General features: G+C 41.2%; 2 protein-coding genes across 2 annotated transcripts in view; both read right to left on the reverse strand.

Annotated features, from left to right (window-relative positions):
* Positions 1 to 1,006: 1,006 nt before the first annotated feature.
* On the reverse strand, positions 1,007 to 79,666 carry LOC120514507 (solute carrier family 2, facilitated glucose transporter member 5-like). Its single transcript, XM_039734922.1, has 12 exons — positions 79,421 to 79,666; positions 63,955 to 64,053; positions 61,680 to 61,840; positions 48,996 to 49,120; positions 42,183 to 42,328; positions 38,687 to 38,819; positions 35,817 to 36,004; positions 30,866 to 30,976; positions 16,354 to 16,455; positions 10,855 to 10,930; positions 4,960 to 5,087; positions 1,007 to 1,481 (listed from the first exon to the last, which is right to left on the reverse strand). The coding sequence occupies exons 1-12, from the start codon at positions 79,463 to 79,465 to the stop codon at positions 1,224 to 1,226; spliced, it is 1,572 nt and encodes a 523-aa protein (XP_039590856.1). The 5' UTR covers positions 79,466 to 79,666; the 3' UTR covers positions 1,007 to 1,223.
* A 52,375-nt stretch (positions 79,667 to 132,041) lies between these two features.
* Positions 132,042 to 144,179, reverse strand: part of LOC120514517 (F-box/WD repeat-containing protein 1A) — a 140,444-nt gene continuing 128,306 nt past the window's right edge. The window contains exon 12 of the mRNA XM_039734932.1: positions 132,042 to 132,676. The gene's annotated coding sequence lies outside the window, so the exon portion shown is untranslated. The remainder of the gene's footprint in view (positions 132,677 to 144,179) is intronic.

Here is a 144,179-nt window from a genome sequence, read left to right on the forward strand (position 1 = left end):
AACAATCATTTATTAGGAAAGGCCGCATCAACAATTGAACAGGACAGAGCAAGTTGGGGAAGGTACCCAAGACCCAACAGATATCCTGGTGCCAATGCATGCAGCATAAGAACCTTTGCAAGAAGTAATCTGGTAGGACACAGGAGTTCACCCACATTCACAAATACACAGGCTAGCTGTTAACAGGGCGACACAGTGGCGCAGTGGTAGCGCTGCTGCCTCGCAGTTAGGAGGCCCGGGTTCGCTTCCCGGGTCCTCCTTGCGTGGAGTTTGCATGTTCTCCCTGTGTCTGCGTGGGTTTCCTCCGGGCGCTCCGGTTTCCTCCCAAAGACATGCAGGTTAGGTGGACTGGCGATTCTAAATTGGCCCGAGTGGGTGCTGGTTGTGTTTGTGTGTGTCCTGCGGTGGGTTGGCACCCTGCCCGGGATTGGTTCCTGCCAATGAGTTGGCTGAGATTGGCTCCAGCAGACCCCCGTGACCCTGTGTTTGGATTCAGCGGGTTGGAAAATGGATGGATAGCTGTTAACAACCCACTCGTGCACTTATTGGAGAATGTGGTGCACTTAAAGTTCACCCAATGGCCAACCCATCACTTGGACAGAGGCGTACCTATTTAGTGAAAGCTGGCCTTGTGATATCAAGAGAATTTGGAGAAAACTGTGGAGGTGTACTGCTAAATCTGAAACATTCAAGACTTTTTAAAACTTATCTGAGACAAAGCAGCTATTAGCTAACCAAAGGAGCTTGATGGAACAGTGGTCATGAAACTGAAGTCAGGCCATCATTGCTGTACGTACATCCAAAGAGCTTAAACCAACGAATCCTCATTCTTTCTCACGAGACCCCCAACCTCATACATGAATACTTTTGGAAAAATTAATTATTTGGTCACAGGGAGACTTTGACAATTCTCCCATTCCGGCACCATATTTCAGCTTCTTTACCAGCCCCTCAAAGTGACAACAGTATGGACACTTGTGGATTTGGTGGAAGGAAATGAATGTTAAACATTTAAACTTAGGATAGGTTTATTCAGATAATAAATTGTATACAAAAACTTAATGCTTATTATGGAACTTTCGTTCTGTACACATTATGATATTTGAGATGGTGCTGAGCACTTCCCATTGCTTCTTCCTACAAGTGAATCTCCACTTGGTCCCACTGAAAGTGGAGAATGCAGCAGGCCTATTTTCCCCTTCCAGAGATTTATCTTTTCGCATTTAGGGATAGGACAGAGAGCTGTCAAACTCCAAAGAGCCACTCTCTACGGTCCCATAACCATTAAATTTCTTCAACTTGACTGCTTCACAATTGTTGTGGACAGCGGGGATGAGGTGTGAAGTTTCCTCAGTGGCAAACATATTGCTGATTTCCACAAAGGTCTTGTTTTTGGTCTCGGGGATGACAAAGAACACGTAGACTGCAACTGCTACGCAGATGCCACAAAATACAAGATAGCAGAAAGCCCCTGCAGACATCTAGGGAAAAAGAAAAGAAGGCCGCGAATTACATGAAGAAACTACAATGCGTGACTGGTGTCCAAGATGGGATGACTAAGTTGGAAGTTGTACCCATATATCCTATAGAAGAGTGATCCCGGCATTGTAGCTGTGGCATTCGGATCCAGTCCTGGGGACCCCAATAGCTACAGATTTTTATTTCAATCAATTTCACAATTAGGGCCTCGTTTTTAACTTTAATTGATCTCATTGTTTAGTCATCTGGCAAACAGCTACACTACATGGCCAAAAGCATGTGGACACCCCACCAAATTCTTGAGTTCAGGTGATCCATTTGTTAAAAGTAGCATACAATCAAAGCACATAGCTGTGCAATCTCCAGTGACAAGACAATGGGCCATTCTGAAGAGCTCAGCGACTTTAAACATGGCACTGTCACAGGATGGCACGTTTGCCACAAGTCAGTAAATGAAATTTCTGCTCCGTTAGATCTGCTCCTCTAAGTGCTGTTATTGTGAAGTGGTAGCGGCAAGGAGCAGCAACAGATCAGTCATGAAGTGATAGGCCATGTAAACTCAGAGTGGTGCCGTCGAGTGCTGAAACACATGCAGAACAAAAACGATCCATCCTCTGAGGCAAGAGAGTTCCAAACTGCCTCTGGAAGCAGCATCAGCACAAGAACTGTGCATCCAGAGCTTCATGAAATGGGTTTCTAATGATGAGCAGCTGCACTCAAGCCCAAAATCACTATGTGCAATGCCAAGCATTGGCTATAGTGGTGTAAAGCACATCACCATTGCACTTTGGAGCCGTGTAAACGTGTTCTCTGGAGTGATGGATCACAATTCCCTGTCTAGCAATCTGATGAACAAAACTGGATTTGGAGACTGCCAGGTTCTGAGGATGTTCTTCAGGGTCTGGGTTAGGCTACTTGGTTCAGTAGCACCCAATTTTAGACAGAATCCGATCTTCTTTGCAACAAATTACTAAAGTTCTTTTGTGTTCCAGCATGACTTTGCACAAAGGCAGATCCATGAAGACATGGATGAACTCCAGTGGGCCCCCTAATCTCCACCCTCTTGACCAGTTTTTAGATGAATTGGAATGACTTCTTGTCCAAGATCAGTACCTGATGTCATAAATACTCTTTTGGCTGAATGGGCATAAATTCCCACAGACGCACTCCAAAATCTTGTGAAATGTCTCCCCAGAAGAGTGGAGGTTGTTATAGATGCTATTTTTTTCAGACTGGCAGACTTTATGTTAAATGCCTGTGGTTTTGGAATTGAATGTCCAAGAAGTTCATACAGGCGTGATGGTGAGGTGTCCACAAACTTTTGGCCAATCTAATAATTTTCTAAGAAAATCATAAATATTTGTATTTGTTCACAAAATCTTAAAATTTGACATTATTTTGCCATTTTCTTTTTCACTGACCCTTTTCTGTAGAGTTTACTTCCTTAATTATTCCCAAATGCTGCTGATCAGCAATGCGCAGTGCAGACACACAAAGCAAATGTCATCAGTGTTTGGATATAATTAAGGGTGCAAATTTTATATTATATATATATATATATATATATATATATATATATATATATATATAAAATGAAAAGGAAAGAAGAATATTTAGAATTTTGTAGAGAGAATTAAAAAAGGACATCTTACTAAACACCAAGATCATTTAAAAGTAAGAAAAATGCATTGATGGTGAAACTGGAGGGAGTAAAAAGCACAGGAGGTCCCCCAAGACTGGACTTCTCTCTTCTTCTCTGTGGCTGAACAGAGACAGTGATGAGGTGACTAAATAATGAAGAGCGAACAGCCATAAAGTGTACCAAGCATGGAGTCACCACACGTACTTGTCTCCTAGTGCCGTCTGGCAGTCAACTGCAGGTTTCATTTTCAAGTAAGACACCTATAGTAGAAGCCCATTAATCCAGACTTGACAGGGCTGCACGGAGTTCAGATTAGTGAAAACCTGGATTACCTGGAATCTCTCTTTAATGTACCAATTTTTATTTAAAGCTTTCCACTGCATTCCTTTTTCTCCCTCCAGTTAGAAACACTTTTACCACCAGTTTGAGAGCTCTCTTTTCTAAACTTTTCCCCTGATCAATTCAATTCAGTTTTTGATCAGTCAACAATGTAACACTATTTCTTTTTGTTGCCATCTTGATTAATCACAAAAAGAAAAAAAAAATGTGCAAGTAACAATAAAACAATACAGTGGAACAGAACAGAGGTAAGGTGTATGCATGGACAGCGCTAGTGGCATCTGCCAACTGAATACTATAGCGGAGTGACTGATTTGTGTTGCCGTTTCTTGGTGTAGTGGGGAAGAGGAGTTAGTGAGCGAGACATTTCTGAAAAAAGCAAGAATCATCCCCCTCGCCATCACTGACCACGTACTACCGTGCACCACCACATTCGCTCGGGCAGTGAGCAGTACTGCTTAGTATACTATATATGGACTAGTTTTTGTTCCTTTATTCCTGCTGCTCTCATTTATAATGACATAGTTAATGTAAAGTTAGGCTGGGGATATACTTAATGCTATGTGACACGTGTGCTTGAGGATGCTACTGTTACGCAGTGTACTATCTATACTTGTGTGCGTACTTTAAGTAAAGCTGGAGGATCCCACCAGGTGGCAGTGTAAGAAATCATCACAATGAAAAAACAACATGCGGTTCTGCTGTGTTGTGAGTTGAGGGAAGAAAGATGTTAAAGATAAGAGCTCTTTACATTCTGAGGCTGGTGTGAAGGTGCAAAAAAAGTTGAGTCATTATGATGGAGAATATGCAATGCTTGTATTGCCTATGCAAGAAATGGATCAAGAAAATCACCATTAATACATTCGCATGTTCGCATTTCACCCTATTGAACCAATCATCAAACATCGAAGCACAAAGATTTATCCTGTTGCAGCTGCATTGTGGCTTGCCGTCACATGTTGATAGTAAATAACAAAATTGAATGCACACACGGCACCCATACTTTTGCTGGAAATGCAACTCGCTCAAGCATCTCATTAAATTCTGACAACATCAAAAGAGTGCTAGGAATGTGTGGCAACCATGATGCATACGTGTTAAGTGTACTGAGCTTGAAGTATAAGCTGTGTAAACCAAAGTATAAACCCTTACTGTGGTGGGGCTATGATTCTCTGTTCATTGTTCTGCTGGTTCGTTAAATACACACAGTCCCGCTGTATCACCCCATGCGTTCGCTTCCTGTGTGGAATCATCACCAGCTTTTGTGTTGGGGGGGATAGGATTCCTGAAACCATGTATCTGTGGATCAGGTGAGCCAATCTGTTTATGTACATATATTTTTATTTGTTTTAAAACTTGGAACTTATGCGGAGGGTCACTTAGTGGATTGTAAGGCAAAAATTGACCAACAACCTCCTGGTATAGAGTTTAGCAGCTTACTCACTACATGATGCTGCCTGCCAAGAGGGGGTTCAAGTTGTAGTGCTGTGACCTCTTACCTGCAGAAAAGGGAAGACAAAGCCAACAGTAAAGTTAGATATCCAGTTGAGCGAGCCTCCTATCGTGTAAGCAGCTGGGCGGTGAGACTGTGTGAAGAGCTCAGCCGTCATAAGGAATGGGACACCAGCTGCAAAAAAAATAAAATAAAGTATTAATCAAGAAAGACCTACTCAAAACTTTAGAAAGCTTAATAAGATTTTATATAGCACCTATCATCATATAAACTCTATACTTAAAAAGTTTTAGCTTGATTTTACAAATTACTTTTATTAAATAAAAAAATGGAGACAGACTATGGGACATGTTTGGGGGTCTTACTGATCAGTCTGAATATGGACTTAAACCCACAGCTTATTGTTCCTTACACTTGGTAACCTGGGGATGTGCAAGATGTGGTTCAATTCAGTCAACTCCCAATATGAATCTCAATATCAGACATCCTCCAAATGCAGTGTTTCTTAAGGTTTTTGGTGTCATGACCCACTTTTGCCCCCACATAAATGTTTTCACAAAAACATACCAAGAAGAGTGAATCGAGCACAATCATCCAAGTAATGAACCACTTACGACCCAATATCATTATAAACAATAGCAACTCAGGAGCCATCATGGCAGACCATGATGACCCACTTCTGACCTAGTGATTGAGAACCACTACTGCAGTATACTCCAAACAACCCAAAGTTGTGGTAATCTCCTTATGATTGTCCCTTCTTTATTTATCGATGATATCAGTTGAGGTATTTTTCCTGTGAGCACTTACCTCTTTTACTAGTTTTTATTACCGTTCACTGGGCTGCACTTACTATCTTTAGTTTATACACTATTTTTATAGTGATCTTCATTGAATCATCCCTGTCTATTACATAACTAGGAAACACTCTGACCCCATCCCTGGATTGCATGGCTGCACTGCCGCTTGCTGTGAGAAGGACCTGAAACCCAATTACACGGCAGCAGTATCCCACACTTCCAATTCTTTATACATCTATGCGTTCATTTAATGTCCACAGTGTATGACATGCGCTTGTGATGAAAACGAGCAGTCGGCTTGCGCAATATGCTTCGCTGTCAGCAGAAGTTGCCACAGTTGTTTTCTTGTCAGCCCTGCAGCATGCATGTGCCACGGTTCCTTTCCTGACAGTGAGGGGGCGTAGCTTGTCATGAGAAGGACCTGAAGCCCAATTACATGGTCAAGAGAGCCTTCACTACCAGTTGCTGGATTGGGTTACGTTTACCACGTCATAAGCCCTGATTAAGGCCAAGGCCAAGATCAAGGTTCAAGGCCCAGTGGTTCTCAATTTCTGTAGCATATGGACAACCCTTAGCATATAAATATATAAAGACGCTACTTATTTTTGTTCTTTACGTAACACACTTGACATTTGTTGTGATAATAACACTGTGGCAATCCCCTTCTATTTCCCCATTTAGTTTGTTGTTTTCTAAAGAACTATCCCCATGATTATCTGTTTATTAATGTATGCTTTCATTTATTGTGGTAATGATCATCCCTTCTTGTATTAATTCATAGTGCCATTTGTTTTGTTAATAGTCTGATGTTCATTCTTCTTCCATTTCATCAGATTTTCTTACCATTCACTTCTGTAATCTCCCAATGACCATTACTTCTTTCATTAAATTATGTCGCTGTTTATTGTGAATACCTCCCTACGATCATCCCCTTTTTAACTACCTTATGGTGATGTTGTGAATATCCCTTTGTTTTCTAGCTCATGTTTGCTGATGTACCCACACTATGAGTAACCTTATATTAGTTTACTAGCAGGTAATACGATAAATTTAAAATATTTTTTCTCTCTTGCCCTACATTTAGCTTTAGCACCTTTCCTCGATAACCATGTGTATCTAAACCTCTCTTGACTGCTGCTACCTATCTCGAGTGTGTTCTTGTAAAGCCCGATTCTTAGACTCTGTCATTTCAAGGCGTCTTTCCTCGTCTCCTGTCTGCTTTTACACTCTCAGTCTTTGAAGGCAACTTTGAGTGTGGCTCCTACGGCTTTACTCTTTCTCCTGTGTCTCACTCTCACACTTACTCTTTGGATCCCATCACCAAAGCCAAACTCACCCATCAGATTACTCTTAGGAACCAAACACACACACACACACACACACACACACACACAGACCTTAGTGTTTTATTATATAGTAGATAAATGTGCCATTTGTTTTTAGCAATCTCCCTACAGTCATTCCTTTTTTAGTTTTATTACACGGCTGTTCATTTAGACCTTCTCACTGGGATAATACCATCTTTAATTATTTCACCTAATTGTTTACTGTGGCAGTCTCCCATTGATTATTCCTTCTTGCTCTTGCTGTTTTCGCATACAAAAATATCTACCCTTATTTTTATTCCAACACACTTTTTCATATTTTTGCTTAGCAATAAATGTAGCTTAAAGATCTCAGTACTTTTATCGCACCAAAAAACAGAAAAGGTGCCTACTTTTCAGTTCCTGCCTCCTCCAGTAAATGCCACATTAATGGTCTACAATTCTGGTTAAAAGGCAGCTAAACACAATTGCAGTTAATATATAGCAGTCAATGTGAATAAAAACAGAGGCCTAATGATCCACTTGTTTCCTGTGCATATCGACTCTGCAAACTATGGACTGTTCCAGTGCTTAGCTTCTAATCCCTTTTGGTTACAACTGAAAAATAAGCAGGCGCTACGCGTTTTTTTTTTTTTCTTCTTCTTTCCCCCTTCTCAAAACTAATGAGTTTTTGGAGCAAGCAAAGCTGCCACTTCATTATTTCTGCATGATAATTGAGAAAAGGAGGCCTAATGCAGTCAAATTTATAAGGAACCCAGACCGATATTCATTGTTCATGCTGGATTTTGTCTTAAAAAGTCATATTCATCATTGTTTATGAACAATGAGCCATAAAAATCCTAATTAAAGATGTAATTACAGCGATAGAAATTCTCGACTGAGGATGAATTATAGATTTGTTGGAGGGTCTGATAATACATCAATTGTGTAAACCACTCAGGCTCACATTTATCATTTTTACAGAGATAATGCTCTTCGGCAATTTCCAACTTTTTTTTTTTTGTTTCCCCACAGGGAATGTTTCAACAAGCAGTTTGTTTAAGACGAACGAGGAAATGCGGCTGCTGCAATATGCCGCAGGAAGTGTCAAGGTGTGCCCTTTGTGTTCATCATCCATCTGTGACAGGGAGCTGGGGGTCTCCCCTGTAGCACAGTGCACAAGGCAGGAGCCCACCTTGGACAGGACACCAGCCGAGCACAGGGCTAATTTAGAGATGTCATTGAGAGTCTCGGACACAAGAGACACTGGGCTGATAAAACGTACTCACCTCCTTGGAAGTTTTCACATTTTATCCTTTCATCATAAAACACCCAATCGCACTGGATTCCTTGGCATTTTTGAGACTGATCAGTAGAAAAAGGATTTGTTAATGGCAAAGTGAAAACACATTTCTGCAAAGCGTGTTCTCAATTAATTACAAACATAAAAAAAGTACTCTGTAACCTCCAGCACCACAACAGTGTGTGTGTTTGGTTAGTAGTAGTATTATTTGTGGTATTGGCATGGCTGTTTTTCCACACATATCTTCTTTCTAAAAGGAGTGCTGGCGCTAAATTGGCCAAGTGTGTGGGCAAGGGTGCCCTGTAATGGAACGCCATTCTGCTACCGCTGGTTCTTGCCTTGAATCTGGCGCTGCTAGGGTGGGATTGATTCTATCCCTCTTGACCTAGACCTGGATGAGCAGAATGTTAGATGATAGATAGACCGAATGCCAGCTGCTTTGCATCTTCTATTAATTAAAATGAACTTCTGTACCTTAAAAGAATGCCCTACTCAAAAATTATTTTTTTAATGTTACTTGCCTCATGTATTTTGTAGTTGTGCTAGAGAAAAATTATTAATCTCACGTTTTCTTGGAGAAAGTACATAAGAGGATTCTTATAAACAGGTCTGATAAGTGACTAGTGTTGAGCAGTGGCAAGCGTTGTGTAAAATGTTCATGGAAAAGTGAGAAAAAGAATCTTGCGTTACTCATATCACATGATCCACTTGTCTTTTATACAGTTGCTAGCTCATAACATGCAAAAAAAAATTGTGAAAATGCTGTTAAACACAAAACACACTAGTTACTTCTTGAATTGACAGGGTCTACGTAAGCAGTAAACTCAAAGGCTCATGGGAAGGAATTTTTTGACTGTAGGCCAATGTCATATGCGTATGCTTAAGAGACAGCTTAATGGCTCTGGTAATGGTAATAACCCACTGCTCGAGGGGTTGGTGCTGTGTAATCATGTCTCTTCTCTTCCTCCCTCTGCAGATGGGAAGACTGACGGTTTTATCTCCACTGACGTCACTTCCATTGTCTACCTGCCAGGAGATCCACCATCTTAGATCAGTCCTGTCCTGCATTTGCGTCTGAAAAGACCTTTCCACAGTTGTGGCATGATTTTGTTTTCTGTCCATTAATTATGCAGGGTTACCAGGGTGGTACCCAAACTCTTTATTGTAGTCTTGTCTTGTGTTTCTCTTACACCAGTCTCTACCTGTCATTTGTTGGTCAAGAGTCCGGTCTTCAATTCAAAAATTCCTTCCCTCGAGTCTTTGACTTTACTGTTCACATATGGACAAATAATTGAGGAAGCAACTATTTAACAACAATTGAGCAAAAATGCATTCATTTTGCACATTTTCAGCTTGCAACAGTATAAAAAAAACATGTGGATTATGTGAGACGAATAACGTGAAATTTTTATTTTCTTTATCCCCATGGACATTTTTCGCAAAGTCTGCCAATACACAGTGTTGGTCACTTATCGATCCTGTTCAGGAGAATCGCTATGTGCTTTCTCCCAGAAAACAAGCACTTGTTTTTCTTGGCCACCATTATGAGGTACATGGTGCAAGCAACATATAAATAAAATGAAGAAAAAAATTGGATTATTTCTTTAATACTTTCTTGTTTATCATGATGCTCGAGAATGTACAAGTGTTCAGTGACTATGAGTGTGAATGTGTGTAAAAATGGACTGACATCCATTCCTGGGTCAATGAGTTGTGTGCACCCAGTTGAGCCTTTGAAATCATGAAGAAAAAAAAAACAAAAAGAAAAAACACATCACACAGTTAATGCCTGGCATAATGTGCATTTTAGCTGTCAAAGTTTCAGGCAACGTCCATTACTTATTGGGAAGAATTTCAAATGTACAGTTGATGATGAGGGAAAAAAAATTACAGGTGACACAGTGGTTTAGGCTTCTTGCTGTTCGCCCATAGACAAGATTCTCCAACCCAGAAGAACCACCATGACCCACCTCCCGAACCCCCCAAACGCCTTTCTGCCTTGGACAGCATTAAAGCATTTGAAAGGCCAACAGTGCAGAGAGCAGTGCTCAGCATGACTGCTTCTCTAAACAAATCACACCTTAGCCAGCTAGTGGCTAATACATGGAGTCAGCCCTCGGGACCCCAGCACTTCATGACATTTCACAGTATATCATATATACTGCAATACAATTTATAATGTTTTTAAATGTGCTAGGCTGGTGAGAGGTGCGCTATATAAAAATTAATCTAATGCATTTGATGGTGAAGCCTGTAGGACACAAAAAGTTTCTTGCAGTTTGAATGAATGTTGCAACACACTCACTACCCACTCCAAGGCAGGGGTGCTTGAAAACATTTTTTTTAATTTCCCCAATTTCATATATTTATTGAATTATAACATCTTTGCCCTAGAGATACTAAATAATGCACCCACCACTACCAAATCAAATTCAGCCCAACATTTATAAGGGCACGGGGCAGACATTCTTTCTCTGGTATTAAGGGGTACAAGAGAAACACAAACACATTGCCCTCCAGTTCACGTCACCCACCTGGTCCTATGCAGAATCCCGCGATGATCCCGACCACACAAATGACACTGACATAGCGCATGATGGCAACACGAGTCTAAAGAAACCAGGGGAGGGAAAAGAAAAAGATGGACTGTCATTTTACCTTCTAAGCTTGTAGATCCCCCTCCAACCACCATGGCATGGAATGTTGACATTTTAAGATCTCTCGGTAAAAAGAGCTCTTTCAGTTCATGATATTCGGAAACAGCATTCTTTCTTAAGATTCCTGCATTTCATTTTGTAATAGTGCAAGGGGAGTTATATAAAGAAGGTGCCCATCATTGCATTGAAGGTTTTGTCACACTGGTAACTCTCTTTAACTGCAAATTCAATTATCAATCTCTTTTTACAGAAGAGACAATTTCAATTGAAGTTACAAAAGTCCATTACAATGGGATCAAATGTGTTCTGACAGACAAATGATGTGGTGTGGCAAAAACATTTAGAGGTTTAAGACACATTTAGGCTGTGGAGAAAAGAAAAATGATCACAATGTACGTCAAAATTAAAATAAAGTACAAAGTCAGCTTTTGCAAATTAAATTTTACACAAACTGGCAAACCTCAAAAAGAAAGAGCAGAATGCAGACATTCAAAGTGCTGCAGCGGGCAAGGTGACACAATTTTCATGAAGGGCTTGTCATTCTCCTACTTTGTCCTTAGTATGACATGTGGTGCAGAAGTAACAGCCAGACAGACGGCCACTCGTTCTGGCTTTCTCACTGTCATGGCATGCAAGAAGGAGTGAGCCGGGTGTTTAGTTTGCTCTCTCTCTCTGTCTCACTCACACTGGTATGCAATGGTGCAAAAAGGTTGGATTTCCCACGCTCGTGAATCGGCTTTAGGCAGTAACATTTATGTGTACACAGAGATGCACGGTTACTGCATTCACATGTGTGCTTTTATGATTGTTTTTAACAAGCACTGATTTGTGTGTTTTCATGCGGCGCGTGTTGGTTCCGTCATGTGTATTATTGGCAGACATTTTGGTGAGGTGTGTGAAGTCTATTGTAGTGTAGGTGTTCTGTTACTACAATGCCCTGCTTTGCCAATTATGATGGCAATCATGAAAGTTCCAATCTTGAAGATGAATCAGAGACAGACACAATATTGAGAACATACATTAGGAGAGAATGTGCACATACATTTGAGCACATATGGTCACTTAATGGAATACTCCAATCAGAATGATATTTTTTAATGATACTTACTCCATATAGCTTTTAATCAAGGGCAAGAAAAAATTATTTCATGGAGAACGGACATGACACCATTTCTGATAGAACAGGAGCCAATGGTGACCAACGCTGAACAACAGTAAACAATATAAAAAAACATTCATAAAAAAATCTGACATTACTTGTGTTGCATAATCCACACGTCAAGTCATCCAGTCATATGTTTAAAACATGTAGAATGTGTATTTTGTGGTATTAGAGCTAAATTACAGCATCTGGAAAGTGAAAGTAGTCTACAAAGAGGAAGCCCTTCACATGGTGTCATGCTTTTGAATTGAAGATAGGACTCTTGACCAATGAATGAGGTGGAAAGGAGAGTCTTTAGTTTAACCCTGTGAGAAGGGGCTTCCTGTTTGTGGAATACTTTCATTTTCAGGAGCTATTCATTTAACAATATTTTAACAAAAATACATGTATTTTGCACATTGCAAGCATACAACTTAATTAATTGAAATGGATTATGCAACATGAGTTAAGTGAAATTTTTTCATGGACATTTTTATATCATGTCTTGTTGTCCAGTGTTGGTGGTAATTGGCTCAAATTCTTTTAGAAAGTTTATTATGTCCATTCTCCATGTAAAATTTTTTCTAGGACAAATTACAGTATATGGGCTAAGTAACATATAACAAAATATCATGTTTGGGTGGAATAGTACTTAAATATAATCTCGCTCACGCAAGGGCCGTTTCAGCAGAGGACTTTTCTCCATGCGACCTATTATGCCAAGGCAAGGCAAACAGAAGAGTGTTTAAGATAAGGAAATGGAAGAGACAAAATGTACTGTATTATAAGAAACGTGTGGAATCAAAACTGAAAGTGTTTTACTGAAAGTAAAACATGGGTCAAAGCCAAAATGATAAATTACATCAAAGTTGACAGATGACCAGCTAAATTATTAAACCAAAAAGAAGTCCAAAACACATGAAATGCTTTTTTCTTTCAAGACTTTTTTCTTGAAACATGGATGTTAACAATACTCGAGTGTTGATTTACTGTATATAGTGTGACAGGAATGACACTTCGACAGACATGCACCCAACACACAGAAATGACATAGCAACGGTTGCTCAAAATGGCGACATAAACAATAAAACAAAATGGCAGTGCGGCACCTTTCCAAGTAAGATGTTAATGAAAATAAACTCCTTCAAAAACAAAACTACCACAGAAACTGACCAGTTCCTTAATAATTTAAACAAAGAATACGCCTTAAATAAAAAATGCAAAAACTTTAAAGATGTATATATTTTAATAGACTCCAATCTTTACACCACCTAGAAGCATTCAATTGCAAAAAACAAGAATAGTAAGCAGTGGGCTTCCTGTGCTGTGCCAAATCAGCTACAAAAAAAAAAAAAACCAAACATGCACAATATGAATTTTCATACAGCTATATTACTTTCAAACAACCCCTTCCACATAAGGATACAGGAAAAACAAGCAGCATGTATTGTTTTAAGACACTCTTTTTACGGGAACATGAACCACAGGATATCATCGATTTTCCTGGTATGATGAGGATTACCAATAGTATGCAGCTGCTGAAATAACACAGGGAACCACAGAAGTGTCCATGCAGAGAGAGGAAGTGTGTCCCCCGGGCTATTACAATGACGCATCCACACAGAGCAAGTAAATGAGCTGCCATGTCCTCGTGCTCTGGTATAGGGTGGCACAAGGGCCTTGTGAACTCTAAACTCCCTCTTCACCACTGCACATGGTGCTGTGAGGAACAACAAAATGTGCATCGCCTCGTGTGTAGGCATTACATGACTAGCTATTTCTGGTGAAAGAGTGCTTCTGCATGAAGCGTGGGTCTCTTACAAAGTAACAGGACTGTATCCAGGTATGTGGTATTTAGAGCTACTGATGCATTTGTGCATTTGATGCTCTATTAATGTACGGAATAATGAAAGGTGATGAGCAAAACCAAATTTGCTCAGCTTTAGTTGCCACATTTAAGAGGCCAATGCTGAGGAGAACATCCTCAAATAAGACATGGTTCTGTTGGACCTAAGAATCTTTGCTCTGCAAGTTGGTTTAATCACTATGGTTTGTACCACAAGGTGCCAAGCAACTGGAACATGTAAGGAGCATATAACAAGCAAGTGGATTTGTGTGTGTGTTTTTAATGAGGCTCTCCGTTTTAAAACATTCTTGTTTGTCACGGCAGCAGGAAATGACAACACTGGTTTAACATGCAAGTAAAAATTTCACCATACACAACACTATTTCCACTACTACAGTAACTGACAAATAAACACAACGACAGCAGGCGGGCCCTTACTCCAGGCAGACCAGAAGCACACCTGCTCATATCTTAAGGTTTTCTACAAGCATCTAAATCATGCATTTCCATACAATAAGGACCAGCCAGTCTTTGGGCATCCCCAAAGAACGTGCTACACAATTTGGCATTTAATGTTCAAAGATGACAACCCCCAAACCCCCCCACCCCAACCTACACATGGGGTGTGTGATGCCCCACATCCAAAATAGAATGCCAAAGACCACCAGGCAATAGCTCAACTAGTGACATCAAGCAAGCTGCTTCACTACAAACAGAATGGTGGGATAGCTGAAACAAAAATAACAATCATGAAAAATAAAAAAAAAAAAGAGAACCAATGTTTAGAGAGTAATTACAATAATAAAAAGACCCAAAAAGGACTGAGCAAAATAAAGAAAAGTGATGTTTTACTAAACCAAAAGGGAAGATAGTATAGCAAATGACAGTAAAAACCACAAATCAACAATATCACCACAGACACACACTTAAATAAAAATAAATCAGCTTTGTTCATATGCAAAAAAAGGCAGAAATTGACTGACAATTACTTATAAAAAGAAATAAAAAATACAAGAAGTATTAAAAAATATAAGACAAAGTAATGATTTGAAAAAATATATATTGGGAAACAAAGAAAAAAGGAAAAACAAAACAGTCATCTAGAGAAACCCCAAAATATAAATGTAGATATTTAAACAAGTAAACATTTGGTTCTGTTTACTGCTGTCATTTCTTTTCTAATTTCAATTCGTTAATCCATATGCACAGTATATTCTTTTCAACAGAAGCCCCGATGAAGTCAGTTTTTCAAAATGCACTGGCTGAATAGCTAGCTGTATATTACGGGCCACTCTCTGCCTGATTTGTAACAAATCCATCTCTTACTCTGTGGAGGACCAGTCGCCACACTGACAGCTATACTTTCAGCTGCTCTACTTGTGTGCTGTGCTGCGCTGTGCTGCTCTGTGGTGCGCTGTGGTGCGGTGCGGTGCTCTCCTAGCCCTTCTATTATTTTTCATTTTCATCACTTCATATTCTGGCATTGTGTTGTGCCTACTTATCATTTTTGCATCATTGTAATCTCTTTTGTTGAAAAACATTTTTGTTGGTAATTTTTTTTTTCCTTGTGATTTCATTTTTGTTCTTATGAATTCGGCACTGCCTATCTAAAAGTGTAACCTCTCTCTATTTCTTTTATGAATGTTTTCTTGATTTTTTTTCCCCATAATTGTATTTTATTTCCATGCCATTGTGTTTTACTAAGCACTGGATTTTTTCTTTTACTCACTTATAACAACTATTCATGGTGGCTCTAAAATCGGTACTGACCCCTACTCTCTTTTCTGTTTCTTTTTCCGGTTTCTTTGTGGTGGTGGCCTGCGCCACCTCCACCTACTCAAAGCTTCATGATGCTCCAACAATGATGGACGGATTAAAAGGAAGAAGTCTACGTGACCATCATCATCATCAAGCCCTTCCGTGAGAACCCTAAATCCAAAGAGGACTGTTTCATTTATGTTAGGTAGAATGCCCAGAGGGGACTGGGCAGTCTCATGGTCTGGAATCCCTACAGATTTTATTTTTCTCCAGCCGTCTGGAGTTTTTTTGTTTTTTCTGTCCCCCCTGGCCATTGAACCTTACTCTTTTTCGATGTTAATGTTGATTTATTTTTTATAATTATGTCTTTCATTTTTCTATTCTTTAATATGTAAAGCACTTTGAGCTACTGTTTGTATGAAAATGTGCTATATAAATAAATGTTGTTGTTGTTGTATAATTGTATGCCATCTTTGGCATGGTGCCCCACATATATCTTTCTTACTATTCATAAAACTGCTTGATTATTGTCAACCAAGTGTATATTTTATCATCTTTACACATTTTTTAAATGTTTTCAATTAAATCGTCTTACCACAACTGGTTCTGCTTTGAATGTTTTTACACATACCTGCAGAATTAATGACAGAGTTATCCCTGCGCAGCATATTCCCATGAAACTGAAGCCTCCAATCATTAAAGGCCGTCTTCCCAGCTTTTCAATGGTAAAACACTGGGAGGGGAAAGAAAGAAAGCCACTTGAGAAATACAAACACAAACATTCTCACAGAAAACAATTTAACATCTGAAAAAAGTTAAAAGATGAACACCAGTGCAAAACTTGATCCTGCTGTACCTTGAGAGCATATAGACTATACATATCATCTGTGATACAGTTTGCATATTTGTAGCCAGTAATCCACAAAGGTATAAAATGAATCATATATCTTAAAAAAGCTTTTGATTGCTAAGCTTTTGTCAACCTACCGGGTGTCATCATCAGATGAAAATGATTAGACATGCAGGAATCAAAGGCAACATATAGTGAGTGAGGGGGTGGATCATTATTTTGATGTTCTTCTTTTTAAGCCTGCATGTACTCGGTTCACGTCCAAATACCTGTTAATGGTGTTTTCATTTGAGAACCTTGATTCAGCAAGCTCTCTGGCACTTTTAGTATTAGCTTTGAATTTTACTTGCACCATGTACTAGTCAAACATGTGTCCTGTTGAACTTCTATGTGCGTATAACAGAGATTATTTGTCTTTCCTTCTGATAGCATTGCAATGGTTTTGTATGAGTGCTGGGAGTCATGCATGCCCAGCTGTATACATGGGACAAACATCTAAAACACTCCCATAAACACACACGCTATACATATACACACACACATGTCCATAGTATTGGACCAAATATTTGCAAATTCTCTCTTATGCGATCAACATTTTGACCCTGGGGCTACCTTATACATTTAACAAGACACATGCTCCAAAAATGACACTTTATAACATAATGGTTTACTGCATTTGTCTTGCAGCTATTGCACCATTTCAAATGCCCACATTTTACAGACTGTGTTATCCTGCTGCAGGTCTTAATTAGCAGAGATAAACTAAGTTTATTCTAGCAAGTTTATTCTACCATCTTATTACACCAAAAAAGAAAATTTAGTATAAGTAGACTTTTGTCATTCATTGTATAACACTTGCTTGTTCTGCCAGGTACTTTGGTGTCATCCACTCAGTCAGAGGTGCTATCTGTACAAATAAAATCACAATTGTTCATTTGTTCACCAATCACGCAAAAAAAAAAAAAAAAAGACAAACCAGTTTTCACAAAGGTTTTCATGTATGTTGCCATTGATCCAACTTAAAATGGCACACTGGGGAGCGGGGTTGTATTGTGAGGGGAGCAGCCCCAGGGCACTCCTGCTGCTTGATGGGAGGACATCATCATCAGCACATACAAATAGCCAAATTTCCAAAAGACAGTTTTTACCGGTTTATTTATACCCAAGAAGCATGCCTGCTACTTTGACTAGCATTCTATAAAAATGAAATGATTGGAATTCCACTGTTGGGGCAACAACTAAAACAAGAGAGGAACTCACCCCAGAAAAATGGGTGTCAGCTGACTGCATAAGATGCAAAATGTGAACACACACACATTTCTGTCAATTTGATCCTGCCAGTCAAGTCCCTACAGAATTCTGGGAGAAAACTACACTACACCGAAACAGAAAATGTGGCAAAGTTGCACCAACCAACCTCCGTAACCAACATATCATCAAAGTGGCTCTCAGTACCACAAAACGAGCATCTAGCTAATGGACAAGCGCCGATTACCCTCTTGATTTTTGAATGGCTGTATGCTCAACAAATTCAGGTCTGAAGGTGTAAAGTAAGAATTTATGATAAATTCAGAGCCTGGATTATGGCTGGTACAAGAAACGACATTTTACAATACATTAAGAGATCAACTAATCAGTAAATGGACAAAATATATAATAAAAAATAAATGAAATAGACATCTAGGTGGAAAATACAAATAAAACGTATTAAGCTTTAAAGAGATAAAGTGCCTATAAAAAGGTGTTCACCCCCTTTGAGCTTTTTACATTTTATTGTCATATACCTTTAAATCAAAGTGGATTTAATTTGGCTTTTTTTTCTTAAATATCTAATTATTGCTTTAGGTCAAATTCTTCCGAGTGATTTTACTGGCACATTGACACAGACAAACATACTGTACAGACATCATTAACAAAGTGTATATATAGAGTTTATACTGTATACTGCAGAGCCTCAATCTCTTGATGCAACTCCAAAGGCACCAGCCCAAGGTTCAAAGCAAGCCTTTTATTCTGATTAAATACCTTAAACAGACTTTTTTTTTTGTTTAATAACAAGGCACTGCAAAAACGTGTTCTCTTTCATTCATTTCTTCTCAGTTTCTCTACTCATCCAAGATGAACTTTGACCTCCTCTCTGCTCCTTGAGTGGCTGCTTTTATGCCAGAGCCAGTAGTACTTATTGCATCCAGGAAGCACTTCTGGGCAAGATCACAAAGCAAGGGAGTCCACTCCCAGCAGCACCCTCTGACAGCACCTGAGTAACCCAATCAAGGTCGGGTGCACATCCAACCCTTAAACAGACCCCCCATTGATATGGCTGGCCAGCCAGCCAATCAAGGGAACAGAACATAACTTGGATGGGATTTCTGGTCCATCTATTATATTATCCTTCCACACCAGCCTCGTGGCTGCAGGAAGAAATGCTACACTTTTTCCTCAGGATGCCCAACTGCTTGATGCATCCATACTCATGGCCTTCATGCCTGGTAAGGGAACACCTAGCACTTCAACCAGGACACAAGCCCATCTGTAACTATAATATCTCTATATTTTTACACACACGCACACTTTTTATGTGGTTTAACAGAACACGTAAGCTGGTGAGCTATCCTGCAGAATTGGCTCTTTAAAGACAACTAAAGAGTCAGAAGTGCAGGGGCTTCTACAGGAAATTCAAATCTGGTGATTAAGAGAACACATATAGGGCTACCTGACTCCAGAGGCGACTCTGGGCTTGACTGGAAGTATTCCATGGATGGAAATAAAAGCCCGTAAATTGCCTATTAAGTGTGACAGAAAGTGTCAGACAAAGGCAGAACTGGCAGGGCAAGCAAAAAATGAGACAGGAGGAGAGAAGGCACTTGATTGGTACTACATTGAGAAGCACCTAAAAGACGAGACATAGTAGCCATTTAGGCAGGCCTTGAGAGGTAGTCATGTTGTGGTTTTCTAGTTTGTGCTTTCTCAGGGTTCATCGTTCTCTGTATTTTGTGCTTGAGAGGCACCATTTGGGCTTTTCTTTAGACTCCTTGGTATTTGCCTGGGTGCAGAAGACTGCCATCAGGGCTCGATCTTATTATATTATATACATAGATAATATTGTATGCACAGAAATATATGAGATATAAACATCATATAATTACACATATTCATAAATACACATACATTATACTGTACATACATATGCATATTTACAATTCCAATACATGCACTGCATTTATAAATGCACACTGACTAAACATTTATGTATGGATGACATTATGAATGGACTGCAGCCCTAAACACATTGGTACTAGAGTCTGAATACTGACTTAGGGATGCAGTTATAATCCATTACATTTCAGGCCGGTATATCAAGCAAAGATGACTTTTCGGTCTGAGTGAATGCTGTGTCAGGACAGCTCATTTGATTAACGTTGTGCCTAGAATGTTGATGACAATTAATTTCCTGGTCTATGGGCAACGTGTTGAACAAGATAAGCTGAAAAGACGACTTGCAACAAATAAACAACACACTAAACTTCTACATCCATGACCTTTTGTCTTCCAGGAGGAGAGATGGGGATGATTCACAGAAACAGACAGGAAAAAAACAGACATAAAAAAAAAAAAGTTGTAAAAAGCTGACAGCAGAACGAATTGCTGTAATTTTATAACCAATCTCTTGGTCTCCTTAGGGTGCCATTTGCCTGCCCACTAAGGCCCAATCTAGGCTGACAGGACTATGAGTTCTCTTGACTAAGTGCGGGCTTACTGCTTGGCTCTTTGTAACCAAGTGCTAATCACCGTACTAGCCACCAAGCAAAGCGTTCACAGTGGGGCTTTTTTCATGGTTTGGGATGGACGGGTAGCATTGAGAGAGGAATAAAAAAAATGTGCCAGGCAAAAAACAGAGTGGCATATAAATCCCCGTTAAGAAGCAGAATCTGTCAAAAAATAGGGCATAGCTGAAATGGAAGACAGACTGGGTGGTAAGGGGGGCAAAAGTACAATGAAAAATTAAAAGTAGCTACACTCAAATGTTTACTCCACACCCATCTTTTTGTCTTTATAAAACTGTGAAAACTTCAAAATTATTCTGCACTTACTTTCTCAGTCCCTTGCAGACCATTCATGGAAAATCCTGCAGGGTTCCGGTGCCACTGATGAGGCCACTTCCGGTCTCGGCATATAAAGCCGCCGTCTTTAGCAAACAAAATCAGTTCTGTTGTGGACTCGTACTTGTGAACATCTTGCAATTGTTTAACTTTTTTCCAGCCAAGGCACATTACATGGGTGGCTGCCCCAAACCTTTTGATGACTTTGTGTTGTTTTTATGACAGTGGCATTTTCTACAGGATGCTTAAAGCCCAGAAGAAAGCGGGACAAGATCTAAAGTATAATACCGGGGCAGAGTTTCCGAGTGGGGGGTTCGTCCTGTGATCTGGAAAGACCCGGTACAGGCTCTGCTCCCAATATATACGACTGGGCTAATAATGAAACAAAGGGAGTGTGTGGGAGAGACACAAAGGAGTGGGCTGGTTCCTAAGGGGAAAACAAAGGGGGTTTATTATGCTCTCCCAGAGGAGAGAGCTGTTCACCCCACTGGGGTCAAGATCCAAGCTAAATGTGGGGTATCCCCAGGCCAGCAGATAGAAAAATTTAAAAAATTGGGAATTCGACCCAGACCGGTTGACCCAGGAGCAAGCATTTGCTCTCTTGGAATAAGTGGCACAATGGCTGCGGCCTTTCGAATGTACTACATTCCAGATCATGCAGCAGGTAGCCTGCTTCCTGTTACTGAAGAATATTCCCAAATATCTCACCCAGCCAGTCTGGTGAGACTTTAAAAACATGGAGGAGCTTATCAAGCTCATAGAAACATCTAAGACAGCCTTGAGAGAGCAGAACGGTCCTCTAGTGGACACCCTGGGGATTACGTCCCACAAACTCTGCCTCTTTCATGCAAACCGGAGCCTATTCCGAAGTCCCTGGGCCTGTGGGTGTGCAACTTACTTGGAAATGAGGAGGAGAGAGAAAGGAGGTTTATGTGCGCTTACAAACCCCTGACGATATCACATACAGGAGTAGTATTTGTAAATGGGTTTAGAGTTGAAGCACTCTTTTATTCAGGCAGCAACATTTCCACTGTTGATCACCGATATGTACTATCACAACAGTGGATTAAAGTAAAGACCAGTATAACGTGCATACATTGAGAAATACGAAAATATAAAACTGCCCTATGTTTCATCAGCCATGGAGGATCGCTAAAAAAATTCCCTGTAGCGGTCCTCCCCTGGTCTAACAATTAATGCGGTGTAGTATGGACTACCCTCATTTATAATTTTTATAATTTAGGCCTAGTTATAGACAGGAATGACCCAACTAAAGCGGTCTCCACGTCATGTAATCAGCCAGCGGAGAGAGATACAGAAGTTCGAGAGGTGGATGGGGAGATTCCTAGGGCCTCATGTATAACGCTGTGCGTAGAATTCGCACTATAACATGGCGTAAGCACAAAAGCCGGAATGTGCTTACGCACAGAAAAATCCAGATGCAGGAATCTGTGCGTACTCCAACTTCCACGTTCTTCCGCTACATAAATTCCGATCAGCGTGAAAACTAACGCTCATGCACGCGCATTATGTAACGCCCCAAATCCTCCCAGAATTACGCCTCTTTGAATATGCAAATCAATATAAATCGCCCTTAAGCGCAGCCTTCTGTGAAAAGACAATGGGAAAATATAAGAATTTCAGCGAATACCAAGTGGAGGCAAAGGTAAAACATACTATTTGTTTAATTAAACCGTAGTATAGTCAACAAAAGGAAGTTGATCGAGTGACATAGCGTGTCGGAGAAACTTGAAAGCTCACGTTCACAAAATCACACAGTGCCGGAAATAAAAAAAGAAGTCACATATCAAAATCGCTGTGAAAAGCCAAGTTGTAGCCCACTGTCTGAGTGTCATATGAAAGCTTATTAGGGTACAGAGAAAAAAAAAGGCAAACAGTGGGGAAAAAGCACGAAATGTCCACTTCAATCTCGAAATTTCCACTTTATTAACGTAGTTTATTTTGTCATTAAAACAGAACATAATAAACTTCATCTTAAAATCATTTAACCAGTTTCTCAAATCACATCGCAATTAAAGACCATTATATTGTTACAAGTTAATTACAATCAGATGCATTACACTTATAAACAATATACAGTTAGTTTCAGTATATTTTTAAAGCCGTGTCAGGAAAATAAAGAGTAATCACACAAGAACAGTAGCACTGCTTTGACGCTGTGTGCCACCAGTCTGCAAAACCGAGTGGAGAACTTGCGTACGACAAGGTATGAGGTACCGTGGAAAAGTGCGTGGCTTTACGCCAAGTGTAGGTTTTATACATCGCGATTTGAACGTGGAAAAGTTCTTACGCAACATTTCTGTGCGTACGCACCATTTATACACGAGGCCCCTGGACCGTTGCAGGTGGAAACGTCATCACCCATGTCTCAATGAGCCAGAAGGATTCCCCGGCCCTTGAGGTCTGACCGGACACTCTCTCCGAGATGCAATTTCAATTTAGAGAGACACCGGCTTATTTCAGATGGGAGCAGTGGCACGATGACTCCCTGAAATTAGCAAAAAATGCAGTGGTACTAGTCAGTGGCCAACGCACTCATCAGCCCATGCCACATGGTCCTCAGTTTGTGATAGAAAATGACCAATTATATCAGGTAATGGAGCATGAGGGGGAGGTGCGGAAGCTGTTGTTAATCCCACGAACCTACCGGTGGCAGGTCTGTGAATTGGCACACACCCACCTCCTAGGAGGCCATTTGGGCAGAGGAAAAACTTGAGCGTATTAAGGTCCAATTTTATTGGCTGGGAATTAATGAGGAGGTTCGCCGTTTTTGCTTCTCTTATCCCGAGTTGCAATTATGGCAAATTCCTAGGAAGGAAAGAGCTCCTCTCGTTCCCCTTCCCTTGATTGATGTCCCCTTCGAGTGAAATGAGGTCAATATAGTAGGACCCCTAGAACCCCTTAGCTCCGAAGACATAAATATATATTAGTCCTCGTGAATTATGCTGCTCGATATCCAGAGGCTGTTCCCTTGTGCTCAGCCATGTCTAAGGCTATCACAAGGGAACTTGTAGGGGTCTTTGCATGAGGTGGCATCCTTAAGGAACTCCTTACGGACCAAGGGATGCTTTTTGCCTCAGAGACATTAAAGGAGACTGCCAAGTTACTTAAAATAAAGCACTTAAAGACTGCGGTTTATCATACTCAAACCAACAATCTAGTCGAGAGGTGTAACCAGACTCTCAAACAAATGCTTTGCAAGGTGGTCAGCGGGTATGGAAGGAACTGGGATCAGTTCCTCCACCTTATATTCTTTGCCTATCGGGAAGTTCCACAAGCCTCAAAGGGGTTCTTGCCTTTCGATTTATATATTTTGAATTATATGGATGACAACCTTTGGGAATATTGGATACTTTCAAAGAAGGATGGGAAGGAGAGGCTCTTACCTCTACCAATATATTACAATAGATCGCGCAGTTACGCAACTGATTTGGAATAAATTCAACCTATATTAAAAAGTCATATGGAAGAGGTGCAAGCAGCACAGGCCCACTATTATGACAGTGGTATGACCCTCTGAGAATTCCATCCGGGGGATTGTGTCATGGTTTTTGTTCCTACCTCCCATTCTAAATTGCTAGCCCATTGGCAAGGCCCATATGAAGTTATGGAAAGGAAAGGACTTGGCAATTATTTGGTGAAATAACCCAATTGTCGGCAAAGCAAGCGAGTATATCATATAAATCTGCTGAAGCCATGGAAGGAAAGGGATACTGATCTCTCCTCGTCAGGAGGGACCCCTCTGATTGCACACATTGTGATAGAGCCTGGGGTTATTGTTTGAGAGCGCCCCTATTGTCTTCCCGAGGCAAAAGAAAGCAGAAGTGGAGCTTGAAATCAAGCGCATGTTGGAAATAAGATTATACAGGAAAGTCATACTCTCTGGTCCGATAGTCTTGGTTAGTAAGTCTGACAGGAGTTGGAGGTTTTGCAATGACTTCCATCAAGTATCCCAATTTGATGCTTATCCAATGCCATGAGTGGACGACTTCCTCGAGATGCTTGGACACGTAAATTATTTGACCATGCTTGACATGACTAAGGGGTACAGGCAGGTTCCTTTAACAGACTCCACTAAGGTTAAGACCCCTAGTGGATAATGGCAGTATTGTGCCCTTTCATTCAGGTTACATGCGGCTCCTGCAACTTTCCAGTGTCTGGTGGATAAAGTGCTCTGCCCTCATAATGCATATAGTGCTGCCTACTTGGATGACATTGTCATCTATTCCAGCACCTGAAAGGAACACATACAGCAGGTCAGAGCGGTATTGTGGACCCTGGGTAAAGCCGGACTTAGGATCAATCCAAAAAAATGCTTTTTTGGGTTGAAAGAAGCTAAATATTTACGATACCCCAACCCACCAGGTAGCCTAAAGCTACGGTGCTCAAAAGTACATGGCCATATTGAAATGGCCCTATTAGTGAATTAAACAGCAAGTCCAAGCATTTCCTGTTTTTTTTTTTTTTGGTTCTTTATTTCACCTTATACAATTTCTTGCATTAGGAATTTGTTAGTTTTCGCATACCCCTTGGGGTCAGAGCGCAGGGTCAGCCATTGTACACTGCCCCTGGAGCAATTGCAGGTTAAGGGCCTTGTTCAAGGGCCCAGGAGAGTAGGATCTCTTTTGGCAGTGACGGGGATTCAAACCGGCAACTTTCAGGATACCAGCGCAGATCCTTAGCCTCAGAGCCACCAGCTGCCTATTTAGTATTGCTTTCGGTTTGTACCTAGGTTTTTGGAGAGAGTGGCGCCCTTGAGTGATTTAACATAGAAGAGGGCCCCTAACAATGTGTTATGGACTGATTTTGTGCATTTTGTGACCTAAAACAGGCCCTTACGTCAGCACCAATATCTAAAGCACCTAACTTTTCATTTCCTTTCATTCTCATGTTCTTCGGACACAGGCCCTGGGTGCAGTGCTGAGCCAAAGCTTCAATGGTGTTGAACGCCCCGTCATGTACCGGAGCCGGAATCTGTTGGATCAAGAGAGCAGGTATGCAGCGGTGGAAAGGGAAGCCCTTGCGATTAAATGGGCGATTACGCAGTTGAGGTACTACCTCTTGGGCTGGGAATTTACTCTTGTGACAGATCATGCACCCCTACAGTGGATGGCCCTACACAAAGAGTCGAATCCGCAGGTCACTAGGTGGAACTCCAACCGTATATGTTTTCGCTTATCTATCTAACTTTCTCTCTTTCCTAGGTGATGAAGCGAAAGTAGAAGCAGACAATGGCCGACAGTGAGATGAATCGCGTTGCCGTCGTCATCGAAGAACTCCAGGTACTCGACAAACAGATTCAGAAACTCCTGTCCAGACGAAGGTACCTCAGAGACTCGAAGGTTCGGCTGCTGGACAAACCACACTCAACAACTGAAGTTGGCGTAACATCAACCCCACCTCATGCCACTCAAGTCCAAGGGCAAGTAAGCTTCACCCCCGCGCCTCGTAGCAGCAACGACAACGCTGATGAAGACCTCGACGGGTTTCAGCTTTGCAGGCGGGGGTTCAAGGCTAGAACACCTCCATCGGCACAGGCGAGCATCCCAATTTAGAACCGATTCGACCCTCTCCGCGTCTCCAATCTGCCTTCCACCCCGGGTGATGTAATCGTGGTAGGTGATTCGATTGTACGAAACCTGAATATCACGTGCCCTAATTGAAAATCCTTTGTTTCTTGTTTTCCCGGTGCTCAAGTTCGAGATGTGATGAGGCGGGCGCCGACCTTCTACGAGAAGCACAAGAGGGCAATTGGATCCATTATTCTACACGCCGGCGTAACGACATAAGGCACCGAGTCGGAGGTTCTCAAGGCTGACTTCGCAGCACTAGTTGAAGACACGAACGAGAGGACCCCATCCGCAAAAATCTTCATCTCGGGTCCACTACCTCTCGTCAGACGATCGAATGAATACTACAGTCGTCTGCTGGGTTTAAACAACTGGCTGAGAGGCTTCTGCGAGACTCAAGACATCGGGTTTATAGACAACTGGGATCTTTTTTGGGAAAGGCCGCGCTTCTTCAAGCGGGATGGACTGCATCCTTATAGATTTGGCGCCCGGGTCCTCTCCGAAAACATTGCTAAGGTAATTCGTCTATCTTGACTGTCTACTTCTACTTTTAACCCCTTCCGTAATGCTACTGCTTTGATAGGACATAATGGCTTAACAGAGTCTTCCGTTAAAGTGCACAACATTAATAATCTAATAACAAATCTTAATGCACGTAAAAAATCTAGGCAGTGCGGCATAAACACCAATAATTTAATTGAAATTACTACTTCAGATCAACACTGCATTAAGACTATAAAAACGGATTGTAGATTACATAAAAAGTACACACAGAGCGGCGTTAACAAAAATAACTTAATTTTGGTTCCAATTACCAATAACACACATAAAATTCAGCTCTGCCCTTCAGAAACATTAAATATGGCACTATTAAATGTTAGAGCTTTAACTAACAAGACATTTTTTATAAACGATCTTATTAGTGATAGAAACATTGATTTTATTGCACTAAATGAAACATGGCTTAACTCAAATGGCGCGGCTGTTTTAATCGAATCTGCGCCTCCGGATTACAGTTTTACTCGTGCAGACCGCCAGGGGAAAAAGGGGGGCGGATTGGCAAACATTTACTCGAGCCGATTAAAATGTAAAGATGTTAGTTTTGGTAAATTTAAGTCCTTTGAGTATCTCGCCGTTGTTATTCATGGACCTCCTAAATATAACGCGTCTTTCTTTGAGGAATTCTCTGACTTAATGTCAATTTTAATTACAAACTAGGACGCATTCTTAATAGTCGGCGACTTTAACTTTCATATCGACAATCAGTGTGACCAAAAGGTAAAGGAATTCATGAACCTCCTGGACTCTTTTGATTTGAGGCAGCTCGTTAATCAGCCTACACATAAAGCAGGTCATACGTTAGACTTAGTGATTACTAAAGGACTTAAAGTTGATATAAAGCAGGTCATTGATCTGGTCTATCAGACCATTTCCTTCTACTATTTAATATAGAAATAAAGATAGAAAACACTAATGAGAAGCATTTTGTTAAAAAACGCTTCTTTGACTCATCAGCAGCTTTAAAACTTAAAAACATTCTAAGCAATCAGTCCGTTTATAATGCCAACTATAATAGCGAGGATAATGTAAATAGTAAAGTGGAAAACTTCAATTCTAAAGTAAGAGCTGCTGTTGACATAGTTGCACCTGAAAAGACAGTTAAAAAATCTTCTAGCATTGTTATTCCATGGAAGACCCAAAGAGTGTCTGATTTAAAAAGAACATGTCGTAGAGCTGAGCGTAAATGGAGGAAAACTAAACTAACTATCCATTATGAGATATTGAAGTTAAAATAACAGAATACAATAACACAGTCCGGCTTGAGAGGCACTGCTATTTCTCTAATATTATAAATAACAATGCTAGTAATCCCAGAGTCTTATTTTCTACAATTGATCGTCTGTTAAACCCAGGTAACACAAAGGAATGCCCCAGAATACTTCCAGTGAAACCTGTGAGAACATTGCTGTATTTTTCAATCAAAAATTAATGATATTAGAGATAACATAGTATATCTCCCCAACACTGCAGAACCTCCAAAGCCCCGGTACTCCATTATAAACAAATTAAATGCTTTCACCAGGATAGATTTACCTGAATTACATAGTATAATCTCTCAACTGAAACCCTCCACCTGCGTCCTTGACCCAATACCAACAAGGTTTTTCAAAGAAATATCAGGCGTGCTAATTGACAATATTCTGAAATAGTTAATTGTCATTAGATACGGGGTCTTCCAGACTGTCTTAAGACTGCTGTAGTTAAACCCCTCTTAAGAAACATAATCTTGACCCTCTGCCTTTGAAAATTTTAGACCCATCTCTAACCTGCCCTTCTTAAGTAAAATTCTAGAGAAGGCAGTCATTATGCAGTTAAATGACCACCTCAATAAACATGCTATTCTTGATAAATTTCAGTCAGGTTTTAGAACAAATCACAGCACAGAAACTGCACTCGTTAAAGTAGTAAATGACTTTGGGTAAATGCAGACAGAGGCCATTTATCTGTTCTCATCCTCTTAGATCTGAGTGCTGCATTTGACACCATTGATCACAATATTCTTAGAAATCGCCTTAGTCAATGGGTGGGCCTCTCTGGCAGTGTCTTAAATTGGTTTGAATCCTACCTGGCAGGGAGAAAATTCTTTGTGAGTTGTGGTAATAATCTCAAAGACACATGATATCCATATGGTGTTCCACAAGGCTCTATCCTGGGTCCGCTGCTTTCTCAATCTACATGCTTCCGTTAGGTCAGATTATCTCAGGTTACAACGTGAGCTACCACAGCTATGCTGATGACACACAGCTGTACTTATCAATAGCACCTGATGACCCGACTCTCGATTCACTAACACAATGTCTTACTGGTATTTCTGAATGGATGAATAGTAATTTTCTCAAACTAAATAAAGAGAAAACTGAAATTTTAGTAATTGGCAATAATGGATTCAATGAGGTTATCAGAAATAAACTTGATGCATTAGGATTAAAAGTTAAGACGGAAGTAAAAACTTAGGGGTAACTGTTGACTGTAATCTGAATTTTAAATCACATATTCATCAGACCACTAGGACAGCATTTTTCACTTAAGAAACAAAGCAAAAGTTAGACCTCTTATATCATTGAAAGATGCTGAGAAATTAATTCACGCTTTTGTGTTCAGTAGACTAGATTACTGTAACGCACTCCTCTCAGGACTACCCAAAAAGACATAAATCATTTGCAACGAGTGCAGAATGCAGCTGCTAGAATCCTAACTAGGAAAAGAAAATCCAACACATTTCTCCAGTTTTGATGTCACTACACTGGTTGCCTGTGTCATTCAGGATTGACTTTAAAATTCTGCTTATGGTTTATAAAGCCTTAAATAATCTCGCTCCATCTTATATATCGGAATGTCTGACACCTTATATTCCAAATCGTAACCTTAGATCTTCAAATGAGTGTCTCCTTATAATTCCAAAAGCTAAACTTAAAAGAAGTGGTGAGGCTGCCTTCTGCTGTTATGCACCTAAAATCTGGAATAGCCTGCCAATAGGAATTCGCCAGGCTGATACAGTAGAGCACTTTAAAACACTGCTGAAAACACATTACTTTAACATGGCCTTTTATAACTTCACTTTAACTTTAACTTTAACTTAATCCTGATATATGATCAATTCATAATAACTATTCACAGTGGCTCAAAATCCGTACTGACCCCTACTCTCTTCTGTTTCTTTTTCCGGTTTCTTTGTGGTGGCGGCCTGCACCACCTCCACCTACTCAAAGCTTCATGATGGACTGAAAGCCAGAAGTCTACATGACCATCATCATCAAGTCCTTACATGAAAACCCTAAATACAAAGAGGACTGTTTGACTTATGTTAGGTAGATTGCCCAGAGGGGACTGGGCGGTCTCTTGGTCTGGAATCCCTACAGATTTTATTTTTTTCTCCAGCTTTGGAGTTTTTTTTTTTCTGTCCACCCTGGCCATCGGACCTTACTTATTCTATGTTAATTAATGTTGACATGTTTATTTTTTATTGTGTCTTCTATTTTTCTATTCAATTTGTAAAGCACTTTGAGCTACATTTTTTTTTGTATGAAAATGTGCTATATAAATAAATGTTGATTGATTGATTGATTGGCTTGTTCATTGTAACACACGTGCGATTTGGAGGCAGCTAAAAGGGCCTGAATTTAAGTAATTCCACACCAGACCAGGAGGGCGGTGAGGTGCACTGACTTTCTTTCTCAATCTGTTACAGACCATGCACAGGAAATCCCGCAGGGATCCGGCGCCACTTCCGAGGGGTACTGATGACATGACGTCCGGTTCCAGTGCCACTGATGACATGACGCCCGGTCTCATCACATAAAGCTGCCATCTTTAGGAGCCAAAATCAGATCTGTTTTGGACTCGTACTTGTGAACATCACACAATTATTTAACCCTTTTGCAGCCAAGGCACATTTTACAGGTGGCTGCCCCAATCCTTTTTGCCGACTTCGAGTCGTTTTTGTGACAACTGATACAACAAAATGGACTCATCAGTTAAATATGCAGAGCTGCCTCCTCACCCGAATAAAGATCACAGTTCACAAGGAAATGTTCAACTCACCCCAATAAGCCCTGCAATGACCTCAATAGCTCCTGTCCCAACTGTCGTGTACTGGATTTGAGGTTTGGGAATGCCAGCATTCTCAAAAATAGTATTGGTGTAAAACCAGATCTGAAAAATAGACAGTAAAGGACAAATGTTTTACATTAACAAAGTTTTACTTTAAACCAAGTATGGACTCAGCAGCACAAAGGTCATACTCTGCAGTTCATGAAGATTAGGAGTTGTTTACCTTGGAAAGAATGAAAAGAATTGCCTTTAACCAACAGTAAAATTCTGCTTAAAACAGAGTACCATAGGATGTCCAGGATTTATAAATACTCATGCATTCAATACCGTCTGAGCTCTGCCTGATACCTGCTTTAGGTATCTATGCTCTGCACTCTTGGTGTCAATGAAGGAACCTCATAATCATCCAGTGATTCGACTGATTATTTAATGAAGGTAAAAACCATGACAACAGCACCAAAAGCAGGTGTTTTTTTTGGCCAAACAAAATTCCTAAATCCAGATTGTGGAATAACTTCTTAACAAAATGTGTGTATTTATCGAGAATCAAGTTTTGTAATTTCTTAAACTGCAAGAGGAGTACACCATGATATGTTTAATATAAATTTCCTTATTTTGTTCGACTGTTAATGACAAATATGTTCTGAAGCTTTTCAGAAAGGCAGATGTGTCGAGGTAAGGTTGTTCTACTCACCAATTATGGTGGCAGAGGGTGGTGGTGGTGTTGCTTGCGTAAGGTAATTGACTTGCAAGTATTTCACTGTACTCTGTACACATGACAATAATGACCCCCCTGTGATAACCCTTTAAATGAAACACTAAATATTATACACTTAGAGGCCACTAAATTAGATACCATTTTGAGGTGCCACTGTCACAACAGAGTGTCAGTTGCTACGAAGCGCACATCTAGAAGTGATGTTAACATCATTGTCGCAATGCAATGATAAGTGGCACATCAGACATGCCATTAATAGAGTTTGCAGATATTTTCAAGGTCAATGTTTCATGTGTCTGTGTAGCTTAACAGCTTTAGAATTCCAGGTACTTTTCTTTTGCTTCTGTTTTCATCACTGCATTTCTTTGATTAGCAAATTGGCTGTGACAAATAATAGGACAGATCTTTGGCTTTGTTTAACGTTTCTGCTCCCGTCACCTTTATTTCTCCAAAAGCCTTTACTTGTGTAAGGTGTAACATAAAACACAGTTTTGTATTTCCAAATAAACTGAAATTACTGTCACAAAACAAGCATGGCTCCACAAATGTGGCATGGTGCATTGCAGTACTGAAAGAATCACTGAAAAAGCATACACCATGTCCATAAATGGAAGCACACGGTCAAAGACAATGCTTAAGTGACATCCACCTGGTGTTAAGAGGCCTAAAACGTGCTGTGAAGGACAGCCGGGTCCCATGCCCGGCAGGGACGCCTCTGCTGCTTATGTTCCAGGGGAGCCGCCATGGGAAGTCCAATACCTCCCCCGGGACGTTCGGTGGCAGCCTCCCTGGCCAACGGTGACTCCCCAACCACCCGCAGGGCTCCATGGGAGATGGAGTCCTCCACAGCTTGGTTGGGGCCCGGCGTGGCCGCTAGGGGGAGCTGCCTGCTTCCCACAGCCTGGCTGAACGAGCTTTCAGCCCCACCCGGAAGTGTAATTAGGACCAGGTGGTTAATCACCTGGAATGCTTCCGGGTGGGCTATAAAAGGGCCCACCCACCACCACTCGAGGAGCCAGAGTTGGGAGGAAGGAGACGAAGCTTGCCTGGGAGGAGTGGTGGAGAATTGTGGTTTGTGTTTTGTGTGGTGCTTTGGGACTGTGTTTGGGCTGTGTGGCCCGGGGAAGACGTGTCACACAGTCGAAGAAAAATAAAAGCCTGTGTGTTTTGTACACGATGCCTCTGCGTGGTCTGTGCTGGGTCGGGCGCTATATAGCACCTTTTACAGTGCCAAGAAATTTCCCAGGCAGGAGCACATATGCACAAGTGATGCAATGGATGTAAGTCGTGCTCTTTACCACCAAATTCTGACTCAACCATCACAAAAGTCACAGAAGAAATCAGGTCAGGCAAAATTTTCCAATATTCAGTCATCCAGTTTTGGAGATCATATGACCACCGCATTTACTCTAAGAGCAGGAAGGGAAAGCTAAAAGAACAGCATGTTCTCCTGCCCAGTCACTTCAACATCAGTCACACTGTCTGTTCAGAGGTGCCCTTCTGCATAGCACTGATGTGAAGAGCTGTTACTCGTGTATGTGTGGCAGCGTTTTTGTTAGGTTGAGTGAGTCTACAGGTTCTGCTCTCACTTCATATATTAGCACAATGTTGAACATTGAACAGAAAATAAACATCTTCACGATATCTGTATACTGAACATACTGAGCTGCAGCCAGAAGACTGGCTGTTTGAAGAAGAAGGCAGCCCTCAAAATGACCATGAAGTGCTGAGGGTTGTACCAAATATAATGAGTAAAATGGAATTATCAATAAATTCTCAACATTACTGAAATGTCATCTCACTATCTAAATAAAAATCGTGACACTTTCCACAGTTAAGTATTTCAAGTTTAAAACAAGTAATTATCTGTCAAACGCATCATTTAAATAAAATGGAATGAATGAATTGCTTGAGAAGGAGGAAATCTCCAGCAATAACCCAACTTAAGCGTGCACATGGCAATGCCCGACAGGGAGCCTGCAATATTCCAATTGTCAGCAGGGCGTTCTCTGGACGGCTCAAACTTTCCAATGGATTTAAGGCTGCATCATATAGTTTCAAACATTCAGGTTTACTGTCGTAGGCTCAGATTTTGTGTGGATACAGTTAATTATGAAAAGCCTACGATAGTTCAAGGTTAGAATGTATTTATTTAGCTTTCATGTGAACACAAAGCAGTGCCATATGTTCTAGAATATTCTAGCATTCCCACATTTCAAGAGAAGGAAAAGTGAGATCAAAAGGTCATAATAAGCATTTGGAATTTTTGGTCCATGTAGACAGCATAAGAACACTTATCTGCACTTCATTAGTACAACAAGTGTGAAGTTTTGAAATGCAACCAGACCTTTGGGTCCTCAGGGCTGGACTATATGTGGGAGCAAAGCTTTGTCAACTACTTGTGAGCATTCAGTTGATCTGAACTATCTGAGCCTTACTGCAGAAGTACCAGCAATCACAAGAATGAACTTAATACAAGGCGACAGTGCTGTGACAGATCTAACTATCGAAAAGTAACAAGAAGGTCTTCAACAAGCAGAGTGCTCCTGTACACTGATTGACCAAGAGGTTTAGTTTTGATCTCCTACTAAAATGGAAGAATGGAAGTTCTTGTTCCAGTGGTCTTGCGATACATTACTCAGAAATGCTCAAGCGTCTCTCCAAATGCTTTGAGAAGCTGTACTGAGTGCAATTTAGCCTTCTAGTGCATTCAGACCACTAGGCTCTGTGATTAATGTATATTAGACAACATTTCTGTCTTTACAATAATTCTAGAACATGCCCAAATGTATCATACTGTGGTATTCAATCAACATTTCACAAACACAAAGACAATCTCTAGAACCTAATCTAAGCCAGACTTAACCACTCATGATCGGAAACTTAACATAAATGCACTGTTATGAAGAATTCAATCAAAATATGTTGTGATTGCAGCCAGTCACTTATAGCAAAACCGCCATGCTCATAGTTTTCTTTTTTCCTACAATATCATTTAGCTGTGGATTAGACTACTCTTTGGGCTACTTCTGGAAATATTCAGTTTTTTTGGATTCTTTAAACATAATACATTTATCCAAGTTGCATAGAGCAGAGTCTATTCAGCATAACATCCCAATCCATACAGAGAAAATTTTTAAAAACAGAGCCCAGCCTATATAGAGAAGTGTATATCACAAGCGAGGGAGTCCTATCTAGGACCATTACATAACTGTGAATGCCCCACCACTCTGCCCAGGTACCATTTGAAAAGGGTTACCCGAATCAAGGAGGGTGGCCTGCCACCGTGTGGTATGATAAACTCTCAATTGTAGTTCAGAAGTCACAAGCTGCTTGCTTCTTCACATGAGGGGAGGGAAGTTCTCAGAAGCCCGGTGGTTTTATAGAAATCTCTCCACATAGGGATGTAAAATGGAAAAAGAAGGGACTCCTGACATTTGGGGGCTCCTTTTGGATTACTTGGCAGAGAAACGAGTATAGGCATGGGGCTGCAAGGCTGATAGAGAGCGTCAGCTGCTGTATAATACACTCCCAATTTCAGTTCAGACATTACAAGCCTGCCTGCTTGTTCACACAGAGAAGGGAAGTTCCTCTTACCTCAACTGGAGAAGCTGCCACTTCTAATGGGAAGGCGATGGATTCACAGTCAGCTTCCCTTCCATGAGGACATGAAATGGAGAGGGGGTGGGGGGGACCCAGAACAATTGCTCAGTGGACTTTTGAAAACGCATAGGTCTTCTCAATTGTTCTTTTTTGAAAATGTGATCATTTTAAGATTTTGGAATAATAGTTCACATCATGGTTGGTTTTGGGGCTTTATTGTGTACAGAACTCCCTTTTGCTGGTAAAAGTTAAAGAAGTTACATCAATATAAAAAATGGCAAAAATAGTGTGCTGAATTGATTTCTGTGTTGTGAGACAGGATATTTTGTTACAGAAGAAACTTTAGTAATTGTAATTTGTATTTTGCATTTCAAGGTGAATACTGCAGTATGGATAGCAAGGACCAATGTGTAGCCTTGAGTGAATGAGGTGGTCTGTAGTCCAGCTATGCTCCCAGTCATTGATCAACAGGCCCCACGTAATAATGCAACCGACATCCTTGTGATGCTGCCCCTCTATGAGGTCCACTTTGCAAAGTGGTGATTCACTTGTCACTACTCCCCACTACTCACATTATTTAATTAAGAAAATGTCTGTAAGATAAAAGCTTGAACTCCTTACCGCGTCGATGCCAGACAGCTGCATGCCCATGTTGATAACAATGATGGAGAGCAGCTGCCAGCGCACAGACTTGTCCAGGAAGAGATGCAGAACAGAGACAGAGTCGAGGAAGGAGAGGGAGCGCTGCTCTTCCTGCATCTCCTCAATCTCCTCTTGAATGTTGCATTTGGTCCGGTACCATTTGAGAGCTGCAGAAGGAGAAGCACACAGTCTACATGGATGTAAGGAGAGACACAGCCACTTTACAGGACAGACAGACAGAGAGAGACAGAGAGAGATCATTTGAACAAAACACAAAAAATAATGCCCAGTCCAGTCTGAAATAAAATGAAACAAACAAAAGATAAAAAAAAAAAAAAAAAATCCTTCAGCCAAAATCTCTCCTTGTTCCTTCCTCCCCTTCCCAGTTTATCGGAAAGGCTAAACAGCCCAGAAAGCTGCTGCTCCTTAAATATATTAAACACCAAAAATGTTTGGAAAAAGACTAATATACTTATTTTATACCAGGATTTATAAATTTCTTACAAATTCTAGAAAAACAACAAATTATGAACTGTTCCTTGAAGATGACAATGTAGTTTTTTTTGTAGTTTAAGGTCATGTATGGCAAAAGACTCCCAGTGCATTATGGGAGGTGATTTTTGCCATTTTTCATCGCTTAATGTTACCCCATCTGTTATTACTCTGAACATGGCTGTTAGAGGATTGGAAGCGACTTTAAATCCAAGGCGTTATGTGAGATATGCAAATAATTTTTCCCAAAATAGTCAGAGCGTTGAGCATTCCCAAAACGTGACCCAGTGATGCAGGCGTTTGATGACATCGTTCTCGATTTGGAACTTGTCCTGGATACATGTTAGACACTTTTAAATAAGACACATGATGAGCAATGTATAATTTTAAGATAAATTATGGCATGCTTTGCACAGCTTGAAGACAACTATATTTTATGGATGACCGAGTTCCATTCTTGTCTGAAATTCTAATTAAATGAATGCTTCCCCATCATCCCTTGAGATCATCCAGTGGTTGATTTCTTGAAATTTGTTTGCAAAAATCTGGAAATACTTCATCAGTGCTAGCTGGCATTGCTCCAGGGATAGATATTAGTGGGAAAGTAGACAGATTACTTTTAATGAAATTTCTAGCTTGTATAAAGAAAAAAAATGTGCTGCTGGAAGATTACATTCATGACATAGAAGTTTAAAGGACGCACGCACATACCCTATGTATAAATGCCTAAAGGACTGGGAAACTAGCGATCTCCATAAGGTGAATACTTAACAGGCCAAAAGAGGCTGCAAAACATGACTATCATGCATGGGGGCTGCCAATAAGACCACTCCAACTTAATGCACATCCAAGAATGGCACCCTATCTTATGGGTTACTGGTGATCTGGCAGTAATTAAAACAAACTGAAGCACATAGCCAAGCACACAGAGAGCGGGTGGCATTTTCATGACCTGCCAAGCAAGATGTGCTTTTACTGAGTTCCAAAGTCTCAGCGCAGAGGTCTGCTGCCCAGGAACTGAAAACACAGGTAGGCCTGTGAACACTCCTTTTTAATATGGATAGAAAAAATTAATTATACTTGTCATTAGATATAAAGAAGGTTCTGAAAAAGAAGCTCTGTAAGGTGTTGATTTCGATGTGTCGATTCTCCTAGCAAAAGTGAGATGGAGAAATGACTAACAGGACTGCCTATACCTTAAGCTGTATTTTAATGCATACAGTCAAACCTAAATTGCAAAAAAACCACCCCTTGGCACTCACAGTTTACCAAACTGTAGCTGAAAAAAAATCATGCGATGAGATTGATCTTTGGAAGAGAGATCTTTTGAAGAGAGACAGAGAACCACTTTCACGTCCTGAGATAAATGTTCGAAGTGCTGCAGGAAATGCAGATCACAAAGAAACAGCAGCAGCAGCAAGACAGTAACTGATTGAGCAAAGAGGAGGTAAACCAAACAACTGTTATTTGTTTCCCATTGTATCACCATTTAAAAGGGGTTTTGGAGGAGCGGCCGCGTCTCCTTGGGGTGCGTTCAGCTCTACTTTTCACAACGGTGCATTCTGCTGGTGGGATTTATTGGGGTAAGCGAGCAAAGTACAGATCACATGGCTCAGCAGAAGCAGCAAGCCAGCAGCTGATCGAGCAATCAGAAGGTTAAGAACACTGTGTTTGTTTCCCAATGTATCTCAGTTAGAGTTTCAGAGAAGTGGCCGCATCTCCTTGGGGTGCATTCAGCCACCCTCTGCACAACAGCACGTAGCGGTGGGGGGTTAAATGGGTTGGCGAGCGAAACAAAGGGCAAAGTCCCCTAGTTATTTAAAAAATACCTCACTTTAGAACACAATTCCATGTGGCAAATTAATACATAGTATATATATATCGACTTGAAAAATACCAAACTTATCTTTTAAGAAAAATAAATTTTAAGAGTCTATTGTATATTACATTGTTAAAGGTACACATTTAAGAATTTCATAACAAAGCTGAGGAGAACAGGCCATTATTCCTGACATGGCTGGTCAGTCCTTATTCACCTCACAAAATATCACGTTGATTTTTAAAGGTCCTCCTGTCTCACCATTCCCTCTGTGACTTATTCCAGGTACGCCGAGTGAAGACCACATACTTATACTCAGTTCATCAGATCAGTCTTCTGTTAATACAACTACTCCCCACATTTGAGCAAACTGACCAATAAGAGGAGAACCACTGAAATGGCTAAAGGTGCTAAATAATAGCCTTGCATACTGTCACCTTATATCTTTCTTAAGATGGTTTCTTAGCCCACCGGACACCACATTAACATATAAGGATTTAGTGCAAGTGAAGTCAGTGGGTGAATCACGATATTTTACCTGTGACGGTGGCATGGATGTTGGACTTGTCAATCAGCAGGTATCGAGGGCTCTCAGGAAACCAGGGCAAAAGCAGAAGCTGTATGAAAGTTGGCACCACAATCAAGGATAAGAAGAGTGGCCAGTGCTCCTCCTGTGGATCAAACATGCTGGTTATTGTTGAGGGCCTGGTGGGTCAAAGTGGACAAAGGCAGCCAAAATTCAGGAGCACTTAGATTATTCTCTCAGCCTGCTAGTGGAGGACAGATGACATGTTCTTACATTCTTTTTATACAAGGTGCCTGGCCTAATGCTGTCCCCTAAAAGCCCATTTTTGTATCCTCATTTCACATTTGAGGCTAAATTTCAGGGGGTTCCAATCTTTGCCTTCTCAATATTTTATCTTCTAAGGTCTACTAATCAGGTGATTTTAACCAAGGGCAAACCAATCAGGAGGAGATTCAATTCTTTAATTCACAAAAATCAATGATACACAGATTCATGCGATTCTTTCTTCGCTTTAGGTAAAAAGTCAAATGTTTGTGGCAACTTTAACAAACATTCACACTCATCCAGCCACACCTCAGCGACACACCAAGCATCTGTCACTACACTCAAGCAGAAGGACACAGAAACCAAATCACTGTGTGCTTGTTAAGAAGATGTGAGGTGTTTTTTATTCTTTTAAATAACCAACAACAATGGCCAAAATTTATGGTCAGAGAACCACAATATAGTGGAATTAGTGAAGGCAAACAACAAGTTATCTAACTTTAGACAGGAAGACAGCTCTACAGAAGCACAGGTATAAAAAAAAAAAAAAAAGTTTAAAAAAAATTCAGAAAATTGAAAAACCAAAAAGAGAATATATAAACCAGGAATGGATTCAGCAAAGACCGCAGGGATAAAACACATTCATCTGAAGTCTATCATTACTGCCAATGAAAATTTATATTGCATAACAACAATAAATAAAGGGGCAGTTTTGAGCTGGTTTACATTTTCATTTTTCTTTACTTTGGTTTAACACATTGACTGCAAAATACGAGTTAAAACTCAATGCAGGCCGTCTACAACAGCAGCCATCTACAAGTCATCTTGTAAACAACCTTCAGAGCTGTAGCACCAAATACGAGCAACAATAACAGACAAACAGAGGATACAGTGGGTCTGAAATAAGAATGGAAAAAAAATAAAATCAGTGTGGTGTCACAGGACAGACTCACTTTCAGTTAGTTTTTCCTTCTACGCCATATTTTGGAAAACATCTATTTTCTCAAAAATAAATGACATATGTAGAACCGCAACCATCGGAGTCTCTCCCAATGATTAGTGTCTCACCACTCTAACGTTGACGTCATTGTGACGTTCAATCACAACAAATCGGGCAAGATCTACCTCGTTAGACCGAGCCAAGTTGACATATAGCTGATGCAGCTATTGAGCACAAAGCAGTTATCAACAGATGGCATCCATCCATCCATCCTCTTCCGCTTATCCGAGGTCGGGTCGCGGGGGCAGCAGCTTAAGCAGAGAGGCCCAGACTTCCCTCTCCCGGCCACTTCTTCCAGCTCTTCCGGGAGAATCCCAAGGCGTTCCCAGGCCAGCCGGGAGACATAGTCCCTCCAGCGTGTCCTGGGTCTTCCCCGGGTCCTCCTCCCGGATTGACGTGCTCAGAAACCTCACCAGGGAGGTGTCCAGGAGGCATCCTGATCAGATGTCCGAGCCACCTCATCTGACTCCTCTCGATGCGGAGGAGCAGCGGCTCTACTCTGAGCCCCTCCCGGATGACTGAGCTTCTCACCCTATCTTTAAGGGAAAGCCCAGACACCCTGCGGAGGAAACTCATTTCAGCCGCTTGTATTCGCGATCTCGTTCTTTCGGTCACTACCCATAGCTCATGACCATAGGTGAGGGTAGGAACGTAGATCGACTGGTAAATTGAGAGCTTTGCCTTACGGCTCAGCTCCTTTTTCACCACGACAGACTGATGCAGAGCCCGCATCACTGCGGACGCCGCACCGATCCGCCTGTCGATCTCACGCTCCATTCTTCCCTCACTCGTGAACAAGACCCCGAGATACTTGAACTCCTCCACTTGGGGCAGGATCTCTCCCCCAACCCTGAGAGGGCACTCCACCCTTTTCCGACTGAGGACCATGCTCTCGGATTTGGAGGTGCCGATTCTCATCCCAGCCGCTTCACACTCAGCTGCGAACCGCTCCAGAGAGAGCTGAAGATCACGGCCTGATGAAGCAAACAGGACAACATCATCTGCAAAAAGCAGTGACCCAATCCTGAGTCCACCAAACCGGACCCCCTCAACACCCTGGCTGCGCCTAGAAATTCTGTCCATAAAAGTTACAGATGGCAAGTACAAAGAATTTTAAGTTCCAAGCACTAACTATCAGGTAACTCAGAGATTTTTTTTTGAGACAGTAATTTTATTTATTGCGAGTTCTGCTCAATCACAAAATGCATTTAATTAGTATATTTAAACGACACCCTGATTTTACATTGGAGTCAGGAACAAATGTACCTATCTTCACTATGGCAGTCAGCGTGCTTGTGTATTTTCCTCATCTTTCCCCATCTAAATTTTTAAAGTGGTGTAACTGTATTACTCTGAACTTTTAGGATACTTTTAGAGTACTAAGAAACTTTTTACATTTTGGCACTCCACCATTTTGTTTTCTCTGTGGGCACCACCACTTTGTGGAGGAAATGTATATGTTTACAGGGTCCTTGTTGTCATGTGTAAAAAGTATCTGCATGTCCTAACCTACATGCTACACATGATTGTGTACTGTTACTAGTGGCATGACCTGTGACTTCACTGTTATGAAAGTTTGTGTATAATCAAGGGCTTAGACATTTTTTTTGGTTTCATGTATTTGGCTTTGATATTTTTAGCAAATTTTGACTTTGAGGAGGACTTCTGCTTGTCCCAGACTTTAATTTTTGCATTGTTTATCTCTTGGTCCATATAATAACCTTTCCTCTGCCTGATTTTCAGCATAAGTAGAAAATAGCTGGGGTAAAAATTAGAAAGCCCAGGTGAACGTGGTTTATAGCCCACATCATAAATAAAGGGCTGCGCCCCAGTGCTTATTCTGGCCACGCCTTTTAGTTTGCAATTTCTGTCTTGCTCATCCAAATTACTTTTAGAGAGTTTGCAAATGGATTAGAAGGTGAAAAGCTTGGTCTATTAATCTGCTCCCTGGCTATAGGCTACTGAAAGACAAACATTTCAACTCAAACTACCAAATATTTATCTAGTCACCTATTAGTTATCGTAACCCACCCAGGACAAACCGCAGTTGTTGATTAACATAATAGAAGACTGTGGGAAGAATCTTATGTACACATGGAAGAAATATGCAAACCCCACACAGATGAAATCCCTAATCATAACTGAAGCCAGGACAAAGTGATGTGAGGGGCAATGCTATATAACCTTTGAACATATCACCAGTAGAACATTAACAAAACCGGGCCACCTTGAATCTCTCCTTACCTTTCCCAATAGCTCATGGAGTCCAAGAACCTGCGCAACAAAGACCCCAATGCAGATGAAGATGCTTGGTATTAGACCGAGAAAGCCTCTCAGATTTTTTGGTGCTATCTCCCCCAGATACATTGGTACCACACTCAGAGAAATGCCTGTGAACGCAGAGGAATAGTCAACTGAGAAAAACAACAGTGGAGACATGTGTGACAGAGTTAGCAAAGATGTCTTATATTGGATTCTAAAGCAACTAAATGGCACAATTAATAAATCACAACTCAGCTTCTCTACAGTAAAGTCATTTAACTGTTCAAGCTGTTTTCCCCAATATGTTTTAGTATTTAGTAAAGTAATAATATGGTCATCCTGCAACCTAATCAACAGTGGGCAATCGATTTCTCAAAGGTGTTTTGCTAGTCTTAATACATACAACTGACAATAATGGTTCCCCACACACTCGGATAAAGCAAGACTGACTACGTGGCAGGGCTATGGAGTCAGACTCAGAGGTGCACAATTTTTATTTGACTCCGACTCAAGGACTTTAATTATCGGGAGATTGGCTGCAGAAATAAAACTCCAGCTGTGATGACTGTCTATTTGTCTGTGGCTACCACACTAATAACACAGAGATATGACAACTGAAAATATAATTTTGTTTAAACTTCAATTAGGAACATTGACCAGGTGCACAGGGGATGCTGTGTGATTTAAGCTCCAGAGCACAAGGCAGACACACAAATAAAGGTATAGTGTCACCTTGACTGCTAGTGCAACTTCAAGGTGTATGTGGGGCCACACATTAGAGATGTGGGTTGGTCTCTTTTTTAATATGAATGTGTCCATCTGCTGTACTGGTTCCTAATGAGCTCTGTCCAATCCCTCACATAAGCAAAGTATAAAAGTAACTTTAAATCTGACACTAGAGAATTTTTATCTGTATGAAACAGAGCAACAGGGGATGCGAACCCAGCCACAGGCGATGCACAAACCAGTGTGTTTCTTCATGCCAGTCCCAAGCCCAGATAAATGGGGAGGGTTATGCCAGGAAGGGCATCCGGTGTAAAATTTTGCTAAATCAATATGCGGACAATAATACAAATTTCCATACCGGACAGGTCGAGCCCCGGGTTAACAACGTCCGCCACCAGTACTGTTAGCCAACAGGGTGCTGGAGGAAACTGGGCTACTGTTGGCCGAAGCAGAAGAGGGGGGAGACGTGTCCAGAGGCAGGAGGAAAGTAAAGAGAGTGGAACTGTGGGTAGGAACTTTGAATGTTGGCAGTATGAGTGATAAGGGGAGAGAGTTAGCAGATATGATGGAGAGAAGGAAGGTTGATATATTGTGTGTGCAAGAGACTTAAGGGGAGTAAGGCCAGGTGGATTGGAGGTGGATTCAAATTGTTCTATCATGGTGTGGATAGGAGGAGAAATGGAGTAGGGGTGTTTCTGAAGGAACAGTATGTCAAGAGTGTTTTGGAGGTGAAAATAGTGTCAGACATAGTGATGATTACGAAGCTGGAAATTGTAGGTGTGATGATGAATGTTGTTAGAGCATATGCCCCGCAAGTTGAGTGTGCAATGGGTGAGAAAGAAGATTTTTGGAGCGAGTTGGATGAAGTGATGAACAGTGCACCCAAGGGACAGAAAGTGGTGATTGGAGCGGATTTCAATGGGCATGTTGGTGAAGGGAACACTGGAGACGAGGAGGTGATGGGTAGGTATGGTGTCAAGGACAGGAATGAAGAGGATAGTGGATTTTGCCAAAAGGATGGACACGGCTGTGGTGAATACGTATTTAAAGAAGAGGAAGGGTTACGTACAAGAGTGGAGGAAGATGCACACAGATAGATTACATTCTATGCAGAAAAGTTGATCTGAAGAAGATTGAAGACTGCAAAGTGGTGGCAGGGGAAAATGTAGTTATGCAGCATAGGATGGTGGTCTGTAGGATGACGTTGGAGATCAAGAAGAGGAAGAGAGTGAGGGCAGAGCCAAGGATCAAATGATGGAAGTTGAAAAAGGAAGACTGCAAGGTTGAGTTAAGGGAGGAGGTGAGACAGGCACTGGATGGCAGTGAAGAGTTAGACAGCTGGGAAACTACAGCAGATGTAGTAAGGGTGACAGCAAGAAGGGTGGTTGACATGACATCTGGAATGAGGGAGGAGGAAAAGGAAACCTGGTGGTGGAAATGAGGAAATACAGGAGAGTATACAGAGGAAGAGGATGGCAAAGAAGAAGTGGGATAGTCAGAGAGATGCAGAAAGTAGACAAGAGTACAAGGAGATAAGGCACAAGGTGAAGAGAGAGGTGGCGAAGGCTAAAGAAAAGGCGTATGATGAGTTGTATGAGAGGTTGGACACTAAGGAGGGAGAAAAGGACCTGTACCGATTGGCTAGATAGAGGCACCGAGCTGGGAAAAGATGTGCAGCAGGTTAGGGTGATAAAGGATAAAGATGGAAACGCACTCACAAGCGAGGAGAGTGTGTTGAGCAGATGGAAAGAATACTTTGAGAGGCTGATAAATGAAGAGAACTAGAGAGAGAAGAGGTTGGATGATATGGACATAGTAAATCAGGAGGTGCAACGGATTAGCAAGGAGGAAGTAAGGACAGCTTGGATGAAAAATGGAAAGGATGTTGGTCCAGATGACATACTTATGAAAGCATGGAGGTGTTTAGGAGAGATGGCAGTGGAGTTGTTAACCAGATTATTTAATGGAAAAAAATGGAAAGTGGAGAAGAAGTGTACTGGTGCCGATATTTAAGAATAAGGGGGATGTGCAAGACTGCAGTAACTACAGGGGAATAAAATTGATGAGCCACAGCATGAAGTTATGGGAAAGAGTAGTGGAAGCTAGGTTAAGAAGGGAGGTGATGATTAGTGAGCAGCAGCATGGTTTCATGCCAAGAAACAGAACCACAGATGCAATGTTTGCTCTGAGGATGTTGATGGAGAAGTTTAGAGAAGGCCAGAAGGAGTTGCATTGCGTCTTTCTGGACCTGGAGAAAGCATATGACAGGGTGACTGAGAGGAGCTGTGGTACTGTATGAGGAAGTCGGGAGTGGCAGAGAAGTACGTAAGAGTTGTACAGGATATGTACGAGGGAAGTGTGACAGTAGTGAGGTCTGTGGTAGGAGTGACGGATGCATTCACCGTGGAGGTGGGATTACATCAGGGATCAGCTCTGAGCCCTTTCTTATTTGCAATGGTGATGGACAGGTTGACAGACGAGATTAGACAGGAGTCCCCATGGACTATAATGTTTGCTCTAGAGAGGAGAGGAATGAAGGTCAGTAGGAACAAGACAGAATACTTGTGTGCAAATGAGAGGGAGGTCAGTGGAATGGTGAGGATGCAGGGAGTAGAGTTGGCGAAGGTGGATGAGTTTAAATACTTGGGATCAACAGTACAGAGTAATGGGGATTGTGGAAGAGAGTGCAGGCAGGGTGGAATGGGTGGAGAAGAGTGTCAGGAGTGATTTGTGACAGACGGATATCAGCAAGAGTGAAAGGGAAGGTCTACAGGATGGTAGCGAGACCAGCTATGTTATATGACCAGAAAGCAGGAGACAGAGCTGGGGGTAGCAGAGTTAAAGATGCTAAGATATGCATTGGGTGTGACAAGGATGGATAGGATTAGAAATGTGTACATTAGAGGGTCAGCTCAAGTTGGAAGGTTGGGAGACAAAGTCAGACAGGCCACATTGCGTTGGTTTGGACATTTGCAGAGAAGAGATGCCGAGTATATTAGGAGAAGGATGCTAAGGATAGAGCTGCCAGGGAAGAGAACAAGAGGAAGGCCTAAGAGAAGGTTTATGGATGTGGTGAGAGAGGACATGCAGGTGATGGTTGTAACAGAACAAGATGCAGATTACAGAAAGATATGGAAGTAGATGATCCGCTGTGGCGACCCTTAATGAGAGTAGCCGAAAGAAGAAGATGAAACAGAGACATGCTAGAAGCTTAGACTTTACAAACAGGAAAATAAAAAAATAAAAAAACAAAAAAAAACACAGCAAGGCAACTGGCAATTTTAGCCTGCTTGTTGGAATAATGAACAGAAGTATGGCTTTTTGGTACATGAGCACATGGGCATTAGTTAGATTTAGGGCTATCCATTTTAAAATTATGATTACATTTAATTTACAATTACATTTATATATAAACTGTGACGAGTGGCTAGGGCTGCTACCCAGCCGGGACACCCAGGAGGACTGGAGGAGGGCTTGCGCCTCCTCCAGACCACTTGGGGGCGACTGCCTTGGCAGCTAGGGGGACCACGGGTACAGAGCATGGAAGCTCAATCCTGTAGGGGCCCGTGGTCACTGCCAGGGGGCGCCCAGATACCTTGGGAGCCCTGGAACTCAGCACTTCCGCCACACCCGGAGACCTGGCAACAAACATATCGTTGTGGATGGCCTGGTGCAGCAGAGGAGCCCACCCTTGTGCTGCGGGAGTGGCGTGCACACAACCCCGCAGAAGAAACTTGCCCAACGCACCGCTACCAGTCCGCAGGAGGGCCGTTTCCCCCTGTTGTGGGATGACAATGGGCGTTGTAGGAGTGCAGCACGCTCCTACAGGCGCACCATTGCTGGAGGCGCCCGGGACGACATTGCGTGTAATGAGGCCATGCCGAGGACGTTTCCTCGGTTAGACGGGACCCGGGAGGCAAGTTCCCTGCTTACTGGCAGCCGGCGTTGGAAGGCCGGGCATGTTTTGTCTTTTACAGGCAGGGCCTGCCCGGATCCACATGAGTGTCAGACGCATGCTGGTCTGCGGGGCTTCAGCAGTGCGGCACCAGCTGCAAAGAAGGAGCCGCTGCAGCCCAAGAGGTCCTGGCAGCAGCGAGGCTCTCATGAAGCATGCCGCCGCAGCAGGAGGAGGGGAAACAAGATGGCCGCAGACTGGAAGTCCCGCCCCAAGACATGCACGGGACTGGACGGTGTGTCTTGTGTGCCCGCCGATGATTGGTTGGAGGTGGGACCAAGGAATGTCCGTCTCGTGCCGGGGAAGGACCAATTGGGAGAGAGGAAAGGCCCCTCTGAGGGCAGCTGGCGGGTGTGCCCGACATCCAGGTGAGGCAACCGCCAACTGACTTTCTGTGCAAGCTGGAGGAGTGCCTTCAGCCCGCAGAGTCGCTATTACAGGTGATACACATCCTCCGCAGAGGACTGAAGGAGCTGGAGGTGAAAGCGGTCACGTCCGTGAAGACGCTGCGACAATGGGCTGATCGGCGCAACACTGGAGTCTTCAGCCGGATGAACGCGGCAGGTTAGGTAAGTGAAGCCGTCCCTGTAAAGAGTAAGGGAGAACCCACCGAAAAGGCCCGTGATGTAAATGATCGGAACCGAGTAGGGGGATCTCCAGCAGTGGACGCGGCTCTGAGTGCTGTGCGTGCGACGAGGGGAGAGACAGTGAGAGGGTTGGCAGGACATGGGCTGTTGTGTGCCTCAGGTCCTAGCTCCCTACGCCCCAAGTCAGCGGCGGCCTTGTGTTTTTCTACAGGGCCGCAGATGGGAAGGGGTCTCTTTCTTTACCATAAGGAGACTCAGACCGTCAAGGCATCCCAAAGGAAAGCGAGGAACCGGGGGAGGTATGCCAGTTCCTCTGACAAGGAAGGACGTGAGACAGTACGCTCATGTCCAGTGGTTGATCGCCCTCTGCAGAGGCAGAGGGGTGCCTTGGAGTCAGCTGAGGCTATGAGGGTGCGGGCGGCTCCAACAAGAGGGGCATGGAACCCACAGAGGGGGTGCCAAAGAGGCAAGTCGCGGGGTGCCGATTGGAGGGGGGAGCGCTGACTGTGCGTGGCATAAAAGGATGCCCGGTGGTGTCCAGGCAGCGGCTCTGCCCCCGTTTTTCTGTGTGTTGCAGGAACGGACCCTGGACATGCAGTAGGACCCGCTTTGGGGGACCTGCCCTCGCAGGATGTGGCGCTCCACCAGACAGGTCTTCGCTAGCGATGGGGCACTGTGGCGAGTGGCTGGGGCTGCTACCCAGCCGGGACGCCCAGGAGGACCGGAGGAGGGCTTCCGCCTCCTCCAGACTATGTGGGGGTGACCACCTTGGAGGCTAGGGGACCACGGGTACACAGCATGAAAGCTCAACCCTGTAGGGGCCCGTGCTCACTGCCAGGGGGCACCCAGATGCCTTGGGAGCCCTGGACCTTAGTACTTCCACCACACCCGGAAGTGCTGGTGGGAAGAGAAGCATGGACACCCGGAGTATGTATGGAGAAGATTGCCAGAGCACACTTGGAGCACATCCAGGTGCTTATAAAAGGGGCCACCTCCCTCCATTTGATGGCTGTAGTCGGGAGAGGAAGGAAGGACAAGGTCTTGGAGGAGGCAAGGAGGTGGCCTGAAGAAGCAAAGAGGCAGTGTGAGGCCTGGACTTTGGGGTGAAGTGGGTTGTGTGCACTTTATTATTGCGTGTAAATAGTTGTAAATAAACGTGTGATGGTGCATTTAACATGTCTGCCTGTTTGTGTCTGGGGCTTAAAAATTAATATAAAGACATGCATTTGACACAAGCACACACTTTCAGTTACTGGAAATGTTCATTTAGCTTGAGACCTTTGTGGCTAATGGGCAAATCCGTTAACTACTGTGCATTACACTTTTTGAAGGTTGTTTTCAAGCTGTGTGTGGTGCTGAAGTTCTGCTTGAAAGGTGAAAAGCTTATGAAACATCTCAAGGGTCTATCCTCATCATTTAATAATTCTCAACTTTCCGGCCACTGCCAGCACACAACGATAGGATTCATAAAACAATGGGTGATTTAAGCAAAGTGAGGTTTGGGCCACCGAGAAAGAGATTTTCTACCTGAATGGATGCCAGTGATCAGCCTCCCTATGATGACCATTTCAGGTGAGCTGCAGATCCTGCTGAATCCCATCAGAATCCCTGAAGCAAAGACCAGCAAAGTGGAATTGACCAGGGTCCCTTTCCTATAAGAACAACACAGTCAAAATGAGCCAATTTATTTTCATTCATTAACTTGGACCACTCAGCTCAAATCACTCAAGATTCTGTCAGCATAGAATAAATGTAACAATGTGGGATTTCAAGCTCCTTCAGCTTAGTCCTACCATGGACATACTGCTGCGTGGAGCAGAACACACTGAACTTGACAGACACCTTAGCTTTCACTTTAATTCAAATCTGCTTTACTCAAGCCCAAAAATTAAACCTCCCAATGCATCATGTTGTCTAGGACTCCACCATACAGGGTCTTCAGCATGGTTATATGTATGTAAAAATTTATTTATTTATTATATATATTTATTTATTTTATATATACAGTAATCCCTCGCTATATCGCGCTTCGACTTTCGCGGCTTCACTCTATCGCGGATTTTAAATGTAAGCATATCTAAATATATATCACAGATTTTTCACGGATTTCTGCAGACAATGGGTCTTTTAAATTTATGGTACATGCTTCCTCAGTTTGTTTGCCCAGTTGATTTTATACAAGGGACGCTATTGGCGGATGGCTTAGAAGCTACCCAGTCAGAGCATGTATTGTATATTAACTAAAAATCCTCAATGCTATAAGGTATGCTTCCCGTGCGGTGCTCGATTGTTTGCTTGTCTCTGCCTCTCTCTTACCCTCTCTGACATTCTCTGCGCCTGACGGAGGGGGTGTGAGCAGAGGTGCTGTTTGCCTAGTGGATACGAACGTACCTCTAAGAAATGTCGGCCGATTTATCGCGGTGCTTCCAAAAGCACACATTGATTTTTTGATTGTTTGCTTTAATCTCGCTCTCTCTCTCCGACGTTCTCTGCTCCTGACGGAGGAGATGTGAGCAGAGCTGCTGTTTGCACAGAGGCTGTTTGCTTAGAAGATACTGACGCTCCTCTAAAAAATGCCGCGGCAAACTTAAAAGCACAAGTAAGTGATCTCTCTCTCTCTCTCTCTGAAATTCTCTGCTCCTGAAGAGAAGAAGATATATTTGCATTCTTTTAATTGTGAGGAAGAACTGTCATCTCTGTCTTGTCATGGAGCACAGTTTAAACTTTTGACTAAAATGTGTTATTTCATGTCTAGTGGGCTCTAATAATGTTAACAGTGTGGGAGAGTTTCTAAGGGCTTAAAAAATATAAAAATAACCATACAGACATATGGTTTCTACTTCGCGGATTTTCATCTATCATGGGGGGTTCTGGAATGCAACCCCCGCGATCGAGGAGGGATTACTGTATATATATATATATATATATATATATATATATATATATATATATATATATATAATGTTTAGCCTAATAAGAGGGTGGGCGGTTTAAACTCTAACATTTTGGGAGACCATTTAAAATAATAATATAAAAGAAAAATGGATCCTCAGGTTGTTGGCCAAGACAGAGAGTTCCTCTAGAATCTAAGGCTTGAAGCACCTTGCTTGTTAATAGGTGGGCATTTCGATTCTCCTAATAGTTCCAAGAAACCCTCTTAGGGACCATCAATCCACCATATCAATGCAAAGGTATTTACCATACCTTCCATAAAACACTGAAGACAACAACAGCAAGCCTAATCAAAAATGCCCGTAAGAATCACTTTTAGGCCTACAATATTTCAAAAACGTCTGCTATTTTATTCATTTCTATGAATTATTCATTTTTGTTAATATCTATGACTATTATTTTCATGGATGTCACTACACCACCATTTTGCTTGATATTTTTCTATGGGAGTGTGATGGGTGGCTGTGGCCAAGGCTGCTACCTGTCTGGGACGCCAACAGAGTGGAAGAACCAGGGGCAAGGGAATTGGTGAGGCAATACCTCCCCTGGGACACTAGAGGGCAGTCCTTCTGGGCAGCTGTGGCACCACAGATTCCCACAGGGCATGTTGGGAACTAGAGTTTGGTGAAGCCCTGTTGGGTTCCATGGGAACTGCCAGGAGGAGCTGCATAACCCTATAGAAGATCTCCAGTGCACCTGGGAATGATTCCAAGTAATACTGATGAGCCACCAGAACACTCCCAGGACCTGAATAAGAGGAGCCGCCTCACTTAATTTAATGGCCAGAGTTGGGAGGAAGAGGACAAAGACTGAGGAAGACTGGAGGCTCATGGACTGGCGGCAAGAAGGGACTATGTATTGGCATTTTGTGCACTTTAAGCTGTACATAAACCTGGGTGTTGTGTTGAACCTGTGTCCTGCCTGTGTTTGTCTGGGTTAGGGGGCTGTACGCCTCCTGGTGGCTTCACAGGAAGCCATCACTTTGTGAAGTATTTTGCAAGGGTGCTGTCATATTGTTTGCTGCAATGAAATTCATTGCTGGTCACATGGGTATGACGTGACATCATTGTCATGTTGCTGCTATAAAATCAGTTGGCACACTCAGAAAGGCATCTGAACTCTCTATTAGGCGCTGGTTAAGATCTCATGAAAAATACTAGCAATTAATCAAAGACAAATCACAGCTATGTTTGGCTGAATTATTTTTGATTGCATATTTTCTGTTTTGGTTTTGACTATTTAGGACTCTGGATTCCTATGCTTCATCATTTTCTGTTTCTCTGACAATTCATCACAAATTTCCTTGAAAAACAACATTATTTTTCTGCATTTTAATCCAAAAAAGGTCAACTTGGACAAACCAGTTAAATACAGCCAAGAAGCAATATCAGAATATCCATGGAAAAACTATGGAGTTGTGAGAAAGTTGAAAAGTTGAGAACCTGAAAAATGTATGTATGTTGTTACCATGTGTGCACAGAGGAAAGCTGACCAGGTTCGTGTCAGGGTCCTTCCTCTATAAAGTCTGCATGTTCTTCTTGTGTCTGTGTGGGTTTCCTCCCACAGTTTAAAGACATGCAGGTTAGGTGGACTGGCAATGCTAAACTGGGTCAAAAGTGTGTGTGTGTGTGTGTTTGCCCTGTGACAGACTGGCATCCCTGTCCAGGGTATACTCCTTCCTTGAACACTCAAAGCCAAAGAAAAGACTGTAAAATAAATCAATAAATAAATAAAACTAATAAAAATAAACACCAAAGTCCAGATCATTGTTACATGGGGTGGTTAAGTAATGGTGTTTCCTCTGGACATACTCTTGAACTTGCTATGTTCAGTTTGATTTGGGTTATGGTTTGCTATTATGATTTGTTTTTTAAAGTAAAAAAATTAAAAATGGTTTATACAGTGCTTTTTTTTTCCTCAAAAGTGGGGGGAAAATGAGGGTGCGTCTTATGGTCTGAATGCTGTCCAGCAAGGCTGTTGTAAAAGGGTATTTGTTTGCCCGTGGTGTACCTGCACTACTTACAATTTACAGTTCAGGTGCTGGAGGTGATGGCAGCCCTCCCTGCCCCTCATAGCCACAGCCGCTCAATCAGCAACGCCATAAGGACAGGTGCTGAGGCAATGCCCGCCCACCACTCTCAGACACGCCACACACCCTGCGTCAAATGACGTGAAAGGAGGCAGGATAGCGTCCGCCAACAGTAGGAGTCAGATGACTTTGATGGCGATGACGGCGCGAAGGAGGGAGGGGGGGGAGAAGGACTTTATGTACCAGTACCTGGTAAAATAAGATTATTAAAACCATGATAGCCTGTGACGGTCGTCTCCCTTTCTCCCTCCGTCCGCTTCTTACTGTGCTGGTACAAATGTGCTGCTCCATGGTCAGCTTGTTGTAGCTGTGTTCGTGCCTCCTGGAGTCTCAATGGTCAGTCAGTCATTCAGGTCACACAATCAGCACAGCTCACGCCTTCCCTGTGTGTGTGTGACACTGATTGACTGACTGACAGGATCAGATCATTAAGGACAGGTCCAGACAGGAGGATTCAATTCCATCACCAGAAGTGTTCTAGGTACCGTACTTCTACAACAAAATGTGTTTAAACAAAAACAAAATGTACAGTGGTATATTTAAAAAAAAATAAAAATAGCCCTGCCTAAGTGCTTTTTTAAATGGCACTAACCAGCAGCACTTACAAAACAAAATACAGTGGAACCTCGGTTTGCGAGCATAATTCGTTCCATGCCCGCAGTCCAAAGCACTCGTATATTAAAGTGAACTAGCCAACCCGCGGCGTACCATACGCCGCATAATCAGGACGGTTTCTTAATGATTTTTAAGCAGAGGGATAAAATTAACATTTGAAAAATTGGTAATGTAATAAATCAGCAAGAAAAGCAACATTGTAACAATGCACGGAACAAACCAACACACAATCGTCCGTGACTGAAAATTGGCGCACCGTCCTCGCACCTTCTCCTGCCAGACTGACGGATGGGGGTGCATGACGCAGAGTGTGGAACGGGAGGAAAGGAGAATGATGTCCATTCAGCTCCGTCCGTCATGCTAGTCTGCCGATTTCTCATTCAGTATGCACTGCCCGCTCATGTGCCCACCTCCAACTCGTCACTTGAGTCGCCGTCTTTACATAGTCCAGATGTACCTGTGAGTGACGTAGATTTTTCATTGCTCTGTGCGGATCTGGCTGCTTTTCTATATATAATCCACCAAGACACCCGGCCACGGTAGTAGCGAGGTGGGAGGGGGGTGTGTACAAAGGGATGGGACGCAACCAGTGGGAGCGTAGGAGTCGCACTTAGTGGGAATTCCACGGTTTACAGCCCGGGTAGACACACGCTCAATGTCATGCATAATTATTTATTGAATGCTAAACACTTCTGGAAAGACACGGATGTCTAAAACGGGTTGCTGTGAGAATACAACAGTAAGCGAGTGAAAAGATGGAACTCTGGAGAGAGCAAAATACAACACAATAGTGAACCCGCGGCATAACAAACGCTGCATAATTATTTATTGATAGTTGAACACTTCTGGAAAGACACAGTTGTCTAAAAAGGGAGGGTTTGAGGATACAACAGAAAGAGAATGAAAAGATGGAACTGTAGACTTTTCATTGCTCTGTGCGGTTTTGGCTGCCTTTATATATATAATCCAACCAAGACACCCGATCACGGTAGTAGCGAGGGGGGTGTGAATAAAGTGCAGGAGCATCTAAGAAGACGCATGTTTGTCGTGGATGCGAATTGCTGCATGTAGCTTGTAAAACAGTTTGCTATGGTGCATGTGGGGGTGCGTCGTAACCGAAAACTCGGTTTTTAAAGACCGCTTACTTCATTGTGTTTTAACCTCAGTTGTAAAGGAATGTTTTAAGGACCCCATGGGATACCCCTCGGTTTTGGCTGCTTTTCTATATATAATCCACCAAGATACCCGACCACGGTAGGAGGGGGGTGTGCACAAAGGGTAGGGACGTAATGAGTGGGAGCGTATGAGTCACATTTAGTGGGAATTCCACGGCTTGCAGCCCGAATGGGGTTCAATGGCTTACGCACGCCTCTCTGCGCTGGGTAGACACACGGTCAATGTCATGCATAATTATTTATTGAATGCTAAACACTTCTGGAAAGTCACGGATGTTTAAAACGGGTTGGTGTGAGAACAGAACAGTAAGTGAATGAAAAGATGGAACTCTGGAGAGAGCAAAATACAACAGTAGTGAACCTGCGGCATAACAAATTCTTACCACAGACGAAAGGGACTAACTGGGTGGTTGGTGAGTTTTTGCATCCGGGCAAAAGGGCAGGCAGTGTGAATGCCTAGAGAGCGAGGGTAGACACTGGCCGGTGAAAAAGGAGTGTTGGTGGGCAGGAAAACGTCTTCCGTGTTCCTGCAGGAGCATCTAAGAAGACGCATGTTTGTCACGGAAGAGAATAGCTGTATGTAGCGTGTAAAACAGTTTGCTATGGTGCACGCGGTCGTGCGTCGTAACCGAAAAGTTGGTTTTTAAAGACTGCTTACTTAATTGTGCTTAATCCTCAGTTGTAAAGGATTGTTTTAAGGATACCCCTCGCAAACTGTTATACACGCTGCATATGGCGATTCACCTCCGCTAGAAACATGCCTCTATGAACAGTCAACGTAGCTCGGAGGTGCATAACATGCACATGACATTAACCTGACCTGCACTGCATGTGGCCTCTATGACAGACGAATATAAATGACACCATTTTCCCTGTGTCGTCGCGTCCAAGTTGGTGGGCGTGGCCCTGCGAGTTGTCGTCGGATCCAATGGTCTTGGAGTTGGTGGGCGTGGCTCTTTCCTGCGTTCACCATAGGTGTCTCACTTGTCGGCGGCTTAGTGAATCCACGCCCCTTCCGGCGTGCTTTCCATGGTTGTCTTGCCTTAATGAATTATATATATAGATTTTCTCATAAGAAATACTGGTAATGAAAACTCAAACGGTTTGTTCCACAACCCAAAACTATTTATATAAAAATGTTTAATACAAAATATAAAGTAAAAATACATAAAACAAATTAACCTTCACTTTACCTTTGAAAAGAATCATGGCTGGTGTGAGCGAGTTTCTAAACTCTTGTGGGATTCTATCCAACGTGACGACACGCGGAACAGCGTCCCAAAGCAATCGCAGTGTCCCAGCGCTGTAGCAGTTCGCCGTAAACGTGAATCCAAAAAGATCACAGACATGCTATAAGCGCTTGCCATCGATGGGTGATACAAGGAACATTATAAATGCGCAGGGCACAGTACTACTTGGCCACAACCCTGCCTGACTGCTGTGTATGTGTATAGGAGAGTGGCAGAACCCATAAATAACCGCGCTTTTGCGGTTTCAAGCTGAATAAAGCTCATGCTGCTAAAGTACTGAGACTCAGCTTCGTGTTTTGGGGTGCAAGACGGGGACTCGCACTTCACAGCACACACACACAATGCTGTAGTAAACAGTATACGCGCGTATGGATGTGAACTATATGAGTGAGGTACGCCGCAGCGAGAGAGAGAGAGAGAGAGAAAGTGAAGAACCATCAGCTCAGTTGTGCACTGCATAGATACTGATCACGCTACTCACCCATCCGTGGAGCCGCTGTCAGCCCTGTCACCTGCTCCATTCGGCGGAGCACGGGTTCGTCCAGTTGGCCTCTTGATTGGCCAGCCGGGACTATGTGATGCCGCACAGTGCCCTGACAGGCAGGCAAGGAGCCCGTCATGGCAGGAGAGACACACATAGTTTCTCCTGTCATGCAAAGCCCTGCCTCTCAGGCTGGTTGGTGCCCTTTAATTTTAATACCGCTTGGCGATGCATGGATTAAGACTTACGGTAACCCATGTGCATCGCCAAGTGGTACGAGTCAAATTACGGATGTGTACGGTAATATGTCTCTCATAACAACTGACAGTTCTTTCATTACTGTATTTTCCTCAGAAAAACACCAATTCTAACGGTACAAAATGTCAAAGACGAAAAGATTAGCATATAAAATTCCGTTCAAACTGGAGGTAGTAAAATATGCAAAAGAACATGGAAACAGGGCAGCAGAGAGACATTTTGGGCCACCTTCAACTACAAAAATTATAAAAAGAGTGGAGGAAACAGGAGGATCGGCTGCAAAAACTTGAGAAAACTACTGGTAAGCACACTTTGTGTGGGCATGCTGCAAAATGGCCACAGTTAGAAATGGACAAGAAAGAATGGATCACACTTCACCGGAATATGGGCTTCTCAGTTTCTACAAAAATGATCATCTATGAAGCTAAACGGATTGCTGTAGAGAAAGGCATTAAGGATTTTACTGGCTCACCATCATGTCGCTACAGATTTATGAGGAGAAGCGGCCTTGCTATGCACACCAAAACTAGAATTGGACAAAAAATGCCACAAGAATATGAATTGAAGATTCTGTCTTTTCATACATTTGTAATTAATGCTAGGAAAAAAAATGTCCCGCTAACCTTTGATGTGCCATCTAATAAGACGGTTAACCTCAAAAGGTGCCAAAACAATAACCGTGAAAACCTCAGGACATGAGAAAACGCATTACACTGCTGTGTTGTCCTGCTGTGCTGACGACAACAAATTGCCACCGATGCTAATTTTCAAAAGGAAAACCTTTCCAAAAGATGTTATTCCACGAGGAGTTGTTCTACATGTTCATGAAAAAGGATGGATGGAAGAAAATGGAATGAAAGTATGGATTGACAAATTGTGGTCCAAACGTCCTGGAGGGCTTCTGAAAAAATCTGCTTTATTAGTGCTTGATCAGTTCAGAGCACATATTAGCGAAACAACAAAAAACAGATTTAAAGAGGTGAAGACTTATCTAGCTGTAATTCCTGGGGGTCTTACCAGCCAGTTGCAACCTCTCGATGTTTCAATCAACAAACCATTTAAAGTCCTTATGAGAGAAGAGCGAATGGATGGCTGCTGGGAATCATGATCTGACTTCTACTGGACGAATGAAGAAGCCCACCATCACTCAAGCTTGTGAATGGATTAAAACATCATAGCAGTCAGTGAAGGAGGAAATCGTTGCACGATCATTCAAAAATGTGGCATTAGCAATGTCTTAGATGGAACTGAAGATAATATCATATATGGAGATAGCGAAGAAAGTGATATTAGTGATTGTGAGCAACTGTGCTTCATAAATTCTGACACTAGCGATGATGAGTTGTTGGGGTTTCCAGAAAACTAGAAAAGTGCTTGATCATCTAAGTCTTTTCTCATTTGATAATGGAAGTGATGATGGTTCTTAACATCACTGTTGAGTTTACGCTGTTAAATATTACCGTATTTTGCTATATTTTAATAAATATTTTAGTATACCGGTACTATTTGGTTCAGAATATTTTTTTCTTGTTTTCCTGATCTAAAAACTAGGTGCGTCTTATGGTCTGAAAAATACGGTAATTAAAAAAAAATATATGTAATTCATTTCATGTAATGTAATCACATTCTCATAGCCAATAACAAAGTTCTCCATGATAAACACAAAATGATGGCAGATCAACAAAATTTCCAGAAGACCTTAATGAAGGCTTCTTTTGATATATTAATCCTTCAGGGGAAATTGTCTTTTTGCATGACTTTTGGGTGTGAAAGCGTGGGGTCAGTCACTGTACAGAGTCCCTGGAGAAATTTTCAGGGCTTTGCTTAAAGGTCTAATGGAGTAGGATCCCTTCTGACAGTAGAACAGGATTTGAACCAACAACCTTCAAGATATCAGCGCAGATCCTTAGCCACACAGCCACCACTCTTCATATGACTTAAAAAAAATCCCTAGATTAATCTCTGTGAAGTGTGGCATGTTGAAATGCTGGTAAAATTACTTCTTAATATGAAGAATTCCCTGTCTCATACTAAATACATCAAGAGAAATGTGTCTCAGTAAAGCCACCTCTGACCACTCCAAAATGAAATCTGTTAGCAGGTCACATTGCACAAATGAGTCAACACTTTACTGATGATTTAAGTATTATGAAGACTCAAAGAAATGTTAAGAAAGAGTGAGTAATCAATGTATTTTTATAGCACCTAAACTAAAATGTTGACATTAAATTATTGAATTAGATAGTCCCATGAATTCAGTAGTAAGTTATGCATCTCTCTCACACACACACACACACACGCTGTCTCATTGAAAAAAAGTCAGAATGTCAACAAGAATACCTAAAATATCCTCTACCGTAATGGAAGAAGCATGTTCAAAAATGAATGAATACACATTACTGATTTATTAGAAATCAATTATCTGTGCTTCTTTAGCCAACAAATTCCAGAAAAGCCCACCCAAAGTTACAAGGACCCTTTCTTTTGACTCAATGCAGCTCAATTTACATTTCCTTAACGTTTCTGTAAGATTTACAGTCACCTCTAATGTTGAGCTTTGCCTAAATACTTATTTTATTATGATCTTTAAATACCTAAATGCACTTATTTTGTTCAAAGTGTAAAGAAGAATGGGATTAGTTACTCTGAATAAAAGCCAAAACACAAAACTATAAATGCCATTTTCATAGAGCACTTTCTCCTTGTAACCGAGCTCAGGATGAAGTGGGCTCTTAAAATGGTATGGAGTATGATGTGCTACAGGCACCTTCTTCTCTATAAAATAATTTCTGTTTCTCTTAGTTAATATTTGTTCTTGTGCTAAGAAGGACCTCTGTGGGTCTTTTCAGTCCGCTGCTATCGGGCAATTCAATGCTTCCTCTCAATGTCCCAAACTAAATGCAGATACTCTATGTTAATTTTATAATTCTGCGCAATATGCATTGTTTATTGACTGATTGATTGGCTGTATTATTTGTCCTGTGTGTCAGTACCTTTGTTTTTTATGCTTCTGTTGTTGTATTATTCTAAATTTTTCCTTGGAATTAATAAAGTATATCTAATCTAGTGAAAAGTCCAGCTAAATTACACCTTTTATTGGCTAACTGAACAGATTACAATATGCAAGCTTTTGAGGCAACTCTGGCCCCTTTTTAGGGAAGTTTATAATACAGAAACTGGAGTTCCCTGTGTTTATATGAATGCAAGGACAGAGACAGCTTTGGAAAACCTTTAAGGGCGTCATCTTAAATGTAATTAATAGATCTATCTAGCCCAAGACTCATTTAGTTAATGAATTTTAGAAGGAGAGGAGAACAATGTATAGTCAAAATCTTTTGATAACTGTCCAGCAAAGTCTTTTAAAGATTGTTTGTGTTTTCTGTAGTCTGAATCAGTCAGAGAGATGTAAACAATCCTCATATCTGGTCACAAAACTCTTGTCTCTATTTAAACTATTTAAATGTGTTAAATTTTAGCATCAGTTTAACTGCCCATTCCTTTCCTCTTGTTGTGCCTTGAAGTTACCCATAAGCACTGTGATTTTAAAGTCCTTCTCATCGTGTCCACTGCTGCTGAAATGATTTCCTATAGACACATCTCTGTTACCATTCTTAATGTGGAACCTGTGTAAGTTCATTCTTTGGCAGAGTGTTTGTTTGTCCAGTTTCTCCCACATAGAGTGCAGTGTTGGGACATTTCATGCACAGAATTAGGTAGACCACATTGGATGATCTGCTGGAAAAAGATCCCTCAATGAGATGTTCTGGCTGGCTGTGTGGTATAACTACACAATCTGTATTATAAATGTGAGCACACACTTTACATCTTTCCTATAGACAGAGAGATGTACCGTTATCTGTTGGTTTACCCAGGACAATTTGGACAATTAGTTGTTGCAGGTCTGGTGGTTGTCTATATACCAGAAGGGGAGGTTCTGGGAATATATCTCTCAGCGTTTCATCATTATGTAGTATTGGCTGAAGTTCTTTTAGAATTTTTTTGAAGAGCTTCAAGATGTGGATTATAGATCACAACAAGGGGGATGCAGTTCTTATTGTCCTTGTTTTCATATTGCAGATTGTTCATAATGGATGTTGAGGCACTTTATACAAACATTCCCCCATGATGACGGCATACTGGCATGTGAAAAGTACCTTAAACAACGTGATCTACCCACGGAGTCAGTTAAAAATGGAGTCAGATAAAACTCACTCCGACGCTCAATTTATTCTAATTTGAACAGGACTTCTATTTGCAGTAAATGGGGACTGCCATGGGCTGTCGGTTTGCACCTTACTACGCAAACCTATTTTATGGCAAAATTAGAGGCAGATTTTATGTCAACATGCATCTTAAAAAACAATGTTGTATCTCCATTACATAGATGACATCTTCATAATGTGGACTGCCAGTGAGAAGGCCCTTCTCCATTTTAACAATGAATATAATTCTTCCTACCCCAACATAAAGTTGAAGCTTAACTACTCAAAAACACTACACTCTCTGTGGAAGAAACTGGGCAAACGTCCACCAGAGAATGAGGATTAAGCATGACAACAGAGATGTTCCTGTAGGAAATCATTTCAGCAGCAATGGACACTGTTAGGAGGACTTTAAAGTCACAGTGTTTATGGGCAACTTCAAGGAGTAGGAAGTTAAACTCATGCTAAAATTGAACACATTACAAACCCGTTGAAATAGAGACAAGAGTTTTATGATGAGATATGACGATTATTTACATCTTCCTGACTGATCCAGGCAACCCGACTACAGATCCAGAATGTATGAAAAACTCATCAAAAACTTCAACAGACTCTGTTGGACAGTTATCTTATTCAAAGATCCTGACTATACATTGTTCTCCTCTCCTTCTAAAGTTCAGCAGCTAAATATATCTTAGGCCAGAGAGGTCTATTAATTTTTTACATTTAAGATGACCCCTTTTCCAATGCTGTCGTTGTCCCAGTGTCTATATAAACACAGGGAACTGCAGTTTATGTATTGCATCTTGTCTGAAGAAGGGGCCGGAGTTGCCTTGAAAGCTTACATAATGTAATCTGTTCAGGTAGCCAATAAAGGGTGTCATTTTGCTTGACTTTCATTGTATCCGTAATAGCTAACATTGTATAACACCCTACCACTATAATCTAATCTAAAAAAGACAAATAATCCTGAACTAAGCTTAATGCAGATGGGGTCAATTAAAATTACACCATAGGAAAGAATTACTGGAGTTAAACATTTTTAGCCAGTCTGCACTTTTGTAAGTACAAAGACCACAATGGCTAATGCAAATGGGGCCTGTCAATCAATGATAAACTCTTTACTGGACATAGCTAAGCTGGCTCAAACCCCAACCACAGTGCTATGTCTTCATGCCAGTTTGATTACCTGCCCAGTCGCGTCACAAGCGTCCCCACCAACAGTGAGCCAATGAGTCCTCCGATGGCAAATACAGACACTGTCAGTGAATACATCAGTATGAGGGAGTCCTTGGATGGACTTGTGTTGTTACGCATCACCCACGTGTGGTTGTAGAAGGCTTTAATATACTAAAGAAAGAACGGAGGGGAAGGCATTAGAACAATCACACAATTGTAACATTTGTATGAATTGCAGTTTTGCAAAGGTGACAAAAATGTACTCTTATGGAGTGCATTTCATTTCAAATTATTTTTATTTACACACATATTAGGGGACAGACTCTCTTTTTCAATTCTTCCATACAGTGCATTCAGAAAGTATTCACAGCACATCACTTTTTCCACATTTTGTTATGTTACAGCCTTATTCCAAAATGGATTAAATTAATTTTTTTTCCTCAGAATTCTACACACAACACCCCATAATGACAACGTGAAAAAAGTTTACTTGAGGTTTTTGCAAATTTATTAAAAATAAAAAAATTGAGAAAGCGCATGTACATAAGTATTCACAGCCTTTGCCATGAAGCTCAAAATTGAGCTCAGGTGCATCCTGTTTCCCCTGATCATCCTTGAGATGTTTCTGCAGCGTAATTGGAGTCCATGTGTAGTAAATTCAGTTGATTGGACATGATTTGGAAAGGCACACACCCGTCTATAGAAGGTCCCACAGTTGACGGTTCATGTCAGAGCACAAACCAAGCATGAAGTCAAAGGAATTGTCTGTAGACCTCCGAGACAGGATTGTCTTGAGGCACAAATCTAGGGAAGGTTACAGAAAAATTTCTGCTGCTTTGAAGGTCCCAATGAGCACAGTGGCCTCCATCATCCGAAAGTGGAAGAAGTTCGAAACCACCAGGACTCTTCCTAGAGCTGGCCGGCCATCTAAACTGAGCGATCAGGGGAGAAGGGCCTTAGTCAGGGAGGTGACCAAGAACCTGATGGTCACTCAGTCAGAGCTCCAGAGGTCCTCTGTGGAGAGAGGAGAACCTTCCAGAAGGACAACCATCTCTGCAGCAATCCACCAATCAGGCCTTTGTGGTAGAGTAGCCAGACGGAAGCCACTCTTTAGTAAAAGGCACATGGCAGCCCGCCTGGAGTTTGCTAAAAGGCACCTGAAGGACTCTCAGACCATGAGAAACAAAATTCTCAGGTCTGATGAGACAAAGATTGAACTCTTTGGTGTGAATGCCAGGCGTCACGTTTGGAGGAAACCAGGCAATGCTCATCACCAGGCCAATACCATCCCTACAGTGAAGCATGGTGGTGGCAGCATCATGCTATGGGGATGTTTTTCAGTGGCAGGAACTGGGAGACTAGTCAGGATAAAGTGAAAGATGACTGCAGCAATGTACAGAGACATCCTGGATGAAAACCTGCTCCAGAGCGCTCTTGACCTCAGACTGGGGCAACAGTTCATCTTTCAGCAGGACAACGACCCTAAGCACACAGCCAAGATATCAGAGGAGTGGCTTCAGGACAACTCTGTGAATGTCCTTGAGTGGCCCAGCCAGAGCCCAGACTTGAATCTGATTGAACATCTCTGGAGAGATCTTAAAATGGCTGTGCACCGACTCTTCCCATCCAGCCTGATGGAGCTTGAATGATGCTACAAAGAGAAATGGGCGAAACTGGCCAAGGATAGGTGTGCCAAGCTTGTGGCATCATATTCAAAAAGACTTGAGGCTGTAATTGCTGCCAAAGGTGCATCGACAAAGTATTGAGCAAAGGCTGTGAATACTTATGTACATGAGTTTTTTTATTTTTAATACATTTGCAAAAACCTCAAGTAAACTTTTTTCACGTTGTCATTATGGGGTGTTGTGTGTAGAATTCTGAGGAAAAAATGAATTTAATCCATTTTGGAATAAGGCTGTAACATAAGAAAATGTGGAAAAAGTGATGCGCTGTGAATACTTTCTGGATGCATTGTACATAAAAATACTGAATTGAAACAAAGATAACAATCAGTGCACAATCCAACCCAAGTCTTAAAGTATTGAGAGTTTATACAAATAAAACAACAGAAATTCAAACAAACTCAAATCAATAAAGTATTCATATTCCATCTTAAACTTTCACCAGGTCCCCTCTGTATCTGCTGAGAAAGTAAAAAGAAGGGTAACTGTGAAGGGCAGTATATAAAATACTTTACAGTTAAAAACCATACACATAACAAAAATTACACATCTCATAAATGAAAGTAGCAAAGAATAAGGTCCAAATGGAGCTCCCTCTTGTACCTCTGCCGGAGAGTTCACAACTGCCAAGTTGTATCCATAGAGCATGGAGGAGCCAAAAGAGGTGATGAGAGCGACTGCCAGGAGGGAAGGAGTGAGGTGCTATAGGGGGCAAAAGAAAAATTAAAAAATTAAAGAAAGGAAAAAGGATATTTTACTCCCTACAATGGCTTTTACAGGAAGTTCATTCACAACGCTCGGTTCAATGAAGGCATAAATTGGACAGAACGGAAGGATGCCAGAGTTCAAACCCTTAAAGTGAAATATTTGCATCTCTTAAATGATTATATATACATTTTTAAATTTAAACTCTGCATCTGTATTTAATTCACCCTTGTTTCTTTTATAATCTGAAATTTTTTTTTTTTTTTTAGATATTTTTGGAATTTATTCCCCTAGGGTAATTAGGATCAGGGAATCTGGGAAAGAAAATCAGATGTAATGGTAACATGAAAGTAATCTTAAGGAAATTGCTAAAATCTATGGGTAAAGTGGGACGCATGCTATACAGAAAATAAGACATAAGAGTAGGAGAAAGCAGGTTGTCACTAGAGAAGATGTCTGCATTCCCAAAGAAATCAGCAAGAGAAAGAGACCTGAGAAGTCTGAAGTACATACATCCCCATACAAGGCTCATCTTCCGTCATTTTTATTCTTACAGAAGTTTTTAATAAGACTCTGTACAAATACATTCCTGCTCGCTTTTACTATGTTTTTATTAATTTTGCTTTATAGTAATGTTGATTTTTATATCGGTTGACTAGGTCAAGGTATATTGTTTAAAAAACACCTGGTGTGGAGGACCACCATATTTTCAAATGGCTGAGAAGGGGCTGCTTTCACGAGAAAGTCATACTGTAAATGGGCACCTGCTTTGGCTTTTCACATATGTGTAGCTCAGTGCCCGTATGTATCAAGCATTTCAGTGTAGAAAAACAGACCCAACTGGGTCTAAAATCTTAAAGTTATGCAAATATGGTTATACTCTTAGCAGTAGAAGTAAAAGCATTTTATCAATTCTCTTAAGCTAGGATTTGGGAGAGCATATGAGCTGTCTTAACTCACCAGGTGCTGCTAGAAAATGACATTCAGGGGGAAATGCGGAAAGCTTTGGAAATGCTGGACAACCATTAACATGTAAAAAATATATTAACTTGACAGGGATGGAATAATATTCATAACATTATTATATCCTTCTATAATAATAATAATAATATTGTGTTACATAATCGACTCGTCTATGCAGAGGAGCCATGCACTACCAGCTGAAATTAAAGAATTAGCAATGTTGTCAGCTTTGCAATAGTGAGGACTTAAGTATGTCACAACCAAGTATTTTTCGAATTTCACATGCATGCATCACACAAAGATCGATGCTCCCACAAGGCAGAAGCAGTCTCCCAGGGCACTGAATAAACAGAGCTTCGCAAAAGATAATGGGGGAACACGTAGAGGGTCACGGCATGCCACAGTGGAAGACGCTCAGGAGCACTAGAAGAACGAATGCACGTTCAGTAACAGTGCAAGAGTAGTCATGGCAAGTAACTTTAAGTTACTTTACAAAGTGTTTCCCGTATGCCATAACACCGGGGAGGCGATTCTTCTAGAAGTACAGCTGCAGATCAGATCAAGTCAGGCATTGGTACAGAGCGTTGCCACACCCACCACACGGTGAAACAGCTCGGGATCCCGGTTAGCAACCCCCAGGCAGATACGTGGTCCAGTCCCATCCTCCAGAAATAACCATCTATCTGCCACAGCCAGGTACTACATGGAAGTCCTCTTGACCTGGTCCAGCCACTCGGGACCCTGCAAGCCAAATCACCCTTGGGGAATCGTGCCACATGGCCACAGTGCCATAACTGACGCTCCCTCACAATGCAAGTAATGGGGCTCATTCGGACTCTATGAGCCACCGTTCAACTGACACAAAGTCAAACCAGCGGTACCCAAGGATTCTCCACTGTGGATCATTAATTTTTAAACGAGCATACCTGTTATCAATCTCAACTTTCATTCAGTGTCTGTGTCTCTGTCTTTCTATCTCCGTGTTTGTTATTATTATTATTTAAAAGGTTGCAAAGTGGCAACAATTATGCGCAGCTTAGTGTCTTATTATGTTTTCCTTCTTCTACTTTGAAGATTGTTAACAATAATTATGATCATCATCATCATCTTTGTGGTGCAGCCTCAGAGTTATGATCAGAAAAATGTCATCATGAGTGTTAATATGCAGCAAGGACGGCCATAAAATTGTGACATCATTCATTCTCGGACATTGTCCCTACTCTTCTCTGGGACTGGTACTGGGACTATGACAGTTTGTAACTACTTCTCATGTTTTACTCTGAGGGAGGTCTAGTTTTTAATCACAGTGTGACTTGCAGTGCAATTCCTGGAAGAAATTCTGAGACGCTTGATAGGAGAATATAAGCCCAGGTGTGAAGACAACCGTTTGGTCTACTTGGGCCAAAATACTAAGTCTATTTGCTTATAGGTAAAGCTGTAGACATGGGGCGCTATAAAGCACCTGCATTAAAGTACAGGATTCATTCACAGTGTCATAAACTGGGGCCTTCCAACGTGGTAATCTTTAAAGCAGAAGAAATTTACCTACAGTGATCTAACACTTTTACTTTATTTTTAAATACACCATGGCCTTTCCTCAGCTGATCCTCTTGATATCATACCGTATGTAGCACGTGAGTAAAAGCTGGGAGGCCCCTGAAGCCACTGAATCCCATCCTCCGGCCTTGATGCTAAATGCCAGGCTTGTGCATGTTATTTAAATTAAAACAAGCAGCTAAATGTACGTTTTTCACAGCGAGACAAGCTTATCTTTGGGCACTGAGCATTCCAGTAAGCAGTTGGACACTGCTCCTCATTTAGACGCCGGCACACGTGAGACTCCATTGCAAATTAATTTTTGCCTTCCCATATGCATTCTCGGGGTCTTATGATCTTCCCGCTGCTCTTTAAGTGCCTTGCTTGAGAATCACAATTTAGCACAGGACCTTGCAAGCATAATCTTCACAATCCATCGGCTTCGACTGAAAGGCCAGGCTTCCTGTGACATTTTGGGTGACAAAAGGACCATCTTGTACTTCTGAATGAGAAAGGCCGTGGGAAGAACGTGATCATCGGAGAAGCCAGCTGCCTGCAAGCATCTGAGAACATGTGTGGAAGAGACCTTCACATTCACACCATCAGCAATCAGTACTGGTTTAACAGCCATTATCTGGGCTCATCCAGGTTAAAAAAGAATCTTTTTTTAAATTTTGCATCATCAGACACCACCTCCAAGAATGACTTCTATGGACTCATTCACGCCACCTTCATCTTTGTGCGCCTTCTCCCTTTCACTCCACACATTTCCCCTCAGCACCAAGGGTTCCACTTCTGGACTTCGTTTGAGTTGTAAAAAGCAACTTAAAGGAGGTTTGCCTCAGGAGAGCATCCAGCCTTTTGACAAGATAAAAAAATAGGGAGATACAAAGAACAGCCCAAAGTACCCCGTATATAACAATAAAAATTATAATCCAGTTTTATAGCAGAGTTTCCACCCAGCCAAAGACAGCAACGTGACCAACAACACTGGGATGTTTGTGTGACCCTCGGGCTGACCTGCCAACTGCTGGTCTGTGGACCCCAATTTTGATTAAACTGGTAAGGAACCCAGCAAAACAAACATGACATTCAATTTTAATCACTTTCAAAATTAACATCACCAGATCTTATACTTTACTCTCCTGTTTGCTTTATATAGTGCCTTGTAACGTATAACCACCCTACATCCATTTCCCGAATCCCTTTTTTTTCTGAACAGCATGTCACTAAAACACAGATAATCAATCAAAACAAATTCTAGTCTTTAGACTAATTTCTAATGTCTGCCTTTTTGATGGAGTTCAAGTTCAAATGGAGGAGGATTCATAACTTTACTAAATTTTGTACAAGAAATTGAAGACTAAACCTTTGGTACCTAGTCGTCAGGCGCAAAATAAAACAATACAAGTCTCTTGAACCTGCTTAAGCCAATTATCGCTTAAAGGGGTGGGCATGCCAAGTGCTCATTCTGACCCCTCGGGTGCTGTCCAGTGGTCTTATCTTTAGGTGGTGTTGTGTGCAGTTATATCAAGAATATCAGTGCATTGTAGTGTTGTCTTATTTATTTTTAATCCTGATTAGCGACCTCATTATTTGCTGAGAGACGTGCCTTGTAATGTCCACAGGGCTGCACAGCGGAGCAGTGGTTAGTGCTGCTGCATCACCATTCCACTCGTATGTATTAACATATCCTACCATTCCCTGTACCTGTGTGGACTTTTCATGCTCTCTCTGTGTCTTTGTAGGTTTTTACTGTTGTCCCCGAAGAGGAATCTCGCCAGGACTCACTAACCTCCATTTCATGTCCTCATACAGAAAGTAGAAGTTGGCTATGAACATGGGGTCTCCAAGTCAGTAAGCCATAGCTTGTCCAGTGGAGCAATGGGAAAGCTTCACTCCAACCAACTGCGGCTGGAAGGGTATCACATCTCAGAGTGACTGGCACACTTATCTTTTAGCCTGCTGGGTGTAGAATCTACCTGGTGGAGGAGCACATGTAGGAAGGGGGCAGCCAAGCTGAGTGACCGAGGGGGCCAGTTACTGTGCGACACGACGCCCTCCCACCTGCAGTGTACAAGTCACAAACCTTCTTGTTGAGCTGTTCGGGAAGAAGTTCAGTTGGCTAAACTCCAGTTTACTGACCTGAAGCTCCCCAGTTTGTTGTCATCCTCCCCATGTGAGGAGAAGATATGGTGAAGGATGGACTTCAAGTGATCCCATCGCATGTGTGCTGTCCAGGTTCCTCCCCATCCCAAAGGTTAACTGTGAATGTCTGTGGATGTTCGAATTCACAAAGAGTGAACCTTATCACCGGATGACTAAGCCTGGTGCTGAAAAAGCACCTTGCCAGATTTCTTTCTACCCCTTATGTGCAAAGACTGTAATCCATTACAACTAACTAATCACTTCTCCCAAACTAATGTGGGTGCTTTACTCCTTGATTGATAGAAGAAGCAAAACACAGAAAACTAGCGACTCTACTTTTTACTGTACTGTCTATAAATCCAAAGTAACACGCAAATGTTCTTGCAGTATTTTAATAAGGAGGACATTATACCAGTCACAGTGAACAGTAAGTAAAGAGCATGACTTACATTAGCGCTGTGTTATCTCAAAACACATGAAACACCAAAGAGAACCCTTTAGTTCAATAAAAGAATTCAAAACAAAAAAAAAATCTTACCACGTAGATGTATCCCCTCAAACACTTGCAAACGAGTTAGTCCAGCTACCATTTTGTTCTTTCAGAGTGGAGTGCAGCATTTGACACCACAGACCACAGAGGTCATCTAGGCCACTTGGTGGGTCTCTCTGACAGTGTCTTCAATTTTGTTTCAGTCTTATATGACAGATTGAAGATGGATCCATGATGTTGTATGTGTATCACAAAGATCTATTCTAGGCCCGCTTTTATTTTCAATCTGCTTGCACCCATTAGGCCAGATTATCTCAAAACACAAGTTGAATGCCATAGCTGTGCAGATGCAACACGGCTGTACTTCTGTAGCACCCTATGGCCCTGATGCTCTAGACTCTTTGATGCGATGTCTTTCTTATATTTCTGAATGGATGATTGATAATTTCCTCAAGCTATATAAGGAAAAAAAACTAAAACATTAGTCATATTCTGAGTCATAAAAATGGAAACAGTGAAAGTATTAGCAATAAACTAAATCTCTAACAACTAAAAGTCGAGGTGGAAGTAAAAAATTTAGGTGAAATCCTGGACTCTGATCAATACTTTAAATTGCATATTTACTAGAGTACTAGGACTGCATTGACAACAACACTTGTATAAAAATCGTCGTGCTTATCTGCCAGAACCATTCGAGATGTCATCGGCTGAGCATTTCTTGGTTTTAAGGGCAAAGCAGAGACAAAATGACGACTGAGGCACAGTTTTATTATTGAACCAACTGGAGGACACAAAAGAAAAAGAGCTACATACAGGCCTCTGGAAGTACACAAACGTGCATGAAAGAGGAGGACTGGGCCCAGTGATTGCGTAGCAACTCCAAAGCGCAGCCCACCAAGCCAGAGTGCTGCACCACACGTTTAACTTGGAAGGAAGTTATGCAAAGGAAACAAAAGAAGTCATTCAGCTCAGCAAATAAAAAATGGTTTGTGGCACTCAAACCTCAATTTCACACATTAACAACTGCCTTGAGGGGGTCTCAGGCATTAGAGATATCTTTTAGTGATAAATGCATCAATATGTCTGCTAATCCATAAATTTAGTAGCATTTATTAATACACTTACAACTGGCAAGTGTTGTTGGGCTGAATGATGAAAAACGAACCAAGCATGTCGAATTTATATATATATATATATATATTTTAAAAAAAAGTCTTATGCAAGAGAAACATGTAAATATCAAAAAGTCAAAAAAAATACAGTAGGAAAGGCATGTCTGATGTCCAGTGCTGTACTGATGCAGATTTAATACACGTCTTTTGCGTGACATGTTTTGAAAGGGCCGCCAGCCCGATGTTGCAGTCCGGACAGTAGAAGTGTGTTTCTTTGAACGCTTTTCTTATGTATTTCTTTTGCTTGTGCATTACAGGGTGAAACGTCAGTGTCTGTTCTACACAGGCAAAGCAAACCCTTGTGTTACTGAAGGCTACCACAGCGCAAGACTTGGCGACTTCCCCATTTACCATGACGTGAACATTGACAGTTACTGCATTGTGAAATGTGCTTAGGGGGCACTTGACTGCAATCATTTTGCCATTTTGTGAAACAGCTGCTGTTGCACTAGAGTGAAGCTTCACACCACTGAATTTACTGGGCATGTCATGGCGGTTCGCTCGGTACAGTGTCCTATGCATCAATTTCATTCACCACGTCAACGTTTAACTCATGGCATTATAATTACTGCACTTTTCAAGCAGTTTCAGTATGTTCTAAAATAGCCTTTACAGCGTTTTTATTGTTGGAGGCCCCACATTACACACTCATAATCATTGATAGAATAGAAATATTCTTTTTTTTTTTCATGGCATCATGTTATTTCATCTACTAGATGGCAGCAGAATACTGTCCCAAGAGTTATTCAAGTTTAACACTGTAAAGCAGATCATTACAAGACACCCCACCTCTGACTCGGGGTTAACCGTAATTGCATACAGTTCCAAAACTGAGTCATGCTCAGGATTAACGTGCCACTATCACCCCTTGGGCTGCTCCTCATCTTGGAGTTGAAAGAGTACCAGCATGGTGCCATGACAGCTAGTAGCTGGCATTTACTTTTCCCCTCCTTCTTCATGCGATACGTTTACTGGGTCAGTATGTATTTATGTAAGTCCAGCACCGCCAAATCAATCATTTACTACACACATCTGTTGCCATCTCTACAGGGTGTTATTGAGCCAAACTCTAATGTTGCCTTCGAGACAAAAATAAGCAAAAATCTGAGACATTATGTGAAAACTTTACAGCATTGGTTACCTCCATATGAATCAGACACTGCACACATTCTGTGTGCTACTGCACGATGTACGTTATTAACATCATACATCAGCACGTCTTAATGCTTAGTGACTTCTGTATGAGTGAAGGCACCATATACTGGACAGGTGTTTGTGCTGAAGTGACCATCAGCATGGGAATTTTCATTTGCTTTGCTGACAAGGAGCACAGCTTGTAACAGTCAGTCAGTAGTAACAACGGCACAAAAGTAAACTCAATATAATGCCCGACTCCTGCTCTAGAAATTCTTTGAAATTAGTGGATGCCTCTGCAGTACGTGACTTTGGAATCTGCGCATGTTGTGTGCTACAGGCCTGACTAGTACTAGTTAATCTATCATTTGGTAGTTGTGAAGAGGGTATACAGAAGGACTTTCCTTTGTTTACTGTTAAGTGTTTTTCTTAAATAGGCTCAGCTTGAGTGTGTGTGTGAGAGACATGCATGGATATGCACCAGCTCCCCACAATACGGCCCTGGATGAAGGGGTCAGTAAATGTCTATAGTATTTAAGTTTATAAACTGAACATAAATAACACTAAACCAAGCACACCTTCAGGAGGTGCAAAAAGTCCCCCAAACCATGGCATGGAGTGGACATGCAAAAGCAAACAAAAAATATAAAGTGGAAATCCAATAAAAACACGAATACAGTCAGGGACGGTCCTAGCCTGTTTGGTGCCCTGGGCGAACACCCCCGGTACCCCCGGCAAGCGTTTTAATAAACACTGAACAAAATCAGTGAAATAAAACAAACTATTGGAAATATAATGTCTAACAGAATCAAATTTGACATTTATACAGCACCAAAATATTTCGTTATAGTGTAAAGAATTTCATTTCACTTTAATGCCATCTCCAGTCATCAGTTCACCAGGTCACTAACAACTACATAAACCTTTTCTCTCAGAGCTGCAGTCAGTTTATTATTTCGGGTTAACTTTCCCCGCCTACCACTCTCCACTACGCGAGTCATTTGAATTAGTAAGTTAGCACACAAACATATATATCCATACAAAAAACTCTTACAAACTCAAATCATTTTATCAACATGTTCAAAATCTCATTTATGATATTGTACCGTTTTAAAGCCTGTAATATGCACTCCAATTATGGCGAATTTACTAACCTGTGATAAAGAATAAAGAGAGTACAGGCACTGAGCTGGCGTCAGCTTCACACAGGACGATTTATTCTTCCTGTTTGCTGTACTCTCCTCTATGCTGCTCGCGCAAGGAACGCCCATCTAATGATTTCTGCGATTTCGCACAACCCAGGAAAAATTAATTGTGACAGAATGGGCTTGGATTGACAATATTATGAATATTATGAATGAAATGTGCTTTATTTGGAAGCACCGCGCCCCCCTCTCCTTTCGACAAGTTGTGTGTGAGACTTCAGCACACTGAGCACAGCAGCAGCAGCAGCAGGCGCACCGAGGGCCCTCGCGCTCACTTCCCACATATATGGGTGTGTTAGAATTTAGAAAACACATCAGTGCAAATTACAAGTCTATATCATAATGTCAGGTGCTTTTGTGTTTGTTTGTTTGTTTGTTTTTATTCTGTTTTATTTTGCAAGCTGGTTATTAGATGCCGCGCCAGCCAGCCGGAGAATCCCCCGCCGCCCCATCCCTCTCCTCCCTGTGCGGCAAGCAGCAGGCACACCTCGCAAATGGAGGGTGCCCTTACTCCCCAAAAATGGGCAATAGAAAAAAATATCAGTGCCCATGCAATCCCAAAAATGCGCTGGCATGATGTGGGGGCAGCATGGGCACACGCAAAAAAAAAAAAAAGCCCAAGATGCTGCCCTGGGCAAAGGCCCATGTCACCCATATCAAAAAGCGCCACTGAATACAGTCACTTGAAAAACAAAAGAGACAAGAACTAAGGCTGCACTGAGTAATGGAGGATGGAGTCCACTTACAGAAGGCGGTGCGGTGCAGACATGCGAGCGCCACTGGAAAGAGTAGGAAGAGGTATGGCCATGGCAGGGGCAAGAAACACCACACATACCAGGATATGCAACACTGCAGAGCCGTTGATGGGGCTAAACTTTAAATATGAAGATCAAAACAAGACATTAAGTCAAAGAAAATACTTGAAACAAGTAGGGGAACAAACTGAGGACATGAACAGCCACAGGACAATCAAAGACACAAAAAGAAACTTGCCTCAGTCCAGCTCTAAACAACAACAATAGCACCAAGGTAAGCAAAGAGGAGCGTGAACTGTGCAACAGAGACAAGGAGCACAGCTGGATGGAGAGCTCACCTGGATGTCACAAAAATAAGCTTTATACACTCTGCCATACTGACAGTGTTAATGCTCTCCATAAGTACGCACATTTGTATGTACAGTATACGATCTACAAGGGTGTAAACACACACACAAAGACATCTACACATGAAAGGTTCACACACCCATACATAAAGAAACATACATGTTTCCAATGTACTCTATGTATACTGTCTAAAAGTGAGCAAACACACACACATACTTCATATATATATATATATATATATATATATATATATATATATATACACTGTATATTATATATAGTCACGTACAAGCACTTAGGGAGCAGCGAAATCGCATGGCAGGGGAACACAATGGTGTGCTAAACTTTCTTTCTTTATTTCGACAGGAAAGATGAAAAAACGCAACCATGAATCCACCAGAATACCTTAGCAAGCAGAACAAGTCGCTCCTGGGTTCCTTCTTTCCCTCTAGCCCCCCTATGATGACGTCACCACATCCCATCAACCTCAGCGGTTCCTTTCCTAGCATTCGCGTTCCCACAGCATTTAATGTCCGCCACTGCAATTTGAAACTGTCTGTACTGTCCTTTCATCCTTGACCAAATGTCTGTGACAAACCATGTTGACAGTATACGGGGACAGACTCCCCAACTCTTTCAACTTGTTGGTTGTGCTTCTTTTACTAATATATACAGTATATACACACACACTCACCTAAAGGATTATTAGGAACACCATACTAATACGGTGTCTGACCCCCTTTCGCCTTCAGAACTGCCTTAATTCTACATGGCATTGATTCAACAAGGTGCTGAAAGCATTCTTTAGAAATGTTGGCCCATATTGATAGGATAGCATCTTGCAGTTGATGGAGATTTGTGGGATGCACATCCAGGGCACGAAGCTCCCGTTCCACCACATCCCAAAGATGCTCTATTGGGTTGAGATCTGGTGACTGTGGGGGCCATTTTAGTACAGTGATCTCGTTGTCATGTTCAAGAAACCAATTTGAAATGATTCAAGCTTTGTGACATGGTGCATTATCCTGCTGGAAGTAGCCATCAGAGGATGGGTACATGGTGGTCATGAAGGCATGGACATGGTCAGAAACAATGCTCAGGTAGCCTGTGGCATTTAAACGATGCCCAATTGGCACTAAGGGGCCTAAAGTGTGCCAAGAAAACATCCCCCACACCATTACACCACCACCACCAGCCTGCACAGTGGTAACAAGGCATGATGGATCCATGTTCTCATTCTGTTTACGCCAAATTCTGACTCTACCATTTGAATGTCTCAACAGAAATCGAGACTCGTCAGACCAGGCAACATTTTTCCAGTCTTCAGCTGTCCAATTTTTGTGAGCTCGTGCAAATTGTAGCCTCTTTTTCCTATTTGTAGGGGAGATGAGTGGTACCGGTGGGGTCTTCTGCTGTTGTAGCCCATCCGCCTCAAGTTTGTGCGTGTTGTGGCTTCACAAATGCTTTGCTGCATACCTCGGTTGTAACGAGTGGTTATTTCAGTCAAAGTTGCTCTTCTATCAGCTTGAATCAGTCGGCCCATTCTCCTCTGACCTCTAGCATCAATAAGGCATTTTCGCCCACAGGACTGCCGCATACTCGATCTTTTTCCCTTTTCACACCATTCTTTGTAAACCCTAGAAATGGTTGTGCGTGAAAATCCCAGTAACTGAGCAGTTTGTGAAATACTCAGACCGGCCCGTCTGGCACCAACAACCATGCCACGCTCCAAATTGCTTAAATCACCTTTCTTTACCATTCTGACATTCAGTTTGGAGTTCAGGAGATTGTCTTGACCAGGACCACACCGCTAAATGCATTGAAGCAACTGACATGTGATTGGTTGATTAGATAATTGCATTGAACAGGTGTTCCTAATAATCCTTTAGGTGAGTGTGTGTATATATATATATATATATATATATATACACATATACACTGTATACACACACACAAAGTATCTCTGTATTCCCATACATTAATACTAACAGAACTTAAGCCTTACATTCTGCATTTTTTATGGAATGGATAACACAGGCTTTGTGTTTAACATAGGAACAGAAACATTTATAGAAATACTAATCAAACCAAGTCAATTTTAATTTCTAGAGCACATTTAAAAACCAGAGAAGAAGTTGACCAAAGTGCTGTACAACTACCATAAATACACTCATGCAAAGTGAATATACACTAATATATACAATAAATAAATCCATCCATTATCCAACCCGCTACTGGATATCCTAACTACAGGGTCACGGGGTCTGCTGGAGCCAATCCCAGCCAACACAGGGTGCAAGGCAGGAAACCCCAGGCAGGGCACCAGCCCACCACAACAATAAATAAATACACCAAAAAAACAAATATTAACACACAAGTTTATAAAGCTAAAGACAGATTTACAGGCACGGTTTAAAAACGTCCAAAGTTGGTGCTGACCGAATATAAAAAGGTACACCATTCCACAGCTTAGGAGCAGCAACTACAAAAGCATGGCCCCCTCTAAGTTGAAGTCTAGAACTCAGAAGACGCAGTAACTTCTGGACAGAGTGATTTGTGATCTAAGTGATCACGAGGGAGAGTGAGGGTGTAAGAGGTCAGCAAGATAACAGGGGGCCAAACCATCCATTGACTTAAAAACAAACAGTAAAATGTCAGACTCAATCCTGTAATGAACAGGAAGCCAGTGGAGAGAAGCTAAGACTGGTGTGATGTGATTCTGTTTCTGTGTGTCTGTTAGGAGCCTGGTAGCAGCATTTTGGACAGTTAAAGACGAGCAAGGGATGACTGATTAACGCCAATGTATAATGAGTTGCAATAGTCAAGCGGAGAAGAAACAAACACATGAATTAGCGCTTCAAAATCGAGTACAGAAAGGGCCTGACCTTAGCTAATACCTGAACTAGTTATGAAGTGGAGTTAAAATTTTAAATTCCACCCAAACGAGCGAGTCAGACATGTGAATAATAAAGAACAGAACAGACTAAGACGCCGACAGTTCCGATGTAGTAAAGGACATCGATAATGTGATCAGTTCAAATTACAGAAAATGGCAAAGTGCAAAATAAATCAAAGATGTTGGGCCTACAGGCAAAATATAAAATAAATGCAAACCTTAATACATAAGAAACCAATAAAAGACTAAATGGTGTGAATATCATACTTTTTTATAATTATGTAGAAAAATGTTGTCTAGTTTAGATAAATCTATATAAAAGGCTCTTTTCTAGAAGCTTCCTCTATGGCCACACCTTTATCTGTAAGCGTGTACACACACAGTATATTACAGTATGCACACACACACACACTCACCTAAAAGCATGTCTGCCAACATAGTACACACACTTTATTGGCACACACTTGTACCAGACCGTCTAGCCAATGCCCACGCCCCTGTGCATATCACATGAACCCTCATCACCATCAGTCCTGCTTGGCCACATCCAGCGAGAAGCGGCCAACAGCCCTCTGCACCAAAGCATCAGCGTGACCATTGGCTGCTGGCTTTAATTCAGCAGATCTAAAGTCAGGTCAGAGGTCACTTTTCCCCTTAAACCCCCCGTTATTCCTCCCTCTGCCTCAATATTTCCGAGCTCAGAAGGTGGGTTTAAACCTGGGTGTTGTTTCAGGTCGCTGGGGGGCCGCACCATAACAATTTTGCTCCAGCCACTTTCTTTAAAGGGACGGCTCTCTGACACCATGAGCTGAGCTGTTTGCTCCATTGTCTTCTCCTTGATGTTTATCCACATATTAACGGATGCTGGTGTACAGTAGATCTTTAAAAATACACCTACATCTTAAATACACCCACACGTGCCGCTATATTCCATATCTTACAACTCCTTGATTAAGCTAAAACTAGATTCAGATATTGATGGGGAAAAAGAAGAGATGTGATGGTTGAACAGATTGGTGCAGCCGCCAAGGATCGGGATACTGAAAGTATTACGCGAGAGTCCAAATGTGTGGTGACAAAAGTGTACCCCAAAATTATCCTTTACACACTATTTTTAGTTGTGCTCCTCCAGTTTACAAATTCAAAGAATTCCACCTAAACCTACAGCCACTGCTGACCTTTCCATAAGATCCGAGACCCCAGTGGTGGTCAGTCTCCTCCTCGGTCTGCTGTAGCATCCTCAGGTTTTCAGGGTTGGTTCATCAAAGGCCAATGTCGGGATGTGAGATCTGTGAGGTTTGTAGGATTCTGAATTTGTTCCCATAGATGGGCTCCATGCTCCGACTGGCGTTCCTTTCACGGTGCCCAGCCAAGTGATTATCCCTCCTTTAAGGTGTTCATCTAAATGGTTTACTAGCATTCACAATCACAGGACTGTGTTCCCTCACCTATATTTTAAATGGGCCATCCGTCCATCTGTTGGTAAAATAGTTTGATCGGGGTCAGGGGTGAGAGGGCTGGAGTCAATCCAGGCAACATCCAACACAAGACAAAAAGTGACCTTGGACGTGGCATCATTCATGCCTAGAATGGCCCAGTTCGGTAACCCTTACTAAACTGGCACTAACTTTTGGCATATGGAACGAAAACAAATGGTCCTCCATTTCCCCTGAAAATTAAATTAAGACATCAAGTGTGATGATGTGTGGGTGGCAAAGAATCTTATGAGATAAGGCTTCAATGTGGCTTGTCATTAACTTGAAAACTTGAAGAGAATCAATACAGCCATGTCATCACGAAAAACAAGACAGCATACAAAAAAAAATCCTCAAAAGGACTCTCACATGAATAATAAGTAAATTAAGCTGTGTCGAAGTTGTGACTGGCTAAAGAAGCCCACATTTGTTTGTTCCTAAAGAAGTTCCTAGAAGATCAAACACACTCACTTCCTATCAAAAACACCCAAAAGCCATACTTTTTTTTCTTGTTTATTAATTTTAATTAATTAAAAGGAAATAACAATCCATACAATCAAACATAACAAAACCAAACCTCAAAACCATTGCTTAATTGTTTTATATGACATATCCGTCCACTTTGGTAAATTTTCAACAACCATCAATCGGCAAATACCGATTAGGAAAAGTCATCCACTGGATTTAAAAACTTCAGACACTCCTATCATGGGTTCTCTTTATTTACGGGGTCGGTTGGAATGAAATTCTTCGCAGCGAATTTGCTCAGCAGAGCCCAGGTGGTGAAGGTCTCAAGCCGTTTGGGACGTCCGCATTTACACAGCAGGAATGCAATATTCTGTAACAATCGTCTATTTCAGTGGGCAGCTCTGGGTGCATACACGAATATCCATGCCCTGCTCTGTACGTAGAGACCATTTGTGCAAGCGTCCCCAGAAAAACAAGATTACCGAAAGAGTCGCTCAGGACAGGCGGGTACGAGCGTCATGTGCGGCCGCTGCCTGCCACTTTAACGAGAGTTCAAGTCGGCTCAGAAGACGCACCTTCCAGGGTCAAGGAACCCGCACACATTTCAATACACAACGCTCGCACAACTTAAGTCTGAAACACAACCCATACTTTTCATAATCTTCCCGAACTCTCCCGACCGCTGCAGGTTTAATTTAATTTTAAATAATAAGCTACACATACTCTGAGCACACTAGCAAAGTTTTAACGAAGTTTACGAAAGCTTTTACTTACCCCTTTGAGTTTTCCGTCGGGGTATAATAACCGTTCTTCTGCCATTTCAAACAAGTCACCTTAATAAATAAAAAGAAGTTATACACGACCAGGGAAAATAAAATTGTAAAGTTGTGTGAATGAAATCAAAGGCACGGACATAATGTTACGCGACGATGCGCGGGGCTGAACCGCGTCGTGGAGCCACCCAATCCCCTGCTCAAAGCCTATAGTAATGCTCCAATCACAGTCACGCGCTCGCCCGGTGTCCCCGCCTCTCCACCAGCGCTCTTTCAGTAGCAAGTCCATTGTAAACCGACTGTCTGTCTTAGTTAAGAGAGTTGAGGGCGGAATGAAATCACATGATGCCAAGCAGCGTGATTTTAGAAAGGGAGGCAGGGAATCAATTTGTCGACTTATATTTTCAAAGCGTCCTGGCTTCTGGAATTTGCTGGAAGAGCTTAATTCCGAGTGTGCCGGCGTTGCGAAAGGGCTCAAGGAAACTGGCGCGGCTGAAATAGGACTGGCCGAAGAAGACTGAATTCAGTTAAGGTTTCATTGAAAACATGTTTTTCGTATTTATGAAACGTTTACATTAATAGTGGTGTAAAATGCTTTGTAATACTGAACAGCATAAGAGGCGCTATAAAAACAGACCGGCAGCCGAGTGTACTGACCATTCTAAAAGTCCCGCCCATACTTCATACGTACCGAGCGATTCATTGCATTCCGCGGAAAGCTGACAGATGTGTGGCACATCCTCATTGAGAACCTCGGGGCGCCGTTTATTGTATGAAAAATAAAAACAGGAATTGAGTAAAATATTATTACATAGCTGAGGCCTTTATCCAAGACTACTTACAACAATTAAATACAGTTAACTGCTTAACCTTTCCAGTTTCCAGGTGAAGTGACTTCCTGATGATCGCATAGTGTCAGTAGCAGGACTTGAACCCAAACTCGGAGTCTGAAGGTTAAAGCGTTAAACAGCACTCCTAACTGCATGTCTATTAAAGAAATCTGGAAGAATTTAAGATTCTACTCTTGCATCTGGATGTTTTGGATGGGGAGTTTACGCATTCTCTCCATTTTTGTGTGGGTGTTCCTCCCATGTTTTAAGGCATGCAGGTTGGGTTAATTTGTAGTTCTAGTTTGGCCGTGTGTGTGTGTTTGTGTGATTGGACTTTCATCCTGCCCAATTCTGTTCCCAATCTTGCACCAGTTCTGTTTGGGTAGGCTCTGGACCTCCAGACACAGAACTGGATTTTTCAGGTTTGAAGATGGTATAGTACATTGTGTTGAGGTTTGGTGGGTGTGTGTGTCAGTGTGCGATGCACTTGTCCCTTGTCCGGTTGATTGTTCCTGCCTTGCGCACTGTGCTTGGTGGAATACTTGGGATTAAATGTGTTTAGAAGGCGGTATAGAAATCAAATAGAATACATTGCTGGCAATCATACCGAAGTACATACAGACGTATACATTACATGGCAAATATGCTGATAGAAAAAGACAACATGACAGTTTCTGGAATGAGATGGCCCCAGCTGTAGCTTGTGTACTTTCACAAAACATTTCTTTGACTTAGACACTCTGGCTGTCAATGCAGCTTGTAAAAGACACAAAAGATCATGAACTTTACTTTTTCCCCAGTGTGGTGCAGATGGAATACAATTTGAGGTCTTAGGTTACAGCAAGACAGGCCATTTTTCTGAATATCTCAAACTTCACCAGAAGCAAGTAAGAGTGCCACTGGAATAGAGTGGGTAGCCCTGTCATGTGCCATCATTGCCAGATGTTATGGATTTAGCTGCTCCACCCTGTCCAGAATTCAGGACAGTTAACCATCTAAGATCCAGTTTCCCTTAGGTGAACACTCCAGAGCAGGAGTGACACAATCGATCTTACAGATTGTGAACACGTACTGCTGCTGTACCTGCCGGCTCTCACTTTGACCACAGTGAGTGGACGGCTGGGGACAGGCTTCATGCTGCTGCAGGGAGGTCGACACAACAACTCTGGGAAATAGTTGGGGTACCAACTGAGTAAACCAAAAAGATGGCTGTCCAAATAACAAAAGTAAATAACTGGCTTTTTGCCATAGAAATCTATGGATGTCGGAGCTGTTACCTTCTCGCTCATCAGGGAGACGCCATCTTCTGGGAATACCTCTTTTAATAGCCTTTTATAACCATGGAACCAGAAGCTGTCTCGGGGCTTTGTTGGGCATGGCTAGGCCTCCCCTTGTGCAACATAGAGAAAGGAGAAGATACCGTTAGATCCAGCATCCCCTCTCGTCCTGGGATGGTGCTGCTTACCTTCTCAGAGCCCAGAAAGTGGTCCCCAGGTGCACGTGTGACGTTTTTATTTATATAGAAGCCAGAATCAAATACCAATAAGAAAATAAACAATATGGTTACATTCTCCAAGGGTTAACAATCTAAGACTGGAGAAAAATATTCATTGAAAAGAAAAGTTTTCATTTTCATTTTTGTAGTACTATGGTGTTATACTGTGTTAGCCATTATGGATATTGTGAGAGGTCAAGCAAAATGACACCTTTTATTGGATAACTATACAGATTTTGTAACCTTTATAGTTAACCAATAAAATTTGTCATTTTGCTTGACTTCTGACTACATTTTAATTTTAAAAGAGGCAGGAAGTTTCAGATGTGGGGTTGATGACATTGAATGATCTGTCACACCAGGAAGATGTTTGGCCTGCTGGCCCATTAGGAGCTCAGTGCAAGAGGACCGAAGAGCTTGTGGAGGAGTGTGTCTGTGGAATTGTAGATCACACAAAACATTACAAGTAACGGCTGGAAGTTTATATTTGGAATGTGATGAAACAGATAAGCCAGTGCAAGTGGTAACTAACCAGAGCATTGAACTGTGTTTGCTTGGCGTGTGTGAGGAGTCCAGCAGCTTCTTCTTCTTGTGGTTCCCTCAAATGGACACATCAACCTCCCAGATGAATATTGTTGTACGTTGTAGGCCATCTAGGCTCTATCACTGGTGTCTCCTCCATCCAGATCTAGCATCTCATGGTCTTGTACAGATCACAGTCTCAAGGTAGATGCTTGGTTATCTGGCTGCCTGTTTTGCATGGGCACTGGTCTGACTGACCAGGCCGGAACTGGGTATAGACGTGGTGGTTTGGGCAATTGTGGCCTGTCTGAACTCTGAAGATAGCCACCTGCTCAGGTCTTGTAAGAACTTGGTATGGGCCATTCCTATTATAGTTTGGGTGATGATGGAACTATTTGGTTTATTTATTGGCCATGGTTATGGTCAGCGTCACGGTACATTGTAGACCTGTCTTCCTGCTGGATGTACATCAATTCAGGATGGCTGCGTGGACTCAGCATGGAGAAATAAAAGCACTAGACAAGGGCATTCATCCCTTTGTTCCTAGAAGACTGTAGGGTGTTGAGGATAGACAGCGTGTCTGTAAAGAATACGACATTGCTCGAGGTGCACCAGTCTGAATAGCCAGTGCTTCAGCCTTGAAACTGGTGGAATAAAGGCTGGTAGTAAGGGGAAGTCTTCCTTCTCTGCTTCCTGGGTTCTGGAGGAGCATTCTGGCACCACAGGTCTTCGCTGTCTGTTCAGCTGAGCCGTTGGTATAGAAGTGACATGAGTCCATTTGAGTGCAGGATAGTTGTTCTGGGTGTATTCCATGGCAAAGATCTTCATCTCCGAGCTGCGGTGGGAACCTTCCTTGCCAATGCCAGGGATGATGCAGTAACTTATGAATGTATTAGTGTTGCTCCATGCGGTGTTCTCAAGTTACTGAAGGATTTCTCAGGGGTCATGGTACCTGCATTTGAGGAGGCTTGTCTGATGAATGATGCTTCTCCTTTTCTTTCATTCTTTTGCTAGATAGTCTGAATTTGGCGGCTGGAGATGTCTGGGTGCTTGCAGCTTGGTATCTTCTTGAAGTTGTGACATTGATTGTCGTGAAACCAACATGGACTAGTGCAACCAGGACAGAAACAAGCAAGAATGGTGCAACAAGCTTAGAGTTTTTTTTCCACAGACAAATAAAGCAATGTGCAAATAATGCAGGGCAGAGTTTTCTCAATATATGAATAAATAATTCAAGATAAAACCGGTCATTGTGGAAGTTAAAACCCATAAATAAAGCCGTTCCTAAAGTAGGTTAAAATCAAAAATGAAAACAGTCTGGATCAACTACTTTTTCTTCGCTCCTCTAGATATCAAGCCCTAGTTTGTCCCTCACTTAAACCCGTCTCCTCTGCTCCTTCCCCCACCGTCATCCCTGTAGTATTTGGGATTAACCACAAGCGTGATTCAAACTCAGAATTCTATGTAATCTCCAAGTCAGATTCGGGGTGATGTTTAATGATCCGCTTTTACAGTTGGAAGCCTGAATAACTCTCGGGATAGTATTCTGCTGCCATCTAGTGGATGGAATGGCATTGTGAGGCAAAAAAGTCATAAATATTTCAATGTGCTCTGCCCCTCTAAGTTAACTCATCAATATTCATGAGTGAGGTGGAGCCTTCAACCAGGTAACAATGGCATTGAAATGAGGAGCTGTTAAACCCGTTTTAGAACAAAATGAAACAGAATCATCAGATGCATCAAGCGATAGTGATGACAATGTGACTTGGTCATCAGATGCTGACATGGATAGTGAAACTGATGCCTACAGCACAGCATGACCAAACCACCATGATATGTCTGGTCAATATTCATTATGTTGTAAGGAAGATGGGGCAAAAAGACTACAATTAAGTATAAGGGGAAGAAAGACGCTAGCCCCCGAAAGACTGTTCACAATGCAGCACCTATTGTTTGTGTCAGGGAAATGTGGAAGTCACCAAGACTTGCACTGTGGTAGCCTACAGTAGCACAAGGGGCACATCGATCATGCAGGTCAGGCACTGACTTTCTACCCTGTCATGCGTAAATAGCAAAAAAATATAAGAAAAGTGCACAAAGAAACCTGATTGTACTGTCCTGATGGCAGCATGAGGCTGTGCACTGGTGACTTCTCAAAACACGTCACACAAAGGATATGTACTAAATCTGCATCAGTACAGCACTGGACACTAGACATACTGCTGCTACTGTATTTATGTTGATGGTTTGGGATTTACATGTTTCTGTTACATATCATAACATTTTTTTATTACTGAAAAGAATTCAACGTTTTTGACTAATTTTTCTAGGGGTAAACATAATGCTAAGGAGGTTAAGCCTGCAGCTTTCATCGTGGTGTTCACTGCCTGCTATGCATGGAACCTCCTTGGTGTTAACCCCAAGTGTGACATGGGCCGGAATTCCCTGTAAGTACAGTTATACCCAAGTCGGACATGGGATGACGTGTAATGATACGCTTTACAGTTTTAATCCTGAGTAGCTCTCGGGACAGGATTCTGTTGCCATCTAGTGAATGAAATAACACCATGCTGCCCAAAAAGGAATTTCTATGCCTATCTGCCACTTTATGGTAGCTCGTCAATATTCATGAGTGAGGTGGAGCCTCTGATGAAAAACACAATGGCAATTGAAAAGGTGTGAAGGCAGTTTGAGAAAGAACTAAAACTAAACCATTGCTCTCATTGAGAAATAGTTAGAAATTAGAATTGTTAATTAATTAGAAATAATTGAGCAATGTGAATGGGACATTAGGTGTTGACACGGAAAGTGAAACCGATGCATGATATGGCACTGTATGCCCAAAATGCCATGATATTCCTGGTGAATTCAGTTGTGAGAAGTTTCACCGTGGTCTGACAGTAACTGCATGACAAAAATGAAAAACAGTGGCAATGAAGTGCATGGGCAAGCAAGACATTATAGTCTTCTCAGCGCTGATCACAATGCAGCAACTCTATACAATACAATACAGTTTATTTTTGTACAGCCCAAAATCACACAGGAAGTGCCGCAATGGGCTTTAACAGGCCCTGCCTTTTGACAGCCCCCCAGCCTTGACTCTCTGAGAAGACAAGGAAAAACTCCCAAAAAACCTTGTAGGGAAAATGGAAGAAACCTCGGGAAAGGCAGTTCAAAGAGAGACCCCTTTCCAGGTAGGTTGGGCGTGCAGTGGGTGTCAAAAGTAGGGGGTCAATAAAATACAATATACAGAACAGAACAAATCCTTAATACAGCATAATGATAAAAATTTTAGAAGTACGGTTTCACAGTAGATGATATCACATAATTAGGTTTGGATATTTTTAGAGTCCTGGAGACCTCATCCATCTAGCTGCCTCCCCATTTGGCCATTCCACGGCTGAAACGCGTTGCTCATGAAAGGACCCCTCTTTCCCATGATTCCTGTGATCCTCCATCAGGGATGACTTTACCATAGGCAGGCAAACAACTTGGCAGGTGGGCCGTGGCACCAATTGCCACATTTGGGTACCGAGAACAGAAACAGAATAGGTGAGGGTTAGTATTCAAATATAATTATCATGTTACTTATGTTATAGTGCTAATGACTAACAACAGAGATGCAGTCTGTACAGTTAATCAGCAGCTCTAGTCAGGATATGCTAAACTGAAGTAGTGAGTCTTCAGCCGGGATTTAAAGGCTGAGACCGAGGGGGCATCTCTTATGGAAGCAGGAAGACCATTCAACAGTTTAGGGGCCCTGTAACTAAAAGCTCAACCTCCCACTGTTATTTTATTAATCCTTGGAATCCTAAGCAGACCGGCATCTTGAGATCTTGATGTGCGCTCAGGTTTGTAAATCATGATAATTGATGATTCAGACAAGTAAGCCATACCTTGGCCATTTAATGCTTTATATGTTAAAAGGAGGATTTTGAAATCTGCCCTAAACTTAACCGGGAGCCAGTGTAAGGATTTAAGAACTGGAGTTATGTGTTCATATTTTCTTGTTCTTGTAATAATTCTTGCAGCCACATTTTGGATTAACTGGAGGCTGTATAGAGAACAGTTTGAACAGCCAGTGAACACCGCATTGCAGTAGTCAATCCTACTAGAGATAAATGCATGAATTAATTTCTCACAATCCTGTTTATTTAGAAAGCCCCTTAATTTCCTAATATTTTTAAGATGGAAAAAACATGTTTTGGACGCCTTTGTAATATGTGCTTTAAATGACATGCTAGAATCAAAGATAACTCCTAGATTGCGGGCTGATTCAGTAAAATTAATTGGGATTGAGTTAAATGATGACAAAATATTGCTGTGATCAGCGTCATTCCCTCCAACAATTAACATCTCTGTTTTATCTGTATTTAAAGACAAGTAGTTCTCATTCATCCATTCCTTTAATTCACTAACACAACTAATTAAAGACAACATCGGAGAAACTTCATTTGATTTAAATGAAAGGTATAACTGGGTGTCATCTGCATACGAGTGAAAATTAACATGATGTTTCCTAATGAGAGATCCCAGTGGAAGCATGTAAAGTGAAAACAGTAAAGGTCCCAGTACTGAGCCCTGCGGGACACCATATTCATCTTCTGTGTATAATGATGGAGTACTGTCAGCACATTTCTGTACATACTGGAATCGATTTGATAAATAAGAACAACTCTCAATGTTCATGTCACGGAAACGTGGAAGTTGGTGAGCCTTGCGCTGTGGTAGCCTACAATAACACATTGGGCGAGTTGTTTGATTGTGCAGGTCAGGCGTTGACATTTTATCCTCTCATTTACAAGTAACAGACAAAAATGAGAAAACTGATAAAAAAAAAACACACTTCTACCATCCCAGTGGCTACATCAAGCTATGCATTGGTGACTGTTTTATAACATGTCACCTTAAAGATGTGTGCTAAATCTGCGTGTTCAGCAGTGGGCACAAGACATGCCTTTCCTACTGTATTTGTGTTAACATTTTAGAATTTACACATTTCTGTTACACATAATAACATTTTTTCTTATTGGAAAATATTCACCGTTTTTGGTCTGTTTTTCCATGTAAACGTAACACTAAGCAAGCTAATGGCTGGTTGCATTTCTTCTCTTGGTTGGCCTGGGCTAAATGGCGTTCTTCGGTCAAATCTAAGGGAGCGTCTGAACACGTCACACAAAGTGCTGCTGATAGTGGCACTGACCTCCTGTTCAAATCATCTCTTCAAACTCATGTGATCGATTAGTGTGTCAGCATCTGTGACATTCATTTAGCGCTCTGTTAACATAATCTAAGGTGATTCATTATAAGCAGGAAATTTATGTCGAGTAGCTCCACACTCACAAAATGCAAAGGCCTGGCTTAAGATTTTGTTTGGGCGACAGTCTGTGATGATGGCTGCTGCGTTTTTTTTCCTTCACTACTTAGGCACAAATGTGAAGTGGATGACCTGCTTTACGTGTCGGTTTATACACGTCAATCAGGTTGTCAGTTGGAGTGTTTATAGCTGCAGGCTTGTATTTCGATTACTTGCTATATTTTGAAACTGTGTTTAGATGTACTTGATACGCTCAGCCTGCACGTACTGTCTGTGCTTGTGTGTGAGGTAAAGGGACAAAGACTGGCATGGCTCAGACATGCTGGGCAGCTTCATCTGTAGTTACTTAGCAGTGTGAAAAGTAAAGTGGTCTGCCTCTGGGGTCCTTGTGGTTACCTTTTTATGTTTGGTCATATTTAACATTTTTACCTAAAGTAACATTATTATTGAAACGGGATTTGAAGATTTTATCATCTTAGAGAGCTGGAAAGCACAAGACATTAACAAACGTAGAGATCAACAGTTAACACTCTTGATGGCCGCTGATAGTCGCGTAGAACACGAGAACAACTGTGCAGAGCTCTGGCCGTTTAGCCCAAGAAGTTTGTCCATCCAGTTCACTTAGACTGGCTAAAGTAACATTAAGATTTGAAGGTCCCTAAAGCCCTGCTGTCCACCACACCACTTCACGTATGTGTGTGTGTCTCTGTGCAACGATAAACTTTCCAACTTTTATACAAAATCTTCCTTTAACAAGTTTGCAGCTGTGTCCCCATGTCCTTGTTGAACTCATTTTAAAGTAATAGCTGGATCCTCTGTACTAAATCATTTCATATTTTAAACACTTCGATCTTGACACCTCTTAACTCTTTTAGGGTGGATGTGAACAGGAGGGTTTGAGGGAGCAGGTCGACGAAAGTCGACATCCAGGGGTAAAGGGCAACAATCAGCTGTTAATGGCGACAAAACTCACTGTTACGTCACAGGCATTCCCTCTCTGCTTGGAGGACTGTTAGACTCATTGACTCGGCATCTAAAGGTAAGATGGCATCAACATCTCACGAGGGAGCGAAGCGAGTGCAGAAAATAAAATACTCAGCAGACGATGTTTTGCGCATTATTGCTGAGTGGAGCTCTGATTTTGTTGACTGTGATCAGGAGATCGAGCAAGAGGGCGTGGAACTGGCATCAACTGACTGGACACCAACCGATGCCGCCCCAGCTGGTCGGCTGCCAGCTGAGGGCGTTCGCACAGCCGATGCACATACAGCAAGGTTTGTGTGGGAGGAATACAACAACAACAACATTTATTTGTATAGCACATTTTCATACAAAAAGTAGCTCAAAGTGCTTTACATAATGAAGAAAAGAAAAATAAAAGACAAAATAAGAAATTAAAATAAGACAACATTAGTTAACATAGAATAAGAGTAAGGTCCGATGGCTGGGGTGGACAGAAAAAAACAAACAAAAAAAAAAACTCTAGACGGCTGGAGAAAAAAATAAAATCTGTAGGGGTTCCAGGCCACAGGACCGCCCAGTCCGCTCTGGGCATTCTACCTAACATAAATGAAACAGTCCTCTGTGGATTTAGGGTTCTCACGGAGTCACTTGATGTTGATGGTCATACAGACTTCTGGCTTTTAATCCATCCATCACTGTTGGAACATCATGGTGCTTTGAGTAGATGGTGGTAGCACAAGCCACCACCAAAAGGACACCGGAAAAGGAAACAGGTTAGTACAGATTTTAGAGCCACCATGAATAGTTATTATAATGATGATTTTGATTACAGTGAAGTTATGAGAAGGCCATGTTAAAGTAATGTGTTTTCAGCAGTGTTTTAAAGTGCTCTACCGTATCAGCCTGGCGAATTCCTATCGGCAGGCTATTCCAGATTTTAGGTGCATAGCAGCAGAAGGCCGCCTCACCACTTCTTTTGAGTTTAGCTTTTGGAATTGTAAGGAGACACTCATTTGAAGATCTGAGGTTACGATTTGGAATATAAGGTGTCAGACATTCCGATATATAAGATGGGGCGAGATTATTTAAGAATTTAAAGTCAAGAATTTTAAAGTCAATCCTGAATGACACAGGCAACCAGTGTAGTGACATCAAAACTGGAGAAATGTGTTCGGATTTTCTTTTCCTAGTTAGGATTCTAGCAGCTGCATTCTGTACTCGGTGCAAATAATTTTTGTCTTTTTTTGGTAGTCCTGAGAGGAGTGCGTTACAGTAATCTAGTCGACTGAAAACAAACGCGTGAACTAATTTCTCAGCATCTTTCAGTGATACCCATACATTGATCCGTGGGAGCCAAACTGGCTACCGGACATCACAAGACGGCATGGCTTGCAGTTGGACATGACAGATTACTGCACTACTTCAGGCTGCTCTCTCCTGATGCTGCTTTTCAGCTACTGTCAGATGAGACAATCAGGTATGCAGAGCAATTTTTTGAATCGCGGGCTGCACTTCCACCGCATTCTCGTTTTTCAAAGTGGAAACCCACAACAAAGGACGAGATGAAGGGCTTTGTGGCGGCATTACAAATAGAGATGGGACTAGACGGGTGATATAACTTCAGGGAGCATTGGTCCAAGTCCCCTCTTGGCTTTGGACAGGTTATGCCGCGTGATGATAGGTACGTGCTCCTGCAAAGTTTTATTCACTTCTGTGATAACCAGAAGCAAATCCCAAGGGGTAAGCCAGTCTATAACCCCACGTATAAAGTTCAGCCCCTGCTTGACATTGTGGAACCAACATATAAACAATTTTATCAGCCTGGCCGTGACTTGTCTGTGCATGAATCTATACTAATAAAAGGCAAAGCCCTCACTCACTCACTCACTCACTCACTCACTGACTCATCACTAATTCTCCAACTTCCCGTGTGGGTGGAAGGCTGAAATTTGGCAGGTTGATTCCTTACAGCTTCCTTACAAAAGTTGGGCAGGTTTTATATCGAAATTCTACGCGTAATGGTCATAACTGGAAGCAGTTTTTCTCCATTTACTGTAATGGAGATGAGCTTCAACGCCGTGGGGGCGGAGTTTCGTGTGACATCATCACGCCTCCCACGTAATCACGCAGTACATAGAAAACCAGGAAGACCTCAAAAAAGCGCTCAAGAAAACATGCATTATATAATTGAGAAGGCAGCGAAACAATAAGAAGCGAGTTCTGCTACTACGGAAACAAAGCACGATGTAAACCTACACTTTAAATTAAGTTCATAGACAGGCTGCCGCTGGCGTTTGTAATTTAGTGCCTGCCCATAGAAGGCCGTCCGTCAGCGGCAATCCAATAGCAAACTGCCACGGGTAAATATTCACGGGTGAAGGACTGTGCTTATGGAGAGGAAGATGAGATGGTCAGGGTGGTGTTTGACACAAACTCAGCGAAACTGCGAGAGAAAGTTTTAAGTGCCAGGACTAAGGTAACATTAAATAAAGCTATGGACATAGCACGAGATGGCACCAGCACAGCTGGGAACCTTCCATGCAAGTACACCGAGTGGCTCACGGAACTGACGAGTGCACAGATAAAAGCAACAGTTCCAAAGAGCGCTGAACAAAACCGAATTACACAATTGAAAAGGCAGCAAAAATATGAAGCGCCTGATAAGCATATTCATAAATGCAGCTACTGTGGAAACAAAGCACACGGTGGAAAAAGTCAATGTCCCGCTAAAGGAAGACAGTGTAAAAAAACCCGTGCATGCAGTGTGTCAGGTCTCAGATAAAGAAGAAGACGAGCTGTTTATTGATGCAGTAAGAAACTAATCGATGAATGAAACCTGTCATCTTTACAACGATTGACAAACACGGAATGTAACTTGAACACAACACATCCTACAAATACGACCCTGATTGAAAGAAATAATGATAATCAAATCCTTGATGACAGCAACATTCAATAACACTCACAAAACAATTACTGTATATTGACAATCATGTTACGTTATTTTTAAAATGTTCCCTTTTCTTTTTCATAACTTCTACTTCTCCACTGCGATACGCTGGTATATATATATAAATGTATATATATACCCCATCTACAGTACATACTCAGATAGACAAGCCACATGCTGTGGCTCAATTGTAGAGTCTTCGCCTCTAATGCCGACATTCGAGGTTCGATTCCGAGAGGGATGTACTGAGTATGTACGCTACTACTGATTCATTTTACCTTCGATCTCCTTGGTTTGGGACGTATGAAAAATATTAGGTTAACGCAGAATCATGTTACGTTATTTTTAAAATGTTTCCCTTTATTAGCACAAGCACAGCTGAGAAGCTTCGATGCATGTACTCCATAACGCGTTAAAAAAATAACGCATTTAATCACACTTTCAATTCCAAGCAAACGGGAACTTTTGTCAATGCATGATTTCCTGGTACATCCATTACACTGATGCACACATCACAGCTACAAAAATGTTAGAGTCGGAATAAAGCGCTCCTACGACTGATCATTTCGACTACCCGAGCGAAGCCTTGATAAAAGCATGGTTTTGTGCACACTGAAAAGCAAGCAAAATTAGATGCATTACAGAAAGCGGACTTTGTGGCTCTTACTGGGGATCATTGGACTTCCGTGACCGTTAGTAATTCTAAATACATCTAATTACAAAATGTTCAATGATCACACTGTTTTAGCCTAATGTACAAAATAATTTTGGCTAAGGTTACTCAGAGTTTAAAGATTAAGTTGGTCAAATTACCTTTTATGTTTCTGACTTATTTTTTTAAGAAGAAAACTGCACTTTATGTTGAAATTTTGGTTATTATTATTTAAAGACAATACTATTCTGAAAATCTACTTAAAGTACTTAAACTACCACTTTATTTTTAAGTCTGCCCAATTTTAACCAGGGATGATATTTTTGTTTCTGTTTTGAATTCAAATGCAGTTTAAAGGCTTTTTTTCAGAAATTAAAACAGCTTCAGTTTACAATATTCATGTCCATGTCTATTATTTGATTCTGTCGCCCACTAAAACACTTTTAAATTAAAAAAAAACATTTGCGATTTGGGGCAAATTTACGTGCGATTACATACGATTAATCAAGATTAATTCTTACACAGCCTCTAATTAATTGGATTAATTTTTTTAATCGAGTCCCACCCCTAATATATATATATATGTGGATATATATATGTAGATTTGTATATATAAATGTGTATATACAGTATATATGTAGATATGTATATGTGTATATACAGTATGTATATATACAGTATGTATATATATGTATGTGTGTATATGTATATATATATATAACTGTGTATATATATGTGTATAGATGTATATATATATATATATATTTATATATATATGCCAGCAACACTCATGACAATGACAAAACAATTACATTGTCAATCATGTTACGTTATTATTAAAATGTTTCCTTTTCTTTTTACTTCTCGCTGCCAATCGTAGGTATTTTGCTATATATATATATATATATATATATATATATATATATATATATATATATATACAGATATATACAGATATATATAAATATATATATACAGATATATATAAATATATATATATATATATATATATATATATATATATATATATATAAATAGATAGATATGACAACAACACTCAATATCAATGACAAAACAATTACATTAACAATCATCTTACGTTATTTTTAAAATGTTTGCTTTTCATTTTCATAACTTCTTTAACACACTACTTCTCCACTGCGAAGCGCGGGTATTTTGCTAGTCTATGATAAAATAAAAGGCAAAGCCCTCACTCACTCACTGACTGACTGACTGACTCACTCACTCATCACTAATTCTCCAACTTCCCGTGTAGGTAGAAGGCAGAAATTTGGCAGGCTCATTCCTTACAGCTTACTTACAAAAGTTGGGCAGGTTTCATTTCGAAATTCTACGCGTAATGGTTATAACTGGAAGGTATTTTTCTCCATATACTGTAATGGAGTTGAGCTCGATGCCCGTGGGGGGGCGGAGTTTCGTGTGACATCATCACGCCTCCCATGTAATCACGTGAACTGACTGTCAACGCAGTACGTAGAAAACCAGGAAGAGCTCCAAAAAGCGCTGAAGAAAAACATGCATTATATAATTGAGAAGGCAGCGAAACAATAAGAAGCGAGCGAGTGACACATACAACCATATTCATGAGTGCTGCTACTTCGGAAACAAAGCAAGGTGTAAACCTAAACTTTAAATTAAGTTCATAGACAGGCTGCCACTGGCGCTTGTCATGCCCACGGGTAATGCGGGATACAAGTTTAATGAGAGGACGCAGGATATAAACGAGAGCTTTGATCACTTTGTAACTAAGTTAAAATTGTAGGTAAAGGGCTTTGCTTATGCAAATTCCAAGAGACTGTGTTTGTGGGGGATTGACAGTTAAGGCGGGTGGGGGAGTCACGTCATCATCTCCCCTCCCATTCACCTCATTTCGCTCTGAGCTGAGCTCCGCAGCTAACGCACGCAGTGTTATGGAAGCGACTTTGTGACGCTGCCACCAAATACTCACAGAAAAATCCACAAGTTAATACACACGCTGTCTCTAGAGTTTCTCCACACTGAATCCTCCAGGCACTACTTACAAAAGGTTACATTGACAATCGTGTTACGTTATTTTTAAAATGTTTCCTTTTCTTAGCACAAGCACAGCTGAGAAGCTTCGATGCATGTGCTCCATAACGCGTTAAAAATAATGCATTTAATCACACTTTGCATTCCAAGCAAAGGGGAACTTCTCTCAATGCATGATTTCCTGGTACACCGATTACATTGATCAGCGCTTGCCGATTCATTTTACCCTCCCACCACCTTAGTTTGAGAAGAAGTAACAAAAAATATGAGGTTAACACAGAAAAACAAATCACCAATTGAAGCTTTATGAATAATCGATTCGCCATCAATAATTGTTTTGGTGAAGCCATACACAGGGTAATCCTCCTTCAATTTTATAATTTTTCCGCCACTAGCCATGATTAAATGAACGGTAAAAAAGTAAGAGCAAAGTGAGGGTGACTTATTCAGGCAGGCAGGCGACAGCTCAATAGCTTGAATTTATATATTCCGACAGTGACTTTATATATTTAGAAAATCAATGTATGTATTTGGCAATGTATTTGCCTGTTTGGCACCCCATAGTATATGTGTGTGTGTATATATGTACACATGTATGTGTATGTATAGATATATATATATATGCCAGCAACACTCATGACAATGACAAAACAATTACATTAACAATCATGTTACGTTATTATTAAAATGTTTCCTTTTCTTTTTCATAACTTCTTTTACACACTACTTCTCTGCTGTGAAGCACGGGTATTTTGCTAGTCTATGATAAAATAAAAGGGACACCTTTTTTTCTGCCAATATATGCCAGATAAGCCCACAAAGTATGGCATAAAGGATTTTGTACTGGCAGAAGCAAACACTGGTTTCTGCCTGAAAGTAATCATATCTACAGGAAAGTATTTCTTTCAAAGAGAGAACTGTCCCTTGACAAGTCAGGTTGTGTGGAGCTGCTTCAGGGCTATGAACATTTGGGTCATCATGTGCACATGGACAATTTTTACACATGCCCAGAATTGTCCATGGAGCTACAGAGCAGAGGAATTGGAGCTTGTGGCACAGTGAGGGTGAACAGGAGACACAGGCTGAAGATGAAAAGAGGTGACAATACGGTTTTCATTCGGGCAGAAAACTTGGTGGCAGTGGCATGGCACGATGTCAAACGAGTGACTTGTCACTCTACAGAACACACTAACAATATATGTGAGAAAGTGCAGCAACAGACAATTGAAAAGGAAACACCAGCGCAAGACATATTGTAAGCAGTGCAACGTGGCAATGCATGCAGTTGGCTGATTTGAGCGAGATCAGAAATCATATAGCATGCAAGACAGTAACATTTGTCAAAAGTAAATATTTTTTTGTTGATTTGATATGTTAAACAATTGCTTTGTGTTCTTTTTTTAAAAAAGTTAGTTTTTGGAAAAATATTCAGCCCTGGGAGTAAAGAAACAAAAACAAAAAATTAGCCCTAAAAGGTTCTCTCCTCTTGGCCCCGAGTGAGCCTAGTCGCTCGTCTCTGGACTGTAGTGCTGCTATGTCTATTTTGTAATATGGAGGCCACAACTGCACTCAGTACTCCAGGAGAAGCCTCACTAGTGTGTCGTGTAACTCAAGTATAACCTCCGTTGACTTGTTGTGGTACGAGTATAACCTACCACCCTCTTATCCTTTATAACTGCATCTGTGCTCTGCCTGCATGCAGGTAGTGATGGGTCCATTACGACACTCCGGTCCATCCTATAAGTTGTACTTTTGATTTTCAGACCTCCCATTTGTTTTTGTTTTTTTTTTACATTGTACAGTGGAACCTCGGTTCACGAACGTCTCGGTACACGTACAACTCGGTTCACGACCACACACTCAGTATACGAACAAGCCAGTTTCCCTTTCGGTTTGTACGTGTTCAGTCTCTCTCTGTGCATATCCTGTGCAGCGAGCAAGAGAGCGCGACACACACACACACACACAGAGAGGCAGCGCGAGAGAGAGAGCGGGACACACACACACACGCACACACACACACACACACACACAGAGGCAGCGCGAGAGAGAGCTGGACGCATTAAGGTAGGAAGGCAGTTAAAGAATGCACTGGGCTTGATTTTGTTTTCACTTCTGTTTCCAGTGATTGGTTCGTAGCGTGCATTGTTGCAATGTTATTTTTCTTGGTGGTTTATTACATTATGGATTTTTTCAAATGTTCATTTTTTTCCCTGTGCTTAAAACTCATTAAAAAAGTGCTTTTTTGCGGTTGGTAGCGCTATAGCGCAAACTATTGCAGTGTTAGTTTTCTCTGTTGTTCAAGGTTTTCTCAGTGTTATTCAATGTTTTTACATTTAGTTTACTATTACGCTGTGCTTTCTATGGTTTAATTAACTATATTTGTGCCTAAAAACTTAAATATATTTACATACAGTTCATATGGTCTGGAACGGAGTAATTGTATTTACATACAATCCTATGAGGGAAGTTGCTACGGTTCACGACCAAATCAGTTTACAACCAGAGTTTTGGAACGAATTACGGTCGTGAACCGAGGTTCTACTGTATTTATTTTGATTTAAAATCAAAAAACATTCCATACAAGCAAGTCAAGTTATACAAAACTAGTGTGAAGGAATAAACACACAGAAACTCGGGTTAAGAGTTGGGGATCGCCCCCGTATACTGGGTGTAGCATCCAGTACAAAATAAAGGTCTCTCTCTGGTTCTTTTATACAAAAAACAAAGGAAGTGCGATTTAACGGGGAGGAGGTGCAGGGAAAGCTGAAGCTGACGTCAAACGAAGTGGCTGGAAGTGATGTCGGGAGTGAGGTTGATGGACTGTAGTCATCGGGGCTGTCTGGAACATGGCGACTCCATGGAGCCAGCCGAGGAGTCTTTTATCGGAATGGGATGTGATGACCGGTATGGCCGTTTTACTCGTGCCGTTTTTCTGTAGAGTTAAGAAAAGCATTCATACCTCATCTTATCCCCCTGTCTTTTGATCTTTCACGCGCAATCGAGCCTTTTGACTGTCCCCTAACCATGTGTGTGACTGAATTGTTTGAATCAAGTCAACCCTCACCCATGGAGACCTCCTGTTTGTGTATTCAAATGTAACAGTTTTATTTCCTGTGTGTAATACTTTACTTTTCTGTACATTAAATTCCATCTTCTGCAATTCTGTCCAAGCCTGTATGCGGTAAAGAACAATTTAGCCGATTCTACGTCCTCTGTCCTTCCACCCACTTTGGTATCATCTGCAGAATGAACCAGCTTATCCAGATCATTTGTTCATATTAAAGAGAGCAGTGGCCCCAGCTGTGACCCCTGGGGGAGCATCACCTCATTCTGAAAACGTTCCTCTCACTGTTTGCTGCTTGTGTTTGAGCTCATTTTATACCCACGTACAAACGCCCACACCCTGAATGGACACTTCTTTTAGTTTAATTACTGATCTGTCATATGGTACCTTATTAAAAGCCACCTTAAAATCCAGATAAATAATATCGTAGGCGTCTCTCTCTGATCGTATGATGTTGTTGCTTCCTCATGGCTGTTGGCTGGTTGGGAGTATGCACTGATACAGCACGACGAACCACCTTGGGATCCCAAATTAGGACTCGAGCACAGCCATGCAATGGGTGACACCTCAGCACCACATTAGTTTGAATGGAACAGAATCCCAGAATCTTAGTGGAAATCAACCTTTCCCATCCGAACTCGTGTTGACTAATAGCTATAGACATGTGCTGCTGGACCTCCTCCTTATTAACTCTGCCCATTAGTTAAACTTACTGGACTGTAGCTGCTGAGAAGCACCACCATAACACACTGCCACCTCCACCACCCTGCTTCTTCACCATAAGGGTGGGGTCAGGCAGGTGATGAGCAGAGCCTGGTCTTCACCAGACACAGTGCTTGGACTTCAGTCCAAAGAGTCACAGAGATCAGCCAGATGAACCTTTTGCAGTGGGGTGATAAACCATAAATGTGCCTTGCTGTCTGTCGCTCCAGATGCCACAGTACTGTCGGGCATGTGAATGGGTTTTTAGTGACATTCTAGGCCTTCCTGCCTGTCTTCCTGTGGACAGCCTTTGGGTTGGGCTCAGTGGGGACCCAGTGGTAGACCCTGTAACTGATGGCAGTTGTGACACCAAGCACTGCCTAGAGGTCTGCACATTTTCATACATTCAAGTCTCAAAGCGGGCTGTGCTCCTGTAATATCCATCCATCCATTATCCAACCCGCTATATCCTAACTACAGGGTCACTGGGGTCTGCTGGAGCCAATCCCAGCCAACACAGGGCGCAAGGCAGGAAACAAACCCTGGGCGGGACACCAGCCCACCTCAGGACGCACGCACACACTAGGGACAATTTAGAATCGCCACTGCACCTAACCTGCATGTCTTTACACTCCTGTAATATCCATCCATCCATTTTCCAACCCGCTGAATCCGAACACAGGGTCACGGGGGTCTGCTGGAGCCAATCCCAGCCAACACAGGGCACAAGGCAGGAACCAATCCCGGGCAGGGTGCCAACCCACCGCAGTCCTGTAATATCCAATTCTTAATTTCCTGATTGCCAGTAATTCAACAGAAGTTTTATTTTATACACAATGAAATTAGAAATGCCGTTTATCCATAAAACATTTATGGTGCCATCAAAAAACACGCAGTGACAACATCATGGTAGGAATGCATGTGGTTTGCACCTTTACTGGGCAGAAATTCCTTGAAAGTCTGTTTATTCCTTTAATGCAGTTGTTCCAGTGATGATGACATGTTAAACTGTAGAGTTTGTATAACCTTCTGTCTGATGTTAAAACTGTCTTTCTCCTCACTTTACTGTTTTACACTCCTTTAGTTTGTAGTCCGAGGGTGTTGTACTGGGATGCCATGATGGAGGTCATGAGAAGTCAAGCAGAAGGACACCTTTTATTGGCTAACTAGATTACGATATGCGAGCCTTCAGGTGAACTCAGGCCCCTTCTTCAGGCAAAAATCACAGCCAGCCGCAGTCTAAAAGTCTTTATTTATTGCCTTTAATGACATTCAAGTTTCCTAAACATGGTGCCCCGTCACTTTCTCATGTGCTCGTTTTACATTACAAATTGAAGTTTTAAAACACATCCAATTCAAATAGATAGATAGATAGATAGATAGATAGATAGATAGATAGATACTTTATTAATCCCAAGGGGAAATTCACATAATCCAGCAGCAGTATACTGATACAAAGAAACAATATTAAATTAAATTGTAATAAAAATGAAAAAAATTAAAATAAAATTAATGTTAGCATTTACTCCCCCGGGTGGAATTGATAGTGTGGGGGAGGAACGATCTCCTCAGTCTGTCACTGAAGCAACTCCTCTGTCTGGAGATGACACTGTTAAGTGGATGCAGTGGATTCTTCATGATTGACAGGAGTTTGTTTAGTGCCCGTCGCTCTGCCACAGATGTTAAACTGTCCAACTTTACTCCTTCAATAGAGCCTTCTTAACAAGTTTGTCCAGGCGTGAGGCGTCTATCATCTTTATGCTGCCACCCCAGCACAACACCGCGTAGAAGAGGGCACTCGCCACAACCGTCTGGTAGAACATCTGCAGCATCTTACTGCAGATGTTGAAAGATGCCAACCTTCTCAGAAAGTATAGTCTGCTCTGACCTTTCTTACATAGAGCTTCAGTAGGATTAAATGTCAAATTAAAAACACTGATAAAGCCGGGGTGTCGGTCTCATAGCCCGGTCGCTGTCTGTGCTGAGTGTGCAGGTCCTCGTTTGGTTTGGCACCCTGATTCCCGTCACGTCTGAACTTCCCAGTATGAGTGTGTGCTCTGGGATGGACACTCTGCCCATAGCGAGGACTGCCTGGGTACCCTGTGCTGCCAGGAGGCCTTCACACTGGAAGAAGAAGACGACTGACAATATTAAAAGATGGCTAAATAATTTAAACACCAAGTAAACAGGAGTTTGTCAGTTTCAGTGCCAATATTAAAAAAATAAAACATGCCCATGTAGCTGCAATACTGCTGTTCTGCAATAACAGGGAAAGGCAGAAGCAAAATGAATTCCAAAAATAAAATCCATTGAAGTTCACCTTCATCAGCGACTCGGTCTGTTGAGGTGTCAGGAGACAAAAACAGAAATGGTGAGGAGACCAAGCTAAGGGATGCTGTGGCACGAGCCATGACCGGGCTCCTCGTGTGTGCGGAGTATTCAGCAGAGACAACAAAATATCTACATGTGACAGGACGTGAGACCCACTGGAGATTTTTATTTAAATATAAAATGATAGGCAAATGCTTGCAGAATTAATGCATGTAAATGTTTCTGGACAGGACTGAACGTCTTTCTTCTTGTGCCAATAGCAAGGATTTTACTGGAAACAGAACACCATTAGTTTTGCAAATTCTGCTTCACAGGAATTGTTTCCCTCGTCACTACAGCTCACTCCTAAGTGTCGTGATTACAATAAACAAAATGGCTTTGGCCATGAAAGACATGGCCAAAAAATGGCGACTGTAATAGTGAGAAATAGAAAACAAAATGGCATCATGAACGTTAGAACAATTTGGACAAAAACAGGCCATTCAGCCCAACAAAGCTCACCAATCCTATCCACCGAATTTCTCCAAAACAACATCAAGTCGAGTTCTGAAGGTCTTACTCTCTACCACACTACTTGGTAATTTACTTCACGAGTGTGCATTTCCACGTGTGAAGAACAGTATATCTCTAATCTTGTGACGATACGAGACTCTTTTAATGCAACGAGACGTGATCTTTGGAAGAGAGACAGAGACAGAGAGACACTTTCACGTCCTGCGAGACAGCCAAGTCACGTCATACTTACAACCTTTGGAAGCAAGTCACGTGATACACAAGCAGATCAGGTTAGAGATAATGGAAGTAGGAAAATTCGAAAGTCTCAAGAAAATGAGAGTAAAGATGGCATTAGCGCAAACAAACGGAAAATATTACTCGGTGAAGGAACGGAACACGGAAATGAGATCGCATAGTGTTTGAGGATGTCTGGGGGACAAGAGAGACATGGCAGTGAGATAAAAGGACAGCTGCTGTACAGGTTTTTAACTGTTTGAAGCACCGCACGAAATGCAGATCACGTGGTACAGCAGCAGCAGCAAACCAGCAGCTGATCGAGCAAAGAGGAGGTAAAAAAACAACAAGTGTATTTGTTTCCCATTGTATCACTGTTTAATATGAGTTTGGGCGGAGTGACTGCGTCTACTTGGGGTGCGTTCAGCCCCCCTCTTCACAACAGCGCGTAGTATTGGTGGGAGGGGGTGGGGTTGGCGAGCAGTGAGTGAAGCCCCCTAGTTTTATAAATAATTCAGAATCTATATATATAATTCACTAAGGCAAGACACCCATGGAAAACACCCGGGAGGGGCGTGGATTCACTAAGCTGCCGACAAGTAAGACACCTATGGCGCACGCAGGGAGGGGCCACGCCCACCAACTCCAAGACCATTGGATACGACGACAACTCACAGAGCCACGCCCACGAATTCGGACGCGACAACACAGAAAAAACAGCGTCATTTATACTCGTCTGTCGTGGAGGCTTCATGTACTTCCAAGCCACCTTGATTGTTCATAGAGGCATGTTTCTCGCGGAGGTGAGTCGCCATATGCAGCGTGTGAAACGGTTTGCGAGGGGTATCCCATGGGATCCTTAAAACAATCCTTTACAACTGAGGTTAAAGCACAATGAAGTAAGCAGTCTTTAAAAACCGACTTTTCGGTTACGACGCACGACCTCGTGCACCATAGCAAACTGTTTTACACGCTACATACAGCAATTCGCATCCGCGACAAACATGCGTCTTCTTCACTTATGGACAATTATATGTTGCTCACTGCAGAGTTCCATCTTTTCATTCACTTTCTGTTGTATCCTCAAACCCTCCCTTTTTAGACAACTGTGTCTTTCCAGAAGTGTTCAACCATCAATAAATAATTGTGCAGCGTTTGTTATGCCGCGGCTTCACTATTGTGTTGTATTTTGCTCTCTCCAGAGTTCCATCTTTTCACTCGCTTACTGTTGTATTCTCACAGCAACCCGTTTTAGACAACTGTGTCTTTCCAGAAGTGTTTAGCATTCAATAAATAATTATGCATGACATTGAGCGTGTGTCTAAGGTCACAAAACAACTCTCAAATGACCTGAAGACAAAGATTGTTCACCATCATGGTTTAGGGGAAAGATACAGAAAGCTGTCCCAGAGATTTAAGCTGTCTGTTTCCACAGTTAGGAACATATTGAGGAAATGGAAGACCACAGGCTCAGTTCAAGTTAAGGCTCGAAGTGGCAGACCAAGAAAGATTTCAGATAGACAGAAGCGACGAATGATGAGAACAGTCAGAGTCAACCCACAGACCAGCACCAAAGACCTACAACATCATCTTGCAGCAGATGGAGTCACTGTGCATCGTTCAACCATTCAGCGCACTTTACACAAGGAGATGCTGTATGCGAGAGTGATGCAGAGGAAGCCTTTTCTCTGCCCACAGCACAAACAGAGCCGCTTGAGGTATGCTCAAGCACATTTGGACAAGCCAGCTTCATTTTGGAATAAGGTGCTGTGGACTGATGAAACTAAAATTGAGTTATTTGAGCATAACAAGGGGCGTTATGCATAGAGGAAAAAGAACACAGCATTCCAAGAAAAACACCTGCTACCTACAGTAAAATATGGTGGTGGTTCCATCATGCTGTGGGGCTGTGTGGCCAGTGCAGGGACTGGGAATCTTGTCAAAGTTGAGGGACACATGGATTCCACTCAGTATCAGCAGATTCTGGAGACCAATGTCCAGGAATCAATGACAAAGTTGAAGCTGCACCGGGGCTGGATCTTTCAACAAGACAACGACCCGAAACACTGCTCAAAATCCACTAAGGCATTCATGCAGAGGAACAAGTACAACGTTCTGGAATGGCCATCTCAGTCCCCAGACCTGAATATAATTGAAAATCTGTGGCGTGAGTTAAAGAGAGCTGTCCATGCTCGGAAGCCATCAAACCTGAATGAACTAGAGATGTTTTGTAAAGAGGAATGGTCCAAAATACCTTCAACCACAATCCAGACTCTCATTGGAACCTACAGGAAGCGTTTAGAGGCTGTAATTTCTGCAAAAGGCGGATCTACTAAATATTGATTTCATTTCTTTTTTGTGGTGCCCAAATTTATGCACCTGCCTGATTTTGTTTGAACAATTATTGCACACTTTCTGTAAATCCAATAAACTTCATTTCACTTCTCAAATATCACTGTGTGTCTCCTATATGATATATTTAACTGACATTTTTTATCGTAACAACCAACGATTTATACAGGAAAATAATGACTATTAACAAGGTTGCCCAAACCTTTGCATCCCACTGTATAGAAAAGCAGCCAACGACTCAAGTGACGAGTTGGAGGTGGGCACATGAGCGGGCAGTGCATACTGAATGAGAAATCAGCAGACTAGCATGACAGACGGAGCTGAATGGACGTCCTTCTCTCCTCCCGTTCCACCCTCCTCGCCGTGCACCCCCATCCCTCTGTCTGGCAGCAGAACGCGTGAAGGTGGTCCGCCAGTTTTCAGTCACTTCAGACGATTGTGTGTTGGTTCGTTCCGTGCATGGTTACAATGTTGCTTTTCTTGCTGATTTATTACATTACCGATTTTTCAAATGTCAATTTTCTCCCTGTGCTTAAAAATCATTTAAAAACCGGCCTGATTATGGTTGGCTAGTAAAGACATAACCAGGATTCACCAAAACGGACATATAATTATGACTGTAATCTTTCAACCACAGTTCAAAAAATTTGTAAAGGGCAAAACTACACTTTTCATCAGACGAAATTGGAACTGAAATGATGCCAGCCACTCAGGACGGTGTTGCCCACATTGCCCCTTGCGTATCCCAGTCTACATTCCAGTACTCTGGCACAGGCTTTTCCAGCTTATGTGTGTTATAATACATTTTTCTTTAATATTTCTGTCACTGTCTCTGGCCAACACTGTTAAAGGATCCTTTCACGTGTGCATGCTAAGTTTGGCACACAGGGGCTCAGCGTTTAGAATTGCCAACCAAGCATTGGATTAGATAGCCAAAGACAACTGGAGGATTGTATAGTCAGCCTAAACACAGTACAGCATTTCTGTCCTCTGTCAGTACAAAATCTTCTTTCCTTGTTGGGAGAATGAGAACCGGCATGTAAGCATTATGATATTCCTGTATTTTGTGGAGGAGGAGTTCAGTCCCTACCTGCCCTCGTTTGGAGATCAGAGAAGACCAGCAAGTGAAGCAGACAGTATTAAAAGGCTTGGACAACAGCCAAACCCTTTGAAGCTGCTTGGACCTCCGTCCGAAAACCCTCTCAGCATGGTGTCGAAAAAATGGCAGACTTCGTAGATCCAGATTCCCACACGTGGATAAAGTCTGTCATATGCTTCCCGTCTGTAATCGCGTCAACCGTCAGTAAATGTAAGCTAAAGTATATTTTTCTCATGTGTTCCTTATACTGCCGTAATCACGATGGGAGGGATTTCACTTTTTCTGTCATATTACTATATTGTTTAATTACTTAATGTGCCGCAATTTCAAAAGAACACATTTCCGGAGAGCTAAAAGGAAACAATGTGATCCAGGTGTGATCCTCTGTAATTTTATGATACCCTCTTGTCTTCGGCTCTTCTTAAAATTTGGACCACCGCCCCTTGCTGGCAGTCCTGGGTATTGTCCCTGCCTCCAACCCACTCTTGAACTGGTGTCTTAGACAAAATGCCCCTCGATAGCCAAAGGTGGTCAGAACACAACCATGCCACTCCAGAACTGCGCCACAAGGATCAACCCACCACCGTCCACCGCTTCTGGCACTGCCACCTCATCCAAAGCTGTATTCATCATTCCTCAAAGTGTTACTTCAACCTAGAATTCAACATTTCTCCGTTCTTAAGAGCAGCCTGGGTGAAATCTCACCTAACCTGCCAGAGTCACCGAGTGGTTTCCCATAATGTCTGTCAGGTTTCATTCTACATGGCCTCACCATACATGGGCCTTCTCGTTCACCAGTTGCATTGCTGTCACCTTTTTTGGTCAAATCTTCTGCTAACATTATTCAAAGACCTCTTTCCTCAGTCAAACAGCTTCCCTCACCACTGGTGTCCACACATGCATCCTAAGGTTGCCACCATGACAAGCACGGATTACAGAAAACAGTCACTCACAGTGTTGCTGCTTTGAGGTCAGGAGATGGGGCAGCTGACAGGACAGCAAGGGTTAGCTTGTCCGGTGACATTAGAGCAGCATAGTGAGCACACGGCCACTTTCAAGACTCCAGACACGCAAGGCACTCGTGGCAATACATTCAGGCCATCACTGGACACGGGTGTGCAGCGCAAGTTTGTGACATGGATACCTCCATCCCAGACATGCTGAACAGAGTCTACACACGTCTTGATGCACTGAATGAGTGGCCTCCTAATGAAGAAGCACTGTGCCTCTCTGCAGCCAATGTGAGGAAAACTGTCAAGAATGAATCCACATGGAGCTGCAGGACCAGATAACATCCCTGGCCAAGTACCCAGAGACATCATCTGGCAGAGGTCCTGTACCAGGCCAGCATTCCTTCAGGCTTCAATGCCTCCACCATTATACCAATGCCTATCTGACTATCAAACCTGTCCTGCTCAAATCCATCATCATCAAGTGCTTTCAGAGGCCAGTCACACTGCACATAAAAAGAGAACCCCCCGTGTCACACCTACAGTTTGCCCGTTGCTCCAATCCGTCCAACATCTCCCCTTCATCTGTCCAGGTCTCATAAGGACAAGAAAACACGCACATCAAAATGCTATTTATTAACTTCACTTTTGCACTCAATGCCCTCATCCCTCAGAACCTGTGAGGGAAGCCGAGACTGCTGGGCTTCAGTTCTTTGAAGGCCTTGCAAATGGATTTTGGACTTGGCAGTAGAAAGATCACATCCAGACCACGTCAGCAAAAACTTCTCCACCACCATTACGTCGAGACCTGGAGCACCCCAGGACTGCATGCTTAGCCCACATTTATTCTGACCCAACGTGTTTGCTGATGACTCAATTGTTGTGGTGGGTGTCACAAGCCATGATGGTGAGACAAAGTACAGAGTAGCTGGTACAAGTGTGACCACCTCTCTCTCAGTTTTGATAGTACCTCACTTTCCATCAAGAGCTCTAAGGCAGATCGAGTGGAAAGCACCAGATTCCTGGTGGGGAACCTCACTTGGTCTAACACCCACCCCGCTCCTTGACCAGAAGGACACAGCAGCGACTCCATTTGCAGTGCCAGGTAAAGAGGGCAAGCCCTCCACGCCATATCCTCACTGCACCCTGCAGAGGGCACCGGTGAAAGCATCCTGAGCAGTTGCATTACTTTTGTTTGATCACAAGTCCATACAACAGAGAGCGTGCACACTGTAGAGGCCATCCTCAGGAATTCTCTCCCCTCCACCATGGACATGTTCACAAAGAACTGCACCTGTAAGGTCTCCAGCATTGTGGTGGGTCCATCCCACACCCCCCAATCCGCAATCTCGTTTCCTTGTTTGTGTCCAGCAGAAGGAATTGGATTCTGTGCACCAGCACTGCCAGACTGAAGATCAGCTTCCTCTCACAGAGTCGGGCCGCTGGCCCCCTTGTTACCCAGCATGTGCGCCCTTCTGATCCGCCCATCAGCCAAACCCTCTTATCCAGGGCAGGGATATGGAGAAGCTGGAGCCTATCCCAGTAAATAGCAGGTGCAAGGGAGAAACAATCCCTGAACAAGATGCTGGTCCATCACTGAGTGCACACACACAGACACACGGGGGGAAATTTAGCAGCGCCAGCCCAACACACCCCCTGATCTTTGGCGTTTATCATATTATTGCTGCTGTGGTTTTGTTTTTCATCATCATTGGCGGTTTATACCATCCAACCCGCTGCTTCCTAACGCAGGGTCATGGGGGTCTGCTGGATCCAATCCCAGCCAACACCGGGCGCAAGGCAGGTACAAATCCCTGGGCAGGGCGCCAGCCCACCGCAGGGCAGTTTATACAGCACTGCATATTCCATATTCCATGCGCTGCTCCTATTTACACTTTCAATAGTTTTACACTCTGGACAAGTTATTAGGCACATCTGTGCACCTGCTTATCCATGCAGTTATCTAATCAGCCAATCATGTGGCAGCAGCGCCGTGCATGACATCATACTGGTACTGGTCAGGAGCTTCAGTTAATGCGCACGTCAAACCCCAGAATGGGGAAAATCGGCGATCTCGACTGTGGCATATTTGCTAGTGGCAGGTGGGCTGGTTTGAGTATTTCTAGGACTGCTAATCTTGTAGGATTTTCATGCACAATGGTCTCTATGGAGGTTACTGAAAAACAAAAAACACCCAGTGAGCGGCCATTCTGTCAATAGAAACTCCATGTTGATGAGCGAGGTCAGAGAAGTATGGTCACACTGGTTCAAGCTGACAAACGCAATTGTAACTCGGCTAACAACGCTGTACAACTGCGAGGAGCGGACAAGCATCTTGGAATTCACAGCAGAAGTTCTGTGAAGTTCTCCTGTCAGACAAAAACACAAAGCTGAGGCTGCAGTCATGGAAAATGTGCATCTTGATATCTGCTGAGGCCCTCAGATGGCAGGGTCAGAATTTCATGCCAACTGCATGAACCCAACCTGCTGTGTGTGAACGGTCCAGAATGGTCCTGCTGCTGCTGCTGGTGTAATGGTGTGGGGAATGTTTTCTTGGACCCGTTAATACCCATCAATCATCACTTGAATGCCACGGCCTATTTGAGTGTTGTTGCTGACCAAGAGCAGCCCATCATGTCCAAAACTGACCCATCTTATAATTTCTACTTCCTGTGTGATGATGCACCATATGTTGCAAAGCAAAAATTGTCTCGGACTGGTTTCATGAACTTGACACCGAGTTCAGTGGCCTCTCCCAGTCACTGCAACTGAACCCAGCAGGACACCTTTGGGATGTGGTGGAACGGGGAATGTGCAGCACACAGACCTGCAGAAACTGTGTGATGGGACAGGAACCAGAGCCTCAAGGAAACGTTACTAGCATCTTGTGGAATCCATGCCACGAAAATTTGAGGTTATGTTGAGAGACAAAGGAGGCCCTTCGCAGTATTAGTATAGAGTAGAGTGGGCCTAAGAGTGTGCTCAGTGAGAGTGCGTTTCTAGTGATGCTTCATAATATGAACAATAAGCTGCTCCTGCACTTTACTGCTACAAGCCTGGTCCACTGTACATCCCCTTGGAAATATTAATTACACTGTCACCAAAACGACACAAAGCCATCAAGAAAGGTTTGGGACAGCCACCCGTATATATTGTGCCTTGGCTGCAAAACGGTTAAATGAATAAGAGGCGCTCACAAGAGATAAGAGATACGAGTCCAAAACACAGCTGATTTAGGAGGCTAAAGATGGTGACTTTATATGCCGAGAGCCGGAAGTGACGTCATCAGTGACACCAGAGCCGGAAGTGACGTCATCAGTGACACCAGAGCCGGAAGTGACGTCATCAGTGACACCAGAAGTAACGTCGTCAGTGGTGCCGTGACCCTGCGGGATTTCCTGTGAATTGTCTGCAAGGGATTGGGAGAGACAGTCAGTGCACCTCGCCGCCCCCTGGTCTGGCGTGGAATTACAATCATTCAGGCCCTTTAGTTGCCTCCCAATCGCACGTCTGTGACAACACGTACTGTCAGCTTTCTGCTGTTTGTCCGTATGATTTTGCTCCAACATGCTTCAGTTTAAGCAAAAGAAGATTAAGTGGAGACCTGACTGACGTGTTTAAAATTATGAAGGGAATCAGTCCAGTGGATCGAGATTGTTATTTTAAAATGAGTTCATCAAGAACACAGGGACACAATTGGAAACTTAAATTTCGCACAAACATTAGGAAGTTTTTCTTTACACAGAGAACCACAAACACGTGGATTAAGGTACCAAGTAGTGTGGCAGACAGAAGGACTTTAGGGGCTTTCAAAACTCGACTTGATGTTATTTTAGAAGAATTAAGTGCTTTGTAGGGCTGAATGGCCTGTTCTCGCCTCGAGTGTTCGAATGATGTTAAGTTGTTCAGATGTTGTTTCTTGTTCTTCATTCCTTTATATATAAATGCCCACCCCTGCAATGTGTAAATGTTACACTGCAGCCCTGGGAAATATAATTTGACACCTCTGTGTAATGTGGTAAGGTATATGGATAAAGGGTACGACCATAAATAATGGGAGTAGATTCATACCTGGTGGCATGGATCGTGGACTATCTTACAGACAGACCTCAGTATGTGTGTCTCGGGAATTGCAGGTCTGACATTGTGGTCAACAGCACAGGAGCACCAAAGGAGACTGCACTTTTTCTGTTCCTGTTCAGCTTATATATATCGGACTTCTAATACAGCTCAGAGTCCTGCCACGTGCAAAAGTTCGCTGACGACACTGCTGTCGTGGGCAGGAGGAGGAGTATAGGAAGCTAATCAAGGACTTTGTTAAATGGTGTGACTCAAATCACCTACAACTGAACACCAGCAAAACCAAGAAGCAGGTGGTGGATTTTAGGTGGCCCAAGCCCCTAATGGACCCCGTGATCATCAGAGGCGACTGTGTGCAGAGGGTGCAGACCTATAAATACCTGAAAGTGCAGCTGGATGATAAATTGGACTGGACTGCTAATATTTATGCTCTGTGCAAGAGAGGACAGAGCCGACTATACATCCTTAGAAGGCTGGCGTCCTTCAACATCTGTAATAAGATGCTGCAGATGTTCTACAAGACGGTTGTGGCGAGCGCCCTCTTCTACGTGGTGGTGTGCTGGGGAGGCAGCATAAAGATGAAGGACGCCTCACGCCTGGACAAACTGCTGAGGAAGGCAGGCTCTATTGTAGGCACGGAGCTGGACAGTTTGACATCCGTGGCAGAGCGACGGGCGCTGACCAGGCTCCTGTCAATCATGGAGAATCCACTGCATCCACTGAACAGGATCATCTCCAGACAGAGGAGCAGCTTCAGCGACAGACTGAGGAGATCGTTCTTCCCCCACACTATGCGACTCTTCAGTTCCACCCAGGGGGGTAAACGTTAACATTATACAGAATTATTGTCTACCTGTTTTACCTTCATTTTTATCACTCTTTAATTTAATATTGTTTTTTATCAGTATGCTGCTGCTGGATTATGTGAATTTCCCCTTGGGATTAATAGTTTCTATCTATCTATTATATAGTACCTTTATTATCTGTCTATCTAAAGCCCACTTGCCTCTTTGTGGCCACCTCCCTTTCTGAGGTCTACAAGGAGGTCCATCAAGACTTCACGTCCCCGACCTCTCATTCTGAGGCAAAATACTGTAAATTTGAGGGGGAATTTCTCAAAACAAAATTCTGCTGTTTTACTCCTCACTAGCAGGTGGGTCCCAGAAATGGCTGGACAAAGTCAGGGTGATAGTCCACCTGTGCCCAGCAGGTGCCAGCTGCTCCGTCATAATTCAATTTGGTTTCTTGTGTCATGGGGTTCATATTGTGGCCTGAAGGGAGTTAAAAAAAGAAAGAAAGAAAGAATGCAAAAGCGTTACATTCTGAACGGTCTCTCAATCCAGTGCATAGTAACTGGTGTCTGAAGTGGGGCGCCGCTCACATGCACCCCCAGCTCAATTTAAAGGTGCCACATTAGCCTGACCAGTGCATCTCTGGGGATGTGGAAGGCAGATGTGGGGAGATTGCAGGACCGGTGAGGCTGCCTGCCATTATTGTGATTTTTAACATTTTCCTTGACTTATAAAAAGCTTAGCTTACTGTTTATTTAGCAGATGCCTTTATCCAAGACAACTTACAAAGCACATTATAATTTATGCAAGAATGATTAGAAGGTGCTGGCATCAAAAGTAACAGAGTACAAGATAAAAAAAATCAAGCATAAGGTAGCAGAACTACTACTACTACTACTACATAATTATACCTGAAACTTGACACAAAGACAAGACACAAATCCGAACCCTGAATTCTTTGTCAGGACAGCAGCAGCTATCAAAAGACGCCTAACAGGAGTAAGCTGGGTGCAGATCAGTCAGATAACAGGAGAACATTCAAGAGCTTTGGAGCAAGAATGGAGGAGCATCGTCCAGTCTGGGTTTGTAATGGAAATGAATAGAAATCTACGGCAGCTCCCATGAGCACATCAGTCAGCTGAAGGAGAACGCTCGGCCGTCCATCACCAAAAGGCTGACATTAAAGAAGAAACTTGGAGGGACGTGAACTGAACGAGTAAACTCAAAAGGGGGGCCACCTCAGTGACAGGAGTCCAAGTTAGGGTATAAAAACTGACAATCGGAGATTTATATAAATATGCAGTGGGCTCAAGACAGTATTCAGACCCCTGCATTTTCTGCACACTTTATTGGGTTGTAGATTTCATTTTAAATGTGCCACTTGTGCCCATCAATCTACACTCAGTAACCCATTAAAGCAAAGTGAAAACATGTCTGCAGAAGGTTTACAAATGTTTTAAAAATCCAAACTGAAATCTCTCGTTCATTTACGTATTCAGACCACTGATTCAGTACTTTGTAGAAGCCCCCTTTAGCAGTAATTACAGCTTTGAGTCTTCTTGGGAAAGTCTCTACAAGCTTTGCACACCTGGATTTGGGCTGTTTATTATATATAATCTTCCTGACTGATCCTCTTAAGCTCCATTAGACTGGGTGGGAAACGTCTGTAAACTGCCATCTTCAGGTCTCTGATGTTCTATGGGGTTTAAATGGGAGCCACTCAAGGACACTCAGACTTGTCCCAAAGCCACTCCAGCCTTGTCTTGGCTTATGCTGGGGGTCATTGTCATGCTAAAAAGTCAACCGTTGCCCTATCTGAGGTGGCTTGCACTCCAAAGCAGGTTTTCTTCAAGGACCTTTCTGTGTTGGACGGAATTCGCCCTTCCCTCAATTCTGACCAATCACCTTGTCCCTGCTGCTGCGAAGCACCACCCTGATTCACCATAGGGGTGGGACCAGGTGGATGATGAGCAATACTTGGTCTTCACCACAGTGCTTGGAATTCTGCACCAAGAGTTAAAGTGTTGTCTCATCAGACCAGAGATTCATCTTCCTCATGCGCTCAGAGTCATGTAAATGGCATTTGGCAAACTGCAAGTGGGCTGTCGTGTGCACCTGATTGATGGAGGGCTGCTGAGCTGGTCGTCCTTCCAAAAGATTCTCCCATCTTAACAGAGGACATCTGAAACTCTGATTATGGAGTTCATGGTCAGCTACCCTGCGGTGGGCTGGCGCCCTGCCCGGGGTTTGTTTTCCTGCCTTTTGCCCTGTATTGGCTCCAGCAGACCCCCATGACCTTGTAGTTAGGATATAGCGGGTTGGATGTTGGATGGATGGTCAGCTCCCTGCTAAAGGACCTTCTTACCCAGTTACTCAGTTTGGCCAGATGGCCATCTCTAGGAAGAGTCCTGGTGGTTCCAAACTTCTTTGATTTCACAATTTTTGAGGCCACTGTGCTCCTGGGAACAACAAAAGCTTTAGAAATGGCCCTCATCTGTGCTTCACCATACTTGGATTATGGAGGTCTGCAGAGAGTTCCTTGGGACTTCATGGCTTGTTTTTTTGTTCTGACCTGCAGTGTGAATTTGTGTGCCTTTCAAGTCATGTTGCCAAAGGTGGACTCCAATCACGTTCTAGACACATCTCAAGGAGGACTAAAACAAAAAGGGTCCCACTGACCACAGTTTGGAGTGCCACATCAAAAGGGTCTGACTACTTACTGTATATTAATGATTTGATTTTTTTTTTTTAATAAATTTGCATTACTTTCTGAAAGGATTTTTATTTTGTTACTATGAGTTATTGGGTGTAGACTGATGGGTGAAAATCTACAGCACAATAAAGTGCGCAGAGAGTGAAGGGCTCTGAATAAATTCAGATTGCACTGGACGGTTCTTGTACACTAGACACACACTCACTCAATGTCACTTGCACACTCAAAACGACGCCCTGCAGGTGACAAACACTGTCAGCTCCGTCAGGTGGGATGCCGTCACGGAGCTGATTGCTGACTGCGTAACATTTTGTTTTGCTTTTTTTTTCCCCCCCAAAGCGTTTTTCCATTTTAAGCTCAAATATTTTCTTCTAGCCTCAGTAATACAATAAATCAATTTGCACGCCACATAAATCAATTACTCGCTTCTTTCACTGACACATTATTTTCCAGGGCGGTAATAAAACAAGTCAATTTGCACCCTACCGGCGGTGTGACCTTCTGCTGTGAGGTGTCAAGCGGCGGTCTTTATCCGCGGCCAGTGGCTCTGCCCGCCTCCCCTTCTCGTGCCAGAGGAGTTGCGCGTGACCTGAACTGAGCCTGCGCTCTGCTCTCACTCGGGGAAGGCGCGTGAACTGAATGGACGTCCCATGTGCCAAAGCAGCTCGTCGGCTAACCTCGTGAACGCCACGCGCTGACAGAAGTGCAGAGAGATTGGATGGTTGGGGGCAATCAGGACCCCACCAGTCAAACAGGCTGAACAGACGGCGGTGCTTTTAACAGGTAAGCGTCCTCTGTTGTGGTTCCGTTTTTTTAAGAATACTGGAATCCTTTGAGAATTGTTGTCAGGGAAAGTTTTCAGTGTTTTTATTTAAATTTTACTTTTATTTGTTTAGCAGTCCCTTTTATCCAAAATGACTTTTATTATAAAGGAGGTCAACATAATGGAGTAACGTCAGTCTAGGGACTGTTTTAAACAAGTGCAGCAGAACACACTGTAAAAGTTGATCACCACAACTGAACGACCATAAAACTCACATAACAACAGCAAAGCCCAATTTACAATATGTCGACTATCCAATGAGCAAAAACAGTCCATACAATCTGACAGATATTCACAGACCTGTTGGTTTAACAATCGCTTCTTAAGTGCATTATGGAGAGAGCAGTTCGGATGGAGTTGGGCCCCTCATTCCAACTAGGAGCTACATATGAATAGAGTCTCCTGGACTGCCATCTGATAGCACATGGAGGGGGCCGGCGGACCAGAGTGGGCAAGAAGAAGGAGCGCAGCACCTCACAAGTGTCGCCATATACAAAGGTGCTGATCCTTTGACTACAATCAAGGATTTGAACTGCTACAGGCAACCAATGTAGCAACATTTTGAAAATTGGGATTACAGTGAAAGAAGAAATCAGGAGTAATGGGGTAACATGAGCACAGGGAAAGGAAGGAGGGGTCATCAGCTCCAGTCCTGGAGGACCACCGTGGCTGCAGGTTTTCATTCTAATCCTTTTCTTAATGAGTGACCTGTTTTTGCTGCTAATTCACTTCTTTTGAATTAAATTTAATTGACTTGTTCTTGAAGACTCTGACCCCTTCATTATTTCATTTTCCTTAATTAGCAGCCAAACAATAATCAGATACAAAATGAACCAAAACAACTGGTCATCATAAAATATCTGAAAATAAAGAAAGATGAAGGTCTCAGGAATGTCGATCTGCTCCACAAAACATTTGAACAGAGCTCTTAGAAAAAAGAAAATTAACAATTTCGGAAATGTCTGCTAATGCAGCACGAGAGCAGCAACAAGCCACGGAATTAAAGAACGGGTTTAATTAACAACAAGAATCGGCACCTCATTAAGCAGTTGGTTGGAGTGAAACTGGTTGGAGTTTGAGGCCCTGAGTTGGTCTTCTGTAAAGTGAACTCACAACAAGTTAATTAGCAGGGCACTCGTTAAAAAAAGGGTTACAATGAAAACCTGGAGCCAAGTGGGTCCTCCAGGACCGGAGTTGGCAACCCCTGATCTAGAGGGGTGTGGTGTGCGGTAATGACAGCTGTAAAGATCGTCATCGACAATCTGGAGCACTCCTGCCACAAATTGTCACCCACAACTATGCCTTACTGCAGCTTGTGGAGTGAGCGTGGCTAAACACGGTGGAATTAAATCCATATTTGTCAAGCTTCATTCCCCATTACCCACTGGTTAAGATTAGGGTTGTGGGAGTGCTGTCTGACTCAAGTAAAAAGTTACTTAAGCACACCAGTTTTCAACATTTGCGTGCAGGTCATGTCTATCATGTCTCGTATGGGGCTCGGCAAATGCTAAACATCTATGAGATTACAGGCGGAGTTAAACATTTAATCCCGCCCATCTTTAGACACGCCTCATTCCACAAGCTACAGCAAGGACCTTCTCAATACTGGCTCTGCGGCACCACATGGCGGTACTTTTTTGCACACTGAACGATGTTTTACTTCCTCACATTCCATTAACATGCACATTTTTCCAGAGTACAATCAACATATTTACATTTAAAAAAAAAATGGAAAAGGTATTTGGAACTGCAGGGGGTCTCCGGGATGATGTTGCCTCGCAGCCCCCCATATTTTGGCTTTCAAAAAAAGAGAATAGAGGCTGTAATTAACATTCTACATGAGCCACAACAGTAAGGAATCTTTAATACTTTATCTAATCAAAACTATCAAGTTCAGCTTGTAAAATACCTGCATGCTATGATGAAATACCAAAACCCCTTGCCTACAATTACAGCGTCCTCACTTTCAGCTGCATGGTCTCACAAAGTAGCCAATAAGCCTTTGCCCTTAACAGCTGTTTTGTGCTTTGTCTGTTATGGACTTTTCAGTCACTAGCACTTTTATTTGCTGCATGTACCCAGGGCCGTCTTAATGTATGGGCACTGTGGGCACTGGTCAGAGACACACGTTGTTTCTGATGCCTAGTTATGTTTGTCATCAAGACAGGGGCCCCAGCGCACTATTTTGCCTGGGGGCTTATGATGCTGTTAAGGCGGTCCTGATTAATGTTCCACACTACTCTCGGGTCAGAAACACAGGGGTATTGTTACAGTTTGGCCTGGACATCCTTGTAGTTTGGATTTTTGCGTTTAATTGTAATGCTGCTCTGCCCTGTCATGCCCTCATAGTTGTCTACTGAAACAGCCATTCATGCAAACTTCTCCGATTTCCTAATCTACTATACGTTATGCACAGTGCTAAATGATGCTGTACTAGAAGCCGCCTTTTTCCTGGGCATGTCCTCTTTAAGATACTTAAAATATTGGGCCAGCAGGGATTTAGAAAATTCTTAAGATTGTCTGGGATTTAGAATTGCTTGTTACACAAACTAGGTATTTTTTTTTTTTTTTTTAAAAAAGAGAGCTGGAATATCATGAATTTAATGTGTTCTGTGTGGCAATTGCTGCTTGCCACTGCTGTCAGTTTAGAAGGAAGCCAGAGAAGCACATAGCGATTAACAACTGGGGCAGTTTTAAGATGACAGTTACAACGGTCTACTTTAATGATAAAATAAACTACAGGATTAAAATGGACATTGAGTTTTAAGCCGAAATTTCCACTTCAATCACAAAATACACCTTTTTCACTGTGTGAAACTTTTTCTTTTGTCTGTGGCTCAAATACACCTGCCGTACATTCTGATGCTGTTGTGAAGGCACACAAGATGGTATGTGAGACCTTTAAAATCTAATTGTGTCATTATGATGTGGAATATGCGACACCTGACTATAAAAGCATCACAAATGCATTTGTACGTCGGCATTTTGCTTCACCACTTCGATCCTGTACGATCCTCAAAGCAGCATTCTCTCACATGTAGATAGTAAACATTAGTTTACTATCTACATGTTTATTAGTAAAGCTATTGTGCTTTCTTTAACTTGCGTTTAGGCGTCTACAATCATTTCCATAGCTTCTTTCGCTTAAATTTTCTCTTGTCTACAAGTTATGCTGACGAGAATTTTTCTCAGCATTTCCTTGCGGTAGTACACTTTCAGGGTGCGAATGCGAATGGCTGAAGCACTGCTGTGCAATTGGGTGGCAGGAATTCAACGCAAACATATCTAAATGCAGAAGCATGTTGTGGGCAGCACAGTTATCAATCAGAAGCCGAATCATCCTTTTCTTCATTTTGTGAGGTTTCTGAACTCTTTTAGGACCCCACCCCCCAAACCCTAAAAAATGGGAACGTCATGCTGAAGTGCTTCCCGAAGCGCGATTGCCGTGTCTGTGTAAGATTGTTTGTCCATTGCCAGGGCAGGGCAACAACAGGCCCACAGTGGTGCAGTGAGGCGCCACACAAGCAAATCCTAAAAGATTGGGGTTGCTCTTTAAGTCCTTGTCTTACACCCCAAAACACGAGGCTGTGTCTCAGTTCTTTAGCAAAACCAGTTTTAATCAGCTTGAAATAGGAACAGCACAGTTATTCATTGTAGCGTGATCTGCTACTCTCCTATAAACAGAGACAGCAGTCAGGCAGGGTTGGTGACCAGGTTAGTGGCCAAGTAATCCTGTTCCCTGCATTTACAATGTTCTCTGCATCACCCATCGAGTTTGCTTTGGCGGAGAGACGCAGTAGAGCTGTGAGCCTGCTGTTGCCCCAGCAACATATAAACGGTCTTCAACAGACGCGGTGATCGCACTTCGGGACGCTCTTTGGTGTGCTGTCCAGTTAGGGGAGGTCCCAAGAGAGTTTACAAATGTCACATTTTCTTGAATGAGTGCCGCATTAATAGGAATGTTTCTTGAACGAGCATCACTGCACCACATAAAAACGGCTTTTTCGAAATCTTCAAATGCAGCAGTTCGCAACCCAAACTGCTTTTTTTTGCTCTGTCTTTCAAGAAAGTTGACAGTGTAGATGGCGAAATTCCGAATTCACTGGCAACGTCTTTTTTCTTTTTGCAGCAATCGAGAGCTGCAAAAATGTTACTTTTTTTTTTTTTATGTCTGCCGTTTCTATTGGAGGGGAAACAATGTTTCCATTTGGGGATCGTTGTGCACAACTGAGCTGCGGCCAAAGAACTAACTGCTCTGCGGATGATTCATTCAGGCATTTCTTTTGTGCACTTCGTTGCAATCAAAGTATCTGCTTCTGAATGTACTTTGTAGTAACAAGATTTCTATAGACTTGCATCATATGGGGAAACTGTCGCGACCATAAAAATACTTTGTTGTAATGAAAATTTTGCTGTAAAGATATTCGTTGTAACGGAATTTTACCTGTATTGGAGAGTGAATGCCGTGTTTTTAAGTTTTTCAAGTCTCCTTCAGCTATCATGGCGTTCGAGGCACCGGCCCTCTCACATCCAAACTTTGTCATCTTCTGGAAATCGGGAACCTACTTGCGGTGCCCTGAGAACAGTGACGTGTGGTGAGGTTCATGGCTGGTGAGGTACTGACTCCTTCAGAGTCAGATTTACAAATATTTGAACCCAAAAGGGTAGCTTATTCACTATTCAGTTGGCAGCATGCATATTGACTACTGGTTATGTTTCATATCTCATCAGCATTCTTTACACATACATAGGTAAGGCATATATTGGCTAAGAAGGAACGTTACATTTATAGCAGCAAGAGAGAGCGCATTTGCTCCTCACCCTCCATGAGTTCTAAATTTGCTGTTGCAATTCCTCAATTCATACTCATTCAATACAAATTAAACTATAAAGTGGTGTACAAAAAACGGATTTCAATTTTGATCTTAATTGAAATATTTAATTGTTTTTAAAAAGCTTTTAATTCTGATGCTTTAATCAATATTAATACAGATTGTTCAACAAAAGAATAGGTCAAAATTTTATTTTTAAATATTGGATTGTTTTTTTCTTAGTCTGATACTATTATAAAACCATTTATGGTCCTACCTTTTTAAATGAAGTCTATGCGGCTAACCTTCACCACGAAAATCTCTTGTCACTTTCTTGTAAAAGTCCTTCTTTCCTTTAGTTTTAAAAGTCTTAATCTTCCATTTCAGCAGTCAGTCACAACAAAAAAAAATAAATATAAAACGGACCACTGCAGTGCACTTGACTTTCTGATATCGCTAACTTATTGGTGCCCAGAGCCTCTGCGTAGAAGAATAGCAGCAACAAACACCTGTTGGGCTCACATGCACCTCCTTTGGTGTGGCACGGTACTGTCTGCTTCACCTTATGCCTTTTCACTGCGGTTTTATGTCTGATTAGCAAAACTAAATATGTCACACACATTCATTAAAGCTATTAGCCAGACTGTGGAAAGTTGGGGTGTATAATAAACATTTCTGCAAACATTATATTGGTGACGTACAGAGAGAAGGCAACAGTCATGTACCAATTGCATGCATCAACCCAGTGTATGAGGGACAGCGCAGTCTGAGGTGAGGCGAGGCTCATCACTGCTGCACCTCACATTTCTCCCCTGTATCTGAACAGGAAATGCAGCAATTCAGTGATTTTGACTATAAAAATGATGGAAGTTATTGGAATTATTGAACACATCTGAGGAAATTGGTGCTAATCCATGTGACAGAATGTAGGCTAATCCATGTGACAAACTGCCAAGAAACTGAGAGTTTCATACAAAGGTGTGTATTACTGTCTTGAGAGAAGACAGTGACCAGGATGTAATCAGAATAGAAAAGGGGGAGGAAGGCCCAGATGGACAACAGCATAAGAGGAGAAAGACATCGGAGTCTCTTGTCTGAGAAATGGTGCATGAACTTAAGCAGCTTCATTTACATGGGAACACATAGAAAAGACTGGGCTAAAGCACCCATATACTACAGGAAGGTGCCATGACCCCATGCTACCTCCAACCTTGAAAGATGATCATTTGTCTGTTACATACCCAGTGTTATTTGTAATGATGGCCAAAAACAATGTTTCATTTTATGTCTTTTTGGAGAATGGAAAAGTTCTTGACACAAGAGGAATCAATGCTAAACAAACAGCTAACAATGTCCACGAATATCTCAATTTACTGACATGATGTGCATGTCAGACATCTAGTCGCATTCTCACAGCCTCCCAAGAATATATATTTTCTTCTTAAAATACTCTTTAAAAAAAGCCACGCCATGAAAAGTGTCCCACAAACAGATGGACAGCATGTTCAAATGAAATCATGCTTTTGATTTGAAGACCCACCTAACTGCGCATTTGGTGGTCATTTAAACACAGCTACAGCTTCTGGGTTTATCAACAGTAGTCTGTGAAACTGCTTTGTTGAACTGACCTGTACATTGAATCACTTCAGATATTCACGAGTACACAGACTACCTTCCACCTCAGAATGTTCCACTTGCTGCTCTTTGACTTTTAACCTCTAATTTACACTCTGCTGATGACGGCATGAAGCACCATGGTAACCAAAGAAGGAGCTGTTACAGGGCTGGACTCCTGACCAATGAATGAGAGGGAGGCAGGTCTTCAATTGATTAGATTATTTTCATTAGTAGATTCTCCTGCTGTTCATTTACCAATTTTCTGGAGGTGATCTGTTTAGCAAAAATACAAGTGTGTGAGACTGTGTATGATGTGTGCACTATTCAACACAAGTAAACAGAGAACATCTTCATGGACATTTTTATATTGTGCACGGTTTGTTTAGCATTGAAATCCCTGTTCTCCATAAATACACAAGACAAAAAATGTTTTGGCAATCGCTACAAATGAGGTAACAGATAAAAAAAATAACTTTGGGATGGAGAATTCCTTTAAGGCTGGGAATAACAAAGCTGCAACAATTTTTATAAATAAATATTTCAAAAATAACTGTTATAATTGCTCTGGGAGATTCCTGGCTGACATGTATCACAGTAACCAAGACTTTTGTGGAAGAAACAGATCAAATCTGCTGAATGCAACTTAAGATACAAGCTACACACTTCAACAATTTTATTTTAAAAAGTATATGAAAACATAATCCAATCTTAAAAATGTAAAAAGTATGTTATGTTCTGAAAATAATCTGTGACACTGTTTCACTGAGTTGTATGACAAGAAAGCCCCCTCTGAAGTGGTCCTTCATACACCATCAAAGAGCAGATAAAAAAAACTAATGAGGTTTGTCACAGGACCAGCCAATCAGAATGACAAGTTCTTAAAAAAAAAAAAAGAAAATATTCCGAAAGGACCCTCATTAAGAAACTATTTTTTTTTTCTTCCAATTCGACGTCATATAGTACATCACTTTTCCCCTCGATTACAGGAGGAGGATTAAGATTCACTCAGTTGAGCAAAATATTTTTTTGTGCAAGTAGTATGGTGAAGGACAGGGGTGTCTGTGCCTGATCCTGGAGGGCTGCCGACTTTCCTTCCTTCCACTTTCTTCATCAGTGACCAACTTCTGCTGTTAACTGACTTGTTTTCTTATACTAACACAGTCCTCTGAATTGAACTCTTTATTTCTGTAAATTGCAACCAAACAGAAATGGGATGTGAGGAGAGCCAACAGATGACCTGCCAAGTCAAGGCCTCAAATCTCCAGCCAATTCCACTATCACCATTTTCCTAACTAGCAGCCGGCTGTCATTGTTAATTAAACCTGTTATTTAATGCCATGGCCTGTTGTTGCTCTTATTCTGCTACAGAAGACATGTCCAAAAGTGTTGATTTTCTCTTTTTACAGTGCAATCAAAATGTTTGCTGACCTGAGTAGATCAACATTGCCAACATTTGCATTGCTTCACCTTTCTTTACTTTCAAATATTGTATGACAGACACAGGTTAGCTAGTCATCTATTGACTCATTTTATATTTTATCATTATTTGACTGCTATTATGAAAAAAACAAATTGAAATAATTAAGAGGTCCGAGTCTTGAAGAGCAAATGAATTAAATTAAGGAAAAAAGTTAAGAAGCAGCAAAAACTGTTCACTAATTAATAAAAAGTTTAGAATGAAAACTAGTGGCCACTGCAGCCCTCCACAATCGGAACTGGACACTACCAGCACTGAAAATAACTTTTTTTAAACTAAACAGTATTATCCCATTTTGTATTACTCCAAATATATTGCTGATCAAACATTAAAAGTGATTTTAAAGTGTACGCCATTCCTGGAACGTGTGACTAAGTGATGCTGGTGCTTCACCCCGCTGTTCACTGGTTGTGTGCTGCTCGGAGTACATTTCAGTCCAGTTTAGCCAAAATATGCTTGTGAGTGATCAGTTAATGAGGCTGTGTGTTTGCTGCATATTGGACTATAAATAATGACTAAATTCCATTCAATTTTTGAAATTCTTCCATCATTTCCTAGTAAATTAGTTGAAATACATTAGTCATTATTACTGTAATTAAAAAAAATAGTAAATAAAAACACATGCTGGCTTTCACACATACATTTGATACTCAATCCCATGCATTTTCTAGAGAATTAACATGTTGATGTAATATGTAAACATTCCTAGTAATGTAAATTATTAAACATGCCAAATGTCCTATTAATGTTATACAAGTCTCAAGGATACAAATGCAGAAGAAGCCATCACTAGGGACTTGGCTGGATAAGCCAGTAAACTAATTTTGAAAGGTTGGCCATTTTAAGGGTGTCTGGAAATTAACTGGATTTAGGTGATAGATTTACTAGGTGCCCACTTTGCAGTAAGGAGGTTGTGGGTTTGCTTCCTGGGTCCTCCCTGCGTGGAGAGCGCTTCGAAAGAGTGAGAAAAGCAGTATATACCTGTGTTGTGATGTGAGATTTTGCATATAACTTGATAAATCTTTTGTATGTCTTTATTTGTAATCTAGGCAAAGCAATGTAATCTAGTGTTACTTTGGTGAGAGGTATTCGTGTTTAACCCCCCCTTTATGACTGTCTCTTTGTAATTTTATGACAGGATTTGGGGCGATGTGTCTTAAACCAGTTTGATGAGTATTTCTCTGCTAAAGTCTTTCAACCCCCTTGCAAGGAAGCCAGGATGTTTAACATACGGTTTTGGGGCAGGAGAGAAGATGTTCTATTTCACCCATTGGTCTGAGATATGGCTGTCTGGATTGGCTGGAGGGGTTGGACAGAAAACCTATACATTTTTCTTGCTAAACCACATTCTCGCTCTCTAACCAACATATGATGAAGAAGCATAACCTGTGATGATGAAGACAACACAATGAAGAGCACAGCTCAGCAGCCATATTCAACAGACATGTGGCTGAAAGCTGAGGCATTCTAGGCATTCTAAGGCTACATATTAATGATACAATAGGGGAAAGTAGAGCAATATATACTGTATATATATTACTCTACCAAGATAAAACAACCTGTAAAGAATTATTATTATTATCCATGCCACAGAGGAAATGTTTGAATAACTTTTGTCAACACTAAAAAGATTAAGTAATATAAAAAGGTGCTAATGCATGCGTTAAAGCATGAGAATTGGCTCAGGCTCACAAACTGAAAACTCCAAGTCTTTAGTGGCCTCGCACTTTTTGTGCATCTTCTATGATCCACTGTGTAGAATTATGACGTGCTAATGCTGTCAAGATCTGAAAAATCACATGTCATCCTTATACAGTGGTGTGAAAAACTATTTGCCCCCTTCCTGATTTCTTATTCTTTTGCATGTTTGTCACACAAAATGTTTCTGATCATCAAACACATTTAACCATTAGTCAAATATAACACAAGTAAACACAAAATGAAGTTTTTAAATGATGTTTTTTATTATTTAGGGAGAAAAAAAATCCAAACCTACATGGCCCTGTGTGAAAAAGTAATTGCCCCCTTGTTAAAAATAACCTAACTGTGGTGTATCACACCTGAGTTCAATTTCCGTAGCCACCCCCAGGCCTGATTACTGCCACACCTGTTTCAATCAAGAAATCACTTAAATAGGAGCTGCCTGACACAGAGAAGTAGACCAAAAGCACCTCAAAAGCTAGACATCATGCCAAGATCCAAAGAAATTCAGGAACAAATGAGAACAGAAGTAATTGAGATCTATCAGTCTGGTAAAGGTTATAAAGCCATTTCTAAAGCTTTGGGACTCCAGCGAACCACAGTGAGAGCCATTATCCACAAATGGCAACATGGAACAGTGGTGAACCTTCCCAGGAGTGGCCGGCCGACCAAAATTACCCCAAGAGCGCAGAGACGACTCATCCGAGAGGTCACAAAAGACCCCAGGACAACGTCTAAAGAACTGCAGGCCTCACTTGCCTCAATTAAGGTCAGGGTTCACGACTCCACCATAAGAAAGAGACTGGGCAAAAACGGCCTGCATGGCAGATTTCCAAGACGCAAACCACTGTTAAGCAAAAAGAACATTAGGGCTCGTCTCAATTTTGCTAAGAAACATCTCAATGATTGCCAAGACTTTTGGGAAAATACCTTGTGGACTGATGAGACAAAAGTTGAACTTTTTGGAAGGCAAATGTCCCGTTACATCTGGCGTAAAAGGAACACAGCATTTCAGAAAAAGAACATCATACCAACAGTAAAATATGGTGGTGGTAGTGTGATGGTCTGGGGTTGTTTTGCTGCTTCAGGACCTGGAAGGCTTGCTGTGATAGATGGAACCATGAATTCTACTGTCTACCAAAAAATCCTAAAAGAGAATGTCCGGCCATCTGTTCGTCAACTCAAGCTGAAGCAATCTTGGGTGCTGAAACAGGACAATGACTCAAAACACACCAGCAAATCCACCTCTGAATGGCTGAAGAAAAACAAAATGAAGACTTTGGAGTGGCCTAGTCAAAGTCCTGACCTGAATCCAATTGAGATGCTATGGCATAACCTTAAAAAGGCGGTTCATGCTAGAAAACCCTCAAATAAACCTGAATTACAACAATTCTGCAAACATGAGTGGGCCAAAATTCCTCCAGAGCGCTGTAAAAGACTCATTGCAAGTTATCGCATAAGCGCTTGATTGCAGTTATTGCTGCTAAGGGTGGCCCAACCAGTTATTAGGTTCAGGGGGAAATTACTTTTTCACACAGGGCCATGTAGGTTTTGATTTTTTTTTTCTCCCTAAATAATAAAAACCATCATTTAAAAACTGCATCTTGTGTTTACTTATTATAAGTATTATATTTGACTAATGGTTAAATGTGTTTGATGATCAGAAACATTTTGTGTGACAAACATGCAAAAGAATAAGAAATCAAATAGTTTTTCACACCACTGTAAGTGTGAATGAGCAAACCGAAATATATTCCTGGAATATTTACTATACAGTGCATCCGGAAAGTATTCACAGCGCATCACTTTTTCCACATTTTGTTATGTTACAGCCTTATTCCAAAATGGATTAAATTCATTTTTTTCCTCAGAGTTCTACACACAACGCTCCATAATGACAACGTGAAAAAATGTTTACTTGATATTTTTGCAAATTTATTAAAAATAAAAAAATTGAGAAAACACATGTACATAAGTATTCACAGCCTCTGCTCAATACTTTGTCGATGCACCTTTGGCAGCAATTACAGCGACAAGACTTTTTGAATATGATGCCACAAGCTTGGCACACCTATCCTTGGCCAGTTTCGCCCATTCCTCTTTGCAGCACCTCTCAAGCTCCATGAGGTTGGATGGGAAGCGTCGGTGCAAAGCCATTTTAAGATCTCTCCAGAGATGTTCAATCAGATTCAAGTCTGGGCTCTGGCTGGACTACTCAAGGACATTCGCAGAGTTGTCCTGAAGCCACTCCTTTGATATCTTGGCTGTGTGCTTAGGGTCGTTGTCCGGCTGAAAGAAGAAACCTTCGCCCCAGTCTGAGGTCAAGAGCGCTCTTGAGCAGGTTTTCATCCAGGATGTCTCTGTGCATTGCTGCAGTCATCTTTCCCTTTATCCTGACTAGTCTCCCAGTTCCTGCTGCTGAAAAACATCCCCACAGCATGATGCTGCCACCACCATGCTTCACTGTAGGGATGGTATTGGCCTGGTGATGAGCGGTGCCTGGTTTCTTCCTAATGTGACGCCTGCCATTCACACCAAAGAGTTCAATCTTTGTCTCATCAGAACAGAGAATTTTGTTTTTCATGGTCTGAGAGTCCTTCAGGTGCCTTTTGGCAAACTCCAGGCTGGCTGCCATTTGCCTTTTACTAAGGAGTGGCTTCTGTCTGGCCACTCTACCATGCAGGCCTGATTGGTGGACTGTTGCAGAGATGGTTGCCCTACTGGAAGGTTCTCCTCTCTCCACACAGGACCTCTGACAGAGTGACCATCAGGTTCTTGGTCACCTCCCTGACTAAGGCCCTTCTCCCCCGATCGCTCAGTTTAGATGGCCAACCAGCTCTAGGAAGAGTCCTGGTGGTTTCGAACCTCTTCCACTTATGGATGATGGAGGCCACTGTGCTCATTGGGACCTACAAAGCAGGAGAAATTTTTTCTGTAACCTTCCCCAGATTTGTGCCTCAAGACAATCTTGTCTCGGAGGTCTATAGACAATTCCTTTGACTTCATGCTTGGTTTGTGCTCTGACATGAATTGTCAACTGTGGGACCTTATATAGACAGGTGTGTGCCTTCCCAAATCATGTCAAATCAACTGAATTTACCACAGGTGGACTCCAATTAAGCTGCAGAAACATCTCAAGGATGATCAGGGGAAACAGGATGCAGCTGAGCTCAATTTTGAGCTTCATGGCAAAGGCTGTGAATACTTATGTACATGTGCTTTCTCAATTTTTTTTATTTTTAATACATTTGCAAAAATCTCAAGTAAACTTTTTTCATGTTGTCATTATGGGGTGTTGTGTGTAGAATTAATTTAATCCATTTTGGAATAAGGCTGTAACATAAAATGTGGAAAAAGTGATGCGCTGTGAATACTTTCCGGATGCACTGTATATTTACAGTATATAATGTCCCTATATTTTTGGACTTTACAATAGAACACCTTAGCAACTAGGCCATGTGTTAGGATTGTTCAGCCCATCTACTCCTTGAGTAAAGATGTACACCAGTGGTTCCCAAATTCGGTCCTGGGGACCCCCTGCGGCTGCAGGTTTTTGTTTCACCCAACTTCCATTTTTCATTGAAAGTCAGTAGAATGCCACATGATATACAGTATATGTTAGGCTATACAAATAAGTACCGTATATACTCACGTATACTCATAGCCTCATTAAATGAGTCATTATGTCCCAGTTTCCGTGTTTTGGAGTCAATGTAAAAACTGTAAAACTTACATTTGGTAGATTTTTTTTAATTCAAATATACTAAGCAGTTATATAGGGGATATGTATTTTTATAATTATTATTACTTTTATTTTAAAGTTTTTAAAAGTATTTTCTTCCAAATTTACATTCTGCTTTTCCAGGTGTTCTGGTTATTTAATGGATTATTTACCAGTTGGTGGGTTTGACTCTGATGTGTTGCAGCTTTCATCATCATCATCATCATCATCCTCCTGGGTGTCTGCTGTACTTGCTGTTAATTGTCACTATTAGGATTAAATGATTAGAGCAAACTACAACTGAGATCAGTTGTTATCGATTATTATTACTGATTATGAATCTGGCTGAAACAAAAACCTGCAGCCACAGGGGAACCTCAGGACCTTGTTTGGGAACCACTGGTGTAGACAATACAGCAAAAAATTTTATGTATGTGTGTGAAGCAGACATGGCTCTAAAAGATCTCTTCAGTCCTCATTTTTTCACTCCCTTAAATTCAGATTTAACTTTTTTATTTACTATAATAAAATAATACATTTCTGAGTGGTAAAAGGATGGCACAGAATTTAAAAACAGTTGAAAATTAAGATGATGGTGAATGGTCTGATCCAAAGGTAAATACCAAGATGAGGACACAGAAGAGAATACGGTCAGTGACACTGCGCTGTCAAGTACAGTACATCTCTCTGAAGTGGCACGCATCCTTCATGCCCACTCAATGCCAGCAGCTGAGAAGAAATTCAGATGAAAGAGACATGTCATCTACTCTTTTGAACTCTGTACCCTAGCCTGACTATAAGGTGTGGTTGGCCAAAAATAATCAAGTTTTATTTCAGATACTCTCTTTCCATTATACCTGCTGTATCAACACTTGGTTATTTGGTTCCTGTGTACATTCTTACAATGGTGATCCTTGTCGAATCCACTACAGTGTATAAAGAATATTCATGTAAGCCTCTGTGATATCAAACTCCGCACAAAGCCTCTGTGATATCAAACTCCGCACAAACTGTATATGATTCATATAAAAAAAAAAAATCACATGGTCCTGTTCCATCTGCCAAATTATTTCACTGCTCTTTCATTATGTAACAATACAGTATGTGTTTACTCAGAGTATTTGGAAATAATCTCTTGACAAACTTAAGAGTACAAAGTAATTTTTGATAAAAAAAAAATAAAAAAACAAAATTGTGAAATCTGTAGTATAATAGAAGCAAAAGAGAAAAAGCAGATCTTTAATACAGCTAAACAATGAGCAGTTGGGTTAGCTTTAGAGGCATTAAGTATAAACATTGAAAAAGTTCATGAAATTCAGTCACTTTTGGATAATTGTGTTTGTACTGCCAGCCAAACTACTTGATTCTTGTGCGCCAATACAATATTTACCAGTGTGAAAGAAACCTGTTCTAATGACAAACTTGTAGCACAAATGCATTTTAGGCCATTCCTGCCCTCTTATAAGGCCAACCACTAGTTTTGGTGAAGAGTGCTTCTTGGTGATATGGAAATGTGCTGCTGGAATGACATTTTTCTGAAAATATTCACAATGAAACAGTTAGGCTTAATCCAACCAACTGTGCACATATCAAGATTTTAGAAATATTTCATTAACAGAACAATATCAATTGAATTCCAAATATTGTAAATCCTTATTCTACAGTGAAAGGGGCCATTTACTCCAATACACTGATGCACTTAAACATTTGAAATATTTTAAAATAAATGCAGACACACAAATCCAATGCAGCTTGCACTAATGAAATATTTTAATCTATTTTTTGTTTCCAATTACTTCATGACAGAAAAAATGAAATAAAAAAAAAAATCCCACGTATCTAGAAATGTGAACATATTGGTACATTAGCTACACATCACATTACCTTAAACAAAATTACAAACCGCATTCACCCACTCACTGGAGAACCTGGAGAACAAATACAGTAACAGTAATGAAGTGGGGGAAGCTTAGGCAGGGGGATATGGAGAAAGAGAGAGCAACCCTTCTCATGCATGACCATTATGGAAAGCTTTGATTAAGCAATCATGGCTGCCACTGAAAACTGAAAAATAAGGCTTCTGAAAGCAGGTACACAGTAGCATGTATTATCTTTTAGCATTTCCATTGTATATATTTGAATCTTATCAAAGGATAACTGCCATATTTTTAAAACTTACATAGATTTCAAAAAAGGAAGGCTCAAGTGTAACAGACTTTCAAACTGGAGTTACTGCACTAACACAAGAAATCACAAACTAACAAAACTGGTCTTTACTAGCAACTAAAAAAAACAAATATTTCAAGTATATATTAAAAATGCACATACAAATCAAAAGAAGCAGTCAGGAAAAAAAAAGATGATAAAACTACCTGGTAAACTGAAGCCCTTGACCCGTTTAGTACCACTGTGTATAAATCCTTCCTAAGCCTTAACTGGGGAGTTGGCTACTTACCAAGTAAATGACCCACCTAAATGAAGTGCAAATAAAGGAAATGCAAAGATGTTACACATGCCACTGCATTATGTAATAAACACCATCTTTACATCGAAAGCAATCACAACCTTCAAATTTAAATGCAGTACTTAAACTATACAGCTATATTTAAAAACCTAGTTGCTAAGAACTTTATTTTGGTATTAAACATTATTTTTACATGGTGATAATGCTGAAAATATGTAAACAATTTTTTTGCAAATGTAAATACCTTCTAATGCATAGTTTAGGTCCTTAAATAGTCTCACCAACTTTTGCTGCAAGTCCATAAAGACAGAGGTCCATAATAAAGCACAGAAATTCTGCATGCTAAGGTTTGGAAAGTTGAGAGAGAGAAGGGAAGAGAAAGGCGGGTGGGAGCAGAAGTTTGGGGTACAGAATGGTTGACAGGATGAAGCAAAAGGGTTGCTGTCTCAGAAGATAATATGCCTGAAGCATAGAGTATGACAAACATACTTTAACCAGAAAGGCGCTGGTACTGGCCAAAGTAATTCCAGTTATTTCTCAATAACCCGTTTTGAAATACGTTTCTCCAAACCCTGGTAAACAACTCCACTATTCCAGCATTCACATTTAAGTCAAGGTTTGAAAGGCTTGCCGATAAGCACACGTTAACTCTTTAGTTTCTGCAGATATTTACTGAAGACGTTAAACGTAAAATTTCATACAATTTTATACAATATTAGTCACATAAATTACACTTCAAACCCAAATGCACATTTTGTTTTGCCACCACAATTTTCATATTAAGAGGACATACTTTCAGAAATGGCATGTTTTAAGAAACAGACACATCTGTTTTGTGAACTATGTATTTTATATTTTTCTTTCTTCCTTTTTAACCACATATGTTTCGCCATTTCCATCTTGGCCTTCTTGGGATGAGACCAACACAATCTTATTTATACTTATTTATTTTGCAGATTTTCTAAATGACTTTCATTTCTAAGCCACAAGTACATCAATTGCATTCATTGTACTTGAACACAGAAGAGTTGTGCATTTCACAAACAGCCTTGTTTTATTTTTCAAATCTGAGTGGGAATGTGCTTTATCTTGTCTAATTTTGTGCCTGTACACAGCCAAAATGGAAAAGGTATAATGTATAGTGGAATTTAGAGAGCTCACGGCTGACTGTTACAGTTTAATTTTCAATAAATACAGACATTGGTAAATTTCTATCTGTGGTAAATAAACTCAAAATTTGGAATAATTTTTAATAAAAATTAAACTTTTTTAAATGATCATGAAAGCAAATTTTTACCTCTAAATTTTCTGTTTCGTTGTTAAAATGTTAATTTAAAATGTATTTGAGTGCAAAATAATTATTTATATTTGCTACTTGAGAGCAACTGAATCTAGAAGAAAGCTAAATGTGAAAGCACATACATTATCCACAGTATTTATTTAACTGTATAATTTTCACATGTCATTTAATTATATTTGGTCGTTATTTGCAGAAAAATATATACAATATGTATGTATATTATATATAACACAGAAAAGTATAAATCATTACAAAAAGTCATAAATTAAACAACAGACTGTTGAACAAGAAAGGATGTCAAGTGATCGTGATTCCATGCAACAGTTTCAACTCGTAAAAGATCCAGATCACATTCCTTAAGTAAATACTGCACTACATCCACACTTACAGATAAGGAGGCCATTGACTTGCCACTTAGCAAAATTGTTCATTTATGGCCACTAACTATACAACAAGAAATTGTTTTAATGTATAGGTGCTGGAAAATAATAACACAATAGATTAAAAAAATATATACGTAATAAATTAAAATGAGAAAAAAAAAATAAATCAACTGCCTCAGCAGCAAAGTGATCAACACTTAAAGAGCCGAACATGCTCAGAAACATAACAATAAGGGTAAGGTTGATAAATAAGATTAAAACAAAACACAATAAGGCTTTAAAATATTATGATGTTCAGTCCTTACAAACCATAACGCTAATAGCAAGTACCAATGGAAACTAACCTTTTGAGATGCATTTATTACTCAAGTACTCATGACATGTATAACAAAAAAACTAATGTTCTTAGAGAAGTAATACATGATTTTGTGCATAAAATTGTGTGAATTTTAATTTACCTTTTTATTTACTAGCCAAATTCTTCCAAGGGTTATTATATTATATTAAGCCTGTTCCATAATAACAAATATAAAAACTTTGTATTTACCAGGTTTTTATGTACGTGGAATTTAAATAAGATGTTAATGTGAAAAGTAGTTTGTGCTGAAATGTGTGTGTGTGTATATACATATACATATATATATATATATATACATATATATATATATATATATATATATATATATATATATATATATATACACACACACACACATATATATATACACACACATATATATATATATATATATATATATATATACATACACACACACACACAAATTTCAGCACACACTATTCAGACCACTCTTCTGCAATTATGGCAGTAAATAAGAAATTTGTACCTCTTCACTAGAATTATTGGCAACATGTTGGGAATCATTAAGACACACAATGTAACAGATGTGCAAAGACTTCCTAAATGAATAATGATTTCCACACTACTCCCAGTACATGCGTATATGATAAATCAAGTTCATGTGCATACACCAGCACGTTTGTTGTGCAATGATTATCACACAGGCATCCCGTTTATATACAAGTAATTCAGTAACCTCACCCTTGTCATCATGCCTGACCATTACGAGGCATATCAATAATGAAAAAGCAGCAGAAAATATGTTAAAATATTAATTAGTTAAATAACACATTAACTGTGAGGTGTGAACAGACAATTCCTGAAACATTACTATATTTTCTCTTCAAACAATACAAATATTTTTCAATAGCAGCACTTGTCTCAGTCAGTAACACCATGTCACCCCAAGCGGAGCAGAATTGCTGCATCTTGTTCATTAACAAGAAAAATCCTCTCCCCTCAGCAAGATCAGAGCGAGGTGGTAGGTTCTGGCATTTCAATATATTTCAAACACCATAGTTTAAGTCCTATAAAAAAGAGAGAAAAAAAAAAGTAATATTCAACATGACATTAGAATTCAACTCATTAAAAGCAATCATTTTGAAATTACCATGTGTTCTTGTTTTGACACACATGTTAAATGAACAATAACTAGATCTCCACACGTTTACATAGTCCATAAATGGTTTTCGTTTCATAAGTATGTTCTGCAGTATACAATAAAAACCTAAACAATAATGAACATGTTTACATGATAACATACAAGTACATGTACATAATTCCTTTATGCCCAAAAGGGTTTTCAGCATTATTGTGCCTAAATTACATACCAAAAATAAATGACTATTAATCTGCTTATGTAGTAAAGAAGCTTTAAAAATGACTTGTGTTGAGAATAATACATCAAAAATTTTAAAAGTCTAATCAAACCTTTGTTTCACTCCAATATCAACTGAAAAAAAATTAAAACACAAAAAATTGGGCATTTTTTCAGCCCCAGTCTGTCATCAATCATTGTACCAAGTTTTGATGGCACATCTCATAGCATTGCAAAATTATATTGTTTGGCACAAGGAATTGTCTTTTTGGAAATAATAGGTAGGTTTAATGTAAATAGTGAATGTTACAAGTTATATAGTGAATGTTAAACTTGTATGCCAAATGCAAATTTTTAAATGCAAAATTCAACTGCCTATTAAGACACAGGAAGAGAGGATTCAAAGTAAGGTCTCTTAACTCAGTAGGAAAGTGATGCTCTACACCAGGAGAACTCAACTGCGGTTCTAACCGCTCATAGTGGCTGCAAATTTAATTGCAAACAGTTTCATAATTAGAAGTCAGGCCTTAACAGACAATGGAGCTTAGTATTTATTTATATGGTTTGTTATTAATTTCATTATTCCAAGACAAAAACTATGTATTTTTTGCATTCTGAGAAATTTATCGATATGTCTTTGGTCCTTCTCTCTCATTTATTTTAAAATAAATTATTAACACAGATACAGCATGATGCATATGTATTTAAATGGTAGCACATTAGCTGGAGAGCTGGTGGTTCCTTTGTCATTTACACCTCATTATTAGCTGATGGCTGGTAAAGAAAACAAGCAATAATTAAAGCCTAAAATGTTTATAAGTAAAATCAGCAATTAAGTGTTCTGAATTGTAACAAGTTAACTACAACTAAACTCAAAAAATTAGTTTTATTAATAAAAAAACAGATCTAATTAAGAAACTTGTTAAAACAAAAACCTGCAGCCGCTCTGGACCTCCAGGACTGTAACCGAATAGCCCTGTTCTATACTATCTAAAATAAGAAGAAATCTGTTCTCTCTCAGAACTGGGAAGAACTCATTTTGGTCACTGTGTAACTATACTGAACATGTATTCTATCTTTTTAGTTGATTAGCTGTTTTGTCATGTCTTTCGTAGTTCTTTCATTCAGCCTAGACTGCTTTTAATGTGTAATATTCTATCTTAATACAGTTATATGAAAAAGTTTGGGAACCCCTCTCAGCCTGCAATTAAAACACAAAAAAATTAGCTGTTTTTTCAGCTCCAGTCTGACATCTATCATTGTACCAAGTTTCGATGGCATATCTCATAGCATTGCAAAATTATAGTGTTTGGCACAAGGAATTGTTATTGAAAAGAAAAAAATATATGTATATATATATATATATACACATACATATATATACATATACATATATATATACATATATATATATACATATACATATATATATACATATACATATACATATATATATACATATATATATACATATATATATATATATATATATATATATATATATATATATATATATATATATATATATATATATATATATATATATATATATATATATATATATATATATATATACATATATATATATATATACATATATATATATATATATATACATATATATATACATATATACATATATACATATATATACATATATATATATATATATATATATATATATATATATATATATATATATATATACATATATATATATATATATATATATATACATATATACATATATATATATACATATATATATATATATATACATATACATATATATATATATATATATATATATACATATACATATACATATATATATATATACAGTGGTGTGAAAACTATTTGCCCCTTCCTGATTTCTTATTCTTTTGCATGTTTGTCACACAAAATGTTTCTGATCATCAAACACATTTAACCATTAGTCAAATATAACACAAGTAAACACAAAATGCAGTTTTAAATGATGGTTTTATTATTTAGGGAGAAAAGAAACTCCAAACCTACATGGTCCTGTGTGAAAAAGTAATTGCCCCCTGAACCTAATAACTGGTTGGGCCACCCTTAGCAGCAATAACTACAATCAAGCGTTTGCGATAACTTGCAATGAGTCTTTTACAGCACTCTGGAGGAATTTTGGCCCACTCATCTTTGCAGAATTGTTGTAATTCAGCTTTATTTGAGGGTTTTCTAGCATGAAGCGCCTTTTTAAGGTCATGCCATAGCATCTCAATTGGATTCAGGTCAGGACTTTGACTAGGCCACTCCAAAGTCTTCATTTTGTTTTCTTCAGCCATTCAGAGGTGGATTTGCTGGTGTGTTTTGGGTCATTGTCCTGTTGCAGCACCCAAGATCGCTTCAGCTTGAGTTGATGAACAGATGGCGGACATTCTCCTTCAGGATTTTTTGGTAGACAGTAGAATTCATAGTTCCATCTATCACAGCAAGCCTTCCAGGTCCTGAAGCAGCAAAACAACCCCCGACCATCACACTACCACCACCATATTTTACTGTTGGTATGATGTGCTTTTTCTGAAATGCTGTGTTCCTTTTACGCCAGATGTAACGGGACATTTGCCTTCCAAAAAGTTCAACTTTTGTCTCATCAGTCCACAAGGTATTTTCCCAAAAGTCTTGGCAATCATTGAGATGTTTCTTAGCAAAATTGAGACGAGCCCTAATGTTCTTTTGCTTAACAGTGGTTTGCGTCTTGGAAATCTGCCATGCAGGCCGTTTTTGCCCAGTCTCTTTCTTATGGTGGAGTCGTGAACACTGACCTTAATTGAGGCAAGTGAGGCCTGCAGTTCTTTAGACGTTGTCCTGGGGTCTTTGTGACCTCTCGGATGAGTCGTCTCTGCGCTCTTGGGGTAATTTTGGTCGGTCGGCCACTCCTGGGAAGGTTCACCACTGTTCCATGTTTTTGCCATTTGTGGATAATGGCTCTCACTGTGGTTCGCTGGAGTCCCAAAGCTTTAGAAATGGCTTTTACCTTTACCAGACTGATAGATCTCAATTACTTCTGTTCTCATTTGTTCCTGAATTTCTTTGGATCTTGGCATGATGTCTAGCTTTTGAGGTGCTTTTGGTCTACTTCTCTGTGTCAGGCAGCTCCTATTGAAGTGATTTCTTGATTGAAACAGGTGTGGCAGTAATCAGGCCTGGGGTGGCTACGGAAATTGAACTCAGGTGTGATACACCACAGTTAGGTTATTTTTGAACAAGGGGCAATTACTTTTCACACAGGGCCATGTAGGTTTGGATTTTTTCTCCTAAATAATAAAACCATCATTTAAAACTGCATTTTGTGTTTACTTGTGTTATATTTGACTAATGGTTAAATGTGTTTGATGATCAGAAACATTTTGTGTGACAAACATGCAAAAGAATAAGAAATCAGGAAGGGGGCAAATAGTTTTCACACCACTGTATATATACATATACATATATATATATACATATACATATACATATACATATATATACATATACATATACATATATATACATATACATATACATATATATATATATATATATATATATATATATATATATATATATATATATATATATACACATATATATATATATACACACACACACAGTCATATGAAAAGTTCGAGTACCCCTCTGAGCCTGCATAATAATTTACTCTATTTTCAACAAAAAAGATAACAGTGGTATGTCTTTAATTTTCTAGGAACATCTGAGTACTGGGGTGTTTTCCAATCAAAGATTTTTAGTGAAGCAGTATTTAGTTGTATGAAATTAAATAAAATGTGAAAAGCTGGCTGTGCAAAAATGTGGTTACCCTTGTAAATTTGCTGATTTGAATGCATGTAACTGCTCAATACTGATTACCTGCAACACCAAATTGGTTGAATGAGCCTGTTAAGCCTTCATAGACAGGTGTGTCCAATCATGAGAAAAGGTATTTAAGGTGGTCAGTTGCAAGTTGTGCTTCCCTTTGACTTTCCTCTGAAGAATGACAGCATGGGACCCTCAAAGCAACTCTCAAAAGATCTGAAAACAAAGATTGTTTCTTATCATGGTTTAGGAGAAGGCTATAAAAAGCTCTCAGGTGTTTAAACTGTCAGTTTCAACTGTAAAGAATGTAATCAGGAAATGGAAGGCCACAGGCACAGTTGCTGTTAAACCCAGCAGGTCTGGCAGGCCCACAGATCACCTCCAAAGACCTGCAAGAACATCTTGCTGCAGATGGTACATCGTTCTACAATTCAGCACAATTTGCACAAAGAATATCTGTATGGCAGGGTGATGAGAAAGAAGCCCTTTCTGCACTCACGCCACAAACAGAGTCGCTTGTTGTATGCAAAAGCTCATCTAGACAAGCCAGATTCATTTTGGAACAAACTGCTTTGGACTGATGAGACAAAAATTGAGTTATTTGGTCATAACAAAAAGCACTTTGCACGGCGGAAGAACAATACCGCATTCCAAGAAAAACACCTGCTACCTACTGTCCAATTTGGAGGAGGTTCCATCATGCTGTGGGGCTGTGTGGCTAGTTCTGGGACTGGGGCCCTTGTTAAAGTCGAGGGTCGGATGAATTCAATCCAATATCAACTAATTCTTAAGGATAATGTTCAAGCATCAGTCACAAAGTTGAAGTTACGCAGGGTTGGATATTCCAACAACACAATGACCCAAAACACAGTTCGAAATCTACAAAGGCATTCATGCAGAGGGAGAAGTATAATGTTCTGGAATGGCCATCGCAGTCCCCTTACTTGAATATCATCGAAAATCTATGGGATGATTTGAAGCAGGCCGTCCATGCTCGGCAGCCATCAAATTTAACTGAAATGGAGAGATTTTGTATGGAAGAATGGTCAATAATACCTCCATCCAGAATCCAGACACTCATCAAAGGCTATAGGAGGCGTCTAGAATCTGTTATATTTGCAAAAGGAGGCTCAACTAAGTATTGATGTACAGTAATATTTCTGTTGGGGTGCCCAAATTCATGTTGCATATTTTCTGTTAATCTGATAAATTTAATGTCACTACTGAAATACTACTGTTTCCATAAGGCATATATTAAAAGGAAGTTGCTGCTTTGAAGGCTCAGCCAATGATAAACAAAAATCTAAAGAATTAATAGGGGTTCCCAAAAATTTTCATATGACTGTATATATACTGTGTAAAAAAAAAAATTATATATATATATATAAACTGCTCAAAAAAATTAAAGGAACACTTTGAAAACACATCAGATCTCAATGGGAAAAAGAAATCCTCCTGGATATCTATACTGATATAGACTGGGTAATGTGTTAGGAACGAAAGGATGCCACATCGTTTGATGGAAATGAAAATGATCAACCTACAGAGCCCTGAATTCAAAGACGCCCCAAAAATCAGAGTGAAAAAATTATGTGGCAGGCTAGTCCATTTTGCCAAAATTGAATTGCAGCAACTCAAAATTGTACGCAGCACTTTGTATGGCCCCTGTGTTCTTGTATACATGCCTGACAACATCGGTGCATGCTTCTAATGAGATGACAGATGGTGTTGTGGGGATCTCCTCCCAGATCTGGACCAGGGCATCACTGAGCTCCTGGACAGTCTGAGGTGCAACCTGGTGGCATTGGATGGACCAAAACAATGTCCCAGAGGTGTTCTATTGGATTTAGGTCAGGAAAGTGTGGTGGCCAGTCAATGGTATCAATTCCTTCATCCTCCAGGAACTGCCTGCATACTCTCACCACATGAGGCCAGGAATTGTCGTGCACCAGGAGCCACTGTACCAGCATAGGGTCTGACAATGGGTCCAAGGATTTCATCCTGATACCTAATGGCAGCCAAGGTGCCTTTGTCAAGCCTGTAGCGGCCTGTGTGACCCTCCATGGATATGCCTCCCCAGACAATCATTAACCCACCACCAAACTGCTCATGCTGAATGATGTTACAGGCAGCATAATGTTCTCCATGGCTTCTCCAGACCCTTTCACTTCTGTCACGTGCTCAGGGTGAACCTGCTCTCATCTGTAAAAAGCACAGGGCACCAGTGGTGCATCTGCCAATTCTGGTATTCTATGGCGAATGCCAATCGAGCTGCATGCTGCTGGGCAGTGAACTCAGGGCCCATTAGAGGACATGGGGCCCTTGGGTCACCCTCATGAAGTCTTTCTGGTTGTTTGGTCAGAGACATTCACACCAGTGGCCTGCTGGAGGTCATTTTGTAGGGCTCTGGCAGTGCTCATCCTGTTCCTCCTTGCCCAAAGGAGCAGATACTGGTCCTGCTGATGGGTTATGGACCTTCTATGGCCCTCTCCAGCTCTCCTAGAGTAACTGCTTGTCTCCTAGAATCTCCTCCATGCCCTTGAGACTGTGCAGGGAGACACAGCAAACCTTCTGGCAATGACACGTATTGATGTGCCATCCTGGAGAAGTTGGACTACCTGTGCAACCTCTGTAGGGTCCAGGTATCGCCTCATGCTACCAGTACTGACACTGACTGTAGCCAAATGCAAAACTAGTGAAGAAACAGTCAGAAAAGATGAGGAGGGAAAAATGTCAGTGGCCTCCACCTGTTAAACCATTCCTGTTTTGGGGGTCATCTCATTGTTGCCCCTCTAGTGCATCTGTTGTTAATTTCATTAACACCACAGCAGCTGAAACTGATTAACAACCCCCTCTGCTACTTAACTGACCAGATTAATATCCCATAAGTTTCATTGACTTTATGCTATACTCTGATTAAAAAGTGTTCCTTTAATTCTTTTGAGCAGTATATATATATATATATATACACACACACACACACTATCTCTTTATATATCACTCTGAAGCAACACATAAATAATCTGTCACTATTTACTGTAAATATAATCAAACGTTTATTTTTTTAAATTTATATTTAATGCCAGTCCTTCAAACAATTTCTGTTTACCACTAGACACAGTGAAACCATACATTTGTACAACAGATTGGAGTCCTTCAAAAATTGTGTTATTCTGAATATAGTCTAAACTGTGAGTCAAGGTCTTTCTATTCTGCATCACTAGCATTCTGTAACTTTTCTAAAACCTCCTCAACCACACTTTGTTTTGATAAGGAAGACATTTCCCTAATACAAACTTCAAATATTACTGCACATCAACAAAACGGTTCGCATGTACTTTTACAGAAGCTTGTGCATAAAGATTAGCTGTCAAATACAAAATATATTTGCCTTGCCTTTTATGCACAACTGTGACACGTAAAAATGACCAGTCACAGACACCTGTACATCACTGCAGAGGTGTGAAACTCGTCTATCCAATGTTAATGAGCCTTTCACTGTATGTGTATCAATGTAGGTATTATCTTTGATAAAAGCTGCTGTTATGTGCCACTCGCTTTGCCATATACATGTGCAAATTGTGTATCTTTCTAATGAAAGACAACAGACAACATGGAAAATTATGATTTAATTGAAAGAAGACACCCCCGAGTATGTAAAACACTATTATTATTTTTGATTAACCTGTGAGTTTATTCCAATATACACAAATAATTCTGACATATGGCAGTGTATTCCTTGTGGGACTCCTCATGCATAAGTGGCTAAGGGTAAGTGCTTATGGTTTATAAAGCCTTAAATAATCGCGCTCCATCTTATATATCGGAATGCCTGACACATTATATTCCAAATCGTAACCTTAGATCTTCAAATGAGTGTATCCTTATAATTCCAAAAGCTAAACTTAAAAGAAGTGGTGAGGCGGCCTTCTGCTGTTATGCACCTAAAATCTGGAATAACCTGCCAATAGGAATTCGCCAGGCAAATACAGTAGAGCACTTTAAAACACTGCTGAAAACACATTACTTTAACATGGCCTTCTCATAACTTCACTTTAACTTAATACTGATACTCTGTATGTTCAATTCATCACAATAACTATTCATAGTGGCTCTAAAATCCGAACTGACCCCAACTCTCTCTTCTGTTTCTTTTTCCGGTTTCTTTGTGGTGGCGGCCTGCGCCACCACCACCTACTCAAAGCATCATGATGCACCAACATTGATGGACTGAAAGCCAGAAGTCTACGTGACCATCATCATCAGGTCCTTCCATGAAAACCCTAAATACAAAGAGGACTGTTTGACTTATGTTAGGTAGATTGCCCAGAGGGGACTGGGCGGTCTCGTGGTCTGGAACCCCTACAGATTTAATTTTTTTTCTCCAGCTCTTGGAGTTTTTTTTTTGTTTTTTCTGTCCACCCTGGCCATCGGACCTTACTTATTCTATGTTAATTAATGTTGACTTATGTTTATTTTTTATTGTGTCTTCTATTTTTCTATTCATTTTGTAAAGCACTTTGAGCTACATTTTTTTGTATGAATATGTGCTATATAAATAAATGTTGATTGATTGATTGATAAGGATGCCTAATTAAAGAGCTCTCATGACTACAGGTACTGTATACTCTTCTGCAGCTTACAGAATTTTAATTTAGTGGGGAATCCTGGTCAACAAATTCAAGCCCCTTGTCTTTGAATAGTAATTGCAACCCCTTGATTTGAATGCACTTCAGTCCTCCATCACCACCATGAAAATCCACTATTATAGCTTTAACTATCGCCATTTTGCAAATTACATAGCAAACAGTTTAATGTCATCTTTTTAACTGCATCCATCTGTTTTCTCATCTTCTTCTTAATTTAGGTTCATGGGAAGCTGGTACTTATCCTGGTGGAACTGGGCAAAAGGCCAGGACTCCTCTATGTGGGGTATTAAATGATGTGTTGTTAAATTAAAACTTAGCAAATACAAAGAGCATAAGCTGTTCAGTGTTTACAATGTTGTCAACTCACAGGAGGGTTGGTTTAGCACAGTGAGAGAAGAAGAAAGTGAAGTATAGGGAGAATGTTTGATATTAGAGTTCAGTTCATATGTTGCTGAGAAAAAAGTACAAAAAAGACCAGGGAAGTGCTTCCTTGCTAAAGCAAATGCGTAAATTCATCATTTGTCATTTCTAAGTTTGCTGCAAATGTAAAAGCTAGTGCAAACACAAACTACTACAAAAATGAAGTACCTTTCACATCAAAAAAAGATTATTTTTACCAATAAATAAATATTAAGGTATCTCTACTGACTAAATGGCAAAATAGCAACTATACAAAAATTCAGTCCAGAAAACAGTGAACGCTGAATTACTGGTGTTTCCTCCAGAGTGAGGTAAAGAATTATCACTAAGTTGTTGCATTTGAAGGCTATTTACCATAGCCCTACACTACAATATGGAAAGAAAAACATTGCAGTGTCTTCAGTATAAAACTGAAGGTGCTAGTAGATCTTGCCTCAGATAAAGCTATGGATATTCTCAGGTTGGAGAAACTGTACATCATATTGCAATTGTGCTGAAGGAGCATGGAGCATGCACATGGCTGGTTACCGTGTCTATAAAAAAAGCACTAAACGGAAGTTAAATGATTCTGCACAGAATTGTGAAGCACCGATGCAGACATCATGAAACAACTTCTTACACCAGTAGTTCTCAGCTGTTTTGCCTTGGCCCAGCTATAAGCTCAAATGACTTTCAGGGACCATCTGTGTATGACAATATTTTCACCTTAAGGGTATCAAAACAGTTAAACAACTGAAAATTTTTAACTTCACATAAGATATATTCACATAAAAGTACTTTTTTTTGTAAGCTTCACTTCTATTTTAAGCAAACTTAAACTTAAGCAAACTTTGAAAGATTCAAAATGCGAAATCTTATTGCTAGTGGGAAGCTTGCTGCTGCAGCTGGCTATTAAGGAGAACTACGCATGGAGATCTCTGATGAGCACACATGTTAAGTCCATCTTCAAGGCTCCATTTGGAGAAGTATTACATTGTCAAGGCAGTCACAATTGAAAAACCTGACTCACAAAGATATGTAGTGCTGAATGGCATTATTTCACCACATCTGACCAAGAATGCTTCCAGTGAAAACTAACAGAAATGATCCCTCAATGTGCTATCAGAAGAAAAGTCAATACATTGTTTGAAAAGTTGGGGGGGAAAAGTAGCTGGAAGCTTTTCCTCAGTACAGTCAGTAATGGGACAGTATTTCTCAAACAATCTGCTGCTTGCTCATCCATCAGCTTGGGGAAATAATAGTCCAATTTTATAAATAATGACAAATGTACTGTTACCTGATGTTTGATAATACTAAAATTAGGATTTCTTTTGTGAATTAAGAATGCATCTCCTGGAATATGTCTATGGTTCCTGAGGAGACATGAGATTTCCTATGTTTAAATTTTCTTTTGAAAGCCTCAACTTGCTTGTGTTGGGCAATCCTGTTCATTTGCGGATCTTGCACCTTTGTTTAGTTTGTTTCACTGACAATGTCTGAAAAATTAGCCGCTTCTCATTCCTCAGAAACTGAACTAGCTCTGGCTTTTTATTTGAAAGAAAAGAGCACAATTCCTCCCTGAAACTAAACAGTCGAGCTAGCATCCATCAATGTTATCACTTCTGTGTGCAAAGCTTACATCTCCATGATGACTTCCTCACAGAATACAGAGAAAAACCTTGTGCTTAGCCTGGACAAAGTTTACCAATGTCAAGGCAGTGTCAAAAGCCTTACAGAGCTCTGGTTTCATGTTTTTTGTGGACACACACACATATGAAAAGCAATTAGTGGAGATCACCAAGACACAATGGCTTTTGTTCTTTGTACTTTCAACTAATGCTTTCCTATTGACAAACTTTTATCGGCATACTCCCAAATGCAATTAGCCTAGTCTGTTTTATTTAAAGTCATTATAGCAACAAATACTTCAAATGCTTTGTTGGGTGCTGCAGTCTTTAAGTCTTTACAAAACAGATAATCTCTGACTTTATTTTCCTTATGATAGTGAACAGATGTGATCATTGAGCAGCAGTGCACTGCACAGATATATTTTTGGACATGGTGGAGATATGGCGATGAACAGTATAATTTGACACTGACATTTTCTCTGGAACCTTTGTAGTGTTTTACTTGCAACTGAAGCAGATCTGACTCATTAGCTGTACTTGTTAGGAGTGGGTTGGACAGCGGCTTATCAAAGTGGGTGTGAGTTCAATGACTGTTTGTTGATTTGGACCTTTTATTTCTTTTCTGTTCATGTAACAAACTTGTCCATTTTGATCTGCAATTACCTGATTTTCATGCATGCATAGACTAAATTGAATTTTACAATTCTATTCTGTAGTG

The sequence above is a fragment of the Polypterus senegalus genome, chromosome 1 (genome assembly GCF_016835505.1).
Source record: "Polypterus senegalus isolate Bchr_013 chromosome 1, ASM1683550v1, whole genome shotgun sequence".
Classification (NCBI taxonomy): Eukaryota; Metazoa; Chordata; class Cladistia; order Polypteriformes; family Polypteridae; genus Polypterus; species Polypterus senegalus.

Bases quoted from the DNA above. Each gene is read 5' to 3' on its own strand.
- LOC120514507 (XM_039734922.1), bottom strand. From the start codon at position 79,465: ATGGCAGAAGAACGGTTATTATACCCCGACGGAAAACTCAAAGGG. The intron at 64,054-79,420 runs GTAAGTAAAAGC...TGCCCCCTATAG, and splicing joins CCGACGGAAAACTCAAAGGG to CACCTCACTCCTTCCCTCCT. The intron at 16,456-30,865 runs GTGAGTTGAACA...TTCCCCTCCCAG, and splicing joins TCATTGCAGGGCTTATTGGG to TGTTTTACCATTGAAAAGCT.